The sequence below is a fragment of the Monodelphis domestica genome, chromosome 5, assembly GCF_027887165.1.
Source record: "Monodelphis domestica isolate mMonDom1 chromosome 5, mMonDom1.pri, whole genome shotgun sequence".
Classification (NCBI taxonomy): Eukaryota; Metazoa; Chordata; class Mammalia; order Didelphimorphia; family Didelphidae; genus Monodelphis; species Monodelphis domestica.
The window spans coordinates 91,722,646-91,848,166 of NC_077231.1; the positions used below are offsets into that span (position 1 = coordinate 91,722,646).

The 125,521-nt window shown below is 40.5% G+C and overlaps 3 protein-coding genes across 14 annotated transcripts; 2 read left to right on the top strand and 1 right to left on the bottom strand.

Annotated features, from left to right (window-relative positions):
- The first annotated feature begins 3,534 nt into the window (after positions 1-3,534).
- On the top strand, positions 3,535-32,093 carry TDG (thymine DNA glycosylase). Of its 8 annotated transcripts, XM_007503347.2 has the most exons (12): positions 3,536-3,675; positions 7,748-7,892; positions 12,647-12,699; positions 13,202-13,344; positions 15,750-15,985; positions 17,645-17,714; positions 20,839-20,974; positions 21,392-21,474; positions 21,572-21,666; positions 28,210-28,381; positions 29,066-29,191; positions 29,934-32,093. In XM_007503347.2, exons 4-12 carry the CDS (start codon positions 13,251-13,253, stop codon positions 30,074-30,076), a joined length of 1,155 nt encoding a protein of 384 aa, XP_007503409.1. In that variant the 5' UTR covers positions 3,536-3,675; positions 7,748-7,892; positions 12,647-12,699; positions 13,202-13,250; the 3' UTR covers positions 30,077-32,093. The 8 variants fall into 8 exon arrangements, with proteins under 8 accessions (XP_007503410.1, XP_007503409.1, XP_007503408.1 ...); XM_007503348.2 differs by lacking the exon at positions 7,748-7,892 and having other exon boundaries at positions 3,535-3,675; XM_007503346.2 differs by lacking the exon at positions 12,647-12,699.
- A 188-nt stretch (positions 32,094-32,281) lies between these two features.
- GLT8D2 (glycosyltransferase 8 domain containing 2) lies at positions 32,282-75,118 on the bottom strand. 2 transcript variants are annotated; one of them, XM_007503350.2, is made up of 10 exons: positions 74,835-75,118; positions 64,493-64,537; positions 53,570-53,662; positions 47,985-48,153; positions 45,378-45,495; positions 43,873-43,957; positions 39,499-39,611; positions 36,159-36,325; positions 34,204-34,316; positions 32,282-32,815 (listed from the first exon to the last, which is right to left on the bottom strand). In XM_007503350.2, exons 2-10 carry the CDS (start codon positions 64,509-64,511, stop codon positions 32,643-32,645), a joined length of 1,050 nt encoding a protein of 349 aa, XP_007503412.1. In that variant the 5' UTR covers positions 64,512-64,537; positions 74,835-75,118; the 3' UTR covers positions 32,282-32,642. The 2 variants fall into 2 exon arrangements, with proteins under 2 accessions (XP_007503412.1, XP_056654762.1); XM_056798784.1 differs by having other exon boundaries at positions 75,023-75,096.
- A 10,806-nt stretch (positions 75,119-85,924) lies between these two features.
- On the top strand, positions 85,925-116,046 carry HCFC2 (host cell factor C2). 4 transcript variants are annotated; one of them, XR_008912141.1, is made up of 17 exons: positions 85,930-86,175; positions 88,717-88,865; positions 89,751-89,911; positions 92,700-92,908; positions 96,557-96,641; positions 101,169-101,275; positions 101,365-101,553; positions 101,908-102,069; positions 102,504-102,556; positions 103,644-103,857; positions 106,394-106,594; positions 107,714-107,787; positions 109,493-109,630; positions 111,479-111,664; positions 112,420-112,705; positions 113,522-113,597; positions 113,731-116,046. XR_008912141.1 is itself a non-coding variant. In XM_007503352.3 (17 exons), the coding sequence occupies exons 1-16, from the start codon at positions 86,013-86,015 to the stop codon at positions 113,545-113,547; spliced, it is 2,403 nt and encodes an 800-aa protein (XP_007503414.2). In that variant the 5' UTR covers positions 85,930-86,012; the 3' UTR covers positions 113,548-113,582; positions 113,731-116,046. The 4 variants fall into 4 exon arrangements, 3 of the variants coding, with proteins under 3 accessions (XP_056654763.1, XP_007503414.2, XP_007503415.2); XM_007503352.3 differs by having other exon boundaries at positions 113,522-113,582; XM_056798785.1 differs by having other exon boundaries at positions 85,925-86,175; positions 113,522-116,046.
- The last annotated feature ends 9,475 nt before the right edge of the window (positions 116,047-125,521 follow it).

Genomic DNA, 125,521 nt, shown 5'->3' on the forward strand with positions numbered 1-125,521 from the left:
TCTAATGAGGTTGGCATGGGCATTGTACCCCCAAAACTATAGAAGTTTCAGGCAAACTATAAGCAGGGAAATTCTGTTGCTCCCTTGCATCCCTGTGTCTGCTAACCCTAAACATCTGATAAGACCCTGAGATAATTATCCTTGAATTGTCCTTTAGATTTAAGATGGACAGAGAGATACACCTCCTTGATATCATCAGGTTGTATCTTAGACATCCATCTGCCTCTTAACTATGAGGGTCATCCCCTATATCTTCAGGCAAATCCCCCCCCATGCCTCAGGGCATACCACTCTAGAGTCACATTTTCATGTTTTCACTGTTGTAAAGAGTATAAAGACCCCAGAATTGATGTCATCTAGGGAACACCTTTCCATCCATGCTGTTCCCCTGACTAGATTCAACATTACCTTCTAATTTAATAAATTTCTCTTTTTATTTTTAAGCTAAGTTTCAGAGTCTTGCATTCTTGCCAGAACCCTGGGGGTTTACCTAAAGCCCCCTACAACAAGGGTGAATCTCTCAAGATAAGACAAATTATGACAATTTTGGATTGCTTTCTAATTTTTTCAGGATATCCTTCCCCAGCTATCAAATCTAAATTTGCCTTTTTTTGCAACTCCTACCTCTTGTTTCTTGCTTTTCCCTAAAAGAACAAATCAAATCCCTCTTCTCATGACATCCTTTCAAATACTTGAAGTCAGATATAATATTCCTCCAGTCTTCTCTTCTGGCTAAATATCACTAATTCCATCAACTGATCCCTATATCAGGTGTCTCTACTATCAAAGGCCTTCACAATCCTGGTTGCCCTTCTGTATCAATTTATCAGTATCCTTAAACTGCAGTCCCTAGTGTGACCCATAGCTAAAAGTCTATGCTTTTTGCTTAAGATTCTTATAATTGGTGAAGGCTGATTATTCAAAGCTCCTTGTCTGCTCCTGGGACAGAGCTGAAGAGACTTGGAGGAAGGGAAATACTGGTCTGCCGGCTTCCAACTTTGAGAAAGATGAGTGGTTCTACACTCTCTTCAAGTCCCTAACAAAAGAGGAAAGGCCCTAGGAAGAAGCCAATATATGGGGGAATTGGTTCCTTAATCAGGTCCCTATTTCCAGTTTGGCAGGATAGATATGTTTTGGAAATTTTTCCTTGGGCAAGATTAGAGACTTTATGGAATGGCTTGTTCATTCTATGTATCCTTTGCTATATTCTTAGTACATAAATTCTATAATTTTTGTTTGCTATTGATGAATAAATGGGTTTCCCTGCTTTTTACCATATGTATCCTTTGTGCAACTGTAATTTGATGGAGAAATCAAACCTTGGAGAGTTTGAGACACTCCTTCCCAGTTACAGCATGGTGATCAGGAGTTAAGTTTAAACTTAAAAATTATTTCCCCTAGGCTAACAGTATTTAAGTGAGGGCAAAACAGATATTATTTTAGTTCTCTAGAATCCAGTGGTTAGCCTATGGCTCCAATCAACCTAGTGCTTCCCTTTCAGCAGGAATCAAAGTTTACCTAGGAGAAGGAAGGCAGGAGGAAGCTCTAGAGACATCTATTCATGCTTCCCTTAAAACCATATTTAAATAGATTCATGTGCCCATATTACCTACACGGGTACCACAAAGCACAAAATTATGTGATAAAATGCTGAACATGGAGAAAACCCCAGTCAAAACCTAACTCAAACTCATACTAGGCAAATTACTTAGTCTTTCAACCTCAATTTCCTCATTTGTAAAATGGAGATAATAAAAGTACTTTGCAAACTTTAAAGCTCTATAATAAATGCTATGATCATTTTTATTATCACAACTAAACACAATCCTCTAGATATGGCAGAGTATTCCAAGGCAGAGTATAGAATGACCATTACCTTTTTATTCCTGGAATTGACTTTTTTGGTTGCTACATCCCACTACTGACTGGCCATACAGTCAGTTCTAAGTCTATCTAATTGCATTATCATTTAATCCACACTTTTCTGTTTTCTTCATAAGAATTGTATGAGGAGGTAGCTAGGTAGCACAATAGATAGAGTGCCTAGCTTGGAGTCAGGAGAACCTGGATTCAAATCTGGCCTCAGACACTTCCTATCTGTGTGCCCCTGGGCAAATCACAATTTCCATTGCCTAGCCCTAGCCACACTTCTGTCTGAGAATTGATAAGACACCAAGACATAAGGTAAGGGTTTAAAGAAAAAGAATTGTATGAGATACATATCATTGATATATTGCTTGCCTTCTCAATGGATGAAAGGAGAGAATTTGGGATTCAAAAATATTTTAATGTTAAAGAATAAATTTAAAAAAATACTTTGTTAAAATCTAAGTAAACTATAAACAGCATTCTCTTGCTCAACTAGTCTTGTAAACCTGGCAAAAAGAACATAGCTCAGGCAGGTATGACTTGTTCTGGATGACACCTAGCTGCCTCTTTTTATATTCTTTTCTATATAATCACTAGCCATCTCTTTTTTTAAAAAATTATTCTAGAATTTCCCCAGGAATTAAAGTTATAATCACTGGCCTTAAACCTTTCAGATTGTTCTCTTCACTTATTTGAAAATAGAATTATTGCCTTCTGAATATAATTGTATTATCATCTACTTCAGCCCTTTCCATCTTCTCCTTAAGAATTGTATGAAGGGGGCAACATGACTTTAACCCCTCCAACCTTTCAAACAGTGGCACCAATTAACACGTTTTTATTTCTTAGCCTTTTCTGATCCTGTTTCCTCATCTGTAAAACGTTCATTTTGGATTGGATGTCCTTTCTAATGTTCCTTCCAGTTGTTTGTGCTTATGAATTACTCGTTGGGAGCTTCGGTTTCTTCCCTTGTAACGGACATGTTCGCTATATTGCGCATTGCATGCTTTACAACATTATCTCATTCTATTTTCACGTTCCTGAGAAGTCGGTGCCATTTTTAATTTCCATTTTATGAGATTGGTCCTGAATGGCTCACCTATGAACTAGGATTTTCTCGATTCCACATGCAGCGTTCTATATTATAAGTTGTAGCTATCATACGAATTGTTTTTAATAATTGGTAAATTTGCAGTTTAGCTTTAATACTCTGGATTATTTGAACTGCGTAGTTCTAGTAGTTCCACATTCTCCAGTTTTGCTTTTTTTTTCCCCCTGCTTGCGTAGGTGCGCCCAGGTAGCTAGTTAGCCAGGCAGATACCTCCTCCACTTTCCCATCTGCTTCGCCCGGGGCAAACAGGTCCAGCCGGCTTCCAAGCAGCAGAGAAACGCTGACGTCAAGCCCACAACCCCCTTTCCTCCCCCTTCCTCTCCATCCCGAAAACCCTTGCGGCAGAGCTACTGGACCGGCAATCCCAGAACGAAGCGGATTGGCTGAAATCTTGCACCACGTGCTATGCAGGTCGCTAGTGGACTGGCTGCTGAGTACTGGAAGGAAGGCATAGAGGGTAAGACTGCGGCGGTGGGTAGCGGCGAAAGGGAGGGGGTGGGGCGCTCGGAGGCGGAGTAGGAGCTCGGGACTCCATCCTGTTCCCGTCGTTTCCTTCCATCCATCCTTCAGTTCACCCATTTATCAGTCTCGGGCAGTGACGGTGCATTCGGCTCGGCAGGGGATCTGCAGCTCGTTAGTTAAAACCACCGACTGGAAGGGCTGCGGCGGGGAATGGAAGCCGAGGACCTGAGCAGGTATGGCTCCGGGCTTGGTGGGGGGAGGGCTGCTGTCCCCAATCCTCACATCCCCCACTTATTTTCCTCCCCCCACGCCGATTCTCCTCTCCCCTCCCCCGACCACTAGCGCATGCGCTTGCGCCTGAGACAGTCTTTAAATGCTCCTCATCCTGGTACAAAGGCGGAGGCCGCGCGCGTGCGCACGAGCTTGTTCCCCCTCCCCCTTATCCATTTTTCTTTTGGCTCTTCAGCTAACCTTGGTTGAAGTACCTAAGAGATGGTGATCTTTTTTGTTAGGCCTTGGGGGAGACAGAGATGGAGTAAAGCTTGTGCAAGAGGCTTTTCCCAACATCCCTTAGGTGTGTGAATGTGGTGTCTTTTCTCATTCTATTATATTCAATCTCTTCCGTCTCTAGCTTGGGTTCATAATATGTATATGTGCATGTGCTCTCCTTTAGACTCCAAACTCTTGGAGGGCAGGAAGTGCTTTTCCCTTTCTTTGGGTTTCTCGTACTTAGCACAGTGCCTGGGACGTTGTTTTTTAAAAACTAAATTAAATTTAAGCTTTTTGATTAAATTAAGCTCTAAAATGCTGTTCATTTAATTTTAGCTTTCAAATTTAACTTACAGTTTAAATGTTTTACATTTTAATGGGGCGGGGGAGGGGGAGCAATTACATGGCTCAGTGGATTTATAGTCCTTGAGTCTGAAGGACCCGAGTTCAAAATAAGCTTCAGACACAAGCTGTGTATGGGGTATTCTGGGTGGACTAGTACCTCTGGTGTGAGGACTTGGCTGAGCCCTTTTCTGGGCTGCTCATTCAACTTTGATGTCCACCTCTCACCCAACCTATGGCTCCAAGAAACTGTATTACCTGCAGTGGCCAAACCCCAGTAAAACTACCTCAGCAGAGGGCTAAACCAGGTTAAGGGGAACCAGCAGGCCTCAGACCCTTTGGCGAATGAGGGAGATGTCTCTCCAAGAATACTTTTCCTAGACTAATGGGTGGATGAAACTAGTTTGTTCCAATGGCCCAGAAGATGGCCAAAGCAGGCATTGTGAAGAGCTTAGAGCTTGGTCAGACATCCAGTATGCTATTGCCATCTATGCATACCAGGCTATTTGCAGTAATCTTGATTTTTGCCTTGCCATTGGATTTGGGTGACCCTGGAAGAGAGAATGAGCCATCTGGTGGCTTTGTCAATGAACTTAAATCCAGATCATTGAAAATCATCTCCCTGTGCTGGCATTGGTCATCTTTGAAAAGACAACCACAATAGCTTTGTGACCAAGGACAAATAGCTTCTGTTTGCCTTTATCCAAGCATTTAAATTTGACTAAATGTTTAAAAATGTTTTTTTGATTTAAAATAGTCCTTGTTCTAAAGGTGCTTACCTCTCTTTGATTCAGTTTCTTGATTTTTCACCAGGGATAATAGTAGTCCCTACTAGCCCTTAGTTTGGGCATGAGAGATCTTATGGTGGTTGTCCCAAAGGACTTGGTGCTGCTTTAAGCTTAAATAATTGCTTAAGGCCTAAATAACTTTAAAATGGATTGAGTGAATTATTGGAATACCTTATATGAAAAGCACTTTGCCAACTTTAAAGCCTAGATAATTGATAGCCATTACAGTTAGAGATAAGGAAGGACTAGTGATTTTGATTGTTATTAGACTTGGAAACTCCCTCATCCAAAGGCTTCTTTGCAATTTAGGTCTTTAGCATACTGAGAGTTTAAGTGACTTGCCCAAGGACACACTGCCATTGGTCTTCAACTAGAACTTGAACCCGGGTCTGACCCTTAAGATTAGATCTTTATCTACTTCACCAGCTTCCTGTCACATTATTAAATTATTGGGAGAATGTTCATAGATGAGTAAATACAGGGGAACTCTCATCTAGTTGCCTGCTTTTATACAAAGTAATTGAATGAGGACTGGGGTCATTATGTAAGAAGGGGAGGCACTAATCCCCTACACTGCCATATATTCTTGGATCTATTTGACACTAGCCTCCTTTCAGGTGCTTGAACAAAACACTCTTATCTCTTGGCTCCTGGCATTTTCTTTGGCTTTTCCACATTTGTGCCTCCTATTTTCTCTGGCTCCCTTAAAATCTCAGCCAAAAAGTTTCACCTTTTACAATAAGCCATTCCAAACCCTTCTTATTTCTAAGACCTTTCCTCTGCTAACTATTTTCTATTTATCTTGTATATAGTTTGTTGGTACATATTCATTTACATCTTGCTCCCCTACCCCCATTAACTTGTGGGCTCTTTGAAGACAGGAACTGATTTTTGCCTTCCTTTGTTCCCCAGTAATTAACATAGTCTCTGGCACATAATAGACATTTATAACGTGCTTATTGATTGATCAGGAAAGGACTTAAACTTTTAATAACAGAAAACAGCATTAACACTTTGGGGACACCCTGGCAAGGGGAACAGCTTCAGCAAAGGCACTGTGAGAACAGGAATGTTAGATCCGGGAAACAGCAAAGAGAGTTTGGCTGTGCTGTAGAGTGGGTTAGCCTGGAAGGATAGATGGCAGCCAGCAGCAAAGGGACATGGTCTGCCCTACTTCTACTTTAGGAATAACTTAGAATCATAACTTTATAAAGCATTGTTCTAGACTAGGACATAAAGGATATTGCAAGGTTTACCTGTATTTTTTTTAAGCCCATACCTTCTTTCTTAGAATCAATACTATATATTGGTTCCAAGCAGAAGAATAGTAAGGGCTAGGCAATGGGGGCCAAGTGACTTACCCAGGATCACACATCTAGGAGAGCTGTGTGAGAGGCCAGTCCTGGAGACAGTAAGTCCTAGATTCAAATTTGACACTAACTGTATTGGCATGTTGGAAGTAAAGAAATATGGCTTAAGAAAAAACCAATCAATCTCCCACTCTCCAGTCTAGTTGGCTTGGCCTATGACCTGCACCAAAATGATGTAATTTTAGTACTAATATGGTTCAGATTTGCAAGATATTTGATGTTTACTTTCTATGTATGTTTGCCAACATGCCATCATAAACTTTGTATAATCCTAAACTTTTTTTTACAAACATAGTTATTTCATAGCTGTTCAAACTTCCATTGGAAAAATAAAAGCTATACTGTTTGCTTGGAGAGGGTTTTGAGAAAAGGACACAAAGAAACCTAGGATCTAAAGCTGCAAGGGACCTCAGAAGTCCTCTAGTTCAATCCTCTCATTTTGAGATTGAGGAAACTGAGGCTCAGACACTTGAACTGACTTGCTTGCGTTTATCCAGATGGTAAATAACTGATGCAGTATTTGAACCCAGATTCAGCACTGTTTACAGTTTACAACAGCAAGATGAAGGATGAAATTATAGAGGGGAGAAAGGAAGTGGGAAGCTCATGTAGAGCGAGATGGTCTGAATTAAAATCCTAACTCTACTCTTTATTTGTTTAATTGTTTGGCCCTCTACAAGGAACTTCTCTTTGACCCACAGATCATATCTGTAAACTGGGGATAATACTTGTACCACCTCCCATGAAGGATTGTTGGGAGGAAAGTGCTTGGTAAACCTTAAAGTAATAGGAGTTTGAGTTGCCTATAGTAGACCCATATGTACTAGTTTGGGCAGGATCCCCAGTACACTCCCCAATGGGCCAGGACTGTTGGATACTAATAAAGAATTCATTCCTAGTTTGACTTCAGTGTTTTCTCTGACAGTGTTGATCAGAAACCATCTCCATTCTCATTTTCTCCAACAATGCATATCCTACTCATCCTTGTCTAATGTCCTACTATAAATATTTTTTAAAATAAATTTTTATTGGGGGAGGTAGGTAGGTGGCTCAATAGATATAGGCCTAGAGATGGGAGGTTCAGGGTTTGGTTCGAATATGGCCTTAGTCACTTCTAGCTGTGTCATCCTAGGTAAGTTACTTACCTCTCATTGCCTAGACTTTACCACTCCTCTGTCTTGGAACCAATACACAATATTGATTCTAAGACAGAAGGCAAGGTTTTTAAAATAATGATAATAATAATTTTTATTGATATTTTCTGTTTCTTACATCACCATAGCTATTCTAAATTTTTCTTCCCTTCCTTCTACCAGAGAGCCATCCCATATGACAAAGAGTGGTACTTTTTAGAGAGGAAAAAAAATCACGACAACTTACCAGTACATTGAAAAAGTCCAAAAACATGAGCAATATATGACCCCTTTGGACCTCTCACCTCCACAAAGGCATAATTTGGAGGTAACTTCTCATTTCTCTTCATTCAAGTCCTGCTTGATCTTTATAATTTTGTTACATTGACTTTTGATTTTTTTTTTTTGGCATATGGTCAGTTATTTATATTCTTGTAGTTCTGTGTATATTGTACTTTTGGCTCTTCTGCATTAGTTCATGATAATCTTGCCATACTTTCCTTCATTCATCACATATATTATTTCTTATAGCATAGTAATATTCCATTATATCATATATCAATTTATTTAGCCATTCCCATTGACAGGCATCTACTTTGTTTCTGTTCCTTAGCTATCACAAAAAATGCTGGCATAGATATTTTGAAGTATATAGAGACTTTTTCCTTACCAGTGGCTTCCTTGGGATATAGGCCCAATGGAGTTTGAGTCTCTTTATTTGCATAATTCCAAATTGCTTTCCAAAATTATTATTAGTGCGTCTGTCTTACAATATTTGCCTCTTCCCAGTTTTGGTCATCTTTACCAATTTACGGGGTATGAAGCAAAACCTCTGGGTTGTTTTGATTTCCATTTCTCTTATTAGTGATTTGGACCATTCTTTCATGTAGTTGTAAATACTTTGCAGTTCATTTGAGAACTTTTTGGTCGAATTTTTTGACCATTTATCTGTTGGAGAATGGCTATTAATCTTTTTTTATATATGTATATGTTAATTATTTACATATCTTAGATACTAAAGCCTTATCAGAGAAATTTTATACAACAGATTTTCCCCATTCAGTTACTTTCCTTATTATTCTTGATGTGTTAATGTTATCTGTGCAGAAGCTTTTCTATTTCAAGTAATCAGAGTTATCTATTTTATTTTTTTTTAATTGCCACTATCTCCTGTTTGGTTAAGAATATCTCTCTTACCCATAGCTAAGGATCTCCAGTGAACATGCTGGGGCCTTTCTCTAAATCTTTTAACATTGTGTGGCCTTTAGTACTATACATGGGCTGTGGGTTGGTAATCCCTCCTTCCTGTCAAATGGCTGGCTCATCACTTTTTTCTCATCATACATCTCTCTGAGGACATCCTTTATTATACTTCTCTTGTCTCCTTTCTCAGTTGGTTATGTTTTACAGCCTGCTCATACCCACTTTTCACTTCTCCTTTCCTTTTGGGTTTCCTACTCCCCCCTAAGAAGTTACACAGTGATGTAGAAATGGTGCTGAAGGAACAACAGACAAGAGAAGTTGTTGGAGTAAAAATGAAGCGCAGACTTGAGGAAACAGTATTGAGGGATTCATTCAAATATATCAGGAAGAGAAGAAAATACCAAAGTTTTGGGAGAAACCTTGGCCTTTATTGCCAAAAAAAGATGACCTAGAGAATATTAATAACCAGTGACTCATTTACTCTTTAGTATCCTCAACCAAAGAGAATTCTCTTTTCCATGTGGTTTCCTACTTGGTTTTGCATCAGTCCTATGTTTGCACCCAGAAAGCTGACCCCTACTGGATACTAATACTTTTACTCCTTCCTCCACATAATTGAAGAAACACGATATGCTAGGAAGAGAACTCTATTTGGAATTCTAGTACCTGGTGTCAAGTCCAAATTCCAATATTTGCTAACTTTGTGATCATGAGCAAATTACTATCTCTGAATCTTAGTTTCCTTATCTCCATGCTCCAGCCCTCCAAGTCAAGAACCACTGTAAAAGTCCTCACAGGAAGTGATGCGAAATATAAAGGCAGTTTTTTACATCACTTCCTGTGTCTCACATGTACCAATGGTGGCTTAAACTTGGCCTAGGACAGCCCAGGGAGTCAGTCAGTTGTTTTTGATTTGTCACTTGCTAGCACACGCGGGTCATAGACCATCCTCCCCCATAGTTAATCCTTAAGTGGGGGTGTATACATTCCTGGTTACTAAAATTCTAAAGACTAAGCAGGGTGGAGTAAATCTAAAATTCACAGAATAGGTGGTCTCTAAAGCCCCTTCCAATTCTAAATTCTCTTTGGGATCAAATAATAGTACCACCACCATCATCCATCAAATTTTTCATCTTCCATTAATTTTATTTTATTTTATTTATTTATTTTTTAAGCCCTTACCTTCCATCTTGGAGTCAGTACTGTGTATTGGCTCCAAGGCAGAAGAGTGGTAAGGGCTAGGCAATGGGGGTTAAGTGACTTGCCCAGGTTCACACAGCTGGGAAGTGTCTGAGGCCAGATTTGATTCCATTAATTTTATACCTTGATGCCTCATTATATTTGGAGGTGATCCCCAGTTTTCTCCAAGGATACATCTTTCCATTAGCTTTAGTGGTTTTTATGAAGTTGGAAGGACTTTTGGGTATCTGTAGTTAGAGGATCCGTCTAACTATTCTTGAAGATGCCCTTCACTAGGTTGGTTGCTGGTTCCTTTCCAAGTATAATACATTTTTAATTGCAGCAGGTCTTGAGAATTATCTCAAGTAAGTCAGAAAGGGCTTGTGATCAGCTGTGGGCACAGATGAGCTACAAGGCAGCTATAAGGACATTGTTGGGAAGAGCTCATGGCAAAGGAACCATCCAATTGGGCTTGGACCAGGGAACAGCCAGTCCACCATGGGGGTTAAGACTTCCTGGAGGGGGACCAGAACTGCCTTTCTGTTGTGTCTCACATCTCAAGCATCTCCACTGGCCTGCACCCTTTGTGACTTCTGGGTCTGGTGGGACCTTCCCAAACAACCTTCCCCCCACCCCCCAAGCAGAACTCCAATAAATAGTATCCCTCTCAGCAGCAGTCCCCCAAATAGCCTCCTTCAACTCAGTCACTTCCCTTGATTTCCTTGGCCTCTTGGCCCAGGAACTTTTTCCTCTTCCTCCCTCCAGTGCTGCAATTAGAACCTGGTATCTATACTCTGCATATCATGCTATCTCCCCTGGTTCCTAGCAGTCAGTAGGATAAAGAACAATCAGGACTAGCATGCACCCCACCCCCCACCCTCATTCTGCAAGTTGTCCCTGTAGGGTGATTGCCTTCCCTGGCTGACATCCCTTCTGTTCTCTTCCTTCTCTTCTTCAACTTCCTGGTTATTAAGCCTTAGCCCTCCTTGTTGTAGAACTCTTATTCGTCTTGACATCACAGTGGTCTTGGTTCCTCCTTTAATAAATTGGAGAAGGGGGGGGGGGGAGGAAAAAGAAAACCCAAACCATTGAAACCACAGAGCTTGAGAACTGACAGGATTTATAGGTGGAAGGTACTTTGAAGTCAGCTAGTAGTCCAGTAGTCCGTGGTGTATAGATGAGGAATCTTAAGAATTAAAGAGAGATAGGTGATAATAAGAAGCAGAACCAGGATTTGAATATAGGTCTTCCAAATGCAGAAATAGGATTCCTTTCACCAGCTCATGTACTTTGAGGCATTCTATATGTAACTTTAAAATTTTAGCCCTATTAAAAATCTTTGAGCCTCTTTTCAAAATCTTTTCATTTTGCCATCAGACAGTGGAGATCTCCTGTTAAATAATATTTCACAAGTAGGCAGCCTCAGAATTTGGACAAAATCCAGCTTTCCTTACTCCTAGCCCATGGAGTTTTTCATTGAGTGTGCTCTTTTCCCATACAGTGAGAATTACTGTTCAGGATGATGTTATTGTAGCTTTGTAAAAGCCCAGGCAAAGAAGATTCAATTCTATTTAGTATACTTGCTCAGCTCTTAAAGTATTGGTGTTGAAAGCAAGGGTTGTAATACTTAGGAACTTAACCTATAATTAATAGAAAGCTAAATCCCAGGATATCATACCTTGATTAAATCATACATCTTTGTAGACTTAAAATTTCAGGGATTCATTCTGTTAATTATTGAAGTTAGATTGACAGTAGGATCTGCCTTATTTCCACCAACTGAACATTATATAAAAAGTGCTTATATTAAAGCACCTATATGTATAGGAAAATATTATTTAATTATTATTAGCTATTTGATGAGTCAGTGGATAGAGAACCTGGTCTGGAGACAGGAGAGTCTTAGTTCAAATTTTATTTCAAACACTTCCTGGCTGTGTCCCTGGCAAATCACTTAACCCCAGTTGTTTAGCTCTTACCACTCTTCTGCCTTGGAACCAATACTTAGTACAGAAGGTAAGAGTTGTTTTTTTTTTTTTAAGTAAATATTATTTAGGGACAGCTAAGTGGCTCAGTGGATAGAGATTTAAAGGAAGTAAATGACTGAATAATTGAAACACCAGTCTCAGAGAGTAGGTAATAACATTTATATCCTCTCATGTCAGAGAGATGGGAGGGGGACTACTGAGGCAGAATGTTGTATTCATTCTCAGATGAAGACACTTGGATATTTTTGCTTTATTTTTTCTTTGCCATAAGTTAGGGCATTCAATCTGGAGGTGAGATTAAAATATCTGGTATAAATATGAAAAAGGTCTGAGATATGGGGAATAGTGACAGTTTAAAAATCTATCTTTAAATTTCTTAAACTCAGATCTTTGTTTACTGGAATGTAAATAGTTATGTGTACTTAGGAAAACCTCAGTTAAAAGAATCTTGTGGTTTACATATGTTCTTATGTAAAATTAATAATAACCTAGTAATGTGAATAATTACCCCTTAGTTAATAATTCTTAAATTTGTATTTTCATTTTCCAGGTTATCCCAAAATGAGGCACACCTGTGCCAGTAACTTCCAAGAGTAAATTAGGATGTTTTGTGAGAGGGTAGTAATTCCTTTCTATGCTATCACCAATCTGTATTTCAGACAGATTTTGTTAATGTGTATTTGTTCACTATCAGTCTCTTTCATTTTTTCAGATTCAACGTTCAAAGGTCTATTAGCCACTAGAAAGCTGGTCCTGAAGTTTTAGGTATGCTGCTATCACACAGTTAAATAGCTAAGCCTAGGAGAGGTAGCAATACTTCTTTTTTTACAAGGCTTTTAATCACTTATACAGAAGTGATTTTTTTTTTAGGGGGGAAATTAAATGTTTGAATAGAGACCTTAATATCATAACTTAGAATAGAGTGTTATATCACTTATCAGAACATTTTTTCTTCTAGGATGATTAACTATTAAAAGATTGAACACTGAAGAGAGGTTGTAGACATCTTTAATATTATGATAGCCAGTGAGATAGATCTACCTTGAACTGTAAATGTAGCTTTCTTTGAAGGCACATGGCTGTCCATAAATTTTGGGGCCTTTCTAGCTATGGAATTCTATGATATTTCTAGGAGAAGTATTTCTTAAGTATTATTGAAACAAAGATGTAAATTCTGGTTACAAAATAGTATACTGAAGTCTGATTATAACTTATTATTTAAATAGTTTGAAATAATATTATGAAAACATTCTCTCTTTTTTTTAAGATACTCTCTTGAGCAAATTCAGGCATTTTACCAATTTCCATTCCATCCAATGATGGCTACAGCTCCCAACATGGAATTTATGAATGAACAACCAGCTCTGCCAGAAATTCCAGCCCCAGTCTTTGACCCAGAACCTGTTCAAGGTAGTTTTGGAGACATTGAGATTTTAATTAACCAGCTTTTTTTTACAAAATATGTCATTGATTGATCTTTATAGGTTACCTTTATCCTATTTGTCTTTATAAGAGATATTTTAATAACCTGGTGATATTTTTCCTTCAACTTTGCTGTAAAATACTTAACCAATGTATGACTAGAAAGTTCACAGTGGTGTGTTTTTAATAATTTGGCCTTAAACATTTCCTAGCTGTGTGACCCTGAGCAAGTCATTTAACCCCCATTGCCTAACCCTTTCTATGCTTCTGCCTTATAGTATTGATTATAAGATGGAAAAAGGGTTAAAAAAAAAACCAGATCTTTTAATATTATTATTTATGACTATTCTCTGCATGGATAATGGTAATTTCATCATATGTAAAGAAAATTTAAAAATAAGAGGTTGTTTATAGTGTGACAAAATAGACTTTAAAAAAAGTTTTTAGAATTTAACATTAACAGACCTGTTTCTGCCTGATTCTCTACTATCCATAATTCACTTTAAAATTGGCACTTTAAATTTTATAAAAGTATCTGAGGAAGATCTACAATGAACTCTATAAATCTTTTATGGAGCATTTAGGGGAAAACAAAAATCATACACCATGAGATATTTGGGGTTTGTAGAGCAGCATCAACTGAAGCTAGAGATCAAACTATCAAGATTAGGGGCACCTGAGTGACTCAGTGGATTGAGAGTCAGGTGGAAGGTCCTAAATTCAAATATAACCTCTGACATTTCCTAGCTGTGTAACCCTGGGCAAGTCACTTAACCCTTATTGCCTAGCCCTTACTGCTCTTTTGCTTTGGAACCAATACACAGTATTGCTTCTATGACAGAAGGTAAAGGTTTAAGTATATATTAATTTGAACTACATTTACTGGTAATATGATTTTTAAAGATAGTTGTATGTGTCCCCAGCTGTCTAATCTAGCTTTGTGGGTAAATTTAAAAACAAACAGAAGGCTTTGATCTTAACCAGCTTAGTAACTACTCATGTACAAAAACATTGCCAATAAGCATTACTAAGCATTCACAACTAAAGTCAAATGGATTTCTATTCTAAATTTTCTTTTCCCATAGGAGTGAAGAACTTTTTTTCTTTTTCTCTCTTTAAAAAAAAAAGCCCCTGGTTCTTAAAAGAAAGAAAAGGTAACAGGCATTCATATGTTTTTTTTAAAAAGCAAGCCTGAAATTGATTTAGATGTATATATTTTGGTTTTTTATCTTTTAGAGAAGCATATTTGCTTTTTACATTAAAAATAGGGAACCTAGAATTCTGTTTAATAAATATATCGGATATATTCTAAATTAGTTACTTAATTTAAAAAATACATCAGACAGCACGATCCTACCTAAAAGGAAAAAAATATATGTTTTAAAGTAGATGCTGATAAGCTGGAGAGTATCCAGAGAATGACAACCAGGATGGTGAAGGGTCTTAAGTTTTTGTTATATGATTAAAGGAAGTGGTGTGGAACTTAGTGTGGAGCAGAGTTAGTAATTCTAAAGAGGCCAATTTGGACTTAAGGAAAAACTCTCTAACAATGAGAAAGATTAAAAAATGGGATTGGCTGGCCCATTGGGCAAGAGGATCTTGCTTTCTTGAGGCCTCCTAAGCAAAGGCAAAAATTGGGAGAGGGGAGCACTCGAGGTCTTTGGCAAAAAGGATTTTTGTTCAAGTATAACCTGGACCAGTCCTGGCTCTGACAACTAGTTGTGGAGCCTGGAGAAATTAGTCTTTTTCAATACTCCAGTTTTGTGATCTATAAAAAAGAGGGATTAGGCTTGATGGCTATCAAGGTCTCTTCTAAATCTGTGATTCTTTCTAAATTTAAGAGTATGTGGGAATAATATTTTAGCCTAAAACATCATGCAGAGTTTTATTTTACATCATCTATAATTTTGTATACAAAATATTTTAATGACTCCCAAAGGAACTACAAGTATTTTTGAAAAACTTTTTTCTCTCATTTCCTAGAGAAAAAAAAATTATCTTTTTCTCTGGAAAGTGAGAAGTATCAGATTTTATTTTCTAAGAATTAAAAAAAAAAGGTCTTCTTTCTTGGAATAATATCTCCACCTTGTGGCCTTTTAGAATATGGCTGTTTTAAGGTTATGTTTTTCAAATTATATTCTCAAATGTTAATTCATGTTAATATGCTGAATTAAAATCATATACAGTTATATAGCATGATTATTATCAAACTTTAATGTGTTGGCTCTTAAGAGCAATTTATGGATTCCTTTGAGTAGACCTCTAGCCTAAGTTATTGATATTTTAAAGTACATGAGATTTTACAAAGGTCCTGCTTATAGTGAGCACTAAATATTGTACATATGAAATAGATATGTCAGATATTTACAACCTCAGTAATTCCAATGTTTCAGTAGAAAAGGGAAGAAAAAGAAGAACCAGATCATCAGAGCCAAAAAAGCCGGAGCCAAAAAAACCTGCCGCATCCCCCAAATCGGCCAAGTCAACAAAATCCAAGGGGAAACAAGAAAAAATTACAGACACTTTCAAAGTGAAAAGGAAAGTGGATCGTTTTAATGGGGTCTCAGAAGCTGAACTTCTGACCAAGACCCTGCCTGATATTTTGACCTTCAACCTGGATATTGTCATTGTAAGTTGACATCTTCATACTTGATATTAGCAGGCTGATTTTTTTCAGTGGGTTATCTGTCATTTCTAGGCATATAGTGGCAGATGTAGGGCATCTTGATAGAAAGATTCATTTCCTTGTCACATGGTTTGATAGAGATATGATTGGGGATGTAGAGTCTAAATGATCACTCTGTTGCAAATATTAATAATTTGGAAATAGGTCTTGATCAGTGACACATGTAAAACCCAGTGGAACTGCATGTTGGCTATGGGAGGGGGAGGGAAGAGGGGAGGAAAAGAATATGAAATCATGTAACCATGGAAAAATATTCTAAATTAATTAAATAATTTTTTTAAGAAAAGAAAGATTCATTTCCTAATATCTCTTTTTGGGGATTATAAGTACCAACTTCTGAGCCACTAAAGGTTACATTGCAAGGCAATACCTAATTTTCTTTTGAAAAGAAGTTTCACTAACTAAAAGCTAAAAGATAAAGAGAACAAAACTTATCTCTTAATGAAAGCTATCTAGACAGCTCCCTTTCATCTCCTTGCCCTTCTGGTTTTTCATTCTCATCTTGTTTCATGAACCACATTTCCTAATAGATTTCTGCTCTCTTACTGCTTGCCTGTGAAGTTGATCAAAAGGAATTTATATCATAAGTAGGACAGGCACTGAGCCATGATGTGGGGACTGTTTTCTGAACCAGATGCCAGTGTGAACTAGTCATGGCACTTTCTTCATTTTCTTCTTTGACAAGAATGCTTGAGTTGGGGTTTTGTGAATATTTAGGACATATATTTGTTATGAAATGGATAGACCAATGTGAAGTACTATTTTCTAGCCTATGTTTCTATAGTACTTTATATATAGTAAACAAAACTTTTTCCCTACAAGAAAACTCTGTTAAATTTTTCTCCATTTTGCCAGTAAGAAAATAGGCTCAGAAAGAGTAACATGTGCAAAGTCCCACAATTGGTGTCAAAAACAGGACTTGAACTCAGTTCTTCCAATGCCACTTGCAGTGCTCTTTCCCAACAAATGGTGCCACTTCTTACCCAAGAGCACCAAATTCTTTTCTGATCACTATTCCTTTGAATTCCTCTGTGCCATACTATACAGAAATAAGAGTTTTTCCATGCCTTCTAATTTAATTTTGATAAAAATGCCTTGAATATATTTTTTTAAGGAGCTCTGAAATATTGCAGTTAGGGTTAAACTTTTAAGTTATAAATATCACACACATCTCACAACATTCCAGATTGTGCCCAAACCAGATTAAAATGTAATTGGGAAATATTTAACAAAATAAATAAAAATAACAATAGATAACAGTACATTTTAAAACTTAAATCATTATGTGGCCCACAGGAGATCCATTATATATGGCTCCCATCTCTATTGAGTGTGACCCCATTACTATAGCTAAAAGGTATGTGATGTAGCTGATCCAAATTGAGAAAATAATTTAGGACAAAAGTTTTTTTTTTTTCTAAAATGAAATTATTTCCTCAAATTAAGATTAGAAAATTATTAGAAAATATATTTTGCTTATCTGCATCTTTTTATATCTGTCTTTTAATAGTTCACTGTAGAAATGAAGGGTTGATTACCTTCTTTTTCCCCAATAGATCCCATCTTGATAACACTAAAATTTTGAAATATCTTACTTTCTAGATTGGCATAAACCCCGGACTTATGGCGGCCTACAAAGGGCATCATTACCCAGGACCTGGGAACCATTTTTGTAAGTTTTCTTATTGACAATTTTTTCATTGTCAATTGTAATTGGCTTTAAAGGCAGATTATTTATTCTTGCCTTATCCTGGCATAGGGTTGTGTAAAGATTAAAATTTAGGGGAAACTGAGGCAGGTAGAAATTAGTTTCTCTCTGCAAGGAGTATTATATTTTTAGAGGTTTATTGAAGATTAAGGATTAAAGAAAATACAGGATAAGAAAGCACGTGTCTAGGCCCAGGGGCCTAGACAACCTCACCTACATTATGAAAAGAGCTGCGTCTGCTTGCAAGCAGAAACAGGAAAGGACCCACAAAAGCCTTTCCGGTCAGGTTAAATACCCCTTCTCGATCTCGGCCCAGGTGAGAATTCAGTGATATTACAAAGCATTCTGGGGAAGTGGAGCAAGGAATTCTGGGGATTGAAGTCCTGGATTCAAGTCCATTTTTATATCCCCCATTTGATTCTTATTGGGAAAGGTTTCCCCAAAAAGGATCATAAAAACAAAGATTACAATAATTTGAGGATGAGGAGAAGAACAAAACCAATAACTGCTGGACGCATTGACAAAAAGCCAGTTAGGGGGCAGTCCCCTTTCTGGCATGAAAGTATACATACAAATAACTGTTCAATCAACTACACCCAAAGTTCATTTTTGTGCAGCTTGTGATCTGGAGGCTTCTTCATATGTCTTCTCCAACAGTTCAGTTTCTGGATTCAGAGAAGTATCATCTTTCTTTACCTAAAATTCTTCTCAAAAGGAATTTTAAACTTTGCAATTTAAATAATGATATTTTTTACAGTTGGCACTAAGGTTTATAAGACTGGCTGGGTCTACCAATCTAGAACTGAATAGCTCACTGAGGAATTGTATCTACTGTCACACATGAGCCTAGTTAAGTGTAAAGGAACTCATCGCTAGAAAGGAAAGGGTGTCACTAGGTGATGACTTTTTTTGGGCAGTGGTAAGCCATAAAGTTGTTAAAAATACAAAATAGCCCCTAACCCTGAACAGCACCCCCCTGCTTCTAGCCAAAAGTCATTAGATAGGAAAAAAAATAGGACAAAGGGTGCTAAAAACCATCTGATGTTAGAATGTTGAACTATTTTTACTAGATACATCCTCTTCACATATAGTTTCTGCCCAGTGATTTCAGTACTAAAAGAGCTCACCCATCTCCATATTGACATTCTTATGTAAGCAAATCAAAATCTCTAACAGAGCTGTGCCTCAATGGAAATGTGGTAGATAAAGGCTGGAATCAAGGTGGTGGGTAGCAGGAAGAAGTACATCCAAGTTCCCCTACCAGACTTCCTTTACAAAGAGTTTGGGCTTGTTGCTCCATTATGTTTGGGGAATTCTTCATGTAAAAACTCCTTTTGTTGAATGCATGTCAATAGCTTAGAGCCTTTTTATAGAGTTCCCTACAGTACCAAGAGGAGTAAGTGACTATTAGGGACCCCAGGTGTCCTTAACTTCAATACCTATGACACCTACCTCTAAAGTAATGAAGTTACAACTTCAGAATGCTCGCTCTTATCCAAGGAATTCACATGTCCTATGTGATTTTTTTTTGCCTTTATCTCTGGTTATTTTGGGGGTAGGTGGTGGTATCATCTATCAACACAAAGGGAAAAAGTAATAATCGGATGGATTGAACTACCATACTTCCAAAATATAGAATTATTTCATGTTAGAGCGGTCACAGAAGATGCTGATCCAGTTTAGCTAAACTGGTCCTTTCCAGTGTTTCACCAAGAAATCTAATGCTACAAAGGAGTAATGTTACCTGAGTCCATATCATCCAGGTGACAAAAATATAAGGATTTGAGGTTCAGAATTTTAGGATATTGTTTTTTAAATCTCAAGTATGAAAAATTCTGATCATTAGATTCATAGAAACTTAGAAGAAAAAGGGACCATAGAGGCCGTCTTGCCTCAGGATTATAAAAATTATCCTTGTAAAAGACTTCCTTTTGTTAGAACTTCAGGATTCATTGCCAATTGAATGAATGAATGAATGAATGAATGAATGAAGCACTTCTGTGTTTCCTGTTAATAAAGCACTACCCTGAATTTTGGGGGTACAAGTAAAGAGTAGTCAGACAGCCCCTACTCTCCAGGAGCTCATGTTATAAAGGGAGAGATAACTCATAGGGAAGGTTTCAACTTAAACATGGATGGAAAGTCCCATGCAGAATATAGCAGTAAAGTAGATGGTAATTCCTATTTTTTAATGTCATTTCCCCTGATAAAATTAGAACCATTTCTGATGTAAAATCTAGGACTGGTCACCAGAGCTTTCTTTTCTGGGTCTCCTGTATCTATGGCTGTAGCCCCAGGAGAAACAGTCCCCAGGCTATATCTCTACAGGTTGCTAGATGGCTGAGGGTCCTGGGCTATCTCCATTGTAGTCTAAAGGGAGAGGGTGGTCAAGGCTTTAGTGATGATTTGGCTTTCCTATCTCTTCAAAGTGCCTTGTGGGTTTAGGATTGCCAGTCCTTGGGGTGGCAGTTGGTTGGTAGTTGATGGAGATGGCCAATCCCTCCTTATTGAATGATAGCTACAAGGGTAGGGCTGGAAGCAGGATTATCATATGTGTAGTGCTGCTATTCTCAGAACTGGGTCAGGAAATGGTACTTTTGTCCATGAGGAAAGTGGGCCCTTTTCCACAATGATTTCTCCCTTCAATGATAGCATCAGGGCTCATGGGTCTAGTGGGTTGGTGAGGTTACTGCCATTCTCAAGGATCTCAGACTCAGCTTCCTGGGCTGTCACCATCAGGGGAATTGCGTAAGGGGCTGGGATATTGCCATTCCCACAAATGGTTCCTACCACCATCAAAGGGAGATATGGTGGACTGAGGTCATGGTGGTGGTGATAACTTGACTTGTCCTGAACAAGCTGCTGCTTCTTCTCTGAAAGGGAACCTGGCTGCTTCAGGCTGACTTACCTGCCCTCTGTTAGTGAAAAAAGGATAATCTTTTGCTCTTATTGTACTGTGATGATATGCCCATAGCGTTCTGCTTATTAGTGAGAAGGGGTTCGTCATTAGTTTTTTGGTTTTATATGGTACAGAATAGAAAATCTCTTAAAAGAAAACTTTGGTTTTTTTTTCTTACTTTTGTTATAGGGAAATGCCTCTTTATGTCTGGGCTGAGTGAGGTCCAGTTAAATCATATGGATGACCATACTTTGCCAGGAAAGTATGGCATTGGCTTTACAAATATGGTTGAAAGGACCACCCCAGGCAGCAAGGATCTCTCAAGGTAGGGCAGGAACAATGATTTTTAATGCTACGAAATAGAAACCTTGTGGACTGCAATTATCTGCTCCTCCTCTATTTTCCATCGTGTTACAGAATTATTTTTTTTTAAACCCTTACCTTCCATTTTGGAATCAATACTCTGTATTGGTTCCAAGGCAGAAGAGTGGTAAGAGCTAGGCAATGGGGGTCAAGTGACTTGCCCAGGGTCACACAGCTGGGAAGTGTCTGAGGCCAGATTTGAGCCTAAGACCTCCCATCTCTAGGCCTAACTCTCAATCCACTGAGCCACCCAGCTGCCCCCTTGTTACAGAATTATGGTGCTGGGATTATTTTTATTTTAATTCTAAAGATTTGCCAAGATAGCTTATTACTGCATTATATAGAGCCGTCTCTTGACTGCTCTGTTATTCCATTTTAGTAAAGAATTTCGCGAAGGAGGACGTATTTTGGTGCAGAAATTACAGAAGTACCAACCTCGAATAGCAGTTTTCAATGGAAAATGTAAGATTTTTCTATGCTCTCCAGCTGATTTTCTGATGATGTTGATGTTATTTCCCATGATTCTCCATGTTTGTTATTATGGTTTGTTTTATTTCAGGTATTTATGAAATTTTTAGTAAAGAAGTTTTTGGAGTAAAAGTTAAGAAGTTGGAATTTGGACTTCAGCCCCATAAGGTCCCAGATACTGAAACTGTAAGTTCCTCAAACTGCATTTGTTAGCAAATTAGTTATGGATGGAAAAGAAAAGATTTTTAATCAGATTAGCCTTTTCTCTTCTTCAGTCGACAGTAATTAATGAAAAGGAAAATAACATGCTGATCTAAATAAAGTCTATACTTCCAAGATTTGATCTCTCTGAAAGGAAAAAATAGATGGATAGACTACAGTAACACCAAATACAAACTAAATTCATTGTTTATAGAAACCAATTTTAGGGGAGAAACAATTTGGCCCACAGTTAGGCCAGTATGGTTAAATGAATTAGTTTATATTGCTGAATAGTACTTTTTTGATTTAAGATGTAAACTATATGTATGAATGGATAGTTAAACAAATGAATTAAGTCCTGTAAATGCTATAGCTCCCCAAAAGTTAAAATATACTTGTAAAATTCAAGCATATTGGGGTATCTAGGTAACATAGTGGATAAGAGCACCAGGTGTGTAGTCAGGAGGACCTGGGTTCAAATCTGGCCTCAGACACTTTCTAGCTGTGTGACCCTGGCAAATCACTTAATCCCAGTTACCCAGCCGTTACCACTCTTCTGCCTTGGTCGGAAGGCAATGTTTTTTTTTTGTTTTTAATTTAAGTATGTGATCTTTTATTGACATGGTAGTAAAAAAGGACAACATTATTGCAATGCCATATTTAAGGAAAGATAGAAATACAAATAAAATAAAGTCTTTTTTCAGTGTAGTGTAGAAGTGAAGAACACCTCAGATCAAACATAATTATATACCTGATCTTAATCAATAGATTTCTTTAGTAATGGATTCCTTTTTATAGGTGTCAAGTTATTTGTAGGGCTCCTAGTAACCTTTTACTGGACAGACAGACAGACACACACATACACCTTTTGTGACAAGGTGACCTTTTGTGACCTTATAGGATGTAAGCTTCTTGAGAGTAGGAGCTGTTTGACTTGTATCTATAACCCTACCATCTAGCCTGACACTTAGTAGGAGTTTAATAAATACGTGATTGGCTTCCAGCAGTCAAGATGGCAGAGTAAAGAACATTCCAAGCTCAACAAATTCATCTCCAAGCAACCACGAAAAAAAAAATGAATCCCACCTTAAAACACATTGTGGAGTGACAGAACCAACAGAAGATAGTGAAGAAGGGTTTCAGTCAAAAACAAACCTAAAGTGACAGCAGAAAGGACCTGTCTCAGTAGTTTAAATGGATAGAACAGTGGAATCAGCAGCATGAGGAGCTGCTCGGATAATCCTTAGAAAAAGGAATAACTCAAAGGAGCAGAACCAGGAAAACATTATACACAGAGACTGATACATTGTGGTACAATCGAAGGTGATGGACTTCTCCATTAGTATCAATGCAATTTCCCTGAACAATCTGCAGGGATCTAAAAAAAATACTACCCACAAGCAGAGGATAAACTGTGGGAGTAAAAACACCGATGAAAAGCAACTGCTTGACTACAGGGTTGGAGGAGATAAGACTGAGGAGAGACTCTAAATGAACACTATAATGCAAATTCCAACAACAGGGAAATGGGTTTGAGTCAAGAACACATGTGATAACCAGTGGAATCATGCGTCGGCTATGGGAGAGGGAAAGGCGGGGGGGGGGGGGGAGGGTGAAGAAAATGATCTTTGTTTCCAGTGAATAATGTATGAAAACGACCAAATAAAATAATATTTAAAAAAAAAAGAAAAAGGAATAACTCCAGCAGTTATAGCACCAGAGGGAGCTGATAGCTGAGGAGTGGAATTCAATAAATCCACTGTATATGGCACTTAGAGAACTCAAGGACAATACTTCCACAGCAATGGAATCCAGTCTCAACACATAGGCAAAATCACAAAAAAAAAAGCCTCCCAAAATGAGTAAGAGACAAAGAAAGGCCAGACTTAAAACTATTTCAGTAAAAGGGAATACCTTTTTTGCAAGCTTTCTTACCTTTTATGGCCTTTTTGCAAGTTCAGAAGAGTACTTCGATGCCAAAATGGAAATTTGTGAACCTTCATAGACAAATGTAAAGGAAAGTCAGGCTTAAGATGAACTCCTGTAAAAGCTCTAAAAGAGGATCCAAAAGCAAATCATAAAAGACTTGGGGAAAAAAAATTAGAAAAGAAAATGTTGCTGGTCTCAGACACTTCCTAGCTGTGTGACCCTGGGTAAGTCACTTAACCTCCATTGCCTAGCCCTTACTGCTCTTCTGCCTTGGAGCCAATACAGTATTGACTCTAAGACTAAAGGTAAAGGCTTTTTAGGAAGGAAGGAAGGAAGGAAGGAAGGAAGGAAGGGAAAAGAAAATGTTGGGAAAAGTCAATATCTTAGAGCAAAAACTCACTGAAAACTCATTGAAGGAAGAAAAAGGAAATATGAAATCTCAAACAGGGAAATAACTAAAAAAGAAGTACAAATCTCAAAGAAGAAAATGGTTCCCTATAAATTATAATTTGTCAAATGGAAGCTAATGACTCCCATAAGAAAGCAGAGAAAAACAAAACGTTCAAAAGAATGAAAAAAAATTGAATAGCTTACTGGAAAATAAATCTAGGAGAGATACCCTAAGAATCATTGGACTGTCTGAAAGTTATGACCAGGAAAAAAAAAGACTAGACTCCACATTGCAAGAAACTTTCAGGGAGAATTGCTCTGATGTTTTTGAACAAGGGTGTGGGGGATAGAAATGGAAAGAATCCACTGATTGTTGCCTAAAAGAGATCCAAAATTTCACCATCTCAGGACTGTTATAGCCAAATTCTGGAACTCTCTGAGCAAAGGGGGCGGGGGGGGGGGCACACAATTCAAATATTGTGGAGCCACAGTTAGGATTACACAAAACCTAGCAGCTTCTACATTAAAGGACAGAAAGTTGTGGAATAGGATATTCTGCAAAGCAAAGAATCTAAGATTACAAACAAGAATTACCTACCCAGTGAAACTGAACATAATACTCCAGGAGAAGAAGTACATATTTAATGAAATAAAGAATTTCCAGGCATTCTTAATGAAATTACCAGAGCTGAAAAGAAAATTCCATGAGTAAATTTGACACTCAAGAGAAGCATAAAAAGGTAAGAAGAAAAGAAAAAGTACTTTAATGAGGTTGAATTGATTATATTCCTATACACAGGAAAGTTTTAACTAGAATACTTATGTTATCTGTGATACAAGAGATACTTACTTTAAAATAGTTATGGTAATCAAGAGAAACAGTGCAAGGGTTAAACTGATTCCATTATTACATCAGATGATAACTAAAATACTTAAGATCTATAATAAGAGATAATCAATGTAATCAAAGGAAATAGTGGGTTAAACTGAATTACTACAAAAGGTGATGACTAAGGTAATTAAGATATCTTTGATACTTAAAGTACCTACTGTACTTAAAGTATTTAGGATACTTGAGGTATAAAACAGTGATGGCAAACCAAAGATGGAACTCTGGGCACCCTCTCTCCCCACCCACAGTGTTTATTACTAGAAAGACTGAGAGACTCAAGTGGAGCTGCTCCCCTCCCCCTCTCTGCTATGCCTAATGACATTTTTTCACATCCCCACCCTTTCACTGAGCAGCCCAGTGGGAGCATACAGTGGGTAAGGTGACCAGCTCACAGGTGGTAGAGCTAGAGGACTCACCTCCATCTCTACACTTGCTGAGGACATACCTCACTTCACCTGCCCCTCTACCCAGCAGACCAGTGGGAGTGTTTTCTCCCTCTCCTGTGTTGGGTAAGGGGCGGGGGAGCATGACATTTGGTCTGGTGGGTGCAGTGGGGCAGTAAATAGGAGCAGAGAGTAAGTGGGATATGACAGGTTTCTATAGAAACCCATCTTAACTGTATAGGGAAGTAAAAAAAGGGGTGGGGAGGGGTCAGGGTAGGGTGGACTCCAGGAAGTGATAATCAGAAATAAAAATATTTGTGAACAGAGAAAAGCTGAGAGGAGAGAAAGAAGAATATATAGGAGAAATAAGATGGAGGGAAATGCATGGTAATTATAACTGTGAATGTGAACAGGATGAACTCTCATATAAAATAGAAGAGGATAGCAGAGTAGATTAAAAGCCAGAATCCCACAGTGTTTCACAAGAAACATGTTTAAAGCAGGGAGCGATACACCAAATAAAGGTAAAGGGCTGAAACAGAATCAACTACCCGTTAGCCAAGGTTTAAAAAATAGGGGTAGCAATTATAATCTCAGGTATAGGAAAAGGGAAAATTAATTTAATTTAAAAAGGTAAGGAAGAAAATTATATCTTGTACTATAGACAGTGAAGTAATATTCATATTAAACATATGTACCAAATGGCATAGCATCCAAATTCCTAAAGGAGTTATATGAATTACAAGAGGAAATAGACAAGGACATTAATCTTAATTACCCTCTCAGAATTAGATAAATCAAGCCAAAAAATAAACAAGAAAGAAATTAAAGAGGTGAATAGACTTTTAGGAAAGTTAGATTTTGGGGATACAATCAGAATACTTAGGGAGAATTTTATATCTTTAAGTGCTTACATCAATAAAAGAACAGATCAACGAATTAGACATTCATCTTAAGAAAACTAGAAGAAGAAAAAAATACCCAATTAAATGCCAAATTGGAAATCCTAAAAATAAAAGAAATTAATGAAATCAAAAGTAAGAAGACCATTGACCTAATAAATAAGACAAAGAAGCTGGTTTTGTGGAGGAAAAAAATCAGTAAAATAGGTAAACCATTGGTGTTAATTTGATCAAAGAAAAGAAAGAAGAAATCCCAATTATTCATATCAAAAATGAAAGATACAAATTCAGAGCCAGTAATGAGAACGTTAAAGCAATTATTAAAAGTTGTTTTGCCCAAATATATGCCAATAAATCTGAATGAAATAGATGGATATTTAAAAATATATAAATTGCTCAGGTTAACAAAAGAAGAAATAGAATACTTAAAACAATTCCATTTCAGAAAAAGAAATTGAATAAGCCATCAATGAATTCCATAAGGAAAAATGCCTAGGGTCAGATGAATTCACAAATGAATTCTACCAAACATTTCAAGAACAATTAATTCCAGTACTTATTTAAATTGTTTTGAAAAACAGCTAAGAAAATCTCCCAATTTATTTTTATGACACAAGTGTGGTCCTGTTACCTAAAGCAGAAAGAGAAAAAACCAGAAGTAAATTGGGATTCTAGTATACTGTTATTGGAGCTGTCAATAAACTATTCTGGAGAGCAATCTGGAACCATGCCCAAAGGGCTATCAAACTGTGCCTACCCTTTGATCCAACAATACCACTACTGGATCTGTATCCCAAAGAGATCAAAGATAGGAAGAAAGGACTTCTTGTACAAAAATATTGATAGTAGCTCTTTTTGTGGTGGTAAAGAACCAGATACTGAAGATGTCCATCAATTGGGGAATGGCTGTATAAATTATATACAGGAGAACATTGTACACAGAGACTGATACATTATGGCACAATCAAATGTAATGGACTTCTCTACTAGAAGCAATGCAATGACCCAGGACAATCCAGAGGAACTTATGATAAAGAATGTTATTGACATCCAGAGAAAGAACTGTGGGAGCAGAAACACAGAAGAAAAACATGATTGATCATGTAGTTTTGGTTTTAAAAAAATCACTCTTCTGAAAATATGAATAACATGGAAATAGGTTTTGAAGAGTGATACATGTATAACCCAGAGGGAAGAGGGATGGGAAAAAAAAAACATGGATCATGAAACTATGGAAAATATTCTAAATAAATTATAATTAAAAAAAATTTTTTTTTGAGGTCTACGGATATGACTTTTGGGGGAAGATGAAGACAAAAAAATGTTTTTACACTTAAAAAAAAGCCACATTATGGCATATGGTCGTAATAGAGTAGTATTGTGCTATAAGAAATGACAAACAAGAAGATCAAAAAAACCCTGGAAAGACTCGTGTGAAGAGAGCAGAACCAGGAGAATGCTGAACATGGTAGCAGCAATAAAACTCAATGATCGATTCTGAATGACAGTCTGTCATATCTTCAATGCAAGAAGGATTTAAGGCAACTCCAAGGGACTCATGATGAAAAAGGCTATCCACCACTATAGAAGGAAGAGATGAGGTCTGAATGCAGTTTGAAACATGCCTTTCTTCATTTTATTTCCTCTGTGGATTTTTCTCTAGTGTAAACAATGTGTTTTGTCTCACAACATGATGAACAGGGAAATATGTATTGCATAATAATACATGTACAGTCTGCCATCTTGGGGAGAGAAAGGGGGTTGAAGGGAGGAGGAGGGAGGTAGAAAAATGAAAGAAAAAATGTTTTAAAAATGAATGATTGATTAATCTGATTTTGCTTCCCTATAGAACCCTTTTCTCCTACCAGCTAGCTGACTGAGCAAGTCCATTGACCACTCTGGGCCTCATGGGTTGGAGTCTTGTCCCTGGGGTGGGGGTGAGTGGGTGAGTTGGGTATGTGAAATGGGGGCAAAAGGACAAGGAAGTTGTTGTTCTGGCCTGGCTCATCATTCTCAATGTCTCCACTTTTAGCTCTGCTATGTCATGCCGTCATCTAGTGCCAGGTGTGCTCAATTCCCACGGGCCCAAGATAAAGTGCATTATTATATCAAGCTGAGAGATTTGAGAGATCAGCTGAAAGGTGTTGTACCAAATGCAGATGTGCAGGAGGTGCAGTATACATTTAATCTGCAACTTGCCCAAGGTACGTACACAAAGGCAGAGGCAATATGGTCTCCATTAAGCCAACAGTCTCCTAAGATGCATTTAATTCACATGATTTCTTTTAGAGAAAACATTTTTGCCTCTTACTCTTCCCCTCACCCCCAGGTTTTTCTAGTAATTCCTTTCAACATCTCCCCCAGGCTTTTAGATCCCCCTAAATGAGAGGACTATAACTATCTCAGCCTTTTGGGAGTCACTGACATCTCATGAAGCCTAAGGATGCCTTCTCAGAATAACATTTGGTTGTTTTTCTAATACACAAAGATGGAATGCTTAGGATTACAAACTAAACCAATTAGTAAAAATTGCTAAGTCATATGTTTGTTAAAGTATATTTATAGATTCCAGGTTAAGAACCTCTATCCTAGAGCGGTGGTGGTTGGGGTTTGTTTTTGTCTTTACAATGTTGCAGGGAGGAGTTGGGTTGGGACCAAGAAACATAACATGCTTTTAGAATTACAAATGAGGTGGCCAGATGTCTTTGAAGTTCTTTCTGCACCCAAATTACCTTTATAGAAAAAGATGTTTGGGGTGAGCACAGATGTTTTTTGGGTTTCTGCAAAAGTGAATTACTGAGTAACACTTTCAACTTCTAACTTCTTTTGAGTAACTGTTTTCAAACTAATAGTTCAAAGGAGTTTTAATGTTTTTTTTCTTCATACAGAGGATGCAAGGAAGATGGCTGTTAAAGAAGAAAAATATGATCCTGGTTATGAGGCAGCCTATGGAGGTGCTTACTGTGAAAAAGCATGTGATGTTGAGCCGTGTGCCTTCTCTTTAGATGGGACAGGTGAGTGATCCCTCCCTTTATATGTCTGTTCTGCTGTTTTCCCAGACCATAACAACACCGTAATTTTGACCATGTTGAGGAAGCAGTGAAAGATGAACTTGGAGTCAGGAAGCCTTGGCTTCACCTCCCACCCCTGACACTAGCTCTGTGACCCTGGGAGTGTCACCAGCCCTCTGTGGTCTCAGGCAGGCTCCTTAGGACTTGCCTGGTGTTTGATGGATCATAATCTGTTGTGATGAAAGGAAGCCTCTTGCCTTCTCTTGAAAAATAGCAGTTACTGTAAGTAATTAGGTTAATGATGGCAGAGATAGAATTACCAATTCAATGTGTAATTAAAGAAAAAAGTTTCTTGTCAATTATTGTAACTCAAAATAATAACCAATATTATATTTTTTAACCCTTAACTTTAGAATATATACTAAATATCCCTTCCAAAGCTGAAGAACAGTAAGGGCTGGCCAGTGGGAGTCCTCCTGATTCCATGCCTCATGCTGTATTCCCTGAGCCACCTAACTGCCCTTCCCACATATCATGTGAATGATTCTACCACCCTGAACAACTTTAAAAATGGTTCTGTTTTCAAATAGTTAAGAATGAAATTCTAGTTTATGACATCATCTTTGGCAAATCTGCTTCTCAGAAACCTTGACCATCATTTCCCATTCTCCTTTAAAGATCTTCAGTTTATCATCTCAGGCTTATAGACAGAATAAACTAAGAAATGATTTTTTTTCTTACCTAGGAACAAATAATGCAATCTTAAGCGGAGAACCAACTTTTGGGGACATTGCAAGCGACCAGTGGATGACGCAGTCATTCACAGACCAGATTCTGCCTTCATTCAATCCCTTTGGGACACCAGAGCAAGAGGGCGGCTGTGTGTGAGAACAGCCTTTGGAAGCTCATCCTAAATGCTGCAGTTTTAATGCAGCTGTCCAAAAGAAGAGTGCCTCAGTTCACCAGCTGAAGCATTTTAAGTGGATTTTACTCCTTTTATTTTCTGATAACCCCAAACTGTTGTGTGGTAGAATTAGCTTGATGAGCTAGCTAGCTAGATAGTGTGAAGCAAATGTAGATCCTTTTGTATGTGAGTTTTTATATTTAACTTATGCCATCATTACAGTTTTTGACAAACTGTAGTCTCATTTTGGAAGAAATGATTTCTTTTGGGAGTTGCTTGTAGTTTGTATTTTTTTTTTAAACAGCCTGTATATTTATACTTCTTAAACCTGCATCTAGGAAGAAATTCCAGGGTCCCTATGCCTGAAAAGCACATTCTGTGCATGATTGTCACGGGTACAGACACACAGATGTGTGTCACAATTCACGTGTGCACATGACACGCCTCACCTGCTGTCCATGAAATATGTACTTTGGGACTTGGGGATTTTCCAGTTGTGCTGATATAGGACCCTAAATCATTTTTTCCCCAAAGTGGCCCCTTCCCCATGTGGCCAACAGTTTGCATTTATTGGTAAGGAAGTTGCCTGGGCTCAATCCATGTGTGGCTCAGGATCAGAGCCTTTCCTCTGCAGCAGGCCAGGAGCTGGCATAAAGCAGCCGGCTCTGGGGAATGCAGACAGGCCATTGAAAATCACATTTTCAGTGGTTCATTTGTCACTTGGCAGATTGTTACTTGTGAGGAAGAACAGAGGTATGTGGTTTGGAGGCAGTGACCTTTATGTCTGGGTGCCTGCCTCTGCTCTCCATGTGGTAGGGGAAGAAAGAAAGACGGGAGCAAAACGAATGACTTTTAGTCAGAGCAAGGCATTGCTCATAATGTTTTCATGATCAAATAGGTGCTTTTCATACTTGAAACATGCATAAAATGTGGTGTCTATAGCATAATATCATTTTCCTTGCTGGTCTTATCTAATAAGCCAGTACTTTTCATTCCCTCTCTCCACCATAACTCATCTCTTTGGCAAGAATGTCCATAGGTTAGGGTGGGTGCCATGAAAAAGGTATTTGGATTCTTTTGATTTTCTAGCATACAGTCTCCATGGTGCTACAGATGACCCCATAATTCCTTTGTTTTGTGTGTGTTACACCCATTCATTGATGCCACTTTTATTCAATTCTGACCTGGTCAGAATGCTCCAATCATGGAAGGTCAGAGCTGGAAGAGGCCCTGGAGAGGCCTGCTAGTTCAGCTCCTTAATTTTGTTAGTGAGGAAACTGAGGCCCAGTGAGGGTGATAAGTGTTTTGTGAACTAGGGCAAGAACCCAAATGTCCTAATCCCCAATCCAGTGCTCTTAAACGTCATGCTTTTATATTCAGATAGTATGTGGCTTTTTAAATATGAAATATTTATGATGGTTTATAGTTCTTGTTTTCAGGGGGTCGTGTGGCTTACCCCACTCTTTGTAATAGCTGTTTAAAAATTGATCTTGTGAATCGGATCTTGCCCTTTTTTTTTGCTGTGGGCTGTGCTGGAAGCTTTCTCTTTTTGCTGAAGTCTCAGTCAAGCTGTGTGAAAATCTTTGTTCTTTGTTCTCTAAAATGATGTACTGTATTACCGTTTACATGGACGTTCAAGGTGCTCCCAAGTGCCTTGCATCAGGGATTAGTAGGAATTCAATTCTATTTTCACAAGAACTATGTAAATTAGCATGTGATTAGGTACCACTAGAGTATGTATGTCACTATTGTAGCTTTACAATAGTTTTGGTTTTAGTCTTTGGATTTTGTCACACACCGGCTATGGAAGTGAATATTAGAAATATCTAACCATGTGATATGGCGTTTTCATGAAACCCAAGAAATCAGTCGTGGCTATTCAATTATCTTCTCTATGATGGTCTGGAGCTTTTTCATTAAATGATGGATGGAAAATATTTTAAATTCTTTCAGAAGTCTGCCAATTTTGACAAATTTGACAATAAAATTATAGGAATTCTGTCTCTGTTGTCGTCCTTTTGTGGGAGATTCAACATTTTATTCAGGCTTTTGTATATTCAGTTTTTTGGGGGGAAAAAACCTCCACTTAATTGAAAATGTTTGACATAGTTCAATACCAGAGAAATTAGAAAATCAAAAACCATTAAATATTTTAAACTTAATAGTTCAATAGACTGGTGACTCATAAGTTAGATAGAAAAATGCCTCATCTTTATTGTGAAATCTTAAAATGTGGTTAAAAATCTCTTGTTTTCTGATTTTATTAATCCTTGAAGATGCTTATTTTTCTTTGAAGGTCAAGCTAAGCAATTGAATGTTAATGTACCAATTTCTTTCCCACCATATATTTACAGTTTTGATTTTCCCTAAGGAGGTACTTTGGGGGAGAAAAAAAAATCCATTTCTACATTCCATAGTACAAGTCTCAGAAGCCTTCTTTGTTAAATGAAGGTGAATCCTATGATTCAAATGTGTTGAAAAAGTGCTCATAAAATAATCCACTTGTTGCAAGTTGATGCAGCAAGAGCGAACATGCTGTAGGTCCGTGTATCAACTACCTCCACGATTGAGTTTGAATTTTCCAGAAGGGTCAGGAATGAACCAGCTTTCCCAGAGGTCAGGGTGAACACTAGGGAAGTCCCAAGGTTTGTGCCTTCCATTCCAGTGAAGTAATTTAGCCTCCTGAAGAAAATGCTCAGAGTATCTGGCGTCTGCACTCCAGCCTTCAGTGGGTTTGGGAAGAAAGCAAGAGAAGCATCCCATTAGAAGGCATTTTAAAAAGCAAAGCAGCTGTCAGTAAATTTGATATAGAGAGAAAATAGGACATGACAGGACCATGTTGAACCATTAATTCAGTAGTGTGAGAAACCAAAGGAAACTCGGAGGCTTGTTTATGCCATTGGTTTGCCTGTGACCTGCCATGAGGGGTGGAGAATGAGCCAAGAACCCCAAATCTAGAGCCAGGAAAACCCCCAAGAGAACACCTATTCCAGCCCCCTCATTTATCAGGGGAGGAAACTTTGGCCCATGGAGGTTTAATTACGTAACATCTCCAGGGTCACATAGGGAGTAACTATCAGAATGAGAACAGCCCTGGGAGGGAGATGGCTGCTACCTACTAGTCCCATTTTACAGATGAGGAATCTGAGGCAAACAGGTAGTGTGACTTACCTGGGGTGACTGTCAGAATTCAAACTCGGATCTTCCCTGATTCCTGTGCTACCTAGATGCCTAATTCTATATTAGAAGCTGATCTGTAATCTACAGAGTCTGTGCACTTCTACACACACACAGATGTATATGTGCTACACTATACACATACTCAAAACATGGGCAGCTGGGTGGTACAATGAATAGAGCACTTGGCTTGGAGTCAGGAAGACACTTAACCTCTATCAGCCTCAGTTTTCTCATTTGTAAAATGGGGATAAGAGCACCTACCTTTTAGGGTTGTGAGCATGAGATAACATTTGTAAAGCACTTAGCACAGTACCTAGCATAGAGTAGGCTCTTAAATGTTTCCTTCCTCTCCCTTCTTCCCCTCCCTTTCTCCTTCCTCATCCCTCCCTTTCTTCCTTTTTCCTTCCCAGCTTTCTTCTGGCCTCTCTCCCTCCTTCCTTTTCCTCTATCCATCTCTGCCTCTAATGGTTTTGTGTTTTTTTAATTAGATACAACCTTTATTGCAGCTTAAATCATACCCCATATGATTTTTTTTAAACCCTTACCTTCTGTCTTAAAATCAATGCTACATATTGGCTCCAAGGCAGAAGAATAGTAACGGTTAGGCAATGGGGGTGAAGTGACTTGAACTCCCAAATCCTCCCCTCTCTAGGCCTGCCCATTGATTTTTTATAACACATTTTTATACTATGGAGCCATTATAACTGAGCTGTAGGATCTCACTTTCTCCCAATTCCCAGAAAATTTTGCACTCATAATTTGTAATCAAAGTTACAGGATTTTGTTCTGTCAAAAATGCCTTTAACTCCTGCAACGTGGTGTCTAGGACTTCCAGAAGCAAACTAATGCCACTCAAGCTTGTGTTTTGGGCAGTCCATTTCAGGACGCATCGAGAGCTTGCTTCTTCCCCTTGGCTCCACGCAAGGCTTACCCAGGTGCCTGATGTGCCACAGTGGATTGATGTGAGAATGCTTCCCGTAAAATACGATGAGCATGGGGGACGTGGCCACTCCACCACCCAGGGAGCTGCTATACAGGTTTTCCCTAGGAGAAACGGTATATATTCTGTGAAACGTGGAGGTCTTCCAGCTCCGAAGGAAAGTAACTTGTCCAAACAAAGCACACAGGAATCTGGGGTTTCGTCTCCATTGTTAAAGCTTGACTTCTTGGGGCAAGAACTACCACGCCAGAATATTTCACAGAGAATCACGATAACGTTTTCTAATGAAGATCCCTAGATTTTCAGTATTGCTCAAGTTTTTAGTTCCCTTTTCTCTGCCTAGATCACACACTCAAAAGGCTTTGTAATCTCGACGGACAGCATTGTTCTCTCTAATAGAGCCCATGTGTGCCTGTGCCCTGTAACACTTCACCTGGGCGTTGCAGTGGATAGTGCTGGGCTCAGAACTGGGAAAACTCCACTTTCTGAGTTCAAATGTGTCCTCAGACACTCACTAGCCGGGTGACCCTGGGCAAGCTCCTTAACCCTATTGGCCTCAGTTTTCCTATCTGTAAAATGAGCTGAAGAAGCACATGGCAAACTGCTCCAGTATCTTTACCAAAAAAAACCCAAAGAGGTCATGAAGAATCAGACACAATGAAAACAATACATCTGCCCCAGGAGTCCACTCAATGTACTAGAGGACTTTCTCGTTTTCTTCTCACAACATGGGCTATCAGTGCAGCAATTTTTTTACCCGCCATTCTTGTCTTTAAAAAAAAAAAGCAATAACCATGAAAAAGCAGGTTCAAGTGGGTCAGTCTTACTATAGGGTTAGGGATAGCAACTGGACCTTTGATTTCACTGGCATAGATGAGGAAACTCCTCCCACTGCAGGTTGGTACCTTTCTTGCAACCTAGAGCAGTGATGGTGACCGTTTTGGAGTTGGAGTGCCAGGCCCCACCCCAGGTGCCTTGTCCCTCCTCCACACATGCCGGGTGTCCCCTCCCCCCCCAATCCCAGACAGGAGGGAAGAAGCACTCTCATTGGGCTGCTGGGCAGAGGGGCAGGGGATGTGAAAAAATGTCATTGGATGCAGTGGAGAGGGGGAGGGGAATAGCTCTGCCTGAGTCCCTCTGCCTTTCTAGTAACCAACTCTGGGGGAGGGAGAGGAGCTGTGTGCCCAAAAAGCACTCTGTGTGCCATCAGTTCACCATCACTGTTCTAGAGTCTTGAAGAGTTGCCTAGAACACTGAGACATTGCCCTGGACATGGTGACTCAAATCCATCCCTTCCTGATCCTGTGATGAGATCTGTAGTCAATATTCTAAATAATCTTAAAACACAAATTCTTTTCTTTCTCTAAAGGACAATAGATCTCGAGTTTGAAAGGGCCTTCAAAGCCAACTAGTTCAAACCCCTCATTTAACAGATGAAGCACATAAACATTAAATAACTTGCCCAACATCACATAGGTTGCTTATTAGCTTAATTTCAGCATTCCTCTGATTTAGAGGATTTGTATACTTGTTGCTTTGTTGTCTTGTCTGACTTTGTGACCCCCTTTGTGGTTTTCTTGGCAGAGATACTGGAGCGATTTGCCATTTCCTTTTCCACTTCATTTAACAAATGAGGAAACTGAGGCAAACAGGGTGAAGTGACTTGCTCAAGATAACACAGCTAGAGTCTCAGGCCAGATTTGAACTCAGGTCTTCCTTACTGCAAGCCTAGCACTCCATTCACTGCCCATTTTTGTATATTTACTTCACTAACTTCAGTTATATTCACTTCAGTTCAACTAAGAGAGTCAAAAAATGTTTGAGCTAGTAGAACCCTTTCTGGCCATTTAATCCAAACCTCTCTTAAACATCCTATAAAAGTTATCTAATAAACGGAAAATTAACTGAGGAGTTTTCCTCTCCATATGAAAGAGCCTCGCACATACGCCACATTTCTTTGCATCCACTTCTCTAGTTGCTTGGTGATACGCTGGTGTTTCCATTCAGTCATATTGGCAACAATCACACCAGGATTAAAAGAGCAGGTACCGGGGCTGATGCCAAGGTCTTTGATTGCCTTCTTTCGGTAGTCCAGAAATCCCATGTATGTATTCTGCAGAAGAAGATGGATTTTGGCTAATGAGCCAGGCTTAGCACATTGTTTCTGCAAAACTATCAGCCACTCGAAGTGATAATGAGGGATATGACATCTGACCCCACGTGGCGCCATAATTTATCCCCACCCATATTGTTCCACTGCTGCTATTGTGAAGTGGATAGGTTGGGTCTTCTAGCTAATAATTTGCACTCCTATGGCCTTGTTAAGTTAAAAAGAATTTTGCTCAATATGCCTGTATGAGATTTGTTCTAAGTAGCCATCCAGACTCGGGAGGAAAGTGGTCTGTACCTGGTGTTAGCGCTGGGACCTGATTCAAGACCAGCATTCCACTCCTTGTTTTATGCAACGTATTTTAAAATGTTCCAAGCAAAAATGAGGGGCTGTCCTCCGATTGGGGAATGGCTGAACAAATTGTGGTACATGTTGGTGATGGAATACTATTGTGCTCAAAGGAATAATGAACTGGAGGAATTCCATGGGAACTGGAACGACCTCCAGGAAGTGATGCAGAGCGAAAGGAGCAAAACCAGGAGAACATTGTACACAGAGCGGATACACTGTGGCACAATCGAATGTAACGGACTTCTCTACTAGCAGCAATGCAATGATCCAGAACAATTCTGAGGTTATGAGAAAGAACACTATCCACATCCAGAGGAAGAACTGTGGGAGTAGAAACACAGAAGAAAAACAACTGCTTGATCACATGCATTGAGGGGAAATGGCTGGGGATGTAGACTCTAATCGATCACCCTGGTGCAAATATCAATAATATGGAAATAGGTCTTGATCAATGACACATATAAATCCCAGTGGAATTGCTCATTGGCTATGGGAGGGGTGTGGGAGGAGGGTAGGAAAGAAACATGAATCATGTAACCAGGGGAAAATATTCTAAATTAATTAATTAAATAAAATTTCCAAAACTTAAAAATAAATAAATAAAACTTTTAAAAAATGTTCCAAGCATAATTGATTGAAAAACTTCTCAGGGGCCAGACTCTATTCTTAAAATAGATGTAACAAATCCAGTGTTTTGGGTTTTTGCTGTTGTCATTGTTGTTTACCTTTTCATTTGAAAGAGATCTTAGAGATCATCATATTGTCCAACCCTTTCATTGTATATGGGAGGAAGCTGGAGATGTGTGACTTGGAGGAGAGGAGAATTCGGGGGAACATGGCCATGTTTTCAAGTATTGAAAAGACTGTCATTTGGAGGAATGAGTACACTCATTCTACTTGGCCATGGAATGCAGAGCAAAGAATAGATGGAAGCTACAAGGAAACAGATTGCAGCTTAGTCTAATGAATAACATCCTAAAGGCTAAGAGTTGTTCCAATATGGAATGGGCTGCCTAGGAGAATAGTGAACAACCAAATGACCATGGTTCTGCTGCATACAAGACTTTTGGAAGGGCAGAATTTTGTCATAAAGGGAATGCTTTTTAAAAAAAATAAAACCCTTACTTTCCATCTTGGAATCAATACTGCATATTGATTCCAAGGCAGAAGAGTGGTTAAGGGCTAGGCAATGGGGGTTAAGTGACTTGACAAGGGTCACACAGCTGGGAAGTGTCTGAAGTCAGATTTGAACCTAGGACCTCCCATCTCTAGGCCTGGCTCTCAATCCACTGAGCTACCCAGCTGCCCCCAAGGGGCTGCTTTTTAAAGGATGTCCTTTCAACTATTTTTAATGGTTTAAAAAATTTTCTTTACAATAATAAGGTGAAGTATATAGTAGTTTTATCCCCATTTTAAAGATGAGGAAACTAAGGTTTACAAAGTTTATGATCTAGGAAGTCACATAACTAGGGAATGATTAGAAAGGAATTCTAAACGAGACCCTTTGAGTCCAAATCTGGGCCATTTTCCAATATACTAAAATGCCTCCTCTAATTGAGTAGAGATCCAATTAGATGATCTTTGAGGTCTTTGTTAACTCTGAGGTTCTGGGATTCTATGAAACAGTCCCTGGCAAGTTGAGAGTAGACTATGCCTACATAGCTAATATAGTGGCAAAGCTAGAATTAAACTCAGTCTAGTTTTTATTTTTCCATTACCTATTTGTTCCGAGTCTCTCAAATCCCATCTCAACATAGCTGTCAAGATCATTTTCCTAAAGCTCAGGTATGACTATGTTAACCCCTACTCAATAAACTTCAATAGCTCCCTATAACCCCCAGGGTCAAATATAAACTCTTCCATTTTGCTTTCTAATAATAGTATTATTATTTTTATATATATAATTTTATTATAATATATATAATATAAATTATATTTATATATATAATATACATTATATATAAAAAAACTAATAATAATAGTATTATCCCCTCCACATATTCTCTAATCCAGCAAAACATGCCTTTGTGATATTCCTCAAACACAGAGCTCCATTGCGCAGTTTTTCACTCATTGTTCCCTATGACCTGTAATGCTTTTTCTCTTTAACCCCTCTTAGACTTCTTCAAGATTAGGCTCAAATACCATCTTCTTCAGGAAGTCCTTCCTGATTTCTACCCATACTAGATTCTCTCAAAGATCACCTTGTCTCCAATTCGTTTTTTTTTTTCTTCCTTCCTTCCTTCCTTCCTTCCTTCCTTCCTTCCTTCCTTCCTTCCTTCCTTCCTTCCTTCCTTCCTTCCTTCCTTCCTTTCTTCCTTCCTTCCTTCTTTCCTTCCTTCCTTCCTTCCTTCCTTCCCACTCTGTTCCCACCTTCCCTTCCTCCCTTCCCTCCTTCCCTTCCTCTCTTTCTGTCCTTTTCTTTCTTTCTTTCTTTCTTTCTTTCTTTCTTTCTTTCTTTCTTTCTTTCTTTCTTTCTTTCTTTCTTTCTTTCTTTCTTTCTTTCTTTCTTTCTTTCTTTCTTTCTTTCTTTCTTTCTTTCTTTCTTTCTTTCTTTCTTTCTTTCTTTCTTTCTTTTCTCCTTCCTTCCTTCCTTCTTTCTTTCTTTTCTCCTGCCTTCCTTCCTTCTTTCTTTCCTTCCTCCCTCTCTCCCTCTCTCTCTTTCTTTCTTCCTCCTCCATTTTTCCTTTCTTTCTTTCTCATCATCCATCCATCCATCCATCCATCCATCCATGCATCCTCTGTTCAATCATTAAGGGAAAGGGAACAAGACCTTCAAAGAGGGTCAGGCAGGGAAAGACAACAGAATGAGAGTGACTACTCACCTGCATCCCTGCACTTCTAACCATTTCATGGGTGGAAGGTAAATCACAGTCATCTGAGAAAGCCGCTGCATGACCCAGCATCAACTTTGTGTCATACAATTCTTGGATATCCCCTGAGTTTAAAAATACCAAGCTGACATCTCAAAGAAGTAATCAAAGCCCCAAGATACTTAACCTTTTTTAAAAATAGCTAAATAAGTTCAACTCCTTCAGGAAATAAAGACCCAAGGAGGCTAATGAAGGCACAGTGAGTGTGGATAAGGGCTTGACCAAGGATGATTCATGGAATCCTGGGTCCAGAACTGAAAGGACCCTAAGAAGCCATCTAATTCAACCCTTTCATTTTACAGATAAGGCAACTGAGGGGAAGTGCCTGGTCCAATGGCACGCAGCTGGACACTGACTGAACCATTTCCCAGGCCTCTTGCTTTCTCTCCACCCCACAGTATTGCCTTACTTAAAAAAGTACCATTTATTTGTGGTTTAAATGCCACCCCTTCATTCTCTCAACTGCCAGTGTCTATTTCACCCCTAGCTCTGACCTGCAGCATTGGATTGGATCTACTTAAACAAAGTCTTATCCCTTTTCCCTCCCCTAATTCCATGTAAGCTTCTTGAGAGTAGAGGTTGTTTCCTTTTTTGTCTTTGCATACCCGGCCCCTAACCCAGGTCCTTGTACATTAAGAGGAGCTTAATAAATGCTGGATGACTGATGCTCAATTGACGGAGAGGGAGAAACCTCTTTGGCACTCTTTGCCAGTTAATTGTTTTGGTTTGTGTGAATATCTCTCTATACACAGGGAATGTGCTACAGACAAGTGGACAAATCATAACAACAATAATAATGAATTATCTGAAATGGATAGAGGGTTCAGTACTTTAAGGAGTTCAGTTCTGAATCATTTTGCAAAACAAATTTCTTTCCCATTCAACCCTCTATGTAAACCTAAATGTTCATATTCAAACTGGTTTTGTTTAAAAAATAATACACCTTGAGAGCATCGAGGTAGTTAAATGAATAGGGAGCCAGGCCTAGAGACAGGCGGTCCTGGGTTCAAAATGTGGCCTCAGACACTTCCTAGCTATATGACCCTGGGCAAGTCACTTAACCCTCATGGCCTAACCCTTACTACTTCTCTGCCTTGGAACCATTACTTGTATCAATTCTAAGATAGAAAATAAGGGTTTTACATATATATATATATATATATATATATATACATATATATATATATATATATATATACACACAATATACCTGGAGCTAAAATATATGAGGTTCCAGGTTTGGCAAAGAAGACCCATGGTCTTTCTGAAGGATAAAAATGTTTAAAAAGAAAAAAAACCCAGCAGACATTTTCACTAAACCTGTCATTCAGCAGATACTGTGAAAAGGGAATTCTTTGTTCCCTTTGCCTATTCTGAGTTCACACTTGTGAAAGGGAATCCTTTATTTATTCCCTTTGCCTCTTTTGAATTAACACATATTTTCATTGAATCAACAAAAGTTTGAACTAGGTAGAGAGGAGCTCACAAACCACTGAGAGAATTCACACCCTTAGAAATTTGATCAATAAGGAAATTGAACTTCTTGATGAGAAATTGACCTTCAGAGGCCTTTGATAAGAGTTGACACCTTCAGAGGATGAGAGGTGTGAATCCCACAAACATTGCCCCCTGGGCAGTGCTGGACAATTTGGAAGTTGTGATTGATCCTTGTGAAAGGGGGAAGGGACAAGGAGCCACTATAAAAGGCCCTGATTTTCTAGGGCTAGGGAAGTCCACTCCAAGAAGGAAGTCAGCTTCAAGAAGAAGGTCAGCTTCAAGAGGAGTCAGCTTAAGGAAGAAGATTGGCTCAAGAAAGGAAGTCGGCCTCAAGAATCACCTTCAGCTCGAGTCATTGTCTTGACCTGCCTCTTAGAGGGAACTTGGGTAAGTGGATAGCTGATTTTCCCTTCCTGTCTTCTGGAGAGAGTTTAATTCTCAGTTGAAAGTCAAAAAGTCTTGGCTGAGTAGGTTAATGTCATCTACCCTTTTGTATTTCTCTACTTTCCTATTTCCACCTCTTTTGTAAATAAAAGCTATTAAAGATCACTTTGACTTTGAGCAATAATACTTTGAATCATATATTTTAGTCAAACCTTAATTTTAACCCTTCCAATACTGAGTCTCTTCTCTATTGCAAGAACCTATGCTAGGTGCCATGGGAAAAGGAAGGGAACAAATATGTACTAAGCACCTTCTATGTGCTAAGCACTGCACAAATACTATCTCATTTGATCCTCACAACAACCCTGGGAGGGAAGTGCTATTATGCCATTGTTATGGAGGCTACAATGATGACAGCATCCCATCCTTAAGGAGCTGAAAAATGGCATTTAAAGCTCTTTACAACCTGATCCCTCCCTGAACAATTCAGTCTAACTAACCTACTTTTTCTTCCTCACACCCAGTCAGCCATCTCTCACTCCCATGCCTTTGCCTTGGCTCTCCTTCCAAACATAGAATCCCTGGCTGCCTTTAGGACTCAGCTCAAGCATCCCCTTGTCTAGGAGGCCTCTCCTTGTCCCACCCCTTCAAAGGGTGTCATCCTTGACACATTCATTGACTTGGTGAATTGGTTGATTGGTTCAGGGATTCAGACAAAGAGAAAGAAGTGGATCCAGTTGGGCAATGATGGTGCTGAGCAACAATAAAATACACTTCAATCTTTAGATCGATGAGTAGATGGCAGGCTGGCCTTGGGAAGGAAGACCTGGGTTCAAGTTCTGCCTTGAAAACACACACACACACACACACACACACACACACACACACACACACACACACACACACACATGACTTCTGCCCCCAGGCAACTCTAAAATTGGAAATTACTGAGGAGCTGAATTTCCTACACTGATTAAATTAAAATTTGGAATTTTTCCATTGCCAATTATATATTTATGTTGTGTTTTTAAGCTCCAGTGGTCAACCCATTAGGTAATTCATGCAAGTGCTATTTTCACTACTTTACAAAAGAGGAAACTGAGACTCAGAGAAGCAGCGTATAAGTATTAGAGCTGGGATATAAAACCAAACCAAAAATTTGACTTTTAAGTTCAGGGCTCTTTTCATTAGTCAATGTTCCCTTCCCCTACCCCTTCCCCACTGCCATACTCATACCCATCCTGGGCTTTGGGCCATGCAGAGTTCAGAAAAATAATGACAATCCTAGTACACATTTCAGAACAGTGACTAGATCCCTGGATCTGGAGTCAAGATGACCAGAGTTAAAATCTGGCCTTAGATACTGGATATCCTGGGGCAAATCATTTAGCCTTGGTTTGCCTCAGTTTCCCCACCTTCAAAATAGAGGGAAAAAAGGAGTACCAACCTCTCAGGGTTGTGGTAAGGATCTAAGAACTGCACAGTGCCTGACACATTTAATTATTAGCTATTATTATTCTTACTTCAGGGTTTATAAAGCACTGTCCTCCTAGCAATCCAGCGAACTAGTAGTTGGGCACTTTTCTTTTGGAGGGGAGGAGTGGTCAGAACTCCAAGTGAGGAAACTCCCTCTATCCGTGCAGATCTGTAACTGTCCGGTAACTTGGATGCTTAGAGAATTGCTGTGGACTGGGAGACATTCATTGCCCTGTGCAGGAACCCCTCATGTTAGAGGCAGGACTTGAATCTCTATCTTGGCTCCAAAGTCCCTTTCACTATCCATTATCTCATGTTGCTTCTCAGAATAAAGAGCACAGATTTTATTACACCCACTTTATTCCTGGGGACATTTTGGATCTGAGAAGGGGGGGGAAAGACCTGCCTATAGTCACATAGCTAGGAAATAGGAGACTAGGAATAGAATCAGGATCTCTTGCCTTCGAGTCAAGTGTTTTTCCTCCCCTAGGATCCCGGTAAAATGTGGCTGGGAGCTCAATGCAAACAATACCTACAGACTTTTGCTCCTTTCTTCTTCTTAAAAAAAAACAACAAACCCTTCCCTTCCATCTTAGACTCAATACTGTGTATTGGTTCCAAGACAGAAGAGTGGGAAAGGCTAGGCAATGGGGGTTAAGGGACTTGCCCAGGGTCACGCAGCTAGGAAGTGTCTGAGGCCAAATTTGAACCCAGGACCTCCCATCTTTCTAGGGCTGGCTCTCCATCCACTGAGCTACCTAGCTGTCCCCTGCTCCCTTATTCTCATCACTCACAAATAAAACCTTGCTGCTACATGGAGAACAGTCCTCATTTCCAGCCCATTCCCAAATTCCATCTGAAGTCAGGATTTCTCCACATGCAACCCAAACAACTGAGCCTTTTGTCCATTCAGGAAGTCCCTTTGCTCATGGGTGGCTCCTTTCCAAGGGTTCTTGGCAGGCAGCATACCTTGTACGATGACATCATCATCCAAGTAGATGACTTTCTCATGTTTGTGGATAAGCAGAGGGAGATAAAACCTCACAAAGTTCAACTGTTAAAAGAAGGAGAGAAGAAAAGCTCTGAAGGAGGTATTTTATCCCTGAAGGTCTTTCAGCGTTACTTGATGATTCAAAGACTTAGAAAATCTCAGTGTGATTGAAACCTCTCCCCCAGTAAGGAAACTCCCTGTGATTGGTGATTCTTTTCAGTTGTATCTGACTCTGTTTCACCCCAGAGTAGTTCACCATTTCCTTCTGTAGCCCATTTGACAGATGAGGAAACTGAGGCAAACTGGGTTAAGTGACATGCCCAGGGTCACAGAGCTCATAAGTGTCTGAGGCTGGATTTGAACTCAGGAAGATGAGTCTTCCCGACTCCAGGCCTGGTACTTTGACCATTATGCCACCTGCCTGCCTCCAAGGAAACTCCTTACACTCCGGCAGACCAGCACAAATAGTCTTAAAGAGTTGCTTTGGTCTTTGGAGTCTCTGCTCCAGCCTTTCGGTAGAGTACAGCTGATACTATCTCCTGGATACCCCAGGACATCATATATTCAGGGTTACCAGCAGAGACGTGCTGGAGCCAGCTCATACCAGCTTGTGGGAGTCAATGGTCAGATTTTAAATATGAACATTTACACCTTAGAAATCGGCAAACACAATAAATCTGGGCATGATTTGTTTTGTCGATTGCATAGAGTTAAGAAAGTGATTTTTAAAGTGTTAATAAAGTAGATTAAACTTTTTTTAAACCCTTACTTACTGCCTCAGTATAAATTCTAAGACAAAAGAGACCTGACTCTCTATCCACTGAGCTACCCAGCTGCCCCTCAGTTCCCTCATTTTACAGATAAGTAAACTGAGGCTGAGAAAAGTATCTAGTTTGAGGTCATGGAGATCAGACTTTGAGCTAAACCGAATTTTCGAGTCATTGAACCTGTTTGTCTCAATTTCCCAATCTGTACTGGTGGGGGGAGTTTTCTCATAGAGGGTGCTCTATACCAGTGAGATCATATGCCCATACCAAATCATTAAATAAACAAAAGCTGGCCCTTCCCTTTCTTTCTCTTTTTTGGGATACATTAAGGTTTCTAAAAGCATTTTCCTAATAGCCCTGTGAGTGTTATTTGGGAGCAGACATACTCTTGGTGTGACAGAAAAGTTGCTCACATTCCAAAAGTTTAGTCCCCATAGTAACTCCCCACCCCACCTCATAAAGTTTTTAAACAAATTAAAATTTTATTAAGGCTTTTGACTTCTACACTAAATTTCCTTGATTCAACCTTCCCTCATAGAGGAGAAAAATCGTCAAAACTAGCCAACCACCTGTGGGCAATAGAGTATGCAATGTTCTGCTCCTGTTGTCCCCACCAACCCCCCCACCACCAATGACCAAGGAAAGCCCCAATAATTTCCCTGGATGCCTCCCCTTCCACGCACGAGTCTCCCAAGCAGGCTTCCCTTGGAACTCACAGGTTGTAGCAACTCAGGACGTGCAGTGTCTGGTCGGATTTTTCCTTTGAGGACCATTGGGTTGAATTCCACAATTTTAAACTTGATTTCCCTTAGTTTGGAATGCTCAATCCATTTCCTGAAGAGGTGATAAAAGTCAAGGGGCATCATGATTTTAGCAGCTGGAGAGGGATTACTGGATAGACTGGAGAAGGGAGAAAATGGTGCCAGGGAAACCAACTTTGATGATTACAATAGTTCAAGCAAAAAAGTGTTGAATGTCCGAACAAGGGTGGTGGCTCTGCCATTTTTAGAACATCTGGGATATCTTAGGAAGATGCAGCATGGCATCATGAATAAGAAGGCTTGTTCTGATGTCCCAAAGACATGGGTTCAAGTCCTGCCTCCCACATATAATTGCAGTGTGACTGAGTTATATTCCTCTTCAGTGCTCACCAAAGCAACTATATTCATGTAGTTCCTGGGCTTGTATTGGTGGATATACTCTCAGATATTTTATGCTTTCTCTGATTATTTTAAATGGAGTATCTCTTGCTCTCTCTTTTTGCAGGACTTTGTTGGTGGCATATAGAAATACTGATATTTTCTGTAGGTTTATTTTATATCCTGCTGATTTGCTAAAACTACTGATGATTTCAACTAACTTTTCGGTCAAATCTCTAGGATTTTCCATTCATGTCATCTATTGTCTTCCAAAAGAGGGTTTTATTGCCTCCTTTCCCCTTGTGATTACTTTGGTTTCTTTCTCTTTTCTTATTGCTATTGCTAGCATTTCTAATACAATACTAAATGATATTGATGAGAGTAGGCATCTCTGTTCACTCTGATCTTATAAGTGTGAATCTTAAAACTGCTCAGACTCTACCTTGAAACATTTGGCTAAGGCTATTCCCCATTTAAACAATGGGGGTACTTAATCAGGAATGTATTGGGAACTTTAACATTACTCCACCCATACTTAGACAGTACTTTAGGGGAAAATAAAATTGTAAACTCCTGATGGAACAATGAAAAAAGTCCCTAACTCATACTTATAGTAAAGCTAGAACCTTAAGCTAGGTCTGTTTTTAGATCTAATACAAAAGGGTGCTAAGTACCTATAAAAGTTAAATTAATCACTAAAAGGTCAAGCAACTTACAAAGGGCAAGCTTAGCAAGAGGTGTGAAGTTTTAGTCTACTCAGGGAAGGTGATAACAAAAGAAGATGTACAGTCCTGTGGAAACCGTCTACTGTGATTGGTAGATGTGAAAATTTAGGGGAGGTGACATAAGAGAAAATTCTCTTTAAAAGGAGGTCAGGAGCTCAGAGCTGGGGCTGCTGAACTTAGTTGAGTTTGGAAGCTGAATTGGAGGGTCTCTCTGAACTTAGTTGGAGTTTTTCTTGGGACAAAATCTTATGGTGAATGGATAAAAGACTGACTAGTCTCTCTTAAGGCTAAGCCTAGGCCTTTTCCTACTATTTCCTCTTGCTCTGTCTCTCTCCCTTCCCGTAATTCCTTCATTTGTATTAATTAAAATCTCCATAAAAATCCAGCTGACTTGGGTATTTTTATATTTGGGAATTTTTCCTATGGCGACCACTTATTTTTTATTTAATTCAAGACACTAAAATTATCTTTACAGTTTTGGCAATTCACAGTCTTGAAACCCATATTTTTGTGGTCACATAAGGAAGGTTTCTATCCTATCCCCATTACAGACAATGTTTACTGCTGGTTTTAGGGGTGAATTTCTTATCATTCTAAGGAATAATCCATTTATATCTCTGCTTTCAAGTATTTTTTTTTAAACCCTCACCTTCCACTTTGGAATCAATGCTGTATACTGGTTCCAAGGCAGAAGAGTGGTATGGGCTAGGCCATGGGGGTTAAGTGACTTGCCCAGGGTCACACATCTAGGAAGTGTCTGAGGCCAGATTTAAACCCCGGATCTCTTATCTCTAGGCCTGACTCTTAGTCCACTGAGTCACCCAGCTGCCCCTTCGAGTATTTTTAATAGCAACGAGTTGAAAATAAAGTTGTATTTTTTTATCTGTCCAGATTCACAAACCCCATGGAATCTATCCATGAATTCCAAGTTAAGAACTAGTAGTCTAAGACCATAAAGGATAAGGAAGGGGATGATCTTCTTTGGTAAAAAGAGTTTTCTCTTTCAGGATGTTCCCTGTGCTAGTGAAATCCCAGGGCCAGGTCCTATCTTCTACTTCAGATGTTTAAATTTAGAGGAAAGGTGATGCTTTCTGCTTAAGTGATTTATAAATGTTAGTGGATGATGCCAATTATACAGAGACATTTCAAACCGTTTTGGTCCTAGGATCCAAGATCTAGGGCTGGAAAGGGCCTCAGCACTCATTTATTCCAACCCCCTCCTTTTATAGAGGAGGAAGCTTGGTGTAATCTTCTGACTCAGCTAGAATTCCTCTTGTTTCAACATGGCGCCCGTGCTTCCCTTGCTGCCAGTTATGCCCCCAGGCACCTTGTCATCTATGTTGTGATTACTTGGTTATGATGACTCAATCCAGTCCCCAAAGAATGGCAGTGTTTACAAAAAGACAATGGTTGTTAAATGGACAAATACAAAGCAATTCCTCTAAAGCAGGTTGGTTACCGGATGTGAGAGAGTGTGTTCCTCAGACCGACCACGTAGAATAAGACATTGGCATCTGTGTTGCTGTAGATGCTGTTGATGGCTGCCATGGCGGCACCCATCCTGCCTGCCGCTGCACACACCACCACGGGAATCTCTTCTTCCATTTCCTCGGAATCCTCAGCATCATCTGCAGGCATTGAATTAAAAATCAGTGCAAGGGCAAGTCCCGAGAAATGCCAGATGTGGATGGATGGGAACCAGTAGCAATAATCACCAGGACCGAACAGGAAGCTCACCTGAAGACAACCACTGTGGGGAACAAGTCCGGAACTGTCCAACACATAGTTATTTTGTTTGTTTGTTTTAAGCCCTTACCTTCCATCTTAGAACTGATACTATGAGTTGGTTCCAAGGCAGAAGAGCAGTAAGGGTTAAGCAATCCCAACTGTTAAGTGACTTGCCCAGGGTCTCACACAGGTAGGAAGTGTTTGAGGTCAGATTTGAACCCAGGACCTCCTGTGTCCAAGTCTGGCTCTCTATCCACCGAGTCACCTCATTTCCCCATGAGATGATATTTCTAAAGTACTTAGTATAGTCCCTGGAACATAGTGGATGTTTAATAAATGTTGGCTGTTATTATTGTTGTTATTATTACATATTATACATGACAATGATGCCAAACATACAAAGATGTTTCAAATGGTTATTCATCATAGGATCCAAGACCTGGAATCTATTATGTACTATAAATATTGTACAAAATATTAACAACATTATAATATATTACATATGTAATAATATAATATAAAATAGTATATAATAACATTATCTATAATAATTATATATTATATTGAGGTAAAACTTTCTGAACAAGTCTATTCTACCTTTATTATTTTTTTATAAACCCACATCTTCTGTCTTAGAATCAATATTGTGTATTGGTTCTAAGGCAGAAGAGTGGGAAGGGCTAGACAATGGGGGTTAAGTGACTTGCCCAGGGCCACACAGGAAGTATCTGAGGTCAGATTTGAATCCAGAACCTCCTGTCTCCTGGTTTGGCTCTCAATCCTCTGAGACACCCAGCTCCCCCCACCCCCATTCTACTTTTAGAATAGTTCTAATTGTCGGCAAGTTTTTCCTGGCATAAAGTAAAGGACTCCTCTGTGCCCCTCTGTGCCCATTGCTCCCAGTCTGGCCTCTGATAGAACAAAACTGCCTTCCACATTACAGCCTGTCAGTTACTTGTAGACCATTAATCAAACTTTCCTAAGCTTTCTCCTCTTCAGTCTAAGCATCCCCAGATCATAAGCTTTGGGGCTAGAAAGAACCCCTCTGTTTTAGAGATTAGGAAACTGAGGCACAGGGAAGTTAAGGGATTTGGCTAACATGGCAGAAAGAAGTAGTGAGACAGCCTCCAGGACTTGGATCCAAGTTCCCTCACTCCAAACTTTTGCCATTCCTTGTTTTTTCATTGGGCAGAGAAGAAACCAGCCGGACTGAAAAGGAGCTTGGCTGTTGGGAGTTAGAGACAAAAGGTTAGGTAGGAAGGCTAATGTGTATCAGGTCTTTATTAGGTCAAGGGAGCAGTTGAGATTCGATTTGGTGAATGTTCCAGATTGCTGAGGTCAATCATTTCACATAGTGGGCAATGAGGTAGGACAGTGAATAAAGCAGACTGGGAGTCAGGAGGATCTGGGTTCAAATTTGACCTCACCTGCTTCCTAGCTGTGTGTTCCTGGGCAAGTCACTTAACATCAATTGCCCCGCCTTTTCTGCTCTTCTGTCTTTAGATACTTAGTATTGATGCTAATACATAAAGTAAGGGTTTAAAATATGTACATATTTTAAAATTATAAAGCACCTAGTATATGTCAGGCACTGTGTTTAGTCCCTGTAGATAGACAAAGGCAAAATAGAGAAACAAAAAAAAGTTCCTCAAGGAACTTACATTCTTTGGGGGAGATAACCCTAATCAACAAGCACTTATTAAGCACCAACTATATGCACTTGCCCTTACCTTCCTGAATTTAAATCTAGCCTCAGACACTTACTAGCTGTGTGACCCTGGGCAAGTCACTTAACCCTGTTTGCATCGTTTCTCATCTGTCAGATAAGCTGGAAAGGGAAATGGCCAACCACTCCAGTATCTCTGCCAAGAAAACCCCAAATTGTCACAGTCCCAAAGAGCCAGACACAACTGAATGGACCCAACAACAAATGTGCCAGGAACAATACTAGGCACTGGAGATCCAGAGACGAAGGTGAAATCATCCCTGCCCTCAGGAAGCTTGCCATCTCTAGGAGGGAGACAACCTCTATCCTGGTCAATACAACATAAGAGGTCATTTCTAGGGCAGGGGAGGGAGAGCCACACTAGCAGCCGGGGATCACCAAAGGCTTCCTTGTAGAAGATGACTTTTGGGCCAGGCTTTGAAGCAAACATCGCGATGTTTAAGCACGATGAACTTGGCAGTAGCCGGGAGAGCTTGGAAGAAGGAAACAAGAGCCATGAATGAAGCTGGAGTTGAGGGATCTGAATGAAGTAAATAAAGACCCAAACGAGGATCGGAAAGAATCAGGAAGGACCCGAGCCGTCAGCTCATCCAGCTCCCTCATTGGACACCTGAGGGACCTGAGGTTGGGAGAGGCTAGATCACGTGTCACACACCTAACGCGCAGACGCGATTTGAGCTCCCGTGTTTCTGGTTCTATCCATTGCGCCACGTTTCCTCCGGGATGCTGCCGATGGATGGATGCATCCGAGATGATTCTAAGCTCCGAGCGCGAGAGACTAAGAAAATGATGCTGCTTTTGAGAGGGACGCCAGGCTTGGAAAGGAGCCGGTTTGGGGATTTTAGAATGAATTCAGCCATGAGTCTGAGGGACATTGAGTCGTGCAAGTAGAAATTATCCAAGGAGAAATGCCTAATTGGTCTTCAGAGATATGGAATTGACCTCCACTCAGAAATGTTTTCCAGGTCTTTTAAGGGACTCTTTTTCATTCCCAAGACTCTAAATTTCGAAGAAGTTGCTGACCTACTATGGCAGAGGGAGAGTCTCCATCTGAGAGTTCCCAGGGCTAATCAAACCAGAGATCCAGTCCCAGTTCCTGTCCTCATTCATGTACATTCTCTTACCTGACCTTTCTTGTGACTCAAATAAAAAGGGTCTTAAATTATCTTCTTTTTTTTTAACTGAAAATTAAATTAAATTAATTAATTAAGAATCTTTTCCCTCAGGGCCCCTAGATGGCTCCACAAAGAGTGAGCTAGGTCTGATGATGGGAGATCTTGGGTTCAAATTTGACTCAGACACTTCCTAGTTGTTTGTCTCAGGGCAAGTTACTTAACCTCAATTGCCTAATCTTTACCATTCTTCTGCCTTGGATCTTCTAAGACATAGTAAGAGATGGAAAAAATTGCAATTCCCTTCTCCATTAGTATAAACAGTAGATATTTGACTTTACCTAGAATATTTTTTTAACCCTTTTCTCCCTAGAATCAATACTGTTTATTGGTTCCAAGGCAGACTAGTGAGTGGTTAGGGCTAGGCAATGGGGGTTAAGTGACTTGTCCAGGGTCACACAGCTAGGACATATCTGAGGCCAGATTTGAATTCAGGACCTCCTGTCTCTAGTCCTGGCTCTCAATCCTCTTAACTACTTAACTGTCCCCACCTAGAAAGTTTTTTAAGTTCTTTAAAATATTTATGCAAGCCCAAATAACCTTTTTAAAAATGACTATTGGCTTCATCTTTTATTTAGTCTATACAAGTTTTAATGAAATGTTCCTGCTCCTGCAGCAGCCCTACTGTAAGGAGAGGGCCCAGGGTTATCCCTAGGACAATCCAAAGCCTAGGGCCATAGATAGTATGCAGAAGTATGCCCCAGATGAATTTGGGCCAGGCCTCCTGAATATTTCCCATGCCTCTCTAATGAGTGAGATTGTTAAAGTTAACTGTCAAAAAAGATTCACCTGGATAAGACCTCACATCAGGTAGGTACTATATCTGGGTGATCATATAGGTCCCTGGGGGAAGCGGAACTCCCTAGAGATCAGGGCAGCTGCTTTGAGTTACTCAGATTTAGGTGTGTGTCCTTTCATTTTTTTTCTGGGTTACATAAAGCTGGTCCCATACTCAATCCCTTGTTAGCCTAAGTGCTTGCATAGACCCTGAGGGCTCTCTCTTGTTGTAGTAACTAGACAAGAACTCAATTCTCCAGTTCTTAGGGAGACGTTGCAAGGAGAGAAGTCAAGGACAGCTTCTTTGCCCACCATTTTGCCAGAACTTAGCTTAGGTTATGGCTCTTGTCTGGGCCATTAAAGGTTGGTCTGGCAAACAAAGTCACTCACTGGCTACAACCAGCCACAGACAATCAGACTAGAGGCAGATAATTATTGGGATAACTCATCAACTTGACAGATATCACCAGCTTTGGGACACCATCCCATCACTACCTGTTGGCTCTCTGATTAAAAGATGGCGCCATGAACTCCAAGCCTCCATTGAAGAGCCAGCTCAACCCAGACGTCTTCTTATCTCTCAATTGGCAGTACTGTTGTGGGACTTCTCTCATTGTTCCTGTATGGGGTACCTTTTCTCATCTCTCCATCCATTCACTCTCCCATCCTCTTCACAGTTCCCACCCCAATTTTCAGGTTCCATTTATATTTTGCCTTTCTCTAGTGGATCTTATGCAGCTTGGAGGTACAGTGGTGAGAGTGCCAGGTCTAGAGTCAGGAAAATTTATCTTCTTGAGTTCAAATCTGGCCTCAGTCATCTATTATAGATAGCTATGTGATCCTGGGCAAGTCCCTTAACTCTGCTTCCCTCAGTTTTCTCATCTACAAAATGAGCTAGAGAAGGAAATAATAACCCATGCTAGTATCTTTACCAAGAATACCCCAAAGAGTGGGCAGCTGGGTAGTTCAGTGGATAGAGAGCCAGGCCTAGAGACAGGAGGTTCTAGGTTCAAATCTGGCCTCAGACACTTCCCAGTTGTGTGATCCTGGACAAGTCACTTAACCCCCATTGCCTAGTCCTTTCCACTCTTCTGCTTGGAACCAATACATAGTATTGATTCCAAGATAGAAGATAAGGGTTAAAAAAAAAAAGAATACCCCAAAGAGAGTCGCAAAGAGACTGACCCAATTGAATGACATCAATAACATTAGACTGTAAGCTCCTTGAGGACTGTGTATGTGTATATTTAACTCCCTAGTACTTAGCAGAATGCTTGGCACATAGTAGGCTTTTAATAAATGTTTATCAATGGATTTATTGAGATAATTGGGATCTGATCTTACTACTGTCTACCTCTGAACACAGTGAGATAGCATCATGGGAGCATGAATTTAGAGCTGGAAGGGAACTTACTGGTCATCTGGTTAATTTATTTTATAAATGAGGAAACTGAGACCTAGAAACATAAAAACTTGTCCAGATTCAGATAAGGAGTAAAGAGCAGGGAAAGAATTTGAACTCATGTCCTAGACCTCCAAGTCCTTGCATGTCTTCCACTGTATCAAGTGGACCAATAGTAATGATCTTTAGACCCCAAGCCTGGAATGGACTCAACACAGTTAAATTGATTTTCAGCTTACCTGGTTCATTCTTGAGCGTAGACACCTTATAAGCTTTCTTGTATAGAATGGCACAGATAGTCACAACAAGCAGGAACAGCAAAATTTGATTAACTGAAATTGTAAAAATAGCAAATTAAAATTTGACCTATCAAATCAAAATCAATCAAAGAACAGCCTCAACAGACTAGATTTGAAATCAATGGATTGGCCTCAAATTGCCATCTTGGTAATCTTGGGCAAATCATTAATTTCTTTTGGCCTCAGTTTCTCCATTTAGAAAATAAGGGATTTAAGTGAACTCCAAGGTCCCTTTCATCCATTGTCCAATGATGACAGCTATATGGTGAATCTATAAGAATGATGTAGGTTTTACCTCTTTATTCTTGTTGATGGCTCTCCCCATTCTCATCCCCATATGAATTGCCCTAGATACTAAAATGACTTTGTTTCCTCTGATGAATTAATTTGTTAGACTAATCTCTTTTTTGAGTAATCACGGAACCTGTTGAGAAGGAAGCCAACACAATGTCTCCTGCCCTCAGAAGTGTCTGGGGAACCCCAGCAGCCACAGAGAATCCAATTCCCATTTAGTGTCTGAGGATGGGATCTTCTGTAACAGTAGTGACCAACTTTGATGACTGTATCTCTCCTTGTTATAAGCCAATGTGGACATCGCCTGGATGGTTCTTTAACAAAATTATTTCTGTGGTCACATTTCTAAGGCATCGTCTATGATTTTAATTTGGGCCAGAGAGGCTCATTGATGAGGAGAATAGTTAATTAAGGTTTATCCTGTGGTATCAAATAATTTTGTGACTCAACACTACTTTTCTTTTTTATTAATAACGATAATAATACATTCCTATAGTGTTTTTAAGTTTGCAAAGGGTTTTTCTCACAGTGATTCTATGATGTATCAAAGTTATCATTCATCCTATTTTACAGATGAGGCAATTGAGGTCTAAAAAAGGTTAAATGGCTTCCCTAAAGCCAAGCCCCTACTAATTCTCTTATTAAGCAGCACATGGATGATAACAAAGTGTGAAACGACACAGTTTAATCTACCAATTTCGTCATACTTCTTTTTTTTTTTTTAAACCCTTACCTTCTGTCTTGGAGTCAATACTGTGTATTGGCTCCAAGGCAGAAGAGTGGTAAGGGCTAGGCAATGGGGGTCAAGTGACTTGCCCAGGGTCACACAGCTAGGAAGTGGCTGAGGCCGGATTTGAACCTAGGACCTCCCGTCTCTAGGCTCGTCATACTTCTAAAAGAATGTGGAAGAGTTATTGAGTGGCATGCTGACTCTAGTGAATGGCTAAGTGAGTATTAAATTGATTACTATATGAGTATTAGTGTAGGGAAGGGAACAAACATTTATTAAGCACCTACTCTACACAGGCACTGTGCTAAGCACCTTACAGATATTATCTCCTTTGTAATAGCACTCTCTTAGGCTTATTGCTCAGGGCTCTGCACACTATTTTCTAATCTAACTTACTTTTTGCTGTTCTGTGGATTTGAGAATCATTTCTGGTCTCTACACTTTTGCTCAGGCTGTTTCTGACACCTGGAATCCACTTTCTTCTCACCTCTGCCCTCTAGAATTCTGTTTCCTTCCTAATTCAACTCAAGTGCTACCTCCTCTAAAAAGCCAACCTAACTGCTGAGTTCCTCTTTAATTTAATTGATAATTTAATTACATTGCCTTCCTCCTTAATTGCATTGCAATTACTTTGAACATATTTTATATTTACTTAATGTACATTTGTTAACCCCTTCCCCCCCATATTAGGTAAGAGGGGTACAGGGAGTGTTTGCTTTAGGCCTCTGGATCCCCAGTGCCAGCACGGCACTTTGTGAGTGTTTGTTGGTCAAATGATAGGGTTCAGCCTGACAGTTAACAGTTTTGAATCTAGGTGATGGTTAATAATGGATATTTTGCAGTTTCCTCATTCAGGAGATTTCATATCCTAGAACTCTAGTTTTGACTAACTTGTGTTAGAAAATCAAATAAAGTCACAACCTTTGTGTTATGAGAATGAATTTTACTTTTCCATGACACTGATTTTCTTTTTTCATTTTCATTTTCTTTTTTGGTTAAACATTATTTTTATTTCATCAATTTCAAGCATTATTCATTGAATACAAAAATCATTTTCTTTTCCTCCCTCCCCTCCCACCACCCTCCCATATTCTTTTTTCATTTTAAAGGGGTCCAAGATTGGCCATTAGCTTGGTTTTCATCCATTTAAATGTTTATTGATTTCATTGGCTTTTAGATCACTTTCATTTCTAAATCTGTTCCTCCCTACTCAGAGAGCCAGCCCTTGTAATGAAGAATAAAAAAGAAAGAGAGAAGGAAAAACTCAGGTTAGCAAAATGAGCTAACATATCCAAAGGGGCAAACAGTCCACATGTGTGGATTCTCGTCGTGTTTCAAGCTAGTCTGGGCCCTGGAGGAGCTGTAAGAACCAAAGGTAAGATACTTGGATTCGCTGAGGACTTTGCTAACTGTGAGATTTAAAACGGTTGAGGTCTTAAACTGTAGTGAGTTAAAATGGTGGAAGATATAAATTGTGATAGATATAAGAGAGGGTGAGTAAATTTGACCGTAGAAAATATGTTTCACTACAGTGTCTTGGGTTTTAAATCAAATATAAGGTGGTCGCCAGGGAAATATTCCCAATTATTCAAATACCCAAGTCAATTGGGTTTTATAGAGATTTTAATTAACAATACAATGAGTAATCAAAGAAAGAGAGAGAGTAAGAAAGGAATAAGTATGAAGGGCCTCAAGTCAATATGGCCTAGACCTGAGTCTTAAGAGAGAAATCAGTCGGGTTTTTTTTTAACACTCACCACAAGGTCTGACTAAACAAGGATTCTAGTAACACCAGGTCAGCTCCATCTCAGCTGACTTCACCAGAGAGCCTTCTAGCCAGAGACTGTTCCAAAGGGCCTTTCTCCAGAGCCTCTCTCAAGAGATTCTTCCCAAGCAATTCTCATCAGAGATCCTCCAAAAGGATTTCTCCAAAAGGAATATCTTCAAGAGATTCTGCTTTTTCTTATATAGGGGTTTTTCTCCCATGTCACCTCCCCTAAGTCCCTACATCTACCAATCACTGTAGACGCTTTCCAAAGGACTGCCCATCTGAATTCCTGGTAAGTTGACAAATCTCCTCAGTAAGTCTGAACCAGTGAAAACACAGCTGAGTCAACTAATCTCATTAAGACAAAACTTGCCCGACCCTTTTAGGTACCTAGCATCTCATTGTATCAATTCTAAAAACAGGCCTGGCTCAAAGAACTCCTTGCCCCACCATAAGCATGGATCCAAGTACTTTCTTTGTTTAGCAAGGAGTTTTCTGCCCTAAAGCATTCTTAAGTAAGGGTGGAATAGAGGTCCTCCCATTTCTGATCCTGGTGAGTTCTCACATCAAAATGGGGAATGTTTCTCAATAGGGAATTTGTTCCAATTAAGAATTCCCTGATGGGGAAATTTTTAACATTCACAAGTCTGAGAGATTTCAAGATTTACATAACATCATGGACTGGCTGAGGGTGTCCCAGGAGACATCAGAGAATAGGAATGGCATCTTCATGGTCCTGGGGAGGAAGAGATCTGAGCTGGATTCCAAAAAGCCTGCTTAAGGCCAGAACAAAGAGGAAACCGAGAGGGCTTTGGGGATATGATGAGAAGAAAGAGGAATGGCTGAGAGGAATTGGTGCATTTGTAGCAAGAAAAAACTTCATAACAATTAGGGTGATCTCAGTACAGAATGAAGTAGTGAGTTCCCTGTGACTGGACCCTTTAAGCAAATCCTGGATGTTGTCAGAGAAAGAAAGAGAAATGCCATTTAAAATAACTGTACGCTCTTTGATTTGGGGAATGACTGAACACATTGTGGTATATGTTGGTGTTGGAATACTATTGTGCTCAAAGGAATAATAAAGTGGAGGAATTCCATGGAGACTGGAACAACCTCCAGGAAGTGATGCAGAGTGAAAGGAGCAGAGCCAGGAGAACATTGTACACAGAGACTGATACACTGTGGTACAATCGAATGTAATGGACCTCTCCATTAGTGGCAATGCAATGTCCCTGAACAACTCTGAGAGATTTATGAGAAAGACCACTATCCACATTCAGAGGAAGAACTGTGGGAGTAGAAATGCAGAAGAAAAACAATTGCTTGAATACATGGATTGATGGGGATATGATTGGGGATGTAGACTCTGAATGATCACCCTGGTGCAAATATAAATAATATGGAAATGGGTCTTGATCAATGACACATGTAAAACCCAGTGGAATTGTGCATTGGCTATGGGAGGGAGGAAAGGAGGAGGGGAGAGAAAGAACATGAATCTTGTAACCATGGAAAATTTTCTTAATTAATCAATAAAATGCATTTTTAAAAAAAGAATGAAAAAATAATAAAATAAAATAACTGTAGGAGGGAGTACAGTTGGGTGACTCAGTGGACTGAGAGCCAGGCCTAGAGATGGGAGGTCTTAGGTGCAAATTTGGCCTCAGATACCTTCTAGCTGTCTGGGCAAGTCACTTAACCCCCATTGCTTAGCCCTTACCACTCACTTTTCTGCCTTAGAACCAATACACAGTAGTGATTATAAGATAGAAGGTAAGGGTTTTATAAAAACAACAAATAATAATAAAATTAAAATAATGTATTTTAATAAAATAAAATAATGAATAAATAATAACTGTAGGGGGCAGCTAGATGGCCCAGTGGATAGAGTCAGGCCTAGAGGTGGGAGGTCTTGGGTTCAAATGTAGTCTCAGACCCTTCCTAGCTGTGTGACCTTGGGCAAGTCACTTAGACACCATTGCCTGACCCTTACTGCTCTTCTGCTTTGGTACCAATATACTGTATTGATTCTAAGATGGAAGATAAGGGCTAAAAAAATTTTTTTATATAAATGCTGGTTTGAATGGACTTCTCTATCTTCTTCAGAGCTGGATTCTTGACATTTTTTCCTTTTTTTGCTTATCATGGACTTGACAAACAGCAATAAACATGCTCGTTTCCTTACACAAAGAACAGAGAGAGGGGACTGTGTCTAACCCATGGATTATGAGAGCCCGATTCTCTTGGTGGGTTTTTGGAAGGAGGGCTCCTCTGGGCTCCTCTGTTCTCTTCCCAGGAAGGCCCTGTGATGGCTGAATGACAAATTATTTTGCTTGGCATCCAGGGGAAATTTCAGCTTCCTCTTGGGCTATCTGAACAGGTCTGTTAGTGCACTGTAAAAATAAACACTGCATACCAGTGTGTCTGGGCACAAGGAGGGCTTCCCAGCTATTGCCATGGGCAAGGCTGTTTGGTTTTAAGCATCTTATGGAGGGGAATCGAAGCCTGAATATTTGAGTTTCCAGACTCTGCCAAAGACAACTTTATTCTGGATTCCGTCCAGTGCAAAGCAAATTAGAAGGACGAGGGATTGGAGGAGGCAAATGCTATTGTTCAGCCCACTGGACAGTCTGACATTCAACCAGCATTAGCCAGTCTGGGAATCCTGCCAAACATCTGGATTTTACCCATTTAAGGCTTGCTTGATAACATTTGGGAGGAATAAATCTCCTCCAGGGAGGTTTTCCATAGCTGACCTGCTCTAAAAACTCAGAGCCGCCTCAGTGGCCGTCACCTTTTAATTGTCAACTGCTTACCAGAGGTGACTTTCCAGGAATTTAATTTGGGAGAGAGAGCAGAGGCCCGAATGCAGGATTTCCTCGGGGTGGATAAAGTTTTGGTGGGGAAATCTTCCTTCGTTTAGTGAGGAATCAACTCTACTTCAACTTGAGGGCATAGAGAGCTGCGGGGGTGCATGTGAGGCTGTGACTTGCCCAGGGTCACACAGTCCTAGGTATTCGAGGGGAGATTGGGATTAAGTCTTCCTGACTTTGTTGTACTTCTGTAAAATTCGCAGGATCATAGATTTCGGAGCTAGAAGGAAACCAAGAGGTCGTTGTCACTTTTATTTTAAAAAAGCTTTGTAAACCCTTCCTTTCTGTCGGAGCAACAACTCGAAGGTGGAAAGAAAGGCTAGGCAAATGGGGTGAAGCGATCCGAAGTGTCGGGGGCCAGATTTGAGCCCTCCCGACGCCAGCCGTCCCCGAACTTTTTTCCAATGTTGCCATTGAGGAAACGAGTCCTATGGAAAGGAAATGCTTTGTCCAGGATGGCTTGGGTTGTAAAGGGCAAAACCAAGATTTGAACGCTAGAACCCTTCGCGGTGAATCACATCACCTCCCTTCAGCATCTGAGAGCTGAAGGGGACCTTTAGAAAGCATTCCATTCAGCCTCGCCACATCCCCCCCCCCCCCGCGCCCGCCCCCATTTTACTGATGTGAAAACTGAGGGCCAGAAAGAGGAAGGAATTTGTTGGAAGTCCTATCGCCATTGAGCAGCAGCCGGGGCTATCTCTGCCATACCCTACTGTCTTTCTCTAATGGCTGGATAAAAACAATCCATTTTTCAGAGGAATATATTCAAAAGCTGTCCATGAAAACATTCTGTGCAGATGCTGCCTGAATGGGAGGCAGCCAGCCCACCCAGCTTGCCCACAGACTGAATAACGAGCAAAAACTGCAGTGGGAAACTAGAGAAAGTGACCATTTCCTTCCCGAACTCCCCGCGTCAGGTTAGCCAGAAGCCCCTAGATGACAGGCAACAGGAAATGGCCCTTCTAGCGAAGCCAGAGATGGGACTCCGGAAGCCTTCAGAGCTGTGTCCAGGGCTCCCTTGAGAAAAGCCGAGAATGCTGAAGACGTCCGAGGGTCAGGTACGGAGTCTTAGGAGGGGCGAAGGTACCCACAGCATTCACACGCCAGGTCCAGGGCTTCTGACATCTCTAACGTGTTCCGCAGACGCCAAGGTCCAGGGGAGCTTAATCTTGGTAGTGAAAGAGCCCAGGGAAGCACTCAGCTGACGGCACCATCCAAAAGACAATCGGAATGTTTAAAAGCCCCAGTTCGTGGCCCAAAGCTTGACATGCGAGAAAGTTAAAGAGAACATCAACCAGTATCAAAATTATTGAAACTAGAAATCCCTCCAAACAGGGAAATAACGAGAGAAATATTGTAAGCAGAGATGCACGGGGCGGGGGGACGGAGGGGGGGGGGGGGGACGGAGGGGGGAAATACCTTCTGGTAAGGACCAAATGAATCACGTGAGATGAAATGAAGTAAAAATGAAATAGAAACTCTGGGGGCAAGAACTAGAAGGCGGATCAGTAACTGAGAAGAGAAAATACTAAACCGTCCTCGAGAAATGGGCTGCCTGAAAACTAGAAGAGACTTATCACTGAGTCCTTAAGAAAGCAAGACATATTAGAACCAAATCAAAAGACTGAAAAATAAAAGGAAATGGAAGCTCTCTCTCCTAATAATAATGAAATAGTATTTACAGAGAGTTTAAAGGTTTGCAAAGCTCTTAACAGACTATCTCATTTGATCCTCGCAAGAGCACTGGGAGGTGGGTGCTATTATCAGCCCCATTTTACAGATGAGGAAACCCAGGCAAATTGAAATGACTTGCCCAGAGCCACATAGCTGATAATTTTCCGAGACCAGAATTGAACTCAGGTCATTTTGACTCCAAGTCTAGTTCTTTATCCATGGTGCCACTAGATATCAAGTCAAAGAGAGAATTTAAGAATCAAACCATTATTTTAACATAAAAAGCCTAGATACTCTATTTCAAGAAATCATAAATGAAAATTGCCCCAATCTATTAGAACCAGAGGATAAAGAATCTACTAATTGGTAGAAAGATTGACAGAAAGAATTTCCCAATAACTCCCTGACTGGAAGCACAAAAGGAAAAAATCCCAAGAATGTCTTGGTCAAAACCCAGAGCTCCCCCATCAAATAAAAATACAGCTAACATCCAGAAAAAAGTAGTTTTAAGTACCAAGGAACATTCAAAACCTGATAACTTCTACTAAAAACCAGAGGACATCTTGGAATATATTTTATCTTTTAAATTTGGACAATATTATTTAATTAATTAATTTAGAATATTTTCCCATGGTTACAAGAATCATGTTCTTTCCCTTCCCTCCCCAACCCCTTCCCGTAGCTGATGTGCAATTCCACTGGGTTTTACATGTGTCTTTGATTGAGAACTATTTCCCTATTACCGGTATTTGCACTAGGGTGATCATTTAGTCTACATCCCCAACCATATCCCCATCAAACCATATGATCAAGCAGTTGTTTTTCTTCTGTGTTTCTATCGGAATATATTTTAAAAGGGAAAAGTAATAGACTTACAAGTAAGAGTAGTTTGCCTTGTGAACCCCAATATACTACTATGGAAGATGGAATAGGGGAATGGGTCTTTAATGGAATAGAAGATTTTCAGGCATTTCTGATGAAAATCCCAAAGCTGAGTAAGATCTTCAAAATACAAAAACAAAAGTAAAGAGAAGCCTAGAAAGGGGAACTCCAATAATCAGAAGGATCTAAATGACAATGTGCAGGGAAACCAGGTCTACAGTTAAGACATATTCTGGCTGTGTGACCCTGGACAAGTCACTTCACCCAGTTTGCCTCCATTTCCACATCTGTAAAATGAGATTAAGGAAATGGCAAACCATTCCAGTATCGCTTTGCCAAGAAAACCCTAAATGGGGTCAGGAAAAATATAATATGAAAAAATCAAAAAAAGAAACAGCTAAACAACAGCAAAGGTTATTCAGTAAGTTATATAAGAAAAACAGAGGTCTTGGGTTAGACTGCTTCTCCCTTCTGAGGGTTTGAATGGGGGCAAATAAAAGGGAGAGTAAAATGAGTACCCTAGTGTAGGAAAGAGAAAAAAGGGGGGTGGTAATTGCTATGACTCATAATTGGGTGGCAAGGAGAGGGCATAAACATGGTGGAAGGTGTGGGGGAGACATCAGGTGAGCCCCACTTTTAATTGAAATGGACAAAGGAAGGTTGAACACACAGAATTTGGTGTCAAAATAAACTATACTCATTTGAGGATCTGGAAAGGATTAAGAGGGAAGAAAATGTCAGAATAGTCTTGAGCCAAATAAGCTTCCTGATCTCAAAGGGAGGAGTGAAAGGAATAAAAAGAGAAGGAAAGAAAAGAATTAAAGTGAAAGACTCAGTTTTTCTCTTAGACAATTAGAAAATGGCTGAACAAATTGTGGCATATGAATGGAATGGAATATTGTTGTGACACACAAAAAAAGAAAAGAAAAAAGAGATGATTTTAGAGAATCTGATGCCCAATCAGTTGGGTGGAATGAGAAGAACAATTTATGCCGAATGGCAACATTGTAAGGAAAAATCAGTTTGTGAGATCATTGATCCTTCCTCCAGCTTGGACCATTGCCATGTCTGAGAGCCTGAAGCATGTTACTGAGCTCCTGACAAAGGGGTGACAGACATAAAGTGCATATATATATATATATATATATATATATATATATATATATAACTTAGCAATGTATGGATGCATTTTGCTTGACCAGGACTATTTGTTCCAAGGTATGTTTTCCATTTTTCTTCCTCTCAGATTTTAATTGGTGAGGTAAGGAAAGTAGGGATCTATAGAAAAGGAGGTTGACCCATCAATTGGGGAATGGCTGAACAAATTGTGGTATATGTTGGTGATAGAATACTATTGTGCTCAAAGGAATAATAAAGTGGAGGGATTCCATGGAGACTGGAACGACCTCCAGGAAGTGATGCAGAGCGAGAGGAGCAGAACCAGGAGAACATTGTACACAGAGACTAATACACTGTGGTATAATCGAACGTAATGGACTTCTCCATTAGTGGCGGTGTAATGTCCCTGAACATTCTGCAGGGATCTAGGAGAAAAAACACTATTCATAAGCAAAGGATAAACTATGGGAGTAGAAACACCGAGGAAAAGCAACTGCCTGACTACAGCGGTTGAGGGGACATGACAGAGGAGAGACTCTAAACGAACACTCTAATGCAAATATTAACAACATAGCAATGGGTTCGAATCAAGAACATATGTGATACCCAGTGGAATCACGCATCGGCCACGGGGGGTGGGGGTGTGGGAGGGGAGGAAAAGAAAATGATCTTTGTCTTTAATGAATAATGCATGGAAATGATCAAATAAAATACTATAAAATTAAAAAAAAGAAAGAAAAGAAAAGGAGGTTGACAATAGCAAAGCCCAAAAGGAAAGGCCCATTGTAAGATTTTTTTCAATGCACAAAAGAGTAGGTAGCTGAGTGACTCAGTAGACTGAGAGTTAGACCTAGAGACAGGAGGTCCTGAGTTCAAATTTGACCTCAGACACTTCCTAGCCAGGTGACCCTGGGCAGGCAAGTCATTCAACCCCCATTGCCTAGTCCTTGCCGCTCTTCTGTCTTGGAAGCAATACACAGTACTGATTCAATGAGGGAAAGAAGTCTTGCTTAGTATTAAATCAAAGGTGGAAGGTAAGTATTTAAAAATATGCACAGAGGAGAATATATGAAGTTCAGAAGGAAGCACAGACAAGCAGGACAATTTTGAAAGAAACAAAAAAATTAATATATCCTATTTTTTAATGCAAGCAGTATGAAATGGAGACTTAAAATTTCATGACAAATCTTTTTGTGTTCTTCTTAGTGGGTAGAAATGCTACTTTTTTGGTGTTTAAGTTTATTTATTTTTGTTTAAACCTTTACCTTCCATTTTAGAATCAGTACTGTGTATTGGCTCCAAGGCAGAAGAGTGATAAGGGCTAGACAACGGGGGTTAAGTGACTTGCCAAAGGTCACACAACTAGAAAGTGTCTGAGTCCAGATTTGAACCCAGAACCTCTCCTCTCTAGGCCTGGCTCTCAATCCACTGAGCCACTCAGCTGTCTCCGTTGTTTAAGTTTAGAATAATTTTTTTAATAAAAAAATTTTAAATACCAAAAAAAGGGAAAGTTACCAACTTACTTCTTCTTAACAGAGCCATGTGTTCATGTGGCCAAAGACTGTCACCTGTGGGTAAAGACATTGAAAAAGAAAGAATTAAGTCAAAATTGAAATCATAGATATGGCTTAAGAACTTAGTTCCCCTAGGGAAGCTAGATAGTACAGTGGATAGAGAACCAGTCCTGGAGGACCTGGGTTCAGATCTGACTTAGACACTTCCTAGCTGTGTGACCCTTTCTCTGTCCCTTACTACTACTCTTTTACCTTAGAATCACCACTTAGAATTTTTTTTTTTTAAGGCTTAAAAAAAATGTGAAGTGCCCATAAAACTTTAAAGAGGGGGAGGTGACTTGGCCAATCATTCCTCACCTTTCCTAATCTAGAATCTTGGAAACCAGAACATGGATTTCCAGGAGATAGCTCATTTTGAGTCCAGCCTTATGTCTCTTGACCTGAATTTTCTCTAGGTTTATTGATCTTAAAATTAACCTCTTCAGGGCAGCTAGATGGCTCAGTGGATTGAGAGCTGGCCTGGAGATAGGATGTCCTCAGTTCAAATGTGATCTCAAACACTTCCTAGCTGTGTGACCCTGAACAAGTCATACCCTCCATTGCCAAGCTCTTATCTCTCTTCTGCCTCAGAACCAATACACAGCATTGATTTTAAAATGGAAGAATAGGGTTAAAAATTACCTCTGTAGGCTAATCTTTATTTTTAAAAAATGCTAAATGAGTACATTTTGGGTTTTTAATGTCTCAGTAGCACCTCGTCAGTGTTCTTTTTTGGAGCATCATCACCTATGTCTCATACCACATTGTAGGTACCCTTCCAAGGTTCTGTCCTGAGCCATCTTCCCTCTCTACCTCCTCCTTTGGTGGTTTTATTAGCTTGCACATGTTTAAAAGTTGTCTCCATCCTCATGCCTCCCCGAACTACATATCTAGCTCTAACTCATCTCTTAAAGTCATCAACTGCTTCCTCGGCATTTTCTGGACCCTCAAAGTCATCACTGTGGTCATAATTAGCACCACCACCCTCATCCCTATCACAGTCTTCATCAATACCATTATTTGTCAGCACCACCAATTCTCAAGTCATGAATGTGACTCAATTTCTGGCGGCACACTAAGAAATGGACTTACTGACTGTTAGAGCAGGAAGGCAGCTGTTGGAGGCACAGAAATACAGGATATCACAGAGAACTCTATTTCTTTGCACAACAAAAAATTGTGATGCCCAATTGGGAAACAATGAACTATGGGCAGAGAACTGGCTTACATAATAAATTACTATGAGGAAAACAGCTCCATGCTTCTTTAGTTCCTAGAGGGACTGTGAGTAGTCTTACATTCTCTCATTCAGTCAACAAACTTCTGTTCTGGGCAAGATACCAGGAATACAGAGATAAAATATTTTCCTTCCCCCCTTCTCCTTTTTGCACATGAGGGAGAAGCTGAAGATTCTTTTGAAATAAGGTTCTTCTGAAAAGGGACTCCAACCTTCATTTACCACGTTAAGAGGGGCACAGTACAGATAAATGTTTATCTGGCACAAAAGAGAGTTTTCAGGTGTTTTACTGAATATACACCAAATACACTGATAAATCTGGGGTCCTAAATGGGTGCCGTGGTGTTGACTGATACCTTCGTGGTTTGGGAGTTTAGAGCCTCAGAGGTGGGAAGTTCTTGCCCAGAAATGAACTGGGCTGATACCGAAGCCAGATCAGTAACTTGGAAAAGGGACCATGGAACTTAAGGACCAGAAATAATACGTGATGTTTGAAAGAGTGCCTGGGTCCAAAAAAAGGATCACATCAGAGACTGGCCAGATCTAGGTCTTGGGTCAGCTTTAGTATGGGTTACTGTATTCTGCCCTGGTTAGGATCAGGAATAAGCATTTATTAAGCACCAGTTATATGCCAGGCACTATGCAAGATACTGCAATCCCCTGAAATGCATTTGGTACTTCATAGTTTGTGGAGTGCTTACAGACCACTAGAACCTCCCTTCCATGATGATGTCAAACCATCCATTTCTACTCATCTTCCTTGATGTCATGTCAATTTCCATGTTTCTAGTGGGTAGAGTATAAAGATCAATCAGGCTGCAGAAAAACCATTTTATTTTAGTTTTGATTTACTGGCCGTGAGATAAGGTGACTGATTATTTCCTTTTCCTTTCCTCATTCAATTACTTTAACCAAACTGCCAGAAATTGAGAGAGAATATCAAAAGATTATTGGCTTGATAAAGCGATTCATTCTTCATCTTTGGCATGATAATAAAAACAAAATGTCAGTGTCTCAAGCATGTTTCTGTTGATGAAGCCTTGTTAAGACTTGCCAGGTTTTATGAACATAGTAATAGCATGCCCAGTGGGGCAAGGAACAGCTTGGTGTAATATGATGATGTCAAACTCAAGTAGAAACAGTACCTACCACTAATCTGAACATAATGATTCCTGAGGGCAGCATATTATCTTAGTTTTCAAACGTACTATTAATGTTTTAAATTGTAATTTTATTTATCTTGTTAAATATTTCCCAATTACACTTTAATCCAGTTTGGACCAAACTCAAGAGTACTATGGGATGTGAGTAGTCTGCAAGCATATTTGACACTTCTGGTGTCCTAGATAAAACACCAGGCTGGATTTAAATCCTCTCTCAGATACCAAGGAGCTGTGTGACTGTGGGCAAGTCATTTAATCTCTTTGTACTTCTGTTACTACATATATAAAGTAAAAATGTGGACTCCATAAACTCTGAGGTCCCTTCTAGTTCTAAATCAATAATCCTATGAGTTAAAAAAAAAAAGAGTTCCAGAAAGATGTGTGTATGTGTGAGAGAGAGTGTGTATGTGTGTGTGTAAAATCCTTAAGAAATTTCATAGAAATTTGGAATCTCAGAGCTTAAAGGAACCTTAAAAGTCAATGATTCCGGGGGCAGCTGGGTAGCTCAGTGGATTGAGAGCTAGCCCTAGAGATGGGAGGTCCTAGGTTCAAATCTGGCCTCAGACACTTCCCAGCTGTGTGACCCTGGGCAAGTCACTTGACCCTCATTGCCTAGCCCTTACCACTCTTCTGCCTTGGAGCCAATATACAGTATTGATTCCAAGATGGAAGGTAAGGGTTTAAAAAAAATCAATGATTCCAACTCTTACCAAATATAGGAAACTAGTCTACACCATCCCTCACAAATGATCACCCAGACTCCATGAGAAAATCTTCAATAACAAGGAAATAAGCGCCTCCCTCCCATATGCCACTTTTGGACAACTCCAATTGGTAGCTGTTTTTACTTGATATCAAATTGAAGTCTATCTCTAAAATTCCCACCCATTGTTCCTAGTTCTGTCCTTCAAGGCCAAACAACACATGTTTAAGCTTTCTTCCATTTGACAGTCTTTCAAATATCTAGAGAGTGCCCATGGCTTTTTAACATTTTCTTTGTTCCAGGCTAAGTATATTTAATTTTAAAAAATTAATCCCTCCATGGCATGGTTTGACCATTTGAGTCAGCTTCCTCTGGATGTATTCCAGCTTGTCAGTATCCTCTTTAATAGGTAGAGAATAGGCATGCTGATTGAGCTGAGAGTACAACTGGTAAGCATTTAGGTTCTCAAACGAAGCCCAAATTTTGTTTTGAAACATGAAATTATAGGGGGCAGCTGGGTGACTCAGTGGATTGAAAGTCAGGTCTAGAGTCAGGAGGTCTTGGACTCAGACCTGGTCTGAGACACTTCCTAGCTGTGTGACCCTGGGCAAGTCACTTAACCCCCATTGCCTACCCCTTATTGCTCTTCTATCTTGAAACCAATATATAGTATTGATTCTAAGACAGAAGGTAAGGGTTTTTTAAAAAATGAAATAATAACAATAATTTTCATGGATCAATGATCTAATATAAAATGTTATATAAACTTTAAAGCATTATAGAAATGTCTATTCTTCTTCTTATTGTAATCAGTAGACTATTTTCTGTTTCTCTGTAAAGCTATATCTTTTGTCAGATAGTGACATTTTCTAGGCTTAAGCGAAACTCCTGAGAAGGAGGAAGCAAGGAAGCATAGATACTTATAAAGGGAATGAAACCTGGTCTAGTATGCTCTGGTGGGTTTTCACTATTACTGCCTTCCTTCTTGTTCATTTTTCATGCATTCACAAAATCTACTCTCCATGCCAGTATTAGAAAGGCAGAACAAAATGAATTTGAAAGTAACAGAATACAACCATACTCCAAAATACTCCTGGACATTTTGCCAACCAATATGCTTCAGTGAGAAAATATGACCTCATCCCTCTTTATCAAAATCCTATCTATGGGAGGCTCAGTGGATTGAGAGCCAAGCTTAGAGAAGGAAGTCTTGGGTTCAAATTTGTCTTCAGGCACTTTAGCTATGTGACCGTAGGCAGTCATTTAACCCTTATTGACTAGCTCTTATCATTCTTCTGCTTTGCAACCAATACACACTAGTGATTCTACTATGGAAAATAAGAGGTTTTGTTTTTTTTTAATCCTATCTTTCAAGATAGATTTAATTTCAATACCTTTCTTTTCAATGAGGTCTTCCCTGACAACTCTGGTTTATCCATCCAAAATGGTTGCATATGCTCTAATCATAGAGCACCCTTGTAATTGAGAAATTAAATTTTAGAAATTATTAATTAAATTTGAGAAATTAAATTTAATTCTACTCTGTAATTGATTCTGTATTCTATTGATTTCACATTGTAATTTATTCTATATCTATATCCTTGAGTTGAGATCAAGAATCTGATTCTCTCTGAGTTAGTTTAAAGTTATAATTAATGGGAAAACTTATCTACCATATCTTCAGCTCCCAGGAAAATTCCAGGACATCTGTTTGTTATCTTTTTTTAAATCTATTTGTTATCTTTAAAGAACGACAAGCTTATCTGGTATAGTTCCACAAGGTTTATTGTCCATCCTTGCCTGTACTTGTAAAATTAAGGAAGGTTTTCTCTCTCTAACAAATCCAGGGAACCAGGGAGTCCACTGTCCCTGGTCTACTAACAATGTCCTCAGGAGGCAGATGTGTCCCATAAATCAATCAAGCATTTCTTAATGATAGAGAAGGGTGGTCACTAGTCCTATATGGGGTTCAATTTCCTTGATGTAACCAATCATGTTGTCTCTGCCTCCATGATTCTGTCTACCCTATAATCTCATTGTTTTCTCCATCTACCCAACTCTGTTCTTTGTTCTCTTGTACTTCCAAAAATTATATGAAGGCTAGACCTACCACATGGTCTTTGGCCATTGAGAGAGGCAATTGACCCAATTTATTGGTATAATTGTTAACTAATAAATTGATCTTGTTCAGAACCTTGCCTCTCAATTTACCTTCATTTTTGAATGTAGCATTATCCTTTCTGGTATTTTTTCTTTAATTATTTCCTGTTTCTTCCAATAAGAATAATATCTCCTCAAGAGTAAGGGAAAATCATATACTGTTCCCTCCCCAGCAAAGTCTAGTTCACTGTAAAGCATAGAGTGGAAGTTATTTCAATTAAATCGAATGGAAGGATTCTGATCAATTACCTGCCTCATTTCTAAAGAATCTGGGGAGGACTTCCATGTCACATGAACAAGAGGGCCAATTATAAATTTTCCTCAATCCCCACAACATTGTAAACCTACAAAATGAAAATTCTGCATCAAAGGTAAAGCAACTTCAGCTGTCTCCAAGATCTAGGACACCCAAAATTAAGAGAAAGTTAAATAATTCCACCCCCCCCAAAGACCCAGGAACTACTTGTGTGTAGTTTTATATTTTCCTCTGTCTCTGAAGTGTTTTAAAGTAAATATTCTACCCCCAACCCTTTTGTAAATGCATTATTATGTTCCTTCAGTTATCTTACTTTGATATATATTTAAGGTAGTACTGTTTCCACTATAGCTTCACAGCACTGGTTCTTCTGGGTTTCAGTACTCAGCTGACTATTAATCCTAAAGGAATATATCCATGTCAGTTGTTCAGTTCCAAGAAAATGTCCTCAACCTGGAGTTGAAGTCTTTACATTTTTTTATTTAATTAATTAATTTAGAATATTTTTCCATGGTTACATGATTCAAGTTCTTTCTCTCCCCTCTTCCCTCCCCCCTCCTGGAGCTGAAGAGCAATTTCACTAGATTTTTCACATATTCAAAACCTATTTCTATATTATCAATACTTGCAATAGATCTAGTATTCATTTAAAGTCAATATCCTCAATCATATCCCCATCAAACCATGTGATAAATCATATGTTTTTCTTCTGCATTTCTACTCCCACAGTTCTTTCTCTCGACATGGATAGCATTCTTTCTCAGAATTGTCCTGGATCATTGCATTGCTGCTAGTAAAGAAGTCCATTACACTCAATTGTACCACAGTGTATCAGTCTCTGTGTACAATGTTTTCCTGGTTCTGCTCCTCTCACTCTGCATCAATTCCTGGAGGTTGTTCCAGTCTCCATGGAATTCCTCCACTTTATTATTCCTTTGAGCACAATAGTATTCCATCACGAACATATACCACATTTTGTTCAGCCATTCCCCAATTGAAGGGCATCCCCTCATTTTCCAGTTTTTTGCCACCACAAAGAGGCTATAAATACTGTTGTACAAGTCTTTTTCCCTATGATCTCTTTGGGGTAGAAACCCAGCAGTGCTATGGCTGGATCAAAGGGCAGACAGTCTTTTAAAGCCCTTTGGGCATAGTTCCAAATTGCCTTCCACAATGGTTGGGTCAATTCACAACCTGGAGTTGAAATCTTGATGGCTTTGGAAAAAGGGAAAAGGGACTGGGATACAGGGGTAGGTTTTGACATAAGCCTGTGCCTTGTTCTTGGGTATACAAGCATGGGAGGTAGGATTAAAAGTGAAACAAAAATAAAAGAGTGACCGATTGAATAAGAAAACAATTCCTACAATCTGTTGAAAAACATTTAAAAAAATCAAAGACAAGCAAAAAGTAAAACTGTGGGAATGGAGAAAGATTTACTCTATATACATCAAGCAAATAAAAAAAAAAACAGGAATTGCCATCATAATATCAAAGCCAAGAAAAGAGTATATGCAGTAATTATAACTGTAATTGGAAAAAAAACACCCTCGAAAATCAAAAGTAAATGTAACAAAATGATAAAGATCAAACAAGACTCAGAAAGAAGAGATATGAAAAGATAGGTCTAAAGAAGTTAATTGATTGACTCCAAATATCACAGGTTGTAAGAGTTCTTAATTATTTTTGTACATTGTAAAGGGGGATTATGGGGTTATCCAGGGCAGGAAGGTGGTTGTATTTGTGTTTCTTTTCTCATTTCTATTATATTAGAAATTGGAGCGATAGTGGTCTAGGAGTGGAAGGATGGCAAGACATAACCCCAGTGATCAGAGAAGTGTGGTGGAAAAAAATACTTAACTAGAAATCAAGGGATCTGGGCTCAACTCCTGATTACCTCCCAGGTCACTCTGGGGAAATCATTTAGCCTTATTGGGCCTCAGTGTCCTTAAGTATACAATGAGATCATTGGGTTAGATGACTTCTAAGGTTCCTTCCAGCTGTAAATTTTTGATCCTATAATCCTACAATAATGCCAGAGACAGGGAAGAGTTGGAAAGATATTTGGAGAAAATGGCAAAGAGAGATGAAGATATGAAGATCTTGGGGAGCACCTGCAAAAAAGGACCTCAGAACAGTAACCAGAGAGAGAACATAGAAAATGAAACCAGTTCTTTTTTTAGTTGGAGTTTAGGTAATATAGTGAAATTAATGGGGAGGGAGGTAGCCACAGATGTCAATTTTGGAAGCAAAAACAGAGTTGGGACCCAAACTGGTCAGTGGTGGAAAGAGCTCTGGATTTGGAAGACCTGGGATCAAATTCTGGTTCTGTGACTAACTTGCTACCTATATACCTTTGGGCAAGCCTTAACTTTTATGAGCCTTGGTTTCCTCAGCTGTAACTAATTGGCTTTGAAAGTCCCTTCCAGCTCTAAATCTATGATCTTGCAGAAATCTAAATGATACTCTAAGCAATAGATATGCTGTGGACTAGCAGGTGAAAGAACTCAAAGTGTTAGTACCTAAAGGGGTGAAGGAAGGGAGATCAGCTGAAAAAGGGAGAGCAGAAGGAAAGGAAGAAAGAAGTCTTTTTTCTTTCTTGGTTTTCAAAGGTATAATACATGAATGAGAACCATATGGGAGTTGAATGTCAGGATATACCAGAGGTAAGATCTCAGGAATGTTGTGCCTGCTGCAGGATGCTTGGTCGTCATATTTCTACCCTTGCTGGCCAGTGCACTGACAAACTTTTTGTAAACCTTAAAATACTATAGAAATTGAAGTTATGGGGGCACAGCTAGGTGTCTCAGAGGATTGAGAGCCAGGCCTAGAGATGGGAGGTTCTGGGTTCAAATGTGATCTCAGACGCTTACTAGCTGTGTGCCCCTGGGCAAGTTACTTAACCCCCAATGCCTACTCCTTACCTCTTTTCTGCCTTTGGACTAATACACAGTATTGATTCTAAGATGGAAGGTAAGGGTTTATAGAAAGGAAGGAAGGAAGGAAGGAAGGAAGGAAGGAAGGAAGGAAGGAAGGAAGGAAGAAAAGAAGGGAAAAGTAATTATCTTTATTTGTTATAATAAAAAGGGACTATAAAACAAATCAAGCAAAGGAAATATCAGACAGAGGTCTGTTCAATGTGAAACCAGGCCATCTGGAGAAAAAGTCATCTGAATCTTGGATCCATGTAATGCTAAACATCCAAAAAAGAATTGCTTCTTGGGTCCCTCTTCATCCAGATGTTTTGTGACATGTAAACACAACCAACATGTTTTCTTTCTGTGATGAAAACTCCTCTTCAATTTATATCTTATTCAGTTGGACAGTTGGACAGTCATGGAGCATTCATTAAGTACCTACTAAACTCCAAGATCTGCCCTAAAAGTGGTAGATACAAAGAAAGACCAAACCAGTCTGCTCTCTAGTCCATCCAGTCCAATCCAAACTGGAACAGAAGGTATTACTCAGTCTTTACTCAAGGACATCAAGTGACACTGAACCCACTCTCTCCACAGGCAGTTCATTCCACTCTTGAGAGCTTGGATTATAAGGGAATTTTTCTTTATGTACTTAAATTTACCTCTCTGCAACTTCCACCCATTCTCCTGATTGTGTCTTCAGGACCCAAATGGAACAAGTCTAATAATCCCACGTCCACGTGACACTCCTTTGATTCCTGTAAACTATTCCTTCTTTCATAATCAACATTTTCCCTTCTCTGATTTTCGTACTAAATTACCTTACAGATGTATTTCATATACTGATAAACTGAAGATTTCAGTTCAATATCATTTGAAGATAACAGAGAAAAATTTCAACATATCCAAGTTTCCCAAAATGACTCTGTGATAACTTTTGACCAAATGTGATATAAAAGTCAGGAGCCTCATTTATAGAGATGGGCGGGCCAGAGAGTTCCTTTATTATTAATACAGTCACCTAAGGGGTCTGGTTTTTAGGAGAGAGGAGTCAACAATGATTCGTTTCTCTGACTTTGTCCTGAAAGAAGGAGACCGTATAGTGCATTGGAGAGTGTTAGCTCCAGAGTCACAGGATCTGCATTCAAATACTGCCTCCTATGCGTACTACCTGTGTAACCTTGCTCAAGTCACTTCCCCTTTGGCCTTCAATTCTTTTCTCTGCAAAATGAGGACTTTGAATGACCTCCAAGATCCCTTTCAGTTCTCTGCCTGTGATCCCAAGCACCATACTTTCTTTAAACCCTATTCAACCCCTAGGTCTATCTGAGTCTCAGCTTATTTCCATGGACACAATCTGATATTAATGATAAACCAGGACCAGAATACATGTGTGTGCCTCTTTATATTACAGATATATTCAAATCAAATTATGATTTCTACTTAGGGAATGCTAGGAATTCCCTTCACTGTTGCAGATGGTCAACTCTTCAGTAACTTACAGCCTTAAAGAGCTGCTGGGAGCCTTGAGAGATGAAGACTTGTTTATTAACACCCAGTTAGTATGTGCCAGAGGCAGGACTTGACCCCAGATCTAGACTCCAGGGCCAGCCTTTCATTCCCTCCAATCTTTTATCCACTATAGTACGCTGCCTCTTCCCGGAGCGACTGTTTTTGCAGAAATGTTTTCCTTGGTATGTAAGAAATATGAATTTAAATTCTGAAGAAACGGTTATGCTGGGGAATCTGACTGCGGGACCTTCACTTCCTGCATCTACTAGCAAAATGAGAAACAATGAAAGGAGTGAGTCCGCAGGACAGAGTCAAGTGAAGTGTTGTCAAGGCTGCTCAGGAATTTCTGGGTAAGAATTTTTTTACCTTTAATATGTCGACGGCAGGACTTAAGGCTCTTCTGTCTTGATGAGCTGCAGACAGAAGGACACTCAGTTCCTGGTCACCACCCTTTTTGCTGCAGCTGCTTCATCCATTGGAAATCCCAGTTATCTGGGGCCCCCAAAGGACCAATACTGTGTTTCCCAGAGGGAATTCCTTTTTCTCTGCCTTACCTCTGGTTTACTTTGGAGCAACTCTGGTTTCCTCCATGCCACTGCTAGAAGCAGTTCAGAATTCAGACGTTGCACTGGAGGAGCAAGGAAGTCTCCTAAACTACTTCCAGATGTACTCTGTAGCATGTGGTCCAGCCCTGACTCATTTGCCAGAGCCTCCTCCCATATCCCTATCCAGCCCTGGGAGTGCATATCATGTCAACAGCAAGGCTGCTTAGAAGAAGCTAAACAAGAGAAAAGACCAACACCAGCCAGCAGAACTGGTGGCCACTGAATCCTTCCCTATGGGGACTAAGGCAACTTATAGACAAAGAGAAAGAGAAATGGGCACAGATTTGTGGAAAGCAAACTCTTAACTTCTTTGTTTCCCTGAAGTCCCTTGTTACTAAGATTCTGCCATCTTCCATCTCTCTTTCCCTTTTCCCTGAGTCACTTCATCTCTCTCTGTCTCTCTGTCTCTCTCTCTGCCTCTCCCTGTCTCCCCCTCCCCTTCTTCCTTTCCCCTCATTCTCCTTCTTCCTCTCCTCTTTCTCTCTCCCTCTCTGTATATCTCTGTCTGTTTCTGTCTCTCTTCCCCTCCCAACCTCTCTCCCTTATTTCTACTCATTCCTTTGTCCCCTCCTCCCCTTCCTTCTCTTCTTTCTCTTTCTCACACATGCATACATGAAATATGACAAGGTTATTCCATTAAGCCAGTAGTTGTGAAAAGAGTTTTCCAGCTGGCATATTTTGGGGATGACCCACACAGGCAGCAGGCATCCAGGGAGCCAACCTTGCCATTACTCTGAGAACTGTCTTGTTCTTTGGAGCAACTGGTTCTCAGTTCCTTAGAGGGTGAAAAAACAGCATGTACTGAGTCTGGGGTCCTTAAGTGAAGACTGGTGAGAGGATTTCCGGTGAAACAAAACTGAACAGTGAAAAACACTAAAGTTGGGGAAGTTGTTTGAGACAGACAGAGGTGGAGTTGGTGCATGGAGAGGGAACTGGGCTATAAAATAATAATAGATGTTACAAAGATTTTTGTTCATTCCAACACCTAGCAAGGTTTTTGAGCTCAATTGCTTTTCTACCTAAGACCTGCCATGGGATGGGGGATAACTTCAAATAGTCACTGTTAAAAATAGGAGAGACTTTACAAATTATCTAATTCAAGGGTTCTTAATCTTTTCTCTTTCCTGGATTCCATTGTCCACTTGATGAAGTCTGTGGATCCCGTCTCAGAATAACATTTTTAAACTCAGAAAATAAAGTAAATAGGATTACAAAAAAAAAATCAAAGGTTAACAGGGGGTAATTCTTTCCCCACTGAGATTCACAGGTTCACGGCCCCCAAAATCTATCCATTGATTCTTTGGAAGTCTGTAGGTCTCTGATAAATACGCTGATCTACAAAGAAAAGGAGAAAGGACCTTTATGTACAGAAATACTTGTAGAAGCTCTTCTTTTATCAATAGAATTTATTTACAAGTATCTCAGTCCATCACTCCCTACTCAGCATCAAGAAGGCATTTTCTGTGAGACAGACATAAATATATAAATTATATCTTTCATGTTTCCATTTTTTCAGTTCATTTTTGGAGGTAACATTCACAATTTATTCTTCAAGTATTAAATTTGTAGATGTATATGATGTTTTCATGGTTCTATTCATTTCATTGTTCATTATCCCATGTAGTTGTTTCCAAGTTCTAAAAAAAAATAGCCTGCTCATCATTTCTTATGGCACAGTAGTTAGATGCTCTTTTTGTGATGGCAAAGAGTTAAAAAACTAAGATGATGACCATCAATTGGGGAATGGCTAAACAAGTTGTAGTATATGAGTGTGGTGGTATACTATTGTGCTATGGTAAATAATGAGCAAGATGGTTTCAGAAAAACCTGGGAAGATTTCTATGAACTGATGCAAAGTGAAATGAGCAGAACCAAGAGAATACTGCACAAAGCAACAGCAAAATTGTAATGATGATCAACTATGAAAGATTTAGCTACTCTGATTCATACAATGATCTAAGACAATGCTATATAAGACAATGCTATAGAAAAATGCTATCCACCTCTAAAAAGAGACCTGATAAAATCTGAAATGCAAATTGAAACATTTTTTCACTTTGTTTCTTGTCTTTTTTTGTAACATGGCTAATATGGAAATATGTTTTGCATGACATCATATGTATAAATGATATTATATTGCCTGTCTTCACTATGGGTGAGAGAGAAGAAAAGAATCTGGAACTCCAACTTTTAAAATAATGTTAAAGGTAAAGAAAAAGAATATAAGATCCTTGAGGCCTGAGAATTTCTTTTTTATTCTTTTTATATCCTTAGTACATAGCGCAGTGCCTGAAACCTACAACTTAACAAATGTTATCTTTTACTGCCCCCCCCCCCAAATCCAACTCTGATCTGATCCAAACCCATTACTTTAATTATAGGACAAAGAGAAGTAAATGGAATCGTCATCCAATGTTACACATTATGTTTGTGATGGTGGAATTGCAGCTACACCTTAGGAACAGAGGATATAGCACTTTAAGTTTGCAAGGCAATTGACGAATACCTCATTTCATCCTCACAACAATTCTAGGAGAAAGGTACTATTCTTATTCTCATTTTTAAGATGATAGAACTGAGACAGAGAGTGACTTACCTAAGGTAACACAACTAATAAATGTTTGAAGCTGAATCTGAATTCAGGTCTTCCTGACTCCAGGCACAGATCCCAGAGCCAAAATTCAAACCCAGGTAGGTAGCTAGGTGGCTTGTGGACTGAGAGCCAGGCCTATATATGGGAGGGTCTGGGTTCAAATGTGACCTGAAACACCTCCTACCTGTATGATCTTGGCCAAGACACAACTCCCATTGCCTAGTCCTTTTCACTCTTTTGCCTAGGAGCCAATATATACTACTGATTCTAGGATGGAAGGTAAGAAGTTTTTTTTTTTTTTTTTTAAGATTCAATCCAGGTTCTCTGATCCCAGATCTAGTACTCTTACCATAGTATATGCCAGTACCCTAAAATTTAACATTGTCTTTTCCAAATTCCTGCTCCCCTATTTCTCCATTTTTATTACTTTCTATTACATCAACATTATTGGCAATCTCCATTTAGGAGACCCAGATTCAACAACAATTCTTCCATAGATCCTCTAGAAAGTATCTATGCAATAAACTAGCAGACTATGCCTAGGTCTTGTCATGTGTTCTGATTATCAGTCACACTAATCTCTCATTCTTGCTATATAACTGTTCCACTCTTTGTTCCCATCATCTTTTTCTTTTATATTTTTCACATTACCTCTTGCATATAAGTTAGCACTGGTGATATTATGGTCTGCTTACATTCATTAAATATCTCTCCATTGCCCTTTGCAATTTCAATTCTTCAAAAAATGTGGTTTTCTATGCTTCACAAATTCTCAGCATCATGTGAAAAATGTTGATGAATTCTCTAAAAGGAGGTTTGGAGGATTTTTTCAAATTAGTCTCCCTACTTGTTTATGCTTACTATCTCTTCAAATTATAATGAATATACTTATCTTCTTACATTTGTAGCCACCTAGAAGAATGTAAATCTTTAAGAATATAACCTTTGATTGTTTTTAGGTGTACTTAACAAATGCTACTTGGATAAGAATGGATTGGATTTTGCAAAAATTTTAATGAACAAAAATCAATTTTTTTTCTCCCTCTTCTCTCTCCCACTCAATTAGAAAAAAATTAAAGCAAAAAAATTAAGCCAATATGCAGAGTAAAGCAAAATGAATCCCTGTTTGGGCTATATACCACACACACACACACACACCCCTTATTCTCCATTCCCTTTCTTTCAGGGGATGGGGAACATGCTTAATCATGGGCCTCTTGGAATCATGGTTGATTATTACAGAGTTTTCAAATCTTTCAAAGTTGGGTGGGTCTTTTTTTTTACACTTTTATTGTCATTATACAAGTTGCTTTCCTTGTTTCATTCACTTCATTCTGCAAGAAATTTCCCATTTCACTGAAACTGTCCTTTTCATTATTGCTTATGTTACAATTGTGGAGTAGATTGGTTTCAGAGATGAGGAAAACTCAGACCAAGTGATCATCTTCTAAGGTCTCTTCCAGCTTTACTTCTATGATTTTATAAGCCACTGAGGAGCTTTCCTAGACTAAGATTTAATGCAGAGTTCAAATGGCAAATTCTTCATTCAAGTGATTTTTCAAATGTATTACAAGTTGATTTTCTTTTTGTTGTATTCAAAAATCAATTGCTCGAAGTACTTAGAAGAGATCACAAGAGGTTTAGATTCTTTTGAACATGTATGTTTGACTTTTATTGTAAAGTTTATTTCATTAGAGTGCCTACACCAATGAAATCATGGATGTCTGAAGGATAGGAAATAAAAAAAAGTTTAGGGGCAGCTAGGAATCACAGTAGATGGAGTACCTGAAATCACGAGGGCCTGGATTCAAATGTGGACTCAGGCACTTCCTAGCTGTGTGACCCTGGTCAACTCACTTAATCTCAATTGCCTAGCCCTTACAGTTCTTCTGTCTTAGAATTGATACTAAGACAGAAGGTATGGGTTTTAAAAAAAAAGTTCCCCCAAACCAATAGGACCTTTAATTCAAAAATCATTTTAGCATGTATCTCCCATGTGTAAGGCACTGGAGAATACAATGAGAAAATGAAAAGTAGAACCTGGCCTCAAGGAGCTTAGATTCTATTAAAGGGATAGAATTCAAGGTTTATAACTTGTATAGAGATAAGTAAATAAAAGTATAAACTAAGTAATACAACAATAACCACAGCTGATATTTATATAGCACTTTAAAGTTGACAAAGTATTTTTTGTTATTATCTCATTCTTACAACAACCCTGGAGGAAGGTACTATTATCCCCATTTAATGGATGAAAATAAAAGGAGAGACTGTAACTTGTCCAGGGTCACCTAGCCACTGTGTCAAAGTAATCTGGGGGTTCTAAAGGCAGAAATGATCGATCTTGTGTTTGAGTCTTTTGAGCTGACTACTACATGTTTATTACAAATTGAAAAATCAATCATTCACCTTTTACAAGTGCCCTTTGTGCCTATAATTGCTGGATTGTGTAGATAACAGCTGTTTATGGTAATGGAGTAAAGTTATAAAGTGAACAAGAGGAAAAAGAAGCATTCTACAAGAAGACAGATTTGCCACTTTCGGTAATGTTTACAATATAAGACACAGTATTCTATCTCTCAGACTGGCACCAAGGACCATTTGTGTCATAGAGAGCATGGTTGGCCCCTTGATATATCAGTCAGTAAATAAACATTTGTTTAGGGCCTGCTATGTGCCAGGCACTGTGCTAGACACTGGTAAAAAAAGGGAAAAAAAAAACCCAGTCCCTGTTCTCAAGGAGAAGCTCATAACCTCATGATACAAATAATGAAAAGAATAGGACTTTTGCCTACAGATATATCACTTTCCCTTTAATATGGAGTGGGTGTTAATGTTTTCCCATTTGTCTGAAATTCTTATATTTTATTATTGTTTTTATTGCTCTCATGTTATACAATTTTCCCTGGGGTCCTACTTTTATTTTTTATTTTCATTTTTTTATTTTTATTTTTTACTACATAGAAGAGAATAGAAGGAAATTTTATTTTATTTTTCTTTGTGACTACATTTAATTTTTTTTTTATTTTTATTTGGTCATTTCCAAACATTATTCATTGGAAACAAAGATCATTTTCTTTTCTTCCCTCCCCCTCTCCCCCACCTCTCCCATAGCCCACGTGCAATTCCACTGGGTATCACATGTGTTCTTGATTCAAACTCATTTCCTTGTTGTTGGTATTTGTATTAGAGTGTTCATTTAGAGTCTCTCCTCAGTCATATCCTCTCAACCCCTGTAGTCAAGCAGTTGCTTTTCATCGGTGTTTTTACTTCCACAGTTTATCCTCTGCTTGTGGATAGTGTTTTTTAGATCCCTGCAGATTGTTCAGGGACATTGCATTGCCACTAATGGAGAAGTCCATCACCTTCGATTGGATCACAGTGTATCAGTCTCTGTGTACAATGTTTTCCTGGTTCTGCTCCTTTCGCTCTGCATCACTTCCTGGAGGTTGTTCCAGTCTCCATGTAATTCCTCCACTTTATTATTCCTTTTTGCACAATAGTATTCCATCACCAACATATACCACAATTTGTTCAGCCATTCCCCAATTGATGGGCATCTCCTCGTTTTCTAATTTTTGGCCACCACAAAGAGTGCAGCTATGAATATTCTTGTACAAGTCTTTTTCCATATTATCTCTTTGGGGTACAAGCCCAGCAGTGCTATGGCTGGATCAAAGGGCAGACATTCTTTTGTCGCCCTTTGGGCATAGTTCCAAATTGCCCTCCAGAATGGTTGGATCAATTCACAACTCCATCAGCAATGAATTAATGTCCCCACTTTGCCACATCCCCTCCAGCATTCATTACTTTCCATAGCTGTCATGTTAGTCAATCTGCTAGGTGTGAGGTGATACCTCAGAGTTGTTTTGATTTGCATCTCTCTGATTATCAGAGATTTAGAACACTTCTTCATGTGCTTATTAATAATTTTGATTTCTTTACCTGAAAACTGCCTATTCATGTCCCTTGCCCATTTATCAATTGGGGAATGGCTTGGTTTTTTGTACAATTGATTTAGCTCTTTGTAAATTTGAGTAATTAAACCTTTGTCAGAGGTTTTTATGAAGATTGTTTCCCAATTTGTTGCTACCCTTCTGATTTTAGTTACATTGGTTTTGTTTGTACAAAAACTTTTGATTTGATGTATTCCAGATTATTTATTTTGCATTTTGTGATTCTTTCTATGTCTTGCTTGGTTTTAAAATCTTTCCCTTCCCAATGGGGTCCTACTTTTAAATGTATATGTTTGCTTTGTTATTTTTAGTTGATTTATTCACTTTATGGTATTTTTCTATACTTTTTGGTGTGTTTTGTTAAAGATCACAAATATAATTGAGTACAATATTTAAACTCATCACTTCTAAACTCACTATTATGCTGCGGTCTCAAGCCTTCTTGATACCACCTGCCTCAATCTTTTCTCCCCTGTTTGGAGAGCTGGAGGGCTGATTATGAAACTCCTTTCATTATCTTCCTTTATAGAAGGTAGAAACAGAGGGTTATCTGGAGCTCTCCATTCTTGCTGGAAATTCTGGTAATGTATTAGCTTCCTGGTTTTGTGTCGACTCTCACCCAATCTGAACAAACTTCTTACAGTCCCTATTTGATAAATATTTAATTGGTTCAAGAAGCCAGGGCTTCCTCTTGTTAAGGTCCGGGATTTCACCCACCACCATGGAAGTCCACGAACAACGCAAACAGGCAGAGAAAGGCCATTTATTGAACTGATACGTGCATCAGTGGGAACCTCTATCATCAGAGTTCCGAGTTGCTTCTGACAGGCTGGGCTTTTTATACTTTTCTGTAGGTACCTTATCTATTATATACCATCCTTGGAATATTGCCTGCATGTATGGCTCTTATCGGCTTCCTACTATTCTTGGAACTTTGACAATTCTATATTATTGGGGTCTTCCTGGTCTGTTGCTTGATATATTTATTGGGGTCCTCCTGACCTTTATCTGGTACCTACTGCAGCTGGCGGTTTGGCATATTTATGGTTCTGACAAGTTTCTCAAGGCTGACCAGCTCATTAGGCCTTCCTGCTAGGATCTGGTATATTTATGGTTCTGACAGGTCAGCTTGTTAGGCCTTCCTGTTTTCTCAAGGTTGGCCATTTTTAGGCCTCCCTCACTCTCACCTAGTAGAAAATAGAAGTGTTTTCTGTCAAGAAAAAAAAAAGGTCCTTTATGAGTCAAAATAGCACCCGTAGCAAGGGACTAGCAAAGTGAGGACATGTGAATTGGACTATGCCTTAGAAAACGATGGCATATAAACATAATGGAAGTTTCATGGATCACAAGAAATGGTATGTAGAATTCAGAGAAGTTGAGGGTTTTGTATGAACTGATGAATATCAAAATAAGGAGAGACAAGAGTGACTGCAACAATATAAATGAAAAGAAATCAAAGGAAATCAAACTGTATCTGGAAAAGGAGAAAATGAAACATATCTCCTCCCTCACAGCAGAGGGGAGAGAGACTCCTAGGGCAGAATACTATAGTCAATATCAGATACAACCACTGTATCAGATGTGGTTTACTTAATTGTTGTTACAAGAGGAAGTTCAAGGGGGAAGAGTAGAAAATGACTGCAATGTAAAGATAGAAGGCATTAAAATGTATTTAAAAAATAAAAAAACCTTACTTTCTTAATGTCTTAGAATCATTACTGTGTATTGGTTCCAAGGCAGAAGAGCCTTAAGGGCTAAGGGAGTTAAGTGATTTGCCCAAGATCACACAGCTAGGACATGTCTGAGACAAGATTTGAATCCAGGACCTCCCATCTCTCACTGGCTTTCAATCTACCAAGTTGCCTAGCTGCCCCTTCAGAAAGCATTAAAATGTATTTTTTTAAGTGATGAAGGCTGGATAATCTCAAAGGTTCCTTCTAACTCAAAATTCTATTTTCCCAAGGATTGACTAGACCAAGAGCTCCCCCCAGGCCAATTTGATCATGTTGTGAAATAAGAATGTACACACACACACACACATATAAACTGAAAATAGTATGCTGCACTCTGCATTCAGACTCCGTCAGTTCTTTCTCTAGAGATGGATAGCATTTTCCATAATAGATTCTTTAGAATTCAGACCAGGAGCTCTTAGCCTGGGGTCAGTGAATTTTTTTTTTTTATGTTTTGGCCGAACATAGTTACTTATACCTGTAATCTCTGTCTTTTAGAGGAAACTGAAGCTGGTAAGTCTCTTGAGTTTAGGAACTCTAGATGCAATGGATTAAAGCCAATCAAGTTGCTTATGGAGGACTTAAAAATTAAAAACTTGGGGTAGCTAAGTAGTACAATGAATAGAGTGTCAGGCCTGGAATTGGGAGGACTTAGGTTCAAATATGGTCTCTGATATTCCCTAGCTGTGTGACCCTGGGCAAGACACTTAACCTCACTTGTCCAGCCCTTGCCCTTCTGTTGTAGAGTTGTTACTAAGACAGAAAGTAAGGGTAAAAAAAAAGTATTGCTTAATGAGGAACCTTGCCCCTTCCTTAACCTACCATTTGCAAATTATTGGGCCAAACTAGTTTCACTGGGCATTTGGACTGAACAACTTCAATTTCCCCATTCAAATGGCATGAAGTCCAAAGTTCAAATTCACTCTCAGGTAACCAGTTACAGTTGGTCACCAGGTGGGTCCTTCAAAGGTAGATCCTTCAAATTCAGAAGTTCATAGCTATCCCAGAAAAGGCTTCTGTGGGTCCACCTCAGTCTTGGCCTACAGAAGTCATAAAGGAACCCTCTGACCAGTTGCTTGAGTGGCCAGCATAGATCAAACCAAACTTTTTATACACTGTAACCAAGCCCATCCCTGGAATAAAACAAGACAGCAGCTCCTCCTATCTTGTTGGTAGAACGTGGGCATAGACAAGAATCTTAGGGAGTTGAGTGGCTGGGTGAGTGGGAAAGCAAAGAGCAGAGAAACCTGCAGTTGGAAGGAATCTCCAAAATGATGAGATCAAAGGTAGACTTGGAGTACTGAGCTTCTCCTAAGGTCCAAGCTCCATCTTCAAGACTTTAGATGACTACTGCCCTGACCCTCCCTCCCCCACCACCGCCCAATGATTCCCAATGCAAACAAGCTGGAGGGTCGCAGTTTGGTTTCCTCCTTTCTTTCCCCTCACTTTTCCTCTCCTCCTCCCTGCCAAGGGATTCTACCATCTTTCTCTACCTTCTTCCCTTCAGGCAGCCTGACCCTTACAATTCCGACTCACTCTGATAGCCTCCTCTTATCATTTGATTCTCCTTGGGATGGGCCCTCGGCTCTGCTCTCCTCCATCATCGATCATCCTGGACAGCCGCCCCCGCCCTTCGTGTCTCTCGATGGCCAGAGTCTGAGGTTCCCCCCTCGGTCCCGTCACCTCAGCCTCTTTCTGGGACAGCTTCTGACCAGCTGCCCATAGAGGTTTCTCTTGGGCGTGGTCTGGAGCTCCTCCCTCCTCCCCATCACCTTCCCTCCCCTACCCCCTTGCCTCTTCCTAGGGCGGGGGTCCTCTTTCCTCCCTTTTCCTCCTTCTCTCACCTTCCTCCTTCCCCCTCCCTCCTTCTCCATCACCTTTCCTCATTCTCTACCTCCCGCTACAGTGTAGCTCCTCCTTCCTCTTCCTCTCCCATCACCTTTCCCTCCTTGCCTCCTCCCTCTTCTCCATCACCTTTCTCCCTCTCTACCTCCTCCTAGGGCGGGGCTCCTCCTTCCTTCCTCTCCAATCCTCCCTTCTCCCTTCCCCCACTCCCTTCTTTCCTCTTTTTCCTTTCTTGTCCCCCACCCTCCTCCTCATCACCTTTTCCCCTCCTCTTCACTTCTCACTTATTCCTCCTCCCTTCTCCATCCTTCTTCCTCCCCTTCCCCCATCACCTTTCCTCCTCTGCCTCCTACTTCTTCCCTCCTCCCGCCTCCTCCTTCATCTTTCTCTCTCTCTCTGCCTCCCCGAAGGGTGGGGCTCCTCCTTCCTTCCTCTTCCTCCTCCTCCTCCTCATTCTCCATCACCTTTCTCTCCTTCAGTTAGCCCGCCCATTACAGGACCTCTGCACGGGGCTCCCTGGGCTCCTCCCTCCTCCCTCCTCACCTTTCCCTCTTTCTGCCTCCCCCTAGGGCGGGGCTCCTCCCTCCCTCCCTTCTTCCCCCTCCTTCTCCACTTCTTCCCCCTCTCTCCGGGACAGTCCCGCCCCGCCCATGGCCCACAGGGGGCGGGACCAGAGACTCCTCCCCTCTATCGCCCCGCCCACCGCGCCCGTGGGCCCCGCCCCTCCGGGCGAGGTGAGGAGGTGGGGCGGCGGCGGCGGCGACCGGGGAGCGGTGCATTGTGGGGCCGCCGAGGGGGCGGGGGTGAGCAAGATGGCGGCTCCCTCCCTCCTGAACTGGAGGCGGGTTTCCTCGTTCACGGGGCAGGTCCCCCGTGCCCGACACGGCCACCGGGCCGTGGCCATCCGGGAGCTCATGATCATCTTCGGCGGAGGCAACGAGGGCATAGCGGATGAACTGCACGTCTACAACACAGGTAGGCAGCGATTGGCCCCGGGGCGGGCGGGCGCCGAGCTGGGGCTGCAGTGGCTGACCGTGACCCCGGCGCTGACCCCGGCCTTGACCTTGACCCGGACCCTGGCCGGCTGTCACGGCGCCGGGCCTGTCCCCGGGCTCCCTGCCTCTGGCCACGCTCCGTTCTCCCCTTCTCCGGAGCGAGGCCTGGCCCCCGGTGCCCCGAGATGTCGGCCCGGTCCAGTCGGGTCCAAGCCAACCCGGCCCTCCTTCCCTTGAACCTCAGTTTCCCCTTCCGCCACCCACCAGATGGTGGCCTCTTGATATTCCTCAGTTCTACTATCATCCTCAGCCTCAGTTTCCCCAGATGCAAACGAGGGGACTGGTCTCGATGAGCTCCTATACCCTCCATTCGATGGCCATTCTCAGCCTCAATTTACCCATTTATAAACATAGGGGCTGCTTGGGCTCTGAGAACCAGAGTTGGAGAGAGTCGTCGCACTCCCTATTGTCGTGAGCAGAGCTCTTGACTCGGACTCAGACAAAACCTGGTTCCTATCCAGCCCCTGGTTCCGTTTAGCCCCTAATGCCCTGGATTGGTAAGACAGTTGGGCTCTTTGTTCCCGGTATAATGAAGGGGTTGGACTGTTGGTCTCCTAGGAGGTCCTGCTCAGCTCTAAATGGAGAATATTTTAATAGATGAATCCTAGGGTCCCTCTCTATGGTCTTTGGGATTTGAGCACCAATGCTGACCGATTATGACTGTTGACCTAATTGAAGAACCAGCTCCGACTCCCCACCCTTCAGTCATAACTCTTGATCTGTTAGAACCCCCAGAGGCCATCTAATCCAATCATCTCATTTTGGAGATGAGGAAACTGAGGCCATACCAGGTGAAAGTGATTTACTCAAATTCAGGATAATGGCAGAACTTGGAACTTTGTGGCCAGTGTTCTTTCCATTTCATCAAGCTGACTCTCAAGATTAGTAGTAACATCTGGTAGGATTCGTTGTCCTGAGAGAGTTTTCATCTGAGCTTTGATAGCCGGGAAAGAAGAGGATGAGGCTGAGGTTCATCTGTGAGCTGGTCTACCTCTTAGATCCCCGGGGCGGTCAGAAGGGACCCAAGCTAGCTCTCCAGCAAATCACCAGTATCCTGGACCAGCAAGCCCCACCTCTGAGAGACTGGCCCTCCTAGGAGAGGAAGTGAGGCTTTTTAATTTTCTATTTTTTGCTCTCTTGCAAATGTTCCATGCATTGGAAGGGAAGCTGTTTCTTTCTCCCTGGCGGTTTGTGCAGAAGGCTAATGACTTTTATTATCTGCCACCTGTTTCATCACGAGTGACTTCCTTCTGGCTAGGCTGCCCTAAGAGAATAATCAACCCCTGTATTCCTCACTCAAATAAACTTCATTGAGAGAGACTGTGGGGAGCAATGGATTGAATGATGGACTTGAAGTCTATCTGGAAGTTTTTGACACTAATGCGGTGACTAAGTGAGTTGATTAACCTCTAGCTATTCTGATTTATTGGTACCCTAAGTACCCCAGTCCAGCTAACTTAATCTCACCTACCTTTTAAATCACTGGAAAGGGTTGAGTTGGGGGAATTGCATTTCAAAGTCCTCTGCTCATACATATCAAAAGGGATGTTACTTTGTGGATTGAAGCCCTGCTTCCGGGTCTGGAAAACCTGAGAAAGTTTTACGTAGGTCTTTGGGTTCACTACTGTGTCTGCCACTTACTATTTCTGTGACTGAGCAGTTATTAATCTGTCTGGGCCTCAGTTTTCTCATTTTTTTTGTTTGTTTGTTTTTAAAACCCTTACCTTCTGTCTTGGAGTCAATACTGTGTATTGGCTCCAAGGCAGAAGAGTGGTAAGGGCTAGGCAATGGGGGTCAAGTGACTTGCCCAGGGTCACACAGCTGGGAAGTATCTGAGGCCAAATTTGAACCTAGGACCTCCCATCTCTAGGCCTGGCTCTCAATCCACTGAGCTACCCAGCTGCCCCCGGTTTTCTCATTTGTAAAAGGAGATGTAGAAGTAGATAATTTCTGAAATCCCTTCAGCCTCTAGAGTTGTGGTCCTATGACGGGGCAAATCACTTAGTCTTTCAGTACCCTAGGTACTGAATATTATAAAACTATTATATTATGACTATATATATATATAATATACTATTATATTATAAGACTATCTAAGAATATTATAGACCAGTTGCCTGAACTTCATAGATGGAGGGAAGTTTGTTCCTCCCTCCCTCTCTCCCTTCCTTCCTTCCTTCCTTGCCTGCCTTTTCATTTATTCTGTTTTTTCATTTTAAGTTAAAAAGCATTTTCTCTCACTCCCATCCAACTTGAATTTAAAAGGAAAAAAAAAACCTTTTGTAATAAATATGTATAGTCAAGCAAAACAAATGTCCACATTGGCCTTGTGAGCTAAGTGGCTCCTTCTGAATCTTCCAGTGGAGGGAGATCTCACCCTGGGAGTGAGTAAAACCACAAGTTCAGGTCACTTCTAAGTTCACTTGAACTCACTTTTTTCTGTGGATTCTTTTTTTGATAGTTACAAACCAGTGGTTCCTGCCTGCTGTTAGAGGTGATATTCCTCCAGGCTGTGCTGCCCATGGGTTTGTCTGTGATGGCACCAGAATCCTGGTCTTTGGAGGAATGGTTGAATATGGAAGGTACAGCAATGAGCTCTATGAATTACAGGTGAGCACAGCTTGCTTCTCTCCACCCCGTGTTGGTGGAAAGCCTCAAGGTTATAAGTAGTTTGCTAATCCAGCAAATGTTTCCATTTCAGGAAGTAGCTATTAGCCCTATGGTTAGAAACCTATTACAAATGTTGCTTCTATATTCGGACTTTAGATAACTGTTGCAGTATTCATTTTGCCTGTGGGTTAAACTACATCTTTCCACACCTTGCAATGGCTTTTATTCATATACCTACAAAGTGTTCAATTTCCCAAAGCTTAAGCAGTCATTGATAACTCTCCCAGGAGGGCAAGATGTGTCATTTATAAGCAATCAATTTGAAAGTAGTTTTAAGTATCCCATTTTACTAGGAATTTGGGACAGAGATGTTGAGACTAAGAAACTGGAGAACCTAGCATTCTGGTTAATTACAAGTTGATGCTTTACCACTTCCCACTGGGAGAGAAATATAACAAAAGTAATACTTGACACAAGCTATATTTAACATAGTTTAAAAGATGTTGCATCTATTTAAAAAGTATCTCAGAATTCGAGTGTCTTCAAGATTACCTTTATCAATTTAAATCAAGTGACTTAACATATGTAAACTGTTTTTGCAAACTGTAAATACTTCTTTCCAGGTCATCACTGTAATATTCTGTAGCTAGGATAGAGTTTGAATTATAAGAACTCTATGATACCTTGGCTGTATGCATTTAAAATTCCTTGTTTGCTTTTTACCCTTCAAAAAATAAAGTGCAGAACGTGGGGAGGTAGAGCAACTCTAGTTATTTTGGACTTGCCTTAATTTAGATTCAGGAGATAGTTTATTATAGCAACTTCTATGCTCCTGGTGATATAAGCACTTCTAGTCTTCTTTTCCTTTTCCTTTTTTTTTTAAAGGCAAGCCGTTGGCTTTGGAAAAAAGTGAAACCTCGACCTCCTGCTACTGGTTTACCTCCTTGTCCTCGACTTGGGCATAGCTTTTCTTTATATGGTAATAAGTGTTATTTATTTGGTGGCCTGGCCAATGAGAGTGAAGATTCAAACAGTAACGTCCCCAGGTATGCTGACCAGTTTCAGATGAAGTGCTTTAAGCCATAACAGAAAATTAGAAATTGCTTTGGGTTCTGTCATTCAATTTATTATTCAACTAAGGGGCTCTCTTGGCCTAATCTAATTATATTTAATGGAGACCATATCTTTATGGGGTTTTGGGGAGGGAGGGAGAAGAGGTTAATTTTGTTTGGTTCCTTAGACATGATGGTGATACAGTGGATAGAGTGCTGAACTTGGAGCCAGGAAGACCTCAATTCAAATCTTGCTTTAGATACTTAGCACCAAGAAGTTAGGTGGTGCAGTGGATAGAGTACCAGGCTTGGAATCAGGAAGACCCGGGTTCAAATGTGCCCTCAGACCCTTCATAGCTGTGTGACCCTAGGCAAGTCACTTCATCTTGTTTCTCAGTTTCTTCATTTGTCAAATGAGCTGCAGTGGGAAATGGCAAAACACACCAGTATCTTTCTTTGCTAGGAAAACGCCAAATGGGATCACAAAGAGATAGATACTACTTAAATGACTGAACCACCACGATAAAGCATCTGTCTCCCAGAGTTGTTGTAAGGAACAAATGAGATATTTATAAAAGTGTCTGGCACATAGGTACTATATAAATGCTTATTGCCTTCCCATCCTGGATTCTATATAGAGCATCTCAGAGTTATATTTTAGAGGTTTTAAATTTTAAGTTAAATTACTGTTATCCAGTAGTGTGCTAGTTTAGCAACCAGCTGTCCAGAAAAACAAACACAGGACACCCTTTTCCATTTAATCTGCATTATGAACATCTTCTTTCACTTTCTTAAGGCTAGACAAACAACAGAACAGTAAGTGAAGGCCTGATTTGTAGTATTTTCTGACTTCAAACACACAAAAGCTCACACTGAATATTTAATAATCAGTGTTAGAATCCGGCCCCTGCACACCCCCATGATATCTATCTTCAAATGCTGTGACTTGAAGCAGTGTCTAAGTGACTAATATGGGCAATTTGTATTTTTCAGTTAAATTTTTGTAGTTGTTTTTTAGAATGGAGTGAGTCTCAAATGTAGATTTTGCTTATGTTCTTAGCCTCCACAAACTGGGAGTTGTTGGGAGAGGGGAGAGTGTAATATATTGTGTAGGTCCAATGCAAATTACTCAGTGTGTTGGCAAGATGGCCTTGAAATCATTCATTACAAGTTTGCTTATGTGACCTTTTTTGTGCTTTTATTCTTTCCTTCAAAATCTCAGATCTGTGTATTTGACCAAACAACTTGGGGGAAAGCTGATTTCTCTTATACACCAAGACTCTGGAGATTTCTAGTGGAAATTTGTTTTCAGTACTAAGAAATAACTGGCCCCCATTAAGCAGAGAACTTCTTCCTTTTTAAAAACCAAAGTTTAAGGGGCAGCTAGGTGGCTCAGTAGATGGAGAGCCAGGCCTAGAGATGGGAGGTCCTAGGTTCAAATCTGGCCTCAGACACTTCCCAGCTGTGTGACCCTGGGCAAGTCACTTGACCCCCATTGCCTAGCCCTTACCACTCTTCTGCCTTGGAACCAATACACAATATTGACTCCAAGACTGAAGGTAAGGGTCTAAAATAAATAAATAAACAGATAAACAAACCAACAAATAAATAACAAAGTTTCTATTTAGAGATGCAATTTACCATTTCAGACAGACTACCAGAGCTTTTAATTAGTGGGAGATCCTAAATCATAACACTTTGAGTCATAAACACACAATTGGGGAATAGAATAAAATGATTAAAATGTAAATTGTAAATCACCTTTCAAACATTATATTATTATAAATTATTATTTTTATTACATTTTCACTTACTTAGGTAGTAGAATATTCTAAGGTGAGTTTTAATATTTAATAAATAAGGTGCATTTATTTCAACAGGTTTTCAAAGGGCTTTACAGATATTATCTCATTTGGTCCTAGTCAAAACTCTGTGAAATAGGTGCAATTGCTATTCCCATTTTGTAGATAAGGAAACTGAGGCTCAAAGGGGTTAAATGACTTGCCCAGGGTCACACAACTAGCAAGTGTCTGCGGCAGGTTTTGAATTCAGGACTCCTTGACTCTATGTCTGACACTGTAGCTCTGTGCCATTTCCAGGATATCTGTAGGCTTAGGCTCTTGATTGAAGAAGGTGATTGTTGGTAAGAGCCTGTTCTTACACTTCTCTGCTATCACCTATAAAAGAGGGAGATTTTTTTGGACACAAGGATTTGTCGAGCCCTTTACAGCTCTTGGCTAGCTTGATCTTGGCCCAAAGGAATAAATCACCTTGAGGCCTGCAAAATCTTTAGCTGATCCTGAGAGAAGGAAAGCCTCTTTCCACACCTTGGAAATGAAGACTCCAAAAAGAGTGTGTGCATGCGCGTATGTGTGTGCACATGCAGTTATGAAAAAAGAACCAACAAAGAAATGAAGAACTGAGTCTGAGATGCAAAGTGACTTCTCACCTGTTCCCTAGCTGGTGTCTCAGCCAAGCTAAAGGAAGGGTCACACACACAGAGGTCCCCCTGATTCCAGGAAGCTCCTCTCCTCCAGGCCCTTCTGGAGAACCCTCAACCGACAGCCCATTTGCTACAGACATGCTCATAACACAAACACGCCTATATGCATGCACACATGAAAGTGCATTGCATACGTTGTGTGTACTTATATGTTTGCAGACATGGGCACATACCATAGATATGTGGGTATATGTACCCGTGGGTATGTGTGTGTATACTTTTTTCTCCTAAGTATCCCCAGCTGGGTTTAAAAATCTTAATTTGCTTTTCATCCTCTAGATATTTAAATGACTTCTATGAACTGGAGTTGCAGCATGGGTCTGGCGTCGTGGGTTGGAGCATTCCAGTGACCAAAGGGATCATGCCTTCCCCACGAGAATCCCACACAGCCGTTATATATTGCAGGAAAGATTCAGGGAATCCCAAAATGTACATTTTTGGTGGAATGTGTGGTTCCCGACTTGATGACTTATGGCAACTTGATCTAGGTGAGTTGTGTTTTAGACCCCAGATCAGGTCTATTTCCACTGAAATAGACCCAGACTAGACAGCTGGGTGGCTCAGTGGATTGAGAACCAAGCCTAGAGATGGGAGGTCCTGGGTTCAAATCTGGCCTCAGACACTTCCCAGCTGTGTGACCCTGGACCCCCATTGCCTAGCCCTTATCACTCTTCTGCTTTGGAACCAATGCACCGTATTGATTCCAAGATGGAAGGGAAGAGTTTTTTTTTCCTTTTAAATTTATTATTAAAGAAATAGACCCAGAAGTATTTCTAATAAATGCGTTGGGTTCTATGACTGGTCCCTGAGGGTGGCCCGGGTGTGGGGAGCTTCTCGATTGATCTACTCCCGCTAGTGTTGTGTTAGCCCATGTATGGCAGGCAGAATGAAGATCAAGGCTACAGTCTCTTCCCTCTGAAGGAGGAGATAGCTTGTAGACACGTGAGTATGGACGTCATGAACGGAAAGTGTGTACATGCATGTGTGTGTACACATCTGTGAGGAGTGCACCAGAAAAGGCATGAGCTGAGCTTTGGAAAGAGTCAGGGATGAGAAGGAGGGAAGGTGGGAAGGGAAGGCTCAGGGCACGGCCAGTGCTGAGGTTGGGAGCTGGAAGATGGAGTTCTTTGGGGGAAGAACGAGGAGGCTTGTGTGGCTAGATGAGAGAGTTCTAGGAGGGGAGTCTGTCAGAAGATTTGGAGACGTAGGAGGAGCCAGGTTGGGAAAAGCTCAAAGTGCTAAACACCAGGGAGCCACTGGAGCTTACGGGGGGAGGGTGGGGACTAGTGCCATGGGGTCAGACCTGTGTTCAGTAGTGTGAAGAATGGATTGGAAAGGGGAGAGAAGGGACAGGCAGGCAGTCCACTGAAGAATTTGTTGTAATAGTTGAGGGGAGAGGTGATGAGAAGCCACCTTGGTTTGAATAGAGGAGTAGGGGCTGTTGCAGAGAGGGGTCAATGATGAGGATAGGGCCCTCTGTGGGAATAGGAAAGAAGGAAGATGCTCATTTAGAGGTGTCTGTGGACCATCCACTGTAAAATCTCCAATAAGCAGTTCTGGATGCAGAACTAGCACATAAGGGAGAAACTAGGCCTGGGAGTCTTCTGTGTAGAGGCCCATGGGAACTCATGAAGTCACCAAGTAAGAATGTGGAGAGAAAAGAAAGCCCAGGACAGAGCCTTAGGGTGCCCATAATTTTTTTTTGGGGGGGGGGGGAGGCAGGATATGGATGGTGAACCAAAAAAGACTAGGGAGGAGCAATCAGAGAGGCAGGAGGTGAACCAGGAGAGAAGCATGTCAAAAAATCCCAGCAGGAGAGAATATGCAGGAGGAGAGGAGGCCAGCTGTAGAGGAGCAGTCAAGGCTACAATTGAAAAGCTACCACTAAATTGGCAATGATTAGGGCAGCCTCCTACAAACAAACAATAAGGGTTGGGGTCAAAGATGCTGGTAGAGGGATTGCCCTGTTTGTAAGGAAAAAGACCACCATCTCATCAGATACCGGAGTAACAGAGGAAATGGTGGGATGACGGTAAACAAGGGACAAGAGGGAGGTCTCAGCAGAAAGCCTCCTTTTTTGTTTGTTTTGGGTTTTCTGTAAAGTAGAACTGAAGAGCCTGGGGGAGTAGGGGGAGATCAGGGTGGGGGTGTTCTTTGGGGCTTGAGGAGAGAAGAGAGGGTTTCAAATGGTTGTGGTAAGTGAGATAGAGAACCAATTTTGAAGGAGAAAAAGACTGCCTTGATGCCAAGAAGGCCAAGCTGAGATTAGAGTAAATAAATTTGTGGTGGATCCAGTCAGCTGGGTTGGAAGACTCCTTCCAGCTCTCTCCAAAAGCATGTAAGTAGGGGCAGAGGTGGTGGGTTGGAGGTAGGGGGAGAAAAGTAATCTGGGCTTGGGGTTTGAGTTCGTTAAGACTGGAACAGGGATAATATGAGGGAGCAAAGGATTTGGGAGGGGAGGCCAGCTTAGAGCTGTTCACTAAAAGGGCAAAATGAGGGGATGAGAGGAGCCAGGGCAAGGGTGATAGATGGCCTGGGAGACGGTAGGAGGCAAAGAAATCATGCGTTAGAAGAGAGATGAGGGATAAGTTTGGGGAGAGTAAGGCCTGGCCTTAGACTGGAATCAGAGAGGGGAATTTCAGAGTGCCTAGTTATGGAAGGAGAGGGCACTTGTGGGTAATGATAGTCAGGGCTGGGGGTGTCTGAGTGCAGCTGAAGTGGAGTGTGGGAGTATGGGAGAGGAGGAGAGAAAATTGAGAGACAGGAAGTTATGAGGACAAGAGGTGGAATGGAAAGAGACTATGGGCCAGGCACTGAATGCTGAGAAAGGAGGGAAATGCTCTGAGGGCTGGGAGATAACAGCTACCAGAATCTGGACTGAATGATAACTTTGATAGAGTGAACCCCAAAGGAGCAGACACAGGCTTTCCAAGTGTTGCTATTATTAGCAAGATGATAGAGGTTTTAGCTTGTTGGTGAATGATCCCCAAGGGATTTCCAGACGTAACCAAGACTAGAGGACAGGTGAGCTACTCTTCTCTTTCCCCCTCTATGATGCTTACCTATGATCCTGTGAAATTGAGACCATCATCTCTTTGAAATGCTTTGGGGCTATTCATTCTGCAGAGTAAGCAATGAGAGAGATGAATAAGTAGCTCTTCATTAAGACATATAGGTGGCATGGTGGAGAGAGGCCTAAACTGACTTAGAGTCAGAAGACCTGAGTTCAAATCTTACCTCAGACACTAAGGAGCTGTATGACCCTGGACAAATTCCTTAAGCTGAGTGCCTGTTTCCTGATTTGTAAAATGGGGATAATAATAGTATCTGCTTCCTAGGGTTGTTGTAAAGATCAATGAGAGACTATTTGTAAAGGGATCTGCAAATTTTAAGGTGCTATATAAGCGTTAGCAGTTATTATTAAGTCCACTCAACTGTTGTTGCTGGGCAATTAGGTGGTACAGTGGCTAGAGCTCTGGACCTGGAGTCAGAAAGATGTGAGTTCAAATCCAGCCTCAGAACACTGAAACTCTGGCCAAGGCCCTTAACTTCTATTTGCCTCAGTTCCTCATCTGTCAAATGGGGACACAGTGGAGAAGGAGATGACAAAACCCATTTTTTTTGCCAAGAAAACTTGGACTTTGGCCATGGGGTCTTGTAGAGTTGGACACAACTGAATGGCTGAACTACAACAAAGTGTTAGCTATTGTTACTTTTAAGCAGTACTGGAATATGTCTATATAAAGTTGGTCAACTATTACACATTTTACAATAATAATAATAATAATAGCTAGCATTTATATATGTATATAGTACTTTAAGGTTTGCAAAATATTTTGCAAATATTATCTCATTTGATCCCCACAACAACCTTTGGAGGTAAGCGTTATTGTTATTCCTATTTTGCAGATGAGAAATGAGGCACAGAGAGATTAAATGACTTACCTAGGGTCACACAGCTGGTAAACATCTAAGGTAGGATTTGAACTCAGGTTTTCTTGACTCCATGTCCAGCATTCAATAGGAAATTATTTATTAAAGTTGAATTAGTATGACATACTTTCTTGTCAAAAGAATCTGCAAAAGCCACAGTCATGGAAGCCACTGAAAGAGGTTTGTGTCTGTTTAACTTTCAGAAACCATGTCCTGGTCCCAACCAGAAACCAAAGGATCTGTACCGCTCCCGAGAAGTCTTCACACAGCTAATGTCATAGGAAACAAGTAGGTTCTGTTCTGTTAAGAGTTTGGCCCATGGCAGGGACATGGGGCTCAAGAGTGGCAACAGCTGATCTGATCTTCTTAGAGGCAGAGCCTTGCCCATGCCACCTCTTGGCTTGACTGACTGAATGGGAAATCCTTGTGGGAGCCCATTTTCCACCGGGGCTCCTTCTGAGGTAGAATGCCTTGGACACTATAGGCCTGGCACATGTAGCCTTTCCTCAAACTGCTAGTATGCTGCCTTCCAGAGAATGCTCTCCTTTTTTCTGTTGGGGTGTTGGATCTGCTCTGCTCATCCTCCTTCTCTTAAATGCCATTTGTTTAAAGGATGCTCTCTAGTTCTATGACTTAACGCTTCCTTAGAGTTTAGGAAACTGGCCATTTCCCCCAAAGAGCTCTTCTTGGCCTACTCTGTTTTTTCAAAAGCTTTCTTCCTTCACCAAAAATCCATCCAAGTAAAAGAAACATCAGAGGGACTTAAGCTTCTTCTTGTAATGAGTTTATCCTGAACTTTGATCCATTTGAGGCAGCTAGGTACATGGAGAGTAGAACATTGGGCCTGGATTTTGGAAAACTTAAGTACAAATCCATCTTCAGATGCTAACAGCATGACCCTGAGCAAGTCATTTAATTTCTATCTCCCTCAATTTCCTCAACTCTAAAATAGAGATAAGAATAGCACCTAACTCAGAGCTGTTATGAAGATCAAATGTGATTACATTTGTAAAGCCCTTTAACACAGTGCCTGACACAAAAATAGGTACTTTGTAAATCTTCCCTTCCTCCCTTTTCTTTCCTTTCCTCCCTCCTGTCTTTCTCTCTCCTCCTGCCCTTCCCTTTCTTCTTCCTTTCCTTCCCTCCTTCCATTCCTTTTTCCCTCCCTTCTTTCCCTTCTAACCGTCTTTCCTTCCTTTGCTTCTATCTAAGCATTAAGTTTGTGGTGCATTATTTTCCATACTGAAATATGACAGGTATCATATATGATAAAAAGAGCAGTCATCTTGAGGTCAGGCTTGGATAAGGGTTTGAGTCTTGGTTATGTCACTGACTCTGTGACCCTGGACAAGTCATTAATATTTTCTGAGTTCTAGCTTTCCTGTATAAAAAAATAGGAACAGTATTTGTACTACCTGCCTCACAAGGTGGCATGGTTATCAAGTTCTTTCCTTTCATAATTTACCTTTGAAGGGGTAGCTAGGTGGATTAGTGGATAAAGAACCAGACCTGGAGGTCCTGCATACAAATGTGACCTCAGATATATCCTAACTGACCTTAGGCAAGTCACCTAACCCCAACTGCCTAGCACTTTCTGCTCTTCTTCCTTGGAGCCAATACTTGTATTGATTCTAAGAAAGTAAGAGGTTTGTTTTTGTTTGTTTGTTTGTTTCAAAGAAAAAGAAAAGAAAACCACAAATTAACATTATGTTGTAGTTTATGTTTAGTTTAGTTTTTTTTTTTAATTTTTAAACATTATTTTATTTGTTCATTTTCAAACATTATTCCTTGGAAACAAAGATCATTTTCTTTTCCTCTCCCACTCCTCCCATAGCCAACGCACAATTCCACTGGGTATCACATGTGTCCTTGATTCGAACCCATTTCCATGTTGTTGGTATTTGCATTAGTGTTCATTTAGAGTCTCTTCCACTTGGCTAGTTCTACTTTTTAAGACGTTCTCTTTAATACATTTTTGTATATCTTATTCCATTTGGCCAATTTTTATTTTAAAGAAGTTCCTTTTTTCAATGGTTTTTGCTGCCCTTTTCATCACTTGATTTATTGTTTTTTAACATCTTTTTATTCAGTATTTTTAGTGCCTCCTTTACCAAACTACAGACTGTTTTAAAAATTTTATTTTATTTATCACTCAATTATTTTCTCAGTTTCCCTCTATTTCTCTTATTTGAGTTTTAAAATCCTTTTTTGAGCTCTTCTAGGATTTTTTTGTTCCTGAAATCAATTCACATTTTTCATTGAGATTTTGTCATTTTCTGTTTGTTTTGATCTTCTTGTCACCACAGTAACTTTTTATGGTGAAGTGCTTTTTTAAAGTTGTTTGCTCATTTCTGTAGCCTATTTCTTGACTTTTATGCTAAATTTTAAGTCTGCTCCTGGGGTAGAGGAGGCATTGTTTGAAGCTTGGCATTTTGTTTATAAATGTAAGTGCTTTCAGAGGTGGTGCTGGAATGGGGTGGAGTGGTTCTATACATTTTCACTTCTTCCAAGGTGATGTGATATACAAAGAGGTGTGTTCACTACTCTCTTGGCCTATACTCTGGACTGTGAATAACCAGCCTTTTACTTTACATTTTGGAACTGTGATCAACATCCCAAATCCCTCATAGGTGCAAATTCTACTACTTCTAGTGCTTGTCGCTAATGGTAGTTCTTACATTGGGACAGCCACCAGGCCTGGAACTAGAACCCACATATGAGCTACGAAACAGACTCCTGCCCACAGTGCTAGAAAAAGGACCTCTGATCTTCTGTTAAGTTGTCTGACCGCCCCCTGCCCCTTACTGTCTGTGGACTAAGAGTTCCAGACGTTGCTTCTGCCAGTTCAGTTCCCTTAAGGGCCTGCTGCTGATGGGTCAGGGCACATGGCTTTGCTGCTGACAGAGTAAGGCATGGCCTTGCTATTATTCTGTTGGGGTATAGCCTGTGCTAGACTTTGCTCCATTTTCACCATGGTGGGAGTGACCTTTCCTGCTGGCCTTCTAAAGTCTCTAGGCAGAAAAATTCTTTAACCTCATCCTTTTTGGAGTTCTTCTGTTCCAGAATGTTTTGAGACATTATTTTAAAGTCATATCGAGGAGAATTTAGGAAACCTTAGGTAAATCCCTGATTTCTGTCTGCTATCTTGGCTCTGGTGACCCAGCATTTTTTTTAAATTTTGAGTTTCAAATTCTCTCCCTTCCTACTTTCTCACCCTACTCCTTGAGACGGCAAGCAATCTGATATAGATTATACATGTGCGGTCATCTAAAACTGATTTCCATATTGCTCATGTTGCAAAAGACAAGATGACTTGCAATGCCCCCAGATATGGTGAATTAGCTTGGAGTCGTTGATGTCTGATCAAACCCTAACTGCTTCCATAGTGTTTGCTTCAGCTACATTCATGGCTACTGAAACAATGGCTCCTGCTCTTATCAACCAATTCCAATTAAGCAGCTAAGTGGCACAATGGATAAAGCAAGAAGAATTTTAAAAGGTAAATTGCCATTCATCTTGCTGACTGGCTAAGGAGCTAAAAACAAACAAACAAAAGGCATAGCCATCCCTCAGCAAGAAAGTTTGTAAACTCCTATCCTTTTCAACCTCACTCATATATGAGCATTTTTAGTTTTCTGGTACACTGGATAGAAGCACACCAATCCCAGACATTCACTAGCACTATGACCCTGGGCAAGTCATAAGACCTCTGCTCACTCCGGTGGCTTCACTTGTAAAATGAAAATAATTATTACACTTAACCCTTATGGTTCTTATGAGAACCAAATGAGGTAATATTGATAAATGCACTTCATACAGTAGGCACTATAGAACTGCTAGATATTACTTTTTTCATTATGATTTTGATTTTTACTATTTGTTCCCCAATTCTGCCCTTCTTAAACTGTAATTGTTCTCATACTTCTATTCACTCATTTCCCTGTTTAAATGGATTTCCATTCATAAAACACCCTCTTTTCCCTGGATCATTTAACAGTCAGGTTCATGATCTTTTATTTTACTGCTTCTTGACTATCACTAGGTTTGTATACTAGATTCTGAGCTCTGACAACAGGGACTGTCTTTTGTTTCCCTTTGTGTCCTCAGAGGCTAGAACATAGTAGGTGCTTATGTTTAGTTTCTTAAACATTTCCCAGTTACATTTTAATCTAGTTCTGGCCCCACCCAGGAGTTTTGTTGGACAACTTGGGGATAGGGATGGAGTTGGATACCTCTACAAGTATAAGTGATGCTTACATATGCTATATACTGTAAGATACAGTATTTTTGTTTGTTGTTCACTCATGTCCAACTCTTTTTGACTCCATGTGGGGATTTTGGGCAAAGATACTGGAATGCTATTTCCTTCAGCTCATTTTTCAGATGAGGAAACTAAGGCCAATCGGGTTGATTTATCCAGGGTCATATGGCTAGTAAATGGCAGAGTCTGGATTGGAACTAAAGTCCTCTTGACCCCAGGTCTGGTACTCTGCCTACTGCACCACTCAGCTGCCCCAATGTACAATATTTTACCAGTTTATTTTACATTTTATTTTATGCTGAAAGACTATTTTAAGTCATGACTTAAAAAAAGGTTTGGTTTTGATATCTTGTCTAAAAGTTCCTAATTCTTAAGAGTTCTTTTCTGGGCAACATTGATGCATACACAGATGGAGGCTGATTGTAGAATCTGGGATAGTTAAGTGAGGTTTTGAATATGGTGGGTGAGAAATTAAATTTCCATTTCAAGTCATAAATGAAAAGAGTAAGTTGTCCATGCAGAAGTACCCTTGAGCCGTTGTTGCTTCTCTCCAGGATGTACATTTTTGGTGGATGGGTTCCACAAACCATGAACAGCATCGAAGCTTCTTCTCGGGACTGCGAATGGCGGTGTACCAGCTCATTTTCTTACCTAAATTTGGGTTAGTGTTTCTGTCTTTTGATTTATTCTTTTTAACAGAGGAATTAAAAAACAACATACTTGGTGAATTTATTTCACTTTTGGTTTTAGATACAGCAGAATGGACAAGTTTAGTCTCCGATTCTCAGGAAGACAAAAAGAATTTACGGCCAAGACCAAGAGCTGGCCACTGTGCTGTTGCCATCGGGACACGCCTCTACTTCTGGAGTGGAAGGGATGGCTACAAAAAGGCCATGAATAACCAAGTTTGCTGCAAAGATCTGTGGTACCTTGATACTGGTAGGTAAGAATGTTTCCCAACAGCAATTTCATTGTCTAATTCATTCCACACTTTAATCCACAATTCTTAGATATTCAGGCATTTTTTTGTTTTGTTTTTAAGCTCTTACTTTCTGTCTTAGAATCAATCAATACTAAGTGTTGGTTCCAAGACAGCAGAATGACAAGGGTTAAGCAGTGGGAGTTAAGTGACTTGCCCAGGGTCACACAGCTAGGAAGTATCTGAGGCCAGATTTGAACCTAGGACCTCCTGCCTCTAGGCCTGGCTCTCAATCCCCTGAGGCACCTAGCTGCTCCCAGCAAATATATTTTTAAAGTTGGCAATTAGTCTAACCAAGGTATATTTTTCTTTAGAGAAACCACCAGCACCATCACAAGTCCAGGTGATCAAAGCTACTACAAACTCTTTCCAAGTGAAATGGGATGAAGTTCCTACTGTGGAAGGCTATCTTCTTCAGCTGAACACAGACCTGCCGTACCTCACAGCGTCACCGGATTCTCACACAAACTTGCCAGGTGATGCTGTGGTGCCCAGACAAATCTGTTCTTGTCCTAAATAGGCCTTATTGCTGCTTTTAAATCAGGTTCAACATACCAGAAGCACAGTTTCCGGGAAGTGATCTTTTTTTTTTTTAAATATAGAAAATATGCCATCTCTGTAGTGAGAACACACAGCAGAGGCTGTTTCTTTTCCCTTGCCTCTTAGTTTCATGTGGCTTTTGTTATTTTACATGTTGCTGGGCCGCTCGGAAGCACACGCTAACAGCTGTGCCAAGTGTGACTGGGATGGGGGAGGTCTTGTTACAGACAAATTGACTAGAAACCTTGAGGAGCTTCTGATTACAGCTGACCTGGGGTTTTCAGAAAGAAGTGAATAACGTGATTGATTGTTTCAGTGGCTTACATCGCAGTTCCTAGAGTCTGCTGCTCTGAATTTTCTCTCCTTGCAGGAATCCAAGCAAGTTTCCCCAGACAAGCCAGTAATAACACTGTTCCCAACAACGTAAGTAAAGTGTTGGCAACTCCAGACCTGAGTTAGTCTAGAAGGTGACGTTTCCTGGACACTTGATTTTTGTTCAGACATCCAAATCATCTGCCTTTGCCTTTTTCCTTGTGTCAGGGATTGAATCCACTCATTCAGATTCACACTGTTCTTATGTGTCCTTTAGGGTGCAGAAAAGCCAAACACATTAATAGCTCTCTAGGGTCCCGTTCTATTTTTGGTCCTTCTTATAGGTTGTAGCTGTATATTGTGTTTCTTGTGGAAAAGACTGGTAAATGTAACACCCCAGTTTGTGTGTGTGTGTGTGTGTGTGTGTGTGTGTGTGTGTGTGTGTGTGTGTAAACCCAAACCCTCACCCCTGCCCCAGTACTTGGATTAGGCTCGCCTTGGTGGCGGCGGTGGTGGCGGTGGTTGGCTTGGGGAGAGAGGAGGTTTTCTGCTTTGCAGAAAAGTGGGCCTTATTTGAGGATAGTGGTATCTCACCACATTTTGGGGATGTCGCTGTCTGACCTATCTAAAACATGGGGGGAAAATCTGATCATGCTTCCTCTTCTCCAATCTTCAACCCAGTGAATGCAAAGCAGTCTGATGAACTCCATTGCAGACAAGGCTCTCACCTGGAGCCTGTTTGTTCTTTGTGGTAGTCACAGTTCTCATACTTGGTTTTATAGCCTTTGACAGCAAAGAAACAACAACAAAAATAGTTTAAAATTTAACTTAAAAAGGCCTTCTAGGTGGCACAGTGGATAGAACATGAGACCTGCAGTCAGGAGGACCCAAGTTCAAATGTGGTCTCAGACGCTTCCTAGCTGTGAGTCCCTGAGCAAGCTATTTAACCTCATTTGCCTGGCCCTTGTCCTTCTGTCTTAGAGTTGTAAGAGTGAAAGAAAACTCCTTTCTTTAACTGTTATAAAAGTGAGAATTCTTTTAATTAAAAAAATAATATTAATAAGTGAGGTTTATAAAGTAGTTGAATTATAGTAAAATTAATAATAATTTTAAAATAGAATTAATCTCTAATTTTTATTTGTATTCCTACCTTTAAAAAAATGAAGACAGATTTTAGTACTCATCTTCCTTCTTGTAGATGCCAGTCTCTCTCTTGTCTCAAGAATTGTTAAAGCTAGAAGACACGGGAAATAGTACAGAATCTGACCACATAATCATGAAAGGAACTGCGGTAAAAAGCCAATCGGATCTTAAAGAAATGGAGTCCAACACTTCTTCTCTCCCATCCTTTGCTTTGGCGACTAATGTGGCAGATGGTAGCTGTTCAGCAAAGGTGCTCAAGAAAAATGAAGGTAGGGAGGCCAACCTTTCAGTTGAACGGCTAAGACTCTCATATGATGTGGTCAGAGAATACCATGGGCTTTTGAAAAAACACATGGTACAATGGACAACATTGGTTCCAAATCACTGAAGCGGAGCGTGCCTCCTTATTGGGAACCTACAAAAAATGGGAAGTCACACAGTTTGTCATCTATCACTATTATGTGCTTTTGCTTATAGTTGGGGAGTGGGCAGTAAGCATTTGTTAAGCACCTACTATGTGCCAGCCCCCGGGCTAAATGCCAGGGCTACAGAAAGAGGCAGTAGATAATCCCTGCCCTCAGGGATCTTACCATTTAATAGGGAGATAACATGAACACAAACATGACAAAGCTCAATAGAGGGTAGATAGGGAATAATGAACAGAAGGAAGGCAACTGGAATTAAGAAGAGTTGGGGAAGACTTCCTATAGAAGGTGGGATTTTGTTGTTCAGTAGTTTTTCAGTTGTGTCTATCTCTATGTGACTCCATTTGGTGTTTTCTTGGCAGAGACACTAGAGTGGTTTGCTGTTTCCTTTTCCAGGTCATTTGACAGAAGAGGAAAAGGAGGCAGGCAGGGTTAAGTGACTTCCCCAGGGTCACACAGCTAGTAAATGTCTGAGACTGGATTTGAACTCAAGAAGAGGAGTCTTCCTGACTCCAGATTCAGCACTCTTTCCACTGTGCCACCTAGCTGTCCATAGTTGGGACTTAAAGTAAGCCAAGGAAGTCAGTAGGTAGAGTGGAGGATGGAAAGCATTCCTGGCATGAGGGACATGTGCCAGAGACAATTCCAGGAAGCCAAGAGATAGAGGGTCTTGTTTGTTGAATAGCCAGGAGGCTGGTGTCACTGGATCAAAGAATGTACCTAAGATGTCAGAAGTCTGGGAAGGCAAGGGGGAGCGAGGTGGGTGTGTTGGTCAGCAAATGTTTTTTAAGGCCCGAGTGATGGTGTGCCAGGCACCTGGCGAAACACAGGGGGTGCAAAGACACTCCCTGCCCTCAAGGAGCTCACACATGGGGAGAGGTTTGTGGGCATTATTGGGAAGTAGCTTGTGTGACCCTGCAAACTCCGTCTGAGCAGCTTCCATTGTGGACTCTCTTGTAACTTCTAGGCACGGTGGTGTCGTTCCTTGGTGCTCACCGCCTGCCTCACTGTGTCTTCATGGCCTGGCATGGCCCCAAAATGCCTTCCTCACAGTTATTTTGTAGCATCTGTGGCCTGCATCTGGTGTTGGAGGAACCTTCTGCGGCAGGGCCTGAATATTTTGGGCAGTAGAGACTTCCAAACTCCTTCTGTCTCAGCCATCTCCATGTACACTTGGCTCTGTCAAGCCTCAGAAAGGCTATAAATGCTTTTTGCATCTAGCATCATGGAAGTCACTTTTTAAAATAACTTGTTTTAAAATTTTATTTTGTTAGGCTCTATTTGCCTCAGTTTCTCTTCTGTAAGACAGGGATAATAATAGAGTTGTTGTGAGAATCAGATGAGATCATTGTAAAGTGCTCAGCACAGTGCCTGGCACATATATATGTTATATAAATGTTATCTATTATTATTTGATGTGGAAATTAAGGAATTCTTCATGTTTAGGCCCACCGATGGACTTCCATAATCCTAGAACCACCACAGCTAAGTTCAGTGGCACTTAATGTGCAGGATGTTGACCAAAACATGGCTAATTTTGACCTGAGTGACTCATGAAAATAGTAAGGGGTGGAAAGGCTGATACGAAGGTTCAAGGAGTGCCCGCATTCATTTATATTCACTTTTTTGAAGTATCTTGAAGTTTAACACGTGGTACACTTGAGTCTGTATAATGAGTATTTTGCAGAGTTTTTCCAGATTCCTAAATCAAGTATGTTCAGACTCTAATACAGACAAGGTCGTTTAATAAAGGAAAAACTCAGTGTCTCCATAAAGTCATCTGGTTTTCATAATGCCGTGGGCCACACCCTGTCCAGAGGAGAACTCTTGACTTCTTTTAGAATGGTGGATGTGCCCAACACAGCTTTTTCTATTTGCCTCGAGAGACTGCTTTTTCTGAATGCGAATGATTAATTTTAGATGGAAGTCTTTCAAAATACTTGTTTGGGAGGAGAAAAGTGGGTAGGTTGGGATAGGAATGCCTCCCTCACCCCCCAAAAAGAGAAAGAGTAAAAAGGCAATGAAATATTGACATGTAAAACATAAACGCAGGATGCAAAGCAGCAAAACTTCAGAAGGAGTGAGAGCCAAGCAGGGTGGTTTTGTTACTATCTTGTTAAAGTTAATACTAACTTAAAAAAAACCCTACAAATTAAAAACTCTGTGATAGGAATTCAAGTTCATGTATAATCTTTCTTTTGGTTCTTATTTGTATATTGATATGTTCTTGTAGATGTTAGGTTCATTACAAAAAAAGTTTTCTAAACCTTAAATTGAGGTATAGTCATGTGGTCCAGGGCCTCACTGAATCAGTCAGAGGCCTGAAATTCTCTGCAAGTGATTTTTTTTAGTTGATTTTTTGGTTTCCTTTTAATGATAGGTGCTCAAACTTCAATGAATGTCAGTGAGTCATATGGTCTGGATTTAAGGACAGTAAATCCTGAAACTGCTGCAGCCAGTGCCATTTCTGGTGTTCGTGCCATGGTACCCCATCGGGTCATTAAAACAGAGTCATCCAGTACAAACGGAGCAGTCATTAAAGACGAAACATCGCTAACAGCATTCAGTGCAAAATCAGAAGGTTTGAGATATTTCATGTACTATATTTTCAGTCCTGTGTATAAAATTCATCTTGGGAGGCAGCTAGGTGGCTCAGTGAGAGCCAGGCATGACCTCAGACATTTCCTAGCCGTGTGACCCTGGGCAAGCCACTTAGCCGCCATTGACTAGCCTCTTCTCTCTCGAAACCAAAACTTGAATCAATTTTAAGACAAAAGGTAAGGGTTTTTTAAAAAAAAACATTCATCTTGAAGTAAATTAGACCTTTTCACAGAAAGCATGACCATTAGAGCTAATACAGTCTCTGTGATCTCTGCTTCTCCAGCTCCCTAACTACTAAAATGAGAACAGTGTGTGCATGTGTGCGTGGGCTAGCACCCATACACTCACTCCCAGTGCCGACTATCCCCCGAAAGGTGATATTTCATTTTATGCCATGGAGGGCTTTTCCAGATCACCTGATTTCTTATTTTCCATGTTTTCTTTTAACTTTCAAGTAGAATTGCTTTTTTTTTTTGTGAGTCAGTAGGAGTCAAATTACATACCTATCACTTGGCTATTGGAATTCCTGTTCCTGTATCACATTATACACATATTATAATAAATACTATTATTCTTGCTACATACATTATATTAATATAACTATATATAGTGAAATACAATCCTACCCCAACCAGTGCTGATTATTGTATGATAATGTCACTAATCATTTTGAGTAGAGGTTGAAATGCATCAAATCCTGAAACTCTTCTAAACTCACTGAGAGCTTAATTTCTGTGAAGTTTCTATTTTGTTTTTTTTTAAACCCTTACCTTCTGTCTTAGAATTCATACTAAGCATCAATTCTAAGGCAGAAGATGCATAAGGGCTAGGCAATAGGGGTGAAGTGACTTGCCCAGAGTCTCATAGCTAGGAAGTGTTGAGGTCAGATTTGAACCCAGAACCTTCCATCTTCAGGTCTGGCTCTCAATTCACTGAGCCACCTAGATGCTTTCTCTTGTAATGTTAATTCTATCACTTTTGAAGGAACCATCTATTATTAACCTGAGGTAGGAGTGTATTTATAAATGATGTTTTAGTGATTTGTGCCTTTTAAAAAAATAAGATATCTGATAAGTCTTATTTGAAAATCTATTTTTAGCTGATGAAGCCTTCATGCAACCCACAACTAAGGTCAGCTCTGCCGAAACCCAAGACTCTGCTATTCCGTTATCAGTAAGTATTGGGCCTCCTGACTTGATGGTGCCGCGTGATGCTAGATGTCTGGAAGCACCTGCTTTCTAAATATTGATTATGTTTCGAAACTGGCAGCATTTTCTAACTCTTCTGTGGTAGCATCTGGAATTAAATTTAGACATGGTTAAAAGAATAACCAGATATATAAAGTGGAAGAAAAAGGATAACAATAGTCAGCTACTACATGAGCTAATTTATAAATATAAATATGATATATATATATATACATGTATAAAATGTATATTATATAAAATATACAAATAGAAGTCAAATGTAGAAAATGGAAGTGTTTTTAAGAGAAATATGGATACTACAGTCAGCCACAAATGAAGCCCAGCCCAGCCTAGCATTCTATTTCTGTAGCATTGGCACCCCTGCCAACTAGATAGACCCACAAAATATTTAAGACATTAAATCTATTGTATGTCTAATCTACAAACTTATCCAAAAAAACTTCAGTATCCTTAAATGGCCTCTTACAAAAAGTAGCATCTTGTGGCTGATGAATTTCCTGTTATATGGAAAAGATTGCTCTAGTTTTCCCCTATTCGTATTTATTTCCCTTTTTTATGACTCTTCTTTTCCTGCCCACTATTAGTTGGAATGACCCTAGGCTTCTTGGCTTCTTTATACATAGTAATTCTTCTTTCTCCTTGAGGACAGGATCGTTTCAGTGAATTCTATTTGACTCTCATGTCCCTTCAGCCAGAAGTAGTCTGCCTTAGTTCAAGAGTAGTTAGTTGCATGATCATTTTTATAATGGCTTTTTGTGGCACATTTGGTTTTAATAAAGACATCAAAGCCCCAAAGAAGCAGCATCTGGAGCAATTGATTCTTTAAAGGAAAAAATAATGGGGGGCGGGTAGGGGGAGGTGGCGGCAGGGAGGTATTGCCTGTCAAAGATTTGTGCAGAGCGCAGTGCTAGACTTTGGAGACCCATATGTTAGGCAGGGTTAGTCCTTGCCTCACAGGGCTTCTTTCTAACAGACCAGTCCTAAACACAAACAAATAATGGCGGACTGCATAATAACTTCATGTTACTACTATACATTTAAGATTAGAGTAATGGAAGCCCTCGATTAGTTTTTGACCATGTAAGCAGGCACATCTCATATTTATTAGAGAGATGGCTTAAGGCCTCAGCAGTAGTTCAAGGGGTAGACATTCTGATTCCATTTGTCATCAGAGGAAGCTTTCAAATAGGGCAGTTTTTTGGTTTTCTTTTTAGCTGGAAGATACTCACAATGACTGGTGTCTGCTATATGTGGTTCACTCGCATGGTAGACTACATTCAAAATGGGTTTTGGTTTTGGCCACTGCTATGAGGTTCTGCAGAATCCCAGGTATTTGCTTTAAGCCCAAAGATAGCTGTCCTTTACAGGTTGCCTCTGAGCCTAGAAGTAAGCTGAAATATCAGCCAGACCAGTTGAAAGCTGGAGCCTCCAAAATAAGCTCCTCATCTAAGCGGCCTGGCATTTTAAAGGAAACTCCCATTCAGTTGGGCATTCCGAAGCTGCCCGACTGAGCACCAAACCTCCCACCTCCTCGGCTTTGATTTAGCATTGTTGGCTCACTAGTAACCTAACGCAAAGACTGTTTACTTGTGACTGTTCTTGTGGTAGTGCTTACCTATGGCGCTGAGTGGGGTTGTTATGCTACATAATGCCTCTTTCTCTGATACTAGAAAGATACGCCTTCAAAGCCAACGACCCTAGAAAAAAGAGGAGAAAGACAGTGGTGTGATGTGGGGATCTTCAAAAACAACACTGCTCTGGTCAACCAGTTCTACTTGCTGCCAAAAGGAAAGCAAAATATCTCGAAGGTAGCCTCTTCCCCTCTGCACGTGCATACATATTTATGTGCCCCCCACCACACACACACACACACCCTTAAATTACAACCAACATTTAAAAAGCATCCCCATTATATAAATGGGACTGTGCTAGGTAGGAGAATATTTAAGGCTATAAAATTTTAGTTCTGAAACTTTAAATTGTTCTATAAGCAACAGTCAATGTGATCAATTAGTTCAAGTATCCTGATCCAGTGAATATTTGTATGATTGTTAAAGACTGGGGTTTCTTTTATTCTTTCAAAATAATTTTTTTAAATGCTATCTATTCATGAACCACATATATTTTTCATATTATATATATAAATTTATCAATTACATGTAATAAGTTATATGATCGAACTTATCTCCCTCCCTTCTTTCCCTTCCCCCTCCCAGTGCTGGCAGGCAGTTTAATCTGGATTATACATATATTATCATGTAAAACATAGTTCTATATTGTTCATTATTTATTTATGGATTTTTTAATTTTAATTTGAAAAAGTTTTGTATTGTTCATTTTGGTAAGTGAATAATCTTATAAAACCAAAACCCTAAAACATAAGCCCAAATAAACAATTGAAAAATCGCATGCATCCATTTGCATTCTGACTCCAGCTTTCTCTGGAGATGGATGGCATACTTTGTCCTGAATCCCTCCGAATTGTCCTGGATCGTTGTATTGCTGAGAGTAGCAAAGTCTATTACATTTGAACATCCCACAATATTGCTGTTACTGTGTACGATGTTCTCCTGGTTCTGCTTTTTTCATTCCGAATCAGTTCATGGGAGGTCTTTCCAGCTCTTTGTGAAATCCCCCAGTTCATCATTCCTTATAGCACGATAGTGTTCCATCACCATTGTATACCACGGTTTTGAATCATATATGTATTTTAAGAAGTAAAGTTACTAGGCTTATTTGTGAAATGAGTAGAGTAACATAACCCATACTTATGTAGCATTTTTAGCTTACAAACTGCTGCCTTTGTTCAAGAGGTAAATAGCTCTCAGATAGTTCCACTTAAAATTCTTGGGAAGTGTCTCAAGGTGACCTCCCCCAAACTCTTTAACCATACCAGGTAACTTTACATATCAATATTTTCCAAATTACATATATAGGAAGAACTCATGACTCTTTCAGGGGCATCTAGGTAGCACAGTGGATAGAGAACCAAGGCTGGAGTAGGGAAGTCTTAAGTTCAAATCTGGCCTTAGACACTTCCTAGCTATGTGACTCTGAGCAAGTCACTTAACTCCAGATGCTTAGCCCTTGTTGTTTTTCTGTCTTAGAGCCAATACTTATATCAATTCTAAGAAGATAAGGGTTTTAAAAAAATGTTACTTGTGGCTTTCCTTTGCTGCTTGTGTGGTAGTATTTTTTTTAAAAGCAAGTTCCTATTGGATAATAATTCAGTAATATTCTGTCAGAGAAACTTTCTGTATGTGTTGAGATCTCATTCATACAAAGGAAACTTTCTCATAATTCAAATTTAATGCCTTTAGTAACCACTGAGATTTTCTCTAGGGACTTATTCAGACCTCAAGGTATTACCCTGGTAAGAGAAATGCCTGCAGTCTGCAACCTTCTGCAACAATTTCAGATTGTTTTATTATTGCATTCCTGAATCATACTTTTTTAGTCATTATGTCTATTGTTAAAGACCTTTTTTTAAAAAAAGATTATAATTAACACCAAGTCTCAGGATGAGTAATGAGTGGTGGGTGCAGTGTTTCGCTCACTTTGGTGTCTTACCATTTAGTCACTTAATTGGAAACGTTATAGTACTTTGTAGGGACATCCTTTTTTTCTCTGACTTCTGCTTGTATTTAAAAATTCAGGTAGGAAATACAGATGTCCCAGACTACAGTTTACTTAAGAAACAAGATCTTGTTCCAGGCACAGTGTACAGATTCAGGATCGCTGCAATCAATGGCTGTGGGATAGGCCCTTTCAGCAAAATCAGTGAATTTAAAACTTGTATCCCTGGTTTTCCTGGGGCACCTTGTGCTGTCAGAATCTCAAAGGTAAGAAGTTAGCCTAAGACTTAACTGTGACTAGAGCTGGAGACATTTTTTGCATGGCATTAGACAAGGATTATGGATAACTTTTTAAATGAAATGGTAGTTGGAAGGGTGGCTCCTGAAAGAGTAAACATTTGATCAATTATTTAGAGAAACTGAGGAGACAAAATTATGGAGAACTTAGAGCTCAAAAGGCTGAAAGGTCAAGAAATCTAACTTTTCTCTTAGTACATCATCCTGAGTTTGAGAACCAAAATTTCAAGACAAGTACCTAGTTTAAGTTAATAATCATTCTGAAATTGTCTCTCTCTAGTGAAGGGATGCAGTAAGATCTAGGGTGAAGCAAGGGATGCTCATTATCAGCTCTGCTATCTAATATTATACTAGAAAATGCTAGCTATAGCATCAAGAACAGAAAAAAATGGAAGGAAACCAAACTCACTCTTTGAAGATGATATGATGGTATAAATTGGGAACCTCAGAAAATCTAGTGAAGGGGGTGGCCTACAAGGAAGAAAGAGTGCCATCTTGTGGATCTCCAGGACATGGCCACTGGTTCCAAGTTCTATGTAGCAAAATGGAAATCAAGGCGTGTTGCTCCAGGTAGAGTTGGTTTATTAAAAGGATAACTGAAAACATCTGGCCTCTCATTTAAAAATCATGGTAACGATCAGCATTTTGAACATGAGAGGGCTTCTAAAAAGCACAGACCATGCCTAAGAACCTGGATCTTCTCCTTCTCTTTCTTTCTCGTCAAGAATGTGGACTGTATCCACCTTTCCTGGGAACCTCCAGCTTCACCCTCTGGAAATATTTTGGAATATTCTGCCTACTTAGCTATTCGTACAGCACAGGTGCCAGATAATCCAAGTCAGCCCATGTTCATGCGGATTTATTGTGGCCTGAAAACTTCCTGCGTAGTAACTGCGGGGCAGCTCGCCAATGCACATGTTGATTACACCTCCAGGCCTGCCATTGTGTTCAGAATATCAGCCAAGAATGAAAAGGGATATGGACCGGCTACCCAGGTTCGATGGCTTCAAGGTAATGGTGGTTCAGGGGTTCTGTAAACCTCAATTCTTTTCTTGACAACTAGTTGTTCCTTAGTAAATGGTAGTGAAGGTCAGTTTATTTTAGGGATTCTGTACTCGTGTGGCTAACAGATTTCATGGAAACCAAATGTTATAGAAACCTAGTCACTCAATTTTAGATCTCAGTAACAGTGAAAAAGAAGCAAAGAAGTCCTTTGAGAAATCTGCCCAGGTCCATCCCTGAGGATAAAGCTTGTCTTTGGAGGGGAAACAATTCCCCTTTTATCTCAAGTACTATTGAGTGGCTGTTACAGCTCTCTCTCCTAACAATGGAAAGGATATTACTACTCCCTAACTTGCTTCTGCTCTCCAGCAGTTTGTCTTTGGATGAGATGTGTGATGTGGATTTCTTAGTCCCTTATTTTGGCTTTTCATTCAGAACTTAAAGACTGGATGAAGCTAGAAAGCCTTGATTTTCCAGCTCAAGTTTAGATAGCTTAGCCACCTAACCAGTCACAAGAGGAAGAAGAGAATGATCCCTTGGTATTTGTCCATCCTTCCTAGCATTGGTGGTTCCGCTGTCCTCAGAAATGCAGGACTCGGGAGACTAGAAGTCTGGGTTGAGGTCCCATCTCTGCCGTAAGCTAGTCAGGCTGGGCACCAGGCTGGGCATCATGTGCAGGAGGGTGGGTGGGGATAATGCCTCCCTGGAGATTTTCACTTCTCTTTTTCAAAGCCATTCCTATTTGAATACTGCCAATACATTTGCTCCTCCACCATCCTCCAATCAGAACTGAAGTGTGTGTGTATGTGTGTTGCTCTTTTGCAGAAAGGAAGGAGTCAAGTTCAAAGTAGAAGATGCACCTTAATGGGAGAGAAGTTTTGACAAAGTATTTTAAACATTTGTAAGATTTTGTAAATGTCCTAAATGTTTTATTTTTGCATTGTTTTTTAACCTTGAAATTGTACACACATTTTTTACATCTTAAATATAAGCATCGGACAGCCTTACTCAGGTGTGATTCCATCCTTTGGTAGGTAGGGAGGTGTTACGAGGCTCCAGGGCGCTTGTCTGTAGCCGTTGTTAGTGATTTCATAGAACCACTTCCTGTTCACCTCGGAAATCGACATTGAGCAATAATTGCAGTGCGGATGTCCAGAATGAAGAACCACCCAGGACTGTTTGCAATCATTTTTTTATGCCATTTAGGGTGAGTAGGGGATGTCTTAACTTAATGCACAGTTTCCATTGGACAAATTGAATGAATTGATGTATGTATGTTCCAACGACTAATTTAAGATGTATAGAATATTTTAATATATAACTTTTGTAAAGAATCGGGATTTTTATACTACAGTATTTGTAATGAATGTGTCTTACCAAGGTTTTCCTGAAGAAATATGCAAAATCTTCGACACTCCAAATGAGAGACCCTGAACTCTAAGGCAAAATAAATGCACTACTCTTGTGTTAGGTAACCTTGGCCTTTTTTGGGGGGAGGGGGATGGATGGTAGATGAGATGTATGAATTTTTAGACCTATATCTTAAAAACAATGTTTACAATGAGCTTCTCCGGCCTGCCAGCTCTGCCCCTCCTGACTCCGAGAGCTGCCAGCAGCCACATTTATTTAACCTGTATGCATTGCTTTGGGCATACGCTTGCTTTTTGCACTGGTAGAATTTTAACTTACCTCATTATTATGTTCGTAATCATTTTTGTATGGCTTCCATAACGTGTCTGAAATACTTAGACTAAATAAATATTTAACCAAAGTTTGAAATAAAATGGTAAGCAATTTTGCACATATTAAATGCCAAGGGATCCTGTACGTGTGCTTTCGTGACTTTTTTTTCCCAAGCTGGGGGATTGGCTATAAAGTCATAAGCAAGTGTTTCAGGCATGGTTATTTTTAAGGACTTACTTGTATTATTTCAATAATCCTCAGCTAACACCAGCTTTTTTGGAAAATCCTTTTAGTCTGCATTAATTGGTTGGTAGATTTATAAAGCACTTCTCACTGACAGGAGTTAATTGATCTCTAGCTTAGACTGTTTCTTTGATGGGTGTAAGTATTTAGTACCTAGCTTTCTCCATGCTAAGCTTAGCAGTGAATTTGCACCTCAATTCTAAAAAAGGGGTTCTGATATTGGAGAGTGAGAGGCAGATCTACATGAAGAATGTTATGAGTGGAATAAGCCTTCCAGATTTCAAAAAAATTATCTAGACATTCATACATTCTTTGTGATGATCTCAGAGGAAATATTCTGGTGAGGTGACAGCTGCAGTGGGGACATTCCTAACTTTGCCATTTTGCTAATGACTGATCGGAGGCTTCTGTTGATAAACAGCTGGAGGGAACTTGGAGGGGGAGGGATGCAGTGAAGAGAGCCCTGAGCCTGGAGGCAGGAAGATCTGAGTTCAAATCTAGCCTCGGACATTTACTAGCTGTGTGACCCTAAGCAAGTCACCTGCCTCAGTTTTTTTCAACTGTAAAATGGTAATGATTTCCTGCCTCACAGGGTTGTTATGAGGTTCAGATGAGATAATATTTGTAAAACAGCTTAGCACTATGCCTGGCACCTAATAGATACCATATGAACCTTTATTCCTTCCCCCTAAGCACCCATGGCTTCTCTCTAATGGAATAGTTCTTTCAAGAATCCCCATGTATTCCTTTTGGGGATAATCTGCAGACAGAATTTTCTATAACCTTATCTGCAGTAAGCTATGTTGCCTTTTTCCTCCCTTCCCAGCTCTATAAGCAAATTTAATTGTAGTAATATCATAGAACATCATCCATATCTTCTTGCTTGGTAATCTCAGCCCACTGTGTTAGGTAGTGAATTCCTGGTGCTATGTGCTCTCCGAGTATGTTTTCAGAATATTGTTCTTTTCCTATTTAATTAGTTTTGTTGGCAATTGAGGAGGGGGAAACTTGGAAACTATTTGTTTTTTAAAAACATAGTTAATTCTGACTGCATGTAGAGAAGCTCCCATTATTCATTCATCAAACCCAACTGGAAAAAGGGGAACGTGTAAATCTATTTTTTTTTTCAGCTGTTGTTAAGAATCTTCTCATTAAAGTCATAGGCTCTACAATGCCAAGGTTAATTTTAATCATTGCAGAATTTTACAATTAAAAGCTATTTATATCATTAGAAATTCTCTCATTGTTGCTATTGAAAATAGCTTGTGCTCCAATCATAAACAGTTTTATTTTAATAGACTTTGTCTGTGATTTAATTGCCTTGTGGAGTTTCCAAGACTATTTTAGGCCATTCCCATGTAATGTGTATTCATTGATCTGTAAAACAAAGCACTTTTTTTAACCATTAAATATTTAAAAACAAACAGTTGCAATCATCATTATTTTTTTTATATCACATGGAATAGAGAAGACTCCTCCAACTTTGCCCAGGTGATCATCCCGCTTCTGGAGACTTCCACTTAGGTGGAACTCATACTTTGTTCAGACACTTTTTCTCACCTTTGACTGCTAGCTGTATCTATAATTCTCCCATTTCTGCCCTCTCAGGTCTTACATGAAAGAGAATTAAATCCCCTCTCTCCTTCTCTGAGGTAAACATCCCCAGTTTCTTCCATTGAGCCTCACGGTATGACCTAGGAACCCTTCATCTTCTTGTCTTCTGTAACGGTCAAAAGAGTGTTTGCCTTAAACTGTGAACGCGAAAATATGCTTTCAAATCAAAAATATAGTGGTCGCCATGGGAAAATTCCCAAATATTAAATATACCCAAATCAGCTGGGTTTTATAGAGATTTTAATTAATACAAATTAAGGAATTAATGAAAGGGAGAGTGAGAGTAAGAGGAAATAATGAGAAAAGGGCTAGGCCAGTCTAGGCCAGCCTAGGCTTAAGCCTTAAGAGAGAGATCAGTCAGTCTTTAATCCACTCAACACAAGATCCTTTCAAGCAAAACTCTAGTGTTCAGAGAGACCCTCCAGTTTAGCTCAGGAAGCTCCACTTCAGCTTCCAAGGCTGTATTCCTTCAGAGGCCTTTCTGACCTCCTTTTAAAGAGAATTTTCTCCTATTTCACCTCCCCTAAGTTTTCACATCTACCAATCACAGTAGACATTTTCACAGGAGTGACCATTCTTAATTCACACCTTCTTTAGTTAACTTCTCTGGGTAGACTAAAACTTCTGAGTAAGTTCACACCTCTTTGCCCCTTGCAAGTTTGCAAGTTTCTTGACCTTTTAGTGATTAATTTGACCTTCATAGGTACTTAGCACCCTTTTGTATTAGATCTAAAAATAGACCTAGCTTAAGGGTTTTAGCTTCACTATAAGTATGGGTTATGTACTTTTTCATTGTTCAGTAAGGAGTTTACCTAAGTATGGGTGGAGTAATGTTAGATTTCTCACATTCCTGATCAAGTACCTGCATTGTTTAAAATGGGGAATGGTCTTAACCAAATGTTCTAAGGTAGAGTCTAAGAATTTTTAACATTCACCAGTCTGAGAGATTTTAAAATTCATACTTCCCATAGATGCCATCCTTATTAGAATATGGTACTCAGAACTGACCCAACTATTTCAGGGAACATGAGAAAAGCCAGCATCTCCCTCTGTTTTTCTTAATGCAGCTAACTTTGAGTTAATCCATTGGGCTGCCTTATCACAAGTCCAATTAAAACCTTCACATTTTTCCCCAGATAAACTGTTAAGCTATAATTTCCCCTTAAATGTAAAAGCTTATTATTTGTCAGTTTCAGCCTAACCTTCTGCCTTATCCCAATCTCTGGATCCTGACGCAGCCAGCTATTTGTTATCCCTCTCAGTTTCATGGTCTCTGCAAATTTGATAAACATGCCATTTATCCAAATCATTTTGAAAACTGCTGAGCAGTCAAACACAGGTCTTGGAGACAATCTATGCAGTACCTTCTGAGTTGACATTGAATGACTGATAATGATTCTTTGGAATGTCCATCCAACCAGTTCCTGCTCCCCCAAAATGGTACTACGGTACCCATAGATAGAATTAGCGAGCTCCTTAAATTCAGGGACAACTTTGTTGCCTTATTAGTATTTCCAGAGTTTATCATGGGTCCTAGCACATAGTGCTTTTTAAAAATGTGTTAATTGATTGTGGTCTAGCCTGTGTCTTTTTTAAAATTAAGTTATTTTAAAATATGGTTCCATGATTCATGTTCTCTCCCTCCCCTCTTCCCTCTCCCCCCCAGTGGACAAGAAATTCCACTGGGTTATATGTGTATTATCAATTGATATCTATTTCCATATTGTTCATTTTTGTAACAATATTTTAAAACCAAAACTAAAATCATACCCATTTAAACAAGTGATAAATCATATATTTTTCTTCTGCGCTTTTACTACCTCAGTTCTTTCTCTTGATGTGAATCACGTGTTCTTTCTCATGAGTTCCTTTGTTTTTAGTAGCAAAGTCTGTCACATTTGATCAAGCCACGATGTTTCAATTACTGTGATAATGTTCTCCTGGTTCTGCTTATTTCACTCTGCATCACTTCCTGGAGGAATTTTCAGTTCTCATAGAAATCAGGCAGTTCACAATCCTTTGAGCACAATCTTATTCCATCACCAACATATACCACAATTTGTTCAGCCATTCCCCAATTGTAGGGCATCCCCTCATTTTCTAATTTTTTGCCACCACAAAGAGTGCAGCTATGAACATTCTTGTACAAGTCTTTTTCCTTATTATCTCTTTGGGGTACAAACCCAGCAGTGCTATGGCTGGATCAAAGGGCAGACAGTCTTTTGTCACCCTTTGGGCATAGTTCCAAATTGCCCTCCAGAATGGTTGGATCAATTCACAACTCCACCAGCAATGAATTAGTGTCCCTACTTTGCCACATCCCCTCCAGCATTCATTACTTTCCATAGCTGTCATGTTAGCCAATCTGCTAGGTGATACCTCAGAGTTGTTTTGATTTGCATCTCTCTGATTATAAGAGATGTAGAGCACTTTTTCATGTGCTTATTAATAGTTTTGATTTCTTTATCTGAAAACTGCCTATTCATGTCCCTTGCCCATTTATCAATTGGGGAATTAGCCTGTCTGTAATTTACATAAGACTGGCTTGAAACATTTTGTCATACTTTGCTAACTTCTTAGTTATACTATTGTCCATGCCATTCCCTTGATCTTGTCTCCCTCACTACATCTGTGATGTCAACAATTTGGGAATTTCTTGGAATGGTATGCATTGCAAACCCCTCCCAACCTCTTCATCTTTAGTGACTCTTGTCAAGGAACTCCAGGCTTCGCATGCCTCCCCCATTCTCTTCTATCTTTCGGTGATCACTGAAAATAGTCCAGCCATCACATTTGAGACTTCTCAGTAGTCTGGCCTTAGAGACGTGAATGTATCGAGGGCAGCTCTATCCCACTATCTACCTGCTTCTCTTACATATCAGCTCTTCCCAAGCCCCCAAATAACAGGGTGAGGGCTATGCACGAGAAGCACTTTAGCAAAAAAGAGCTAAGATTATTACCGAAATATACAATGAAAAAATGTCTTCTTTACACCATCTATCCATCAAAGCTAGAACAACCTAAGTAATGGGGTGTGAGGGAGAGCAGAAACGAGGAAAGGTAAAGCACGAAGTTTGCTTTCTGAGTACCTTGAGGTCAAGGACTATGTGGCTTTTGGGTTTGGATCTATGATGCCTAGCACCATAGCTGGCACACAGTTGGTGCTTAAGAAATGCTTGCCATATTAAATCAAACTGAACTGAAGCATGAGGAAAAAAGCAATGAAATGCAGATTTACCTAAGACATTCCATGACTATTAACTTTCTGAAAAAAAAAAAGATTCAGAGTATCTAGCACCCTTCAAGCGCCACATTTCTTGTGGATTACAGGAGTCATGTTCTTTGGAATCAATCTGTGGCTTGATGGAAGGACATTTCAGAAGTCCTGTCACCAAGGCTAGTGCTAACTGTTCTCTACAAGAGGCCTGAAAGGCAAGGGTGGATTTCCAGAAAGTCCAAAGAAGAGGAGGTTTACCAAAAGTTTCTTCAGACAACTGAATGTGGCTTTGAGAGGATTTGTTCATTCACATCATAGGCAAGTACAACCTTGCTGGCAGATGTGTCACTCCTTAAGAAGTATTTCATTGAGTTTGGACTGGAAGAGGTCACATTATTCATCTATAGCACAGGAAATGAGCCTCAAGGACAGTGTTGGTGAAGACGTGGCACATGTGCAGAGCCAGCACTCCAGCACCAAACAATGTTTTTTGCATGCCGTCCCTCTGTCCAACCACCCAAAGCAAGCACTTCCTCAGCTCTCTCTGGTAACTTGGGGGCTCCCAGACAGCTTGAATTTGCCCTCTGGGCACTTAAACTCAGAAAAGGTTTGCCAACACTGCTCTAGGAAAACCAGGGTTTCCAGTTATATTTTAGTTACATGGTTCCAGTCTCTCGAAGCTGAGCCTCACGTGATGAGAAACTTTTTCCATCCTAAGATGTCAGGAAGTTTGAATTTAAAGTATTTTCAAATGAAAAGGTCAGTTACAAGCAGAAAGTAAGAAAAGGTGCACAGGCTGAAATAAACAGTTTCTGAAAAAACAACTGAAGAAATAGTTGTTTCTGAGAAGAGAGAGACAGAGGGAGAGAGAGGGGTCATTGTTCTGGATAATTGGAGATTGGAGAGACATATCCTAAGCCTCTTTACCTTCCCCCTCTGGAAAGGGGACCAGTTTACACTTAGAATATGAACAAGTCACTAACCAAAGATTGTTTTCTATTCTGTTTGCATACTTATTTTTTTAATTAAGAATGTCCATGGTTACATGATTCATGATTTTTCCCTCTCCTCCCCAGAGCCAATGCATAATTCCATTGGGTTTTAAATGTGTCATTGATCAAGACCTATTTTCATATTAATATTTGCACTAGAGTTATTGCTTAGAGTCTACATCCCCAATCAGATCTCCTTCGAACCATGTGATCAAGCAGTTGTTTTTCTTCTGCGATTCTGCTCCCACAGTTCTTCCTCTGGATGTGAATACATTCTTTCTCACGAGTCCCTCAGAATTGTCCTGGGTCATTGCATTACTGCTAGTAGAGAAGTTCGTTACATTTGATTGTGCCACAGTGTATCAGTGTCTGTGTACAATGTTCTGGTTCTGCTCCTCTCGATCTGCATCACTTCCTGGAGGTCGTTCCAGTCTCCATGGAATTCCTCCACTTATAATAATAATAATAATAATTCCTTTTAGCACAATAATATTCCATTACCAACATATACCACAATTTGTTCAGCCATTCCCCAACTGAAGGGCATCCCCTCATTTTCCAATTTTTGTCCAACACAAAGAGTGCAGCTATGAATATTCTTGTACAAGTCTTTTTCCTTATTATCTCTTTGGGGTAGAAACCCAGCAGTGCTATGGCTGGATCAAAGGGCAGACATTCTTTTATCGCCCTTTGGGCATAGTTCCAAATTGCCCTCCAGAATGGTTGGATCAATTCACAGCTCCACCAGCAATGAATTAATGTTCCAACTTTGCCACTGTTTGGCATACTTACTGAAAGCAAGATCCAAAAACGTTTCTTAGTCATGCTAATAGATCCACTAGAGAAATACTGTGGCAAATTGCAATTGGTAGGGAGAAGCAGCTTCTTTAACTCTGGAATTGTCACCCCAACCCTACCCCACTCACCCCACCTCCAGATGGTACAGGGGGTAGAGAGCAGGAGGGAGACCTGAATTCAAATTCGGCTTCAGGAGCCTTGGACAAGGCACTTGACCTGTTTGCCAAACTATAAAATGGAGATAATAGCACCTATTTTTCAGCAAATGAGATGTTCCAAACCAAAAACAAACAGCCCCTCTTATTTTTATTTTGTTCCTATCTTTTCACCTCATCGCCTCTTTGAAAGGCAAACCCAATTCCCATTCCCTTGGCTTACCTTTAACATCCTTATTAATTTGTCGGAGCTCGTCTTGGTAACTTCCTTCTCCTCTCATGTGAGTTCTTCACTCCAGCTTCTCTCATTCTTTCTCATTCTTTATTCTCTTTGGGTTCATGTTGGGCCTCGGAGTCCTTCACTTCTCCGTTAACTTCTTGCCTTTTCCCAAGTTCAGCCTGGCCTTCTTGCTAATGCCCAACCCAGCCTGCCAGCCCTTTCTTCTGCTTCTCCCAAGTGAGACTATCAACCAGAGGCTCTTAGCCCTTTTTTAAGTGGAGGATCTTCTGGCAGTTCAGACCCCCTCCTCAAAGAGTCACGGTAGATTATACATGAATAAATTCTGTTTATTAAAATAGAGACACAATTGTTTCCCTGCCCACAACTCCCCCAAACCCTTGAAATCTATACTTGTATGCCTTGTTGTGTGGAGCAGGGCTGGCAATCCTTGCCAAGGGCAATCCCTTACTTTTCCCCCAAAAAACCTTTGCGTGTTTATTTAGACCTTAGTGTGAGTTTTCTCCAGAACGCGGTATTTTTGAATTATGATAGCTTTCCAGGTGTCTCCCTAACCCAAGGGGGTGACTTAACTAAGAACCCTTATCAACTGCTCTGGGAAGTGGAGTCTTTTTTTCCTAATTCTATGACAATGAAAAATACTCCACCGATGCTGATTACCAGAGCCTCAGATCCCAGAGGAAAAACATACTGGGGGACAGCTAGACGGCTCATTGGCTAGAGCCAGGCCCAGAGATGGGAGGTCCTGGGTTCAAATGTGGCCTCCCCGATTCTAAGATGGAAGGGGAGGCTTTAAAAAGTTGTGCCTGGTATTGGGGAAAAGAGATGGTAGCAGAAGACCAGTGGGAGCCGCTGCCATGTCGTTCTTGGGACAACTTGTTGAGGCCTCGTCTACCATCCTGAGGCACTGGTGTCTGAGGCTGGGCTCCCCATGGGAGCCGTCCACGTTTGCTTAGAGGCCCAGCGGAACAGATTGGGCTCTCCCCAACCGCAGCCGGACAGCGGGAGCTTTGTATGGGCTTATCTTCGACGGATTCCTTCTGCCTCCTCTAATCCACGGACAAATTTGACAGATTCTCGCCAGCTCTCTCCTGCATGCCCACCGCTACCACGGCCCATCGTGGCCCTCCTCCCCCACTCTGGCCTGCCTCCGTCCTCTCTCTTCCCACCACAAGGGATGGGTATATTGTGCCTCCAGGAACCGGGAGGGCGAAGGCGGAAAGCAGTGCCGGCTCCATCCCTCTGGGCCACGCTGGGAGTCAGCAGCGGTCTGGGGCAGAACGGAGCTGTTGCCCTCGGGCTTGGGAGGGTGGGGGGCCTGCTGAGAACGGAGGCTGCTGGGCCTCGCAGGGCACCACCCACAAAACCCTCACTAGAGGGCACTCAAACAAAGGTTAGGCCAGGGGGTTCTGGGAAGCACCTCGGACTCTGGAATGGGCCAGTGTAGAAAGTACGACCTAACACCCAAGGCGTCCCCTGTGAGCCCAGAAGAAAGAACTGCTGAGTGCACATGGGGGGGGAGGGGGGGCAGGAAACTGGGTTTGGGATGGCTGCCTACCCGGGTGACCTTTCTGAGGGCTCTGGAAGTCTCATGTCAAGCCCGGGCCGAAGGGGCCCCCAGGACACAAAGCACGCAACGCCCGGCATGAATGGTGCCCGGACAGAAAAGTTGGCACTTCCCCAGCTCAGAAAGGCTGTGGACAAAGCCCGGGGAAGGCCAAGGAGACCCGCGGTGAGGCTCTGGAACGCCTCTAGAAACGCTTGTTGGGTGGTGCTTAGAGCATCGGGCTTCTAGAAAAAAGGGAGCGGAAGGTCCGAGAGCTGCTTCTTCTCGGCTTCTTCGCCCATTCTGTGTCTCAGCCCCGCTGCAGAGAATAAGATCCAGCCTCACGCTTGGTCTCCAGGAAGTAAAATGACTGGTCCAGGCAAGCCAAACTCAGAATTCCAGCTCCAGAGGTCTCGCTTCCCCACCTTTCAGCCCCTTTTCCTGTCCTAAGGCTTCCGCTTGTCCTCTTGCTGTGGAAAGAGGACATTTTGGCCCAACATTTGCCCTGCTGTCTCTGCTCAGGGCACAGCGTCGGGAAAAACCAGCCCACCCACCCGACAGGCCTGGATGCGAGATCCGGAATGGCAGCCTCATTTACAGATGGGGAGGCTCGCGAACGCTCCTCTTCCCGAGCTCTAAGCTGGTCTCGCCGGTGTCTGCCAGGAAATGCAGCGGTCCGGCCACCGAGAGCGAGTTTGGTCACACGGCAGCGAACTGGGCCCCAGGGAGGGTTTGAGCCTTCCCCGGAGAGAAAAACGATCTTTCAGAGTAACCGCAGGGCCTGGACGTTCGGAGGGCCGCGTTCTCCAAGGGTGCAAAGGGAGGCTGGCAGTGCCCTGAGATGAGCCTCCTTCCCCGGCAAAGCGGGATTCCCAGGGTTGGTTTGGCCCCGTCATGGAGCCTGAGGCGAACGACAGCTGGACGCACCAGGGAGACCCCTTCTGCAATCTCCTCTGCGCTCTCGCCAGCCCGCGGCCCCAAAGGGGGTCTGGAGAGGCAGGGAGGTCCGGAAGCAAGGCTTTGGAAGGCGTTCGCGACCGCCAGAGAACAGGCGCTCGGGGAGAGGCCTCCCAGATGGGCTCGAGCCCTGCCGTCTTCACAGGGGGCGTGGCTTCCCGCAGACACGCCTTTTAAGTATAGGGCTGCATTTGTAAATATCGGTGACCTTCTACCTCTCCCGGAAGGGTAACTCTTTCGAGGCGTAGATAGTTGTGCTGGGAACTTGAATAGAAACGTATCAAAACCCTATTTGGGGGCAGCAAGGTGGAGAGCCAGGGCTGAAGGCGGAAGGTGCTGGGTTCAAACGGGCCTCGGCCCCTTCCTGGCTGGGTGGCCCTGGCTAGCCCTCTGCGCTCTCCTGCCTGGGGGCCAAAGCACAGGCTCCATGGTAAGCGGGAAGGGTTTGAAATCAGTGTCGGAGGCGAGGAGACTTCGGAGCTTTCCCCAATCTCTTGCCTCAGCTGTAAAGATAGGGCCGAGGCTCTTACCTCGCCCGAGGACGCGGGAGGCGCTTCTTGGGAGCAAGCCTTGGACGGAGGCCAATGCTGGACCAGGAAGGGAATGGTGATGAGGTCCTCCGGCCCGCCACGGACGGCACCTTTTCTGAAGCGCGGCTCAGCGAGGGAAGCCCTTGGACACTTCTTGGGCCGGTCCCTTCACCCCCATTGCCCGGCCTTCACTGCTCTGCTGCCTAGAACCAGCACTCGGGATCTAGTCTAAGACGGAAGGGACGCTCTTGGAGTGAGCCAGGCTCGAGTGCCTGGAGCCAAGCCGGGGAAAGGCATTTTTCTGGGTTTTCCCGCCTGAGAATGGATACTAAAAGCGGCAAAGACGAGGCGATGGGGGTTAAGTGACTCACCCAGGACCTCCCCTCTCTAGGCCCGGCTCTCCACCCAGCTGCCCCCTTTCCTGTGCTTTAAAGGCTGACAAACTACAACAGTTGTTAGGTCGTCTTACAGGCCCCGGAGAGGCCAACTCTAAAGAGCGGAGGTTCCCTGCCCAGTGGGGTCCCCAAGATCGTGTGAGCCCAAGGTAGGACTCACACTGGGCTCCTCTGGCGTCCTTCTGTTCACTACGCAGGGCTGTCCCTAAGTACAAGGCAGAAGCTGTGGTCTCTAATTAAAATGCAAATTAGTTGAATAGCACCTTAATGTTAACGCTGGTCTTCCCTCCACCCAGTGCACATCTCCTCGGAGCAGGTGTGCCCATCAATCTCTATCCATCATCTCTCTCCATCACTTCCTCACTTATCCTCATCTATCTAGTTCGACTTCTAACCTATAATCCGCAGCAGGCTCCGCTGGACCGCCTTTTTATTTCCCCAAAGCACAGGAAATCTT

Bases quoted from the DNA above. Each gene is read 5' to 3' on its own strand.
- TDG (XM_007503344.2), top strand. From the start codon at position 3,653: ATGGAAGCCGAGGACCTGAGCAG. The intron at 13,345-15,749 runs GTAGTTTTGGAG...CCAATGTTTCAG, and splicing joins TGACCCAGAACCTGTTCAAG to TAGAAAAGGGAAGAAAAAGA. The intron at 17,715-20,838 runs GTAAGTTTTCTT...CTTTTGTTATAG, and splicing joins AGGACCTGGGAACCATTTTT to GGAAATGCCTCTTTATGTCT.
- GLT8D2 (XM_007503350.2), bottom strand. The intron at 45,496-47,984 runs GTAACCAACCTG...TCACCTCTTCAG, and splicing joins AACACACTCTCTCACATCCG to GAAATGGATTGAGCATTCCA. The intron at 36,326-39,498 runs GTGAGTAGTCAC...CTTCTTCTGCAG, and splicing joins TTAGAAGTGCAGGGATGCAG to AATACATACATGGGATTTCT.
- HCFC2 (XM_056798785.1), top strand. From the start codon at position 86,013: ATGGCGGCTCCCTCCCTCCTGAACTGGAGGCGGGTTTCCTCGTTCACG. The intron at 92,909-96,556 runs GTGAGTTGTGTT...TTTAACTTTCAG, and splicing joins CTTATGGCAACTTGATCTAG to AAACCATGTCCTGGTCCCAA. The intron at 96,642-101,168 runs GTAGGTTCTGTT...GCTTCTCTCCAG, and splicing joins GCTAATGTCATAGGAAACAA to GATGTACATTTTTGGTGGAT.